This window comes from Fringilla coelebs (assembly GCF_963513975.1).
Source record: "Fringilla coelebs genome assembly, chromosome: 1".
In the NCBI taxonomy this organism is placed as follows: domain Eukaryota; kingdom Metazoa; phylum Chordata; class Aves; order Passeriformes; family Fringillidae; genus Fringilla; species Fringilla coelebs.
Genome location: NC_140028.1, coordinates 95,163,506 through 95,305,559, shown reverse-complemented (window position 1 = coordinate 95,305,559; position 142,054 = coordinate 95,163,506). Strand labels below are relative to the sequence as shown.

General features: G+C 41.4%; 8 protein-coding genes across 12 annotated transcripts; 2 read left to right on the top strand and 6 right to left on the bottom strand.

Moving 5' to 3' along the window:
• The first annotated feature begins 940 nt into the window (after positions 1-940).
• RECK (reversion inducing cysteine rich protein with kazal motifs) lies at positions 941-47,846 on the top strand. The gene is made up of 21 exons (XM_084202942.1): positions 941-1,062; positions 3,263-3,321; positions 7,195-7,269; positions 9,356-9,392; positions 16,411-16,496; positions 17,879-17,926; positions 27,449-27,482; positions 28,280-28,477; positions 28,863-29,130; positions 30,580-30,759; positions 31,680-31,892; positions 32,647-32,783; positions 33,260-33,400; positions 35,270-35,458; positions 38,857-38,979; positions 39,431-39,602; positions 41,585-41,777; positions 42,936-43,146; positions 44,389-44,462; positions 45,601-45,756; positions 46,712-47,846. Exons 1-21 carry the CDS (start codon positions 984-986, stop codon positions 46,931-46,933), a joined length of 2,895 nt encoding a protein of 964 aa, XP_084059068.1. The 5' UTR covers positions 941-983; the 3' UTR covers positions 46,934-47,846.
• A 12,441-nt stretch (positions 47,847-60,287) lies between these two features.
• On the bottom strand, positions 60,288-81,377 carry ADNP2 (ADNP homeobox 2). 2 transcript variants are annotated; one of them, XM_084215376.1, is made up of 5 exons: positions 81,240-81,377; positions 75,661-75,818; positions 73,856-73,975; positions 68,913-69,002; positions 60,288-65,595 (listed from the first exon to the last, which is right to left on the bottom strand). In XM_084215376.1, exons 3-5 carry the CDS (start codon positions 73,961-73,963, stop codon positions 62,635-62,637), a joined length of 3,159 nt encoding a protein of 1,052 aa, XP_084071502.1. In that variant the 5' UTR covers positions 73,964-73,975; positions 75,661-75,818; positions 81,240-81,377; the 3' UTR covers positions 60,288-62,634. The 2 variants fall into 2 exon arrangements, with proteins under 2 accessions (XP_084071502.1, XP_084071503.1); XM_084215377.1 differs by lacking the exons at positions 75,661-75,818; positions 81,240-81,377 and having other exon boundaries at positions 73,856-74,359.
• Positions 81,378-93,494: 12,117 nt separating this feature from the next.
• Positions 93,495-102,026, bottom strand: RBFA (ribosome binding factor A). The gene is made up of 7 exons (XM_084209201.1): positions 101,873-102,026; positions 100,858-100,900; positions 100,075-100,251; positions 98,704-98,816; positions 97,142-97,226; positions 95,423-95,493; positions 93,495-94,380 (listed from the first exon to the last, which is right to left on the bottom strand). Exons 1-7 carry the CDS (start codon positions 101,980-101,982, stop codon positions 93,987-93,989), a joined length of 993 nt encoding a protein of 330 aa, XP_084065327.1. The 5' UTR covers positions 101,983-102,026; the 3' UTR covers positions 93,495-93,986.
• Positions 102,027-102,426: 400 nt separating this feature from the next.
• Positions 102,427-107,109, bottom strand: LOC311153067 (putative 2-ketogluconate reductase). 2 transcript variants are annotated; one of them, XM_084204622.1, is made up of 6 exons: positions 107,100-107,109; positions 105,745-106,129; positions 104,842-105,013; positions 103,687-103,865; positions 103,080-103,176; positions 102,427-102,706 (listed from the first exon to the last, which is right to left on the bottom strand). In XM_084204622.1, exons 2-6 carry the CDS (start codon positions 106,124-106,126, stop codon positions 102,553-102,555), a joined length of 984 nt encoding a protein of 327 aa, XP_084060748.1. In that variant the 5' UTR covers positions 106,127-106,129; positions 107,100-107,109; the 3' UTR covers positions 102,427-102,552. The 2 variants fall into 2 exon arrangements, with proteins under 2 accessions (XP_084060748.1, XP_084060747.1); XM_084204621.1 differs by lacking the exon at positions 107,100-107,109 and adding an exon at positions 106,624-106,742.
• Positions 107,110-111,063: 3,954 nt separating this feature from the next.
• On the bottom strand, positions 111,064-117,167 carry LOC311153075 (putative 2-ketogluconate reductase; the record flags this gene model as incomplete). The annotated part of the gene is made up of 5 exons (XM_084204644.1): positions 111,064-111,220; positions 112,059-112,155; positions 112,345-112,523; positions 115,204-115,375; positions 116,786-117,167. 5 exons carry the CDS (start codon positions 117,165-117,167, stop codon positions 111,064-111,066), a joined length of 987 nt encoding a protein of 328 aa, XP_084060770.1.
• A 1,106-nt stretch (positions 117,168-118,273) lies between these two features.
• Positions 118,274-128,142, bottom strand: LOC311162466 (putative 2-ketogluconate reductase). Of its 2 annotated transcripts, XM_084220829.1 has the most exons (7): positions 128,059-128,142; positions 126,214-126,455; positions 123,753-124,137; positions 122,397-122,568; positions 121,403-121,581; positions 120,575-120,671; positions 118,274-120,191 (listed from the first exon to the last, which is right to left on the bottom strand). In XM_084220829.1, the coding sequence occupies exons 2-7, from the start codon at positions 126,406-126,408 to the stop codon at positions 120,035-120,037; spliced, it is 1,185 nt and encodes a 394-aa protein (XP_084076955.1). In that variant the 5' UTR covers positions 126,409-126,455; positions 128,059-128,142; the 3' UTR covers positions 118,274-120,034. The 2 variants fall into 2 exon arrangements, with proteins under 2 accessions (XP_084076955.1, XP_084076956.1); XM_084220830.1 differs by lacking the exon at positions 126,214-126,455 and having other exon boundaries at positions 128,059-128,141.
• Positions 128,143-128,198: 56 nt separating this feature from the next.
• Positions 128,199-138,652, top strand: TXNL4A (thioredoxin like 4A). Of its 2 annotated transcripts, none has more exons than XM_084215290.1 (4): positions 128,199-128,255; positions 128,394-128,567; positions 135,253-135,356; positions 136,046-138,643. In XM_084215290.1, the coding sequence occupies exons 2-4, from the start codon at positions 128,415-128,417 to the stop codon at positions 136,215-136,217; spliced, it is 429 nt and encodes a 142-aa protein (XP_084071416.1). In that variant the 5' UTR covers positions 128,199-128,255; positions 128,394-128,414; the 3' UTR covers positions 136,218-138,643. The 2 variants fall into 2 exon arrangements, with proteins under 2 accessions (XP_084071416.1, XP_084071417.1); XM_084215291.1 differs by lacking the exons at positions 128,199-128,255; positions 128,394-128,567 and adding exons at positions 128,744-128,867; positions 129,834-129,911 and having other exon boundaries at positions 136,046-138,652.
• A 1,023-nt stretch (positions 138,653-139,675) lies between these two features.
• On the bottom strand, positions 139,676-141,118 carry HSBP1L1 (heat shock factor binding protein 1 like 1; the record flags this gene model as incomplete). Its single annotated transcript, XM_084206836.1, has 3 exons — positions 139,676-140,047; positions 140,840-140,975; positions 141,074-141,118. The coding sequence occupies 3 exons, from the start codon at positions 141,116-141,118 to the stop codon at positions 139,941-139,943; spliced, it is 288 nt and encodes a 95-aa protein (XP_084062962.1). The 3' UTR covers positions 139,676-139,940.
• Between the last annotated feature and the right edge of the window lie 936 nt (positions 141,119-142,054).

Genomic DNA, 142,054 nt, shown 5'->3' with positions numbered 1-142,054 from the left:
ACCACCGCTCCCTCACAGTCACTGCATACACAAAGTAATTTCAAGCAGAAAATATTGCCATAAAGTTGCCTTACAATCATAGAAATCACAGAATGGTTAGGGCTGGAAAGGACCTTAAAGACTGTCTTGTCCCAAATTCCTTGTCCAAACGCCTTTCACTAGACCAGGCTGCTCGGAGTCCGATCCAACCTGGCCTTGAACACTGCCAGGGATGGGGCATCCACAGCTCCTCTGGGAACCTGTGCCAGTAATGCACTACCCTCTGAGTAAAGAATTTCTTCCCAATATCTAATCTAAATATCTCCTCCTTCAGTTATAAATTATTCTGCTTTGTCCTGTCACTATTTGCCTGAGTAAGAAGTCACTCTCCCTTCTCTTCATAAGCCCCTTTTGAGTACTGTGATGCTGCAACCAGTGCTTTAAAAGTGATGTCTAGAATTATGCTAATAATTAAAGTACTATATAAAAACATTAATAAACTAATTCAACCGAGTCTGTGCCCCCTTCTCCTCTCCTTAGCCCTCTTTTCAGACCGAGCCCGAGTCCTCCCTCCGGGCATGGGCCTTCCGCTCCACGGGCCGGGGGGAATAAAGGCTGCGGGATGCCTGCGGCCATGGCAGGAAAGAACGGGCGCCCGCGGTCAGCCCGGTGGCGGGCCGAGGAGGAGGAGGAGGAGGAGGAGGAGGAGGAGGAGGAGGAGGAGGAGGAGGAAGGCCCAGCACCACCCCGAGCTCGACTCCCGCTGGAATGTCCGTGGCGGCCTGGCGGGGGCGGGGCCTGGCGGGGCGCCGCAGCCAATGGGGCGGGGCCTGGCGGGGCGGCTCAGCCAATGGGCGCGGCGGGCGGCGGCACGGGGCTGGCGGGAGGGGGCGCTGCCGGCGGCAGATCCCGCCCGTCCCTCTATCCCTCCGTCCGTCTGTCCGTCCGTCCGTGAGGCGGCCGGGGGGCGCGGGGCGGGGTCGGCGCGGGTTCGAGACCCGGCCATGGCGGCGGCGGCCGCTCGGTGGCCCTGGGCCCTGCTGTGCCTGGCGGCGGCCCCGCTGTTGTGCCCCGCGGCGGCCGGTGAGTAGCGACCGCGGGGGAGGGAGTGGGGGGAGGCGGCCCCGCGGGTCCCTCGCTACAACATGGCGCAGGGGCGGCGTCGCCCGCGGGGATGCGGCGCCGCGGGACTATCCTGTCGGGCCGCTGTCGGAGCGGGATGCGGGAGACGGGGAAGAGGGGGGACGCCGCCCCGCACCTGCCCCGCGCACGGTAAGCGGCAGCGGCGCCGTCCCGGTGCCGGTCCGGGCTGGTGCCTGCGCCGGCTCCCCGGGGAGGAGAGCGCCCGCCGGAATCCCTGCGGCCAGGAGCGGAGCCGGGGAGAGGCACTTCCACAGCCTGCACGGCGGCCGGATCTCCGGCATCCCGCCGGGCAGCGGGACGGGCACACGGCTCCTCGTCTGCCCCGGCGGGTGCCGCGCCTCGGGGCCGGCATGTGTGCCTTCGGCTGTCGGGCTGCCTGCGGATGATTGCCAGGATTGCGGCTTGAAACGGGTAAAACCTGCCGCAATCCTGGATTGCCATATGCAGTGTCAGAACAGGCTGTGTGTTCCAGGGCTCCTATTCCCTGCTTTCAGCAGAAGAGTAATATCGAACAAGGTATCTAATGTTTTAAAAAGCGAGTGCAAGGCGTTTAATAAAGAGAAGGATAGCGGTAAAATAGCTCCCCACATTGCAGATGTCTTGGCAGCGTGTGCTCGCAGCCCAGAATTGCAGTCATGTCCAGGTTTCCCAGAGGATGGATGCTCCGTTCCTGCATGTGTTCAAACCAGGCTGTGTGGGGCTCGAAGAAGTCTGGTCTAGTGGAAGGGCTTGGAGCTAGCGGATCTTTAGGGTCCCTTCCAACCCAAACCATTCTAGGAATCTGTGTGTCTGTAACTTCCTGACAGAACCAAAAAAGAGTGGTGGAAAAAGAAGGCAGCTTAAGACAGATATTGGAAACCAGCTTTTAATACATAGATGACATTGTTGTCATTGGAATGGAAACTACAAAACATGTAACACCTTAAAGCAGAAGACCAAATTTATGGGCGTTTCCTTGTTCTGTAGTTGTGGTTTCTAGTGAGGCTTGGTTCTAGGAGGGAGACAGCAAAAAGCTAGTGGAATGAAATTCGATGTACTCTGGCCCAGCTTTCCATTGATAAACCTACTAATATTGCAAGGAATTCATGCCCAAGTTCCTTCTTGATGGTTCAGTCAAAATCTTTTCGGTAAAGTGTTGTGAAAAAGACTTCTTTTGTTGTTGTTGTTGTTGTACCAGTGTGATACATAGTTCAGATGCCTCTCAGCAGAAATCTGTAATCATTAAATGATCCTGTGTGTAAAGATGTGGGTGGAAGTAAAAGTTTTGAAGGACGCCTCTGTCTGTTCTCTAAAACACTGGTCCGAAAACAGGAAAGTGAGGATGAAAATGGATATTAAGGCACTGTTCAATTCCTTTTGTATTTGCCAAGCTTAACTATGAATGAACAAAATATTGGAAGGGTAGGGGGTACAAAGCATGGCAGAGTATTATGCTAAAAATGTTTCTTTAAGCTTCGGTCTTTCATGACTTCTCAGTGCTTCGGTTGCTTTTTTGGAGTTTTTTTAATCCTTGATGCGTTCATATCTGTGTTTGCCCTTTAACTTTCATCCAGTCTTAATCATCCATCACTAGTGAAAGAATTTACGGTTTTGTTCCAAGGCTTTTAGAAAAGATTTCAATGAACAGCTATGTGAAAAGAGACTCCTGGTCTGATTTCCTTCACCACCTGTTCCTAACTGATTCTTGCACTTTTCAGATTCTGTGAGATGATTCAATTTACAAAGGCACATATTCTCTACAGAGATTTTTGATGGGTTTTCGTTTACTTTTTCATATTTTTTCTCTTTAAAATTTCCCCTGAGTTAATGAATTGAATTGTCTCATGAAGGAATTTGCCATGTACCAAGCTAGTGGAAGTTAAGTAGCAGAAATAGGACTAGAGAAAGGGAGTGAGGTCTCATTTTGATGACAGTGAGCGAGTGTTCAAGGGTAACTGTGAAACTTCTTGTAAGGATCTTCATCATTTTCAGAACAAAACTTGTTCATTTTTTGCCTTTTGGGAAGGAACATTTCCCACGGTCATCTGTGGGCCAGAAAATTGTCCTGCTAGAACATCAAGTGTGTACTTGTGTTCAGAAGTGATGGTTAAGTGTTTCAAATCTTTTAAATATCTTTTTCCCTCTCTCTGCTTTTCCATAGGCTTGTCTTGTTGTTACCATGCAAAGGACAATTTAATGTGCCGTGATGTCTGTGAACAGGTGAGCTTGTTTTAAATTTAACTCCGTCAGAGTTGAAATTGTCCCTTTAGACAATGATGTAGCAACACTAAGTTTGTAAGCTAATGATCCTCTCTCTGGAGGCTATGTGTGAATTGTGAGATGTAGTGGTATCAAAATGAGAACTTGGAATTTTTAGAGCCATAGTCCTCTTTCCTTTTGTAGTGAAAAATGGGTTCTGCTGAAGTTGAGGAGAAATAGCAATACCAACCTGAGGCCACAATGGTCAAGAAGTGATAAGCACATTGGGAAATGAGAGGTCTGAAGGTATTTTACAGAATTTATGAATCTTGCATGTTTCTAAGTTCTGGGGAGTTCAAACTGAAGAACAAGATGCTGGTATTATTCTTTCTTCCTTCGGGTTCTTGTTTGTCCACTAAGCATCTCGTTATGATATACAGCTTTGTGAATGCAGCAAAAATCTGCTCACATACTTTATTCATAACCCTCTGTTTCATAATATTTGTTCTGAATTCAAGCTTGAAAAGTATTTTTCTATAACTTATGTTTAGATTTGTATCTGTGGGTAGTAATTAATCCAGCTTTTTGTGTGTGTAGTTACATTTATTCATCTACGTAAGAATTCTACATCAATAAAACTTAGGTCAATGTAGACACAATTTTTATGTTAAAGTTGTGTTCTTAGATCATACCTGCCCTCTTTTCTTGTTTTCATTGCTCATTTTGGGGCTGTTCAAGCAATAAACCTGGTTATGATTAAGTTTATATTTATCTCTGATTGTACTAGCAAAACTTTCACTTTAAATTGCACTTTTCCCTTCCTGATATATCTAGAGAATACAACCAAATCTCCTTTCAGCTTTCATATTGTTAGGCCAAACACAGAAAAGTCTTACAGTCTCTTTGCATAAGATAATCTCTCAATTCCTATAATAATTCTTACAGCCCTTCCAGCATAAGCTTATCTCTTTTAATACAGGTAAGTAAAACTATACATGGCATTATAAAAAAAAAAAGCATGGCACTCCGTCTTAAAAATTGTGTTCTAACTTGGATATAAGAGAAAGATATCCATTCCTGTATATATAAAAAAACTGGTGAGCTGCATTTGGAATCATCTGCCCATTTCTTTCTTGTGTTTCATTGGTTTGAAGTTTCCAGCTTATCATGTGAATTCCTGTTGGCTCTTCATGAAAGGCCTCCAGCTTTTTACTGTCAAATTCCATCCCAATTCTGCTATACTGGTTCTAATTATTACATAGTTTTCTGTGGGTTTTGTAAGACACTCTGATCTGGCCTCATCTGGATGATCTCTCTCCGCTCAGATAATCAGCATATCCAAAACCTTAGTAGTGAGAGGTCTGGAAAAGGTCTGAAGCCAGACTGGTGCCCCCCAAAGTATGCTATAAGGAGCTGGCTCAGGCTGGTGGCATCATTTTCTGTGTGATCCTTTGATGCAACTGAAGGAGCTGTCTGCTGTTACTTTACTGTTTTTCATCTTCTGTAACTTAACTGTTACAGAAGGAAGAAGTTTCATGGCTGTCTTTGGATATGCACTTGCAGATTAGATTTGGGGCCTCGGAGCAGATGAGGAGGAATGATTTGTTGAGGAGCATCTCGGCCTGACCGGCAGATTGTAAACAATCCCACCGGGAGAAACACTCCCTTTTGCAGAGGAGGCTTTCTGGCTAAGGTCATCTGGTTTTCAGGGAGTCACCTCTAGGATGTTGCAGGAATCACAAGGGTTTTTTGACTTCATTGTCTGCACGTCTGTATGGACACTGGCGATAGTATTGAGGGAGGCCTTGCCTGGGAGCCTCCCCAGGGACCGGGGTGAAAGGCACAGACACCCAGTGGTGTTGCCCTGGATCCTGCTGGTTAAGGAAGTAGGCTCAATTAAGGGTAAGGAATTCTACTAACCAGTAAATCAGCTACTGTGAGAGTTTCAAAAAAGAGAATGTGGATTACAGGTTTGTTTGTCAACTCGCGTGGTTCGAACACCTAATTATTTTGCATTACTAATAAGTATTACTCCACTGTTAGCTTTAGTATCATCTCCTTTTCCTGGTTATTTGATTAGCCATGTCAGATACCGTAGCAAGGAGTAAGCAGGCCTCTCTTTCTTCAATTGACTTTTTTCCCCCTAATCTTATTTCTGAGAAATTTCATTGTGATAAGTTTCCTGGCAACATTCATTGTGTACCATTCCAGAGAACTCTATCCATATCCTTCTCCAAGCTTAAGGACTGTCCATCCCTGCTCCCAGGAAAACACTTTAATGTTCCAAGAATCTGATTCAGATAGAAAGAGAAGTTATGAACAAGCTTTGGTGCAGAAAAGATATGGTATAGAGAGTGTAGAAGCAGGGAAATGTCTCCAAGAAGAATTTAGACCTTTTGCCAAGGCAAGTAAGGTTATATAGGGAAAGATAAAGCTCAGCTGGAACTGAGACTTGTAGAAGAAGTCAAGGGCAACAAGGCATTTTATGGCAGTAGTTAAAGGCTGAAGAAGGAAAAATATAAAGCTATTGCTGAAGGCAGCATGTGATTTAATGTCAGTAAATCATTCCTGGCCAACCTGGTTTGATAATTAGGCTGGATTTCTGGAGGAGGGGAGAGGCATGGATGTGATTTGTGTTGTCTGTAGCAAATTTTTAAACATTAATTCCCTCAAAGTTTTTGTATCAATTTTAGGACAATTAGATGAATAAAAACCAGGTTGTAAAATCAGGCTCCGAGATAGAGGTTAGTGGGTCCTACTTTGCCTGTAGGCTAATAATTGGGATACCAAAGGGGCCTGCCCTGGCACCTCTCCTGGTTAACATCTTTGTTAACAGCCTGGACAAGGTGACTCTCATTGAGTTTTCAGGCCATGTGAAGCTGAAAGGAAGTGTTGATAAACTTAATGTTAGGACTGTCATCCAGAGGGACCTGGGCAGATGGAAAGAATAAGCAGATGGACACCATGGTCTGGTCTCATAGTCTACCCTTCTTTGAGCACGAGTTTGAAATAAGTGATCTTCTGAGATCCCTTCCAACCTGAATTATTTTATTATTCTATGACCTCAGGAGAGTCAAAATACTAATGCAGTTTTTTTTTTGCTCTCGTTTCTGAAACAAATGCTGTTGCTGTCTTGATTTTCTTTCAATAAGTTTATCAAGTTAGAATAGAACTGAAAGTTTATCATGTTAGAATAGAACAAATTTAGACTAGAACTGTAATGTACTTTTGCTTCTGAAATTCATCTGTTTCAGTTATATCATTTCCAGTTTCATATCACACGTTAATAGGTCTGTTTCTGTTTCACTTGCTGACCAGTTTCTTGTTTTAATTTATAAGTAAAACTTTACTAGGCTGCTAAAGGAATGACATCCTCAGTTGTATTCCCTACAGTCTAGTGAGCTCCTGAGTTTACAGTTTACCTGTGGGTACTATGCATTCCTCTGTTAGTTTTGACTAGTCTTGGTTTTGTTCTACCTTTTTCTACAGAAATTATATGTTTCAGGGTTTTTTTGAAGCTTAATTGCTTAAGGTCATGTAGCAGAAGGTTAAGAAAATAGAGTTGTATAGTATTTTGATATGTGCAGCAGAAATCCTCTCATTAACATTGTCCTTCCACATTCAGTAGAAACTTTTTGATTGAAATGTTTGAGGAGGAAATTCTCATTCTCTTCTAAATAGAAAAAATTGTGTCTCTATAAAAAGTGAAACATATTTGAAAAACTACAAATACATAAAAAGAAATCTTAAATTTGAATTCTGTTCATACTAACTGTTAGGCAAAGTTGCCAAAGAGTAGATTTTAGAGAAACTAAAAACTGTGAAGTAAATCAAAAAAAGTATTTGATGTGCACAACATTCTCTGTGTTTTAAGGTGTGTTTTGTTTCTAACAGATTTTGTCTTCTAAGAGTGACTCCCGTTTGAAGCACTTACTGCAGCGAGCACCTGAGTATTGTCCAGAATCAATGGTAAGGCTTGCTTGAAAAGCTCTTCAAATGAGATTTTAACCTCAAAGTAGGATTTTTTTCTAAAGCTATCATAAGTTACTTTACTTGCAATAAGGTAGCATGTATAAGCTATAAAACGCAATTAAAATCTTATCTATGTTGTAAAAACTTGTGTAGGGTGATTGTCACTTGGATGTTAATGGTAGTGACTTAAATTAGATCATACATTCCAACATGTGTATGGCACAAAGCCATGAGGTCTTGGGCTAGGACAAGAAGGCCCTGATAGCTGCACCAAATTGTTGATGGCCTTATCTGAGAAGCTGAAGTAATGCTTTTATTGGATAAGTTAGATTATGGTTTCCTGAAAGTTCTGTAGTGTCACTAACATTCTTTAGTTTAACTAAAAAAAAGAGTGTAACCCACTCCCAGGATCTCCTATGGATGATCTAATCAGGGAATAGATAAGTACAGTCATTCAGATTGTAAATTTTAGTCTTATCTCTTGGCACCCTTTTGCAGTCAGAAAAGCCTGCTTTCTTCTGGTAATTTCTGTTACTTCTGAACAGTATCATTACTGTTTGCAGCAAACCTAAAACATATGCTCAGCTCAAGTGAGCAGTGAGTAAGAATAGTAAATCTGGGAATAACATTGAATTTGCAATTTCACAAGATTGTGTTAGTTTATAGATTCTTTCCTTCTGTGTGTCAAAGTTCCTTCAGTTTTTTGTTTCTGTGGGTCAATAGCTCTAAGGTCTCAGAAGGTTATAGACAGCTCCTGGTATGAGTAAAACCTGTCATGAAAACCAGTTGAAGTGATGAATAGCAGCTGGTTTGGTACTGGTTTTCTTTATCTTTCATTCCCTGATAAGACAAGTAGAATCTTGTCTGTATAGTAGAGAAGTGCTTCTGATAAGAGAGGACTGGAGATTATCTGAAAGAGGAAAAATGACACAATGATTTTTATAACTCCCAATTATTATCTTTATAAGTGACAAGTCAGCTGTCCAGTATGGATCTTAAATTAATATCACTGAACTGGTATTATCTAGATACTTGAAATAGTTAGCCTTTCAACTCAATACCTCATTTGCTGTTCTCAGATATCTCTTGTCTTGTTGGACAGGTGTTCTGGTGCCATTTCTAATGAGCAGATGTGTTTAGATTTAATCAGATGGTCAATATTCTTGAGCACTGGTTACAGACATTGTGTTGTGTGTGTTCCTTCAAGGAATATGATAGAAAGCATACTGGCTGGTATTAATTTAAAAAGTAACTGTCAACACAAGAGGTGATTTTTTTTCTTTGAATCATAGATGCATTTAGGTTGGAAAAGACTTTAAAGATATTGAGTCCAACCATTAACCTCCTCATGAAATAAAGGAAGTCAACTGAATCAAAGGGATGGAACTTGCAGAAGTAGCAGCTCGTTACCATCATTGTTTGATCTTGCTTTGGCTCTTCTCTAGGTAGAAAACCTCCACAGATACAGAGGAGGACAGTGTTAGATCATTAAATACAGATCCATTGCAACTTTGGAAAGTCATCAGTTCCTGTGATGATGGATGGATGGATGGATGGATGGATGGATGGATGGATGGATGGATGGATGGATGGATGGATGTGTCACTGTGTGACAATAGGGTTTGCTGTGTCAGTGCGATTGAAACATTTTTTAAAATTTGTTTTCTGTGTGGTTATGTGTGTTTAGGGTATTTTTAAGCTGGTGGGAAGGAATGTTAGGGCAGTAAGCTTCTCCACAGGTCTTAGTCCTAGAAAAATCTTGTTCTTTAAGTTGCAGTTTAGTTCTGTGAACACTGATTGAGAGAGTTGACTAGCTTGTGTATTCCAGATAACTGCATTATGTTCTTCACCTGCAAAAATGCTGCTTTTGATTCCATAGTCTGTGCAGAGCAGCCCTCTCATGGAAGGAAGTGGTACTCAGCTTCTATCACAGCACTTCTTTAAAATATGTTTAAATATAAGAATTCTTCCAATCAGATATTTAAAACCCAGTGAAAAAATGCTGAAATTGCTGGCTTGAGTCTGCTATAAACTCTCTTATTCTGTAGACTTGCTTTTGCTTAATTGCATTTTTACTTTTCAGAGAGAAGTGTGGGGTTGTATAAATTCTTCTTTGCCAGGTAAGAAATACCAGTTGACTATTGAATCATGATGCTTTTTCACCCTCTTTGTGTTTTGATATTGTGTCTGCCACCTGCACTTAACGATTTTATGATAATTTAACTTCCATTATGCATCTAATATAAACTGTGTGTTGTTAAGTTTTATGTAGTATATGAGTTATCTGTACATTTTATTAATAGTTTTCTTTTCCTAGTATAAAAATATTTAATATGTTTGTATAATTAAACATGTTTTTCTGTGACAAGTCAGAGAAATATCAGCATTTCTTTCTTTTTGTTTTTTTTTATTTTCTTATGCATTAACCTGATCTACAAAATGGTTCATAATAATTACTTTAATCTAGATGCAGCATAATTTGAACAAAAACTGAGTAACACAGGGAGGTAGTAAGAATTAGGCAAGCAATTTAAGTGCAGGGGCTCAGATTATGAACCAAACTGCTTGGTACAGGTGGATTTAGAAAGTGTGACAGGTTGAAGCTGGCCAAATGCCAGTTCATCTATGAGAAATAATTTATTCATTTTCCTCTGCTGTAGTTAAGCAGAGGGGGGGGAAGAAAACTCATGGGTTGAGATAAGGATTAGGAGAAAACACTTTAGGGGCAAAGTAGGCACAAAACTTTAAAAGGTATAAAGAAAAAAGTATTATTAACAGAATTAAAAGAGGATAAAGAGAATGAAAATAAAATAAACCTTTAGAACACCTTTCTTCTCCACCCCAGCCTTTTTTCCTTCCCACTGACAGCACAGAGAGACAAAATATGGGAACTTCAGTCAGTTTGCCACTTTTTAAGATCTTTCTTCAGTTCACTTAGGGAGAGGAGTCTCTTTTGCTATGCCTTGGGGTCTTTCCTATGGCAAACAGTTCTCTGTGAACTTTTCCAATGTGGTTTTAATTTTCACAGCTAATAGTCTGTCCGGAACCTGCTTGCAATGTGAAGTCCCTCCCACAGCTTATGGTCTTCCCACAACTGCTCTTTGTGGGCCATCTATTTTACGGGGTGCAGTTTTTAAGGATGAGCTGTTCTAGGGTATAAAAGCAAGGGTCCTGTTCCTCTATCTCTGCAATCAAGGGCTCTTTCTCTTTCTCTCTCTGTTCAAGCCTCTCACTGAGTCTCAGCTTCTCAGTATCCACAAGCTCCAGCATGAGTGCCTTTTCCTCATGGGCTGAGAGTGAATGCTGCATCCCCCCATGCACTCCATGAATCACAGGGAAACTGTTTGCTGTATTACAAGTCCTCACCACGGCCTGCAGAAGAATCTCAGCTCTGATGCTCAGAGCACTTCCTCCTCTCCCTCCTTCCTTTGCAGTGCCACCATGTTCTCCTCACCTTTCTTCTGCTTTTCCTTTTTCCTGACTCGGGAGAGAATTCGTGTTCATAGGTTTGTTTGTTCTCAAGTTCTATCAATTGAAAAGATTTTATTGACTCCTGAAGTGCTGAAAGGTTGATTTTGTCCAGGCTTTGCATCGGGGAATTGCTTGCTGTGCCTGTTGCTGTTGGTCACACAGTCCAAGCCCCACAGGTCCCGTGTCACCAGGATGTCCCCTGGCAGCAGGATCCCAGCAGCCAGATGGGTCCGGCACTGGCCATCTCTCCAAGGGCAGAAAGAGAGCTTCCCATGGTTTCTTCTTTCTTAAAGATGTTGTCATAGAGACATTACTTGCCTCTCTGACTGGCTTAGCAGTTTTCAGAGCAGCCAGCCATTGGTTGTGCCAGGCATGGAGGAAGCTGCTAGCTGCTCTCACAGAGAATTAGCCGCTTCCTGGCTCGCTCCTGCCCTCTTCACCAAAAGTCAATTAATGCAAATCCAGCATAGAAAGTTAAAGCATAAATCACAACATAGGGCTGTAGTGTTAAAAGGAGAGATCAAAACCAGATTAAATCAGGCTTGACTAGTCCATCGTATCATGTGTAATTTCTAAAAGACTTTGAAATGACCAAATTAAAATGCTATATTTGGAAAAGTGGGAGTGCAGGAAGAGGAGGCTGTAACAGTTTTACAGCATCTGCTCAGACTCCCTCCCTCCTTCCTGTTCCCCCAGCAGGCCTCAGAGGCAAACTGTTGGTTCCAGTGCTTGTGAACAGACTTTCTGCCTTATTGGTTAGAAACCTGTGTGCAGTTACTGGGCTTCCATCCTGTTGGAGTCACAGAGACACGGCAGGAAAGCTCCCACAGCAGGTGTGCTGTGAGGGACAGGTACAGGAAGATGAGAAGCAGGAGTTGCCCTTTATGTCAGAGTGTTAGCTGGATTGCATGGAGCTCTGCCTGGAATGGCTGATGATCCAGCTGGGAGCAGCCTGTGGCTCTGGAGTGCGTTGTACAGAGAGCCCGACACGGGTGATGATGTGTGTGTCTGCTGCACACTGCCTCATCAGGCTGAAGTAGAAATGAGGTCTTCTTTGTCCAGCTGGAAGAAGTCTTGTGTTCACAGGCCTGGTGTTTATGGGCAGCTTTAATCACCCTGGTACCTCTTGAAGAGAAAACACGAGCGCAGAGGCAGTCTACTGGGAAGAATCCCATGGGCCGTGGAACTGGAGAAAAGGAGGGTACAAGAGAGCTGCTTGACTTTCAAGGATCACCTTATCCAAGCTTCCACTTAATGCATGGTGGGATTAGAAAAGCCAGAACCTATCAGGAGTGGATCCTGGTGAATAATGTGATTGGCAGCCAGAAAGCTTCTTGACCTCCATCAGCAGAAAAGGAAGACTGAGGAAAATGAGAGCCTGCTGCTGAATGAGGCAGGAAACCTTGTGACAAATGACACTAAATAGCCTGTGGTCTTCTTTGCCTCAGTCTTTACTGTAAACACGAACCTGCAGGAGTGGCAGGTCCCTGTGAAGTCGTAAAGTCCAGAGCAAGGAAGACTGTATTTGATGGAGGAGGATAGAGTTAGGTATTGAGAGGAGATAATGAGGACTTTGGAGAAGAAGGGAAGAAAGCAAGTTCATTCCTGCCTCTGGAAAGGACAGGGAGGAGCTGAGGAACTCTAGGCTTGGACAGTTTTACCTTAAACCCTTGGAACGTAATGGAGCAGATCTTCCTCCAAACAATTTCCAGACACATGTAGAACAAGGACATGATGCTCTATAGTCAGCGGGGATATATGAAGGGGAAACAACACTTAACCAACCTGATGACCCTCTGTGATGAGATGACTGCCTTTTTAGGTGAGGGGAAAGCAGTGCATGTTATTTATCTCAGCTTCAGTAAGGATTTTGTCATTGGTTTTTTTGACTTGCTTATAGACAAACTGATGAAGTGTGAGCTGGATTAGTGAGCAGTGGAGGTGAAGTGAAAACTGGCCAAACTGCTGTGCCAGAAGGTTTGATCAGCATCACAGGGTGCAGCTGTAGGCCAGTATATCCTGAGGGTTGATGCTGGGTCTGGGTCTGGTCCTCTTTAATGTCTTCATTGATGATGGGACATTACACCCTCAGTGTATTCAGCAGTGATGCAGAAGTGAAAGGAGAGGTTGCTAGACCAGATGGTTGTTCTGCCATTCACGGGGATGTTGATTAGCCAAAGGAATAGGCAGATAGGAACCTCATGAAATTACAGAAAAGGAAATGCAAAGTCCTGCACCTGGCAGAGGCCCTGTGCTCCACAGCACGCAGGAGGCTTGGCCAGCTGGAAAGCAGCTTGGTAGAAAAGGTACCTGGGAATCCTGGTGACCAGCAAGTGGAACATGATCCAGCAATATGCCCTTCTAACAAAGAAAACCGACAGCATCCAGACGGCATCAGTGAAAATGTTGCCAGCAGATCAAGGGAGCTGATCCTTTCCCTCTGCTCAGCATTGGTGAGTCCACATCAGGGATACTGTGTCCAGTTCTGAGCATTTTGGACAAGAAAACTATGAACACTCTGGAGCAAGTTCAGCAAAGGGCCACTGTAAAGTGATTAAGGAGCTGGAATGTATAGGAGGGCAGGCTGGGAGTTTGGCAAATAGATGATTTGTTGTGGCTCAGGAATCTGTGTGGTACAGATGAATGTGATGAGTTCTCATAACTGTGGGCTCCAGTCAATTGATTGTGCACTGAAGGTGTATTTTCACCTAGAAATGCACATGACTACCTTGACGACAAAATTAATTTACAAGTTACTGTATTAAGATTCAGCAGTGTTTCTTGAGAGTATGACATCAATTTATCCACAAGCTTGTCTGCTGGTGGGATATAACCTGGAGAGAGGGCACTTGCCAAGAAAACATTAACAACAGCCTTCTTAATTTGGTGTGTACTTGTAGCTTGTTTCATTCTTTTATCACCATGAAGTTTAGTTCCAGTATGTCGGAAACCACAGGCCCTGTATAGCACAAAATATGGATGCCTGATTACTCAGTGGTGACTGCTTATTGGTGACACTGCTCCTGAAGCTGTCCAGCTGCATTTACCATGTGTTACTCCTGGATACAGCTAGTTATTGCAGCAGAGATTTCTGGAGATCTTTTGTCATATTGCACATGATGTTTCTTTGATTTTTTTTGGATTGCTTATGCCTTACATTATCAATCCTACTAATAAATGTTCTACCAAACGTTACTGTTCTGATTGAAACACATTTCTGCATAAATCCCCACACAGGAATTTATGCAGAAATGACTGATGTGTTATTTTATGCCTAAAACAGAGCACAGTGAGTGTTGGTTTGGCCATTAACTGTACATATGTAGTGAAACCTAAATTCCAGATTCTTGAACACTGATTGCAAGGTACTGATGTGTGCAGTACAGCAATCCTTTTGATATTGTCAAAAAGATGTTTAAGCTCAGAAACATGAATTCTGCACCCCAGTTGTGGCAGTGAAAGGTGAGCTGCACTTGCAGTTGTTAGTGGGCTTCACAGCTGCTTTGAACTAGCGTGAATTGGAAAGCTGAGGCAATGCTCTGAATAGATGTCAAGAGGATTTTGAGAGTCTCTGGAAAGACCTATGGATCATTGGCCCTGCAGAGGGTCTGAACCATTAGATGGTCAAACTGACAGAATACAGGCTGCAACCAGAAGCTGTAGTGCACCTTTGCCCCTCTGCTCCCTCCACCTGCTGAGCAATGCTACCACCTTACTTGTGTCAGGCATTAAGCTTTTAATTTGTATTTTAGGAACTGTTATGTGTATTTTAATTTCCATAGGGAATGTGTTAATTTTGCAGATTTTGTGCAGATTTTGCTCCGCCTTTATAATTTTGCCATTAGCACATTTTCTTAATTTACCCATTGGAATGTCGTGAAAGACAGATGCTGGCAATTGTAATTTCTATTCCACCTGTGTTTGTAAAGCCGATCAAGTGTGTTTAAAAGGCAATTTTCTTCATTATAAATAGCAGCTGACCATTGTTTTCCATTGATTGCAATTATTTTTTATTACTTTTTCCAACACTTTTTTCCAAGTGTTTTCCTAGCATTTAAATTTAAGATCTTACACCTAGCTCTTTCATATCCTTTTTTTAAAGCTGGACATCCCATGTGGCTCTTCTAAATAGGCATTTTTCCAGTGGGCTTAAGAGCATTTTTTAAAATTAGCTTGTTGATACTTCTGCTTTCTGCTTTTTTATTTCCACATAAAGGATATAATTTATGTATGTAATAAAGTACTGCTTTATTCTTTAAATATTCATAACAAAAATGAGTGGTTCATTTGAGTTAAATAATTCTACCTCCTGTCCTAAGAAAAGGAATGCAGCAAGTTAGTCACAGCTGCTGGGCAGCTGCACAGATCAAACCTTCCCTTTCCTTCTGTCTTTAGGGTTACATGAAAAATAGATACAGGAATGCATTCTTTTAGTTTATTTCTGGTGTTTGGGAAACATTAGATAATCTGTATTTATTATTAAATCAAAAAGATGAAACAACTTATGGCAGCAATTTGCTTCTTACCATATTTCTATGTAACCTTGTGGTAAGAAATGATGATCATGCAAAGAGGGAAATAAGTGGATTAAGAGAGACAGGAAGATGGGAAACTTCTATTGGCAATAGTTCTGGCTATGGAGCCGTGTTGCTGGGGGGATAAATGACAGAGGAAGTGTTGTGGATTAACCCCAGTGGGCTGCTCATTACCACACAGTGTTTGCTCATTCTCCCATCAGTGGGAGAGAGGGGAGAATCAGAGGGCAGCAGTGATAAAACCCATGGGGTTGGGATAATGGCAGTTTCTAATTTAAAAATGCAAGGAAAAACAAGAAAGAAAGGAGGAAAAACCCAAACCCAAGAAAAACAAGTGAAGCAAAAAGAAAATAATTGCTTACCAGCAACCAACTGATACCCAGCTAGTCCCCAAGCAGGGGCAGCCCCTGCCATCCTCAACTCCCAGCTTTTATGGCTGAGCATGGTGCCATGTGGTATGGAATGTTAGCTGGGGCCAGCTGTCCTGGCAGTGTCCCCTCCCGACCTCTTGTGCACTGTCAGCCTATTTGTGAGTCCCTATGAAAAACAGAAAAGCCTGGATGCTGCCTATATTTGCGGTAACTAAAACATCCCTGTGTTATCCACACTGTCTTAGTCAGAAGTCCAAAACATAGCCCCATGCCAGCTCAGCTGAAGAAATTTAGTTCCCTCCAGACCAAAAACACCACAGGAAGTTTGGAGAAAGAACACGGAATGTTTTCTGCATTGGCAAAGTTGGTAGAGGCACGTGCTATTGAAACAAACAACTGGGTGTATCTGTAAGAGGTGATGCTGTAATGAGATTTTTTTCCCTGATGTTTTTTGTTGTTTTATATTTCAGATTAGATTATCAAAATCTAATATTTCCATTGAACATATACTGCAGTTTACATAAAGCATGTTTATCCGCAGTGTGTGGAAGGTACTTCATTAACTGCTGGATTCAGCATTTATGAAAATGCAGACTTGTGGTTTTTGCTTGAAGTTGGTTTGGAATTCCAATAAAATGTAATCTGTACCACAGGCTTCTTGAATAAGAACAGGATCATCAAATCTGAAAAGCAGAGGGAAGGGAAAATGATGGCATAGTTTCTCTTTCTCCTCTAATAAGTCTGTCATCTTATTTCCCCAGGAGTCTTGAAGAAGTCTGACGGCTGGGTTGGTTTGGGCTGCTGTGAGCTGGCCATTGCTGTGGAGTGTCGGCAAGCCTGTAAGCAGGTAAGGCTTTCACCCTACTGACTGAATCCAGGCTGGTTCTGCGGCTCTCTTTGGTTGTGCTGAGCTTAATTCTGACTTCTTGGCACAGTCTCTACGTAAAAGTTGTTACTTTAAAATAATGTTGAGTGAAAGGCAACACCTGGCTGATCCTAAGCTCTTTTTTTTGTAGCATCATGTTTAGTGATACAACATTGTGGTTACAGCCCCAAACAGATTTTTGTGCCTCTTCAAAGAGGTTTTTGTTTAGATGGAAGAAAAGGGGTTTTTTTGGTGTTAATTAAGCCAGGGCTTTTGTCAAGTAACAGTTTTAAGCATGATTTGTAAATTTAGCAATGAACTTATAATTAAAAATCTGTGAAGCATTTGGTGATTTTTTTTTTCCCCTAAATATGTTTGTGGCTTTAGAAACATTGTGTTTATCATCATCCTTGTAATTCATTTGTGGAGCACAGATGTACTTAATATTCATATTTGTGAATGTTGCCTGTGTAGTCGTACTCTTGACCAAGCAGCCCACTGCCAACTGCTGTCATAACAAAAAAAATTCTCCTTTCACCCAAAAGCACAGGGTTTAAACTCTGTGGCAAGAGATGAGCAGTGAGAACAGGATAGTGTGGGAGAGAGATGGGGAGTGAGTAAACAAACTGGATACTTTTGATCTTCAGAAAAGATGATGTGTGTTTATTCTCAAATGCATTTTTTAGCCATGTTTTCAAATACGTCCTAATGCTTAAATGTCTCCAGGCCTGATAAAGAAATTTCTGTTTATTGCAGTCTTATTAAATTCTATTAGTTTAATCTTATGATTGTTACATCATTTCTCATTATTCTCTAAATCAGATGTTGTATTGTTTGCATGTTAGTAGTTACTGTAGTTTGGAATATCTGTCATATGAAAAAGGAGCACAAGATTTTGTATAGAACGAAGGGATCTGCAGTTTGTGGGGAGAATTTCTGCTACTCAGTTTGACAATAGGAACCATAGAAATGAACACAGAAGAGGGAGGAGAGTGGAAAGTGACACACAAGTGATAAATCAGCAGGGAAAATGAGGAGATCTTTGTGCTCAAGCTCTTCCATTTCTTAAATGCTTTCTGTGTTCTGCAATCTGGCAAACCTTTCACAAAACCTCAGTTGCTTCGTGTGCTTTCAACTAACTTGGTGCAGAGATATGGGGGTTTGGGTTTTCATTAAATGTCATATTAACAAGTCATGGTGTCTGCTTTTTTTTCTTAAAGCTTTACATGGATTCTTTAGGTTCTTAAAGGAACATTTTAATAGATCGTGAATCCATTGTTATTGCAGTTAAGTTAAAAGTCTTTGTTTTGCAACATGATTTTATCATTTTCTACTGCAAATTGAGAAATTTATCTGTCTTTCAGGCTTCTGCAAAAAACGATGTTTTAAAGGTCTGCAGGAAGGAATATGAGGTATGTTTTTATGTGTCTGAATACATCTGAAAAAAATCAACTTTTATATCAATCATTTTATAAGTCCTGTAAAAATATCCTGTAGAAGAGGGAAAGTTCAGTCTTTTTAGAGCTGTGTTTCTGGATGTGCGTATTTTCATATAAATGTGAATTATCTCTCTACAGTTTTTATAAAAGTATAATCACATTCTGTTAAAAAGTTTTGGATTTTTTAGACTTGTATATACCTTGATTTAAATGAAAAAGTTGCAACTCTCAAATTGGATTCCCAAAAACTTTATTTCATAGGAGTTTTGATCGAAGTCAGCATTAGTTGTGATCATTCAATCTGTCAGAAACCTTTCAGCTTGGACACTGAAAGTCAGTTTAAAAGTGACCTAATGAAATAAACTCAGGAAAGAACAGCCTTAAGTATCCTATCTGAATATAAATAATTTCAAGTGTAGAAGTTTTTGTAACATCAGTGAAACTGTTGATGCTTGCAGTTATTTTTACTGTTCTGCTCATAAAATTAATCATCAGGATATCTTCAGAAATCTGCCTTTACCTATGTTCTTTTTTAACACAGTGTGTGGAAATGCTATTCTGCAAGGACTGCTTTTCTTTTGATATTCACCTTAATTAAAAGCCAGATTCCTCCCACCCCCTTTCATCTAATTTCCTTCAGCCCTAAGTTAGGTAGTTCTGCATAAGTTCTGCTCATAATCAACAGTTTGGGATGTCAGACAATTTTCCATTATTTTGATTTGGGCAGAAGTGGAGCAGTTTTCCTGTTTTTTTTCCAGGAAGTATTGAATTACTTTTTTGAAATTTATTTTCCCTTTTGTCTTTTTATCTAAACAATCTACAGAGTATTTTCCTAGACTCTTTACTGTGGAAGTTAGTGTGGGTTAAAGTTATCGTAGCTTGTTCTCTTAAAAATGCATTTTCATTTTAAGTAGTTCTGTCTCCTTTCATGCTATAATATGCTATACTGTCAACATCTGCAAGCTTCTCCTCTGTTATGCTGGTCTGTTTCCTTCTTTTTTTCTGGATTTCTGCATTGCTGTAGGAGGTTGGCCAGTATGGGTTGAAGGAGAACGGGAGAGGAAAGGTAAGAGAATAAAGAATGACTTTATGGTCATAGTCATCTTATTTACTTTTCCAGTTTTCATCTGGAGTTTTGAAAACTGGGTGTCTCACTCTTAATCAGGAGTGATCTTGCTGTTATTGTGCAGAAAACCTTAATGCTTGCTCTCTGTGCAAGACTAAAAGAGAAGGAGAGGGAGAAAAATCATAGTAGAAGGTATCAGCCTTCTGATTAAGGAAGAAAGAAAAAACTCATTTAATGAGGACCAGGTGTGGTAGATACAAATAGTGTGTCAGGGACAGAAATTAAGTATCTGATGTGCTAGATCTTCATTATGATAGAATTTTGTATGACAATGATTTTTCATATGTATCCAGGCTTACAGGTGCTCACAGAAAATAGTACTTAAAATACTCTTAAGAGGCTCATTGGTTGAATTAAATTCAGGGAAGTTTTGCCTAAGATTGAAGATTCCAAATACAGCTTTTGGAGGGAACCTGCAGTTTCCCACACCCTGTCATTATTTCTCTTTAAAAAAAAAAAACAAACCACTGTTCTTCCCACTTTGGTGTATGAGTCTTGCTCCCTCTGTAGTCTGTGAGTAGCTTCTGTGTCCTATACTGTACTTTACATCCTGTGGAGTTGGCTGGGGAAGCACTGAACTGGGGAAGGAATGGCTACTTCAAACTGAAGGAGGTGACACAAATAGCACGTGAATCACATAAATACCATGTCATAATACTGTGTTTGGTTTTGCATTTAAGAACTCATACTTTGCTGAAAATGAGGATCCAACTAGGAAAGTAGCTTGCAGTCTGGATCATAGTGCTCGGTAATCAGCTCTCAGGTCTGTTGCTGAGGTATTTCATAAAGTACATGATGTAAAAGTAAAAGCTATATGAATTAAGGATGTAAAATATAATTCCCTATTTTGTAAACACTCTCATAACTTACCAGTCTTCTTAACTTACATAGCTTACCCACATAAGGGTTTCCCAGAGAATTTTCACAAACTGCTTAGAATAGTCTGAACTGTGCATAGTACACTTCTGTAATCTTTTGAGATTAAGGAGGCAACTTCATGAGTTACCCTTCAGCCTCCCACTAAGATAATGAGGGTGAAGAAGGAGGTAAATCTTCAGGGGTAGGGCAGAGGGTTCAGAGCAGGGGAAAAAAACAAACTTCAAGCAGGAGGTGTCACCAAGTTTGAAGTTACTAAGTGGAGACTCAGGTCATGCAGTAGCAGAATCACTTCAGCATTGATGTGCCAGCCTTTCACAAGATTAATTGAAGATGCTTTTTCTGCTGATCATACATTTCTGCATTACTTTTACTGTAAATATTTGTGTTTATTTTAATGTGGAGGTTTTGCACATTTTAGAAAAGTATTGTGTTGGAATACGGTATTCGTTTTTAATCAGTGCTTTGAAGATGGCGTGTCCTGTAACAGTTTTTATTTTCAAGTAGCACTGCATACAGAAATGAATAAATTTTACACAACTTGCCCAGTATTTTTGAGTGTTACCAAAAGGTATTTTATTTGCCTTCTTCTGAAGGTTTTATTCTAATAGTCCTTTTTTCCATCTTCTGCTTCTCAGATACTCCTTTTGTCGTCTTCATTTTTCCTCTAGTTCTGTGCACCTCAGTTCTTTTATCTTTCACTACTTCTTCCAGCTTTCTGCTATCCTGTTCATCTTCCTCTAAAAAGAAGGTAGGTAATAGTCAAAGGAAGAAGAAAAAAGAAGTGGAGATGGTATGGATTGTACATAGGATTTTCTGATTTTTGAATTTTTAAAACTTTTGTGTAAAGTGGGGGTTCATTTTTTAAAAGACCACATGGAATACATGCTCGGAGGAGCAGCTTAAAATGTTCATGAATCTTAAAATAAGCTGTAAAGGCTTTATTGCTGTGTTTAAGATCCCTTTTCTTTTTTTTGTGCATGGAAAGAGTAGCACTGAAGTTTCCATTAGATTGCAGCTCTTGAGTCTGTGCACTGCATATTGTGAGTTCACTTCTCTGAATATTAAGAACTCCAGTTTTTACTTCACATGTTCCAAATAAGACATACAAACTTCTCTAGTTAATTGGCACTGTGAGAGCTTTACTGCAGCTGAGCACTATTAACATCTCCTAAGGAGTTGAAATGCAACTGAAAATGTCACCACTTATTTAGCCTCTGCTCTTAAAACTACTTTTGGTGCACAGTAGTGAACACTTGATGTCCCTGGATGGTTTAAAGGTAGTTTTGCTATCACGGATTTGAGCAGTCTAGCCGAATCTCACTTGGCAGCTTTTAAACACAGAAACTTAAAATGCGGTGCCTGCAGCTTCAAGTGCTGTAATGGGGATTCAGAAAAATATTCACTCTGCTATGGTATTGGTTTGTTTTTTCCTTCTAGGGTCATATGATCCTGCTTTTTGTTGAGATTTTAGTGAATGCTGACTATCAAGTACCCCGCTGAAAAATGCAGTCATCAGTTTTTAGCTCTTATCTAATTGTTTGTGTGGATTGCTCCAAGGCAATGGATAATAACTCAAGGAACTGTTTAGGACATTGTTTAGCTAAAGGTTCCTAAACAGTTTTAATGAGCTCCTAAGGCTGTGTGTGGCCTCTGGAAATACAGCTTAATGAATTCAGGATGGACTCTGACCATACACTACACCTCGTAGATGATGTTATTGTCATCTGCTGGTGCTTTTTGTCTCTATTCTCTGCTGTTCAAAGAAGGTTGATAGAACACTCGATGATCTTGCCAAAATTTGAGTTCCAGTAAATTTTGTACTACCTCACTCTGCAAGTGTTTTCAATTCTTTACTGGTTTATATAATTGAGGAAAATCTTGACCTTACTTGTTATTACTGCGAGTTTTTAACGTTTTTAACAGATGTTCACCATCATTTGACACTTCAGCTGATTCCACTAAACCTTAGTATGTTGTTACCTACCGACTTTTATCTTCTCTCAATAAATTCAAAGATTAAATGGAGTCAAGGAGAGATCAAGAGGGTTTTCTTTTCTGTGCTTAACTGCACAGAGTTAAGCATTTTACTATTGTATTTGTTAACAGTAGGTAATACGTATAAATGAAGATGGCCTTAATTGGGTAGGATGTAGATTCAAATATTTGTCATGGTTTTGTTGCCCAGGACAATAGTACTGAAGTTATTTTTCTGCCAAAGTTAGTAGAATATAGATACCATTATAATTTTTAGGGAGGAAAAGAATTTTTTGTGAAATTGTCGTAATTTCTCTAGTGAAACAACAGCTTCACTGTTGCTTTTCATTCAAGACACAAGAGGCAGCCATTAGAAAAAATGTGCTTATAATGTGAAAGCATGCCTCACAATGCAGAGGACTTCTTCCTTCAGCAAAATGTTCTGCTCTGTTTGTGTTGGGGTGTGTGCATTTTTGGGTTTTGAGCCGTTACCTGCAGCTGATGAGCTCCAAAAAGAGCGAAACCAGTTAGGTCCTGCAGTACTGGCCAAAATCTTCCTTCAGGGGTGTTCTGGTGGGGAAGACTGAAAAATTTGCTCTGCTGCATAAATCTCAACAGCCTTTTTCAATTTCCATAACACCAAAAAGAAATCTTTGAGAGCCTTTGCTTTAAGGTGTACGTGGTTGTGGTGCTGGTGTCGGCCTGCCACTTTCCACTCCTTCTGCTTGTAGTCTCACTGGCTTTAATCACCAGGCTTGGAAACACCTGGCTTTAAAAAAAAAAGAGACATCTGAAAGATGGGACTTGTGCACAAGTAAAACAAATCATTGTGTTTGTGGTTTAGAAATTTTGATATTGCCATCTTTGTTCGCTTAATTTAGTATTGAACACAAATTAAAAATGGAGTATCAGACTGTGTGTGTACATACACAGCATTGCCTTTGTACCATCATTTTCCCAAATTCTGATGACTTAGTCATTCCTTTAAAGAGAACATATTTTTCTCCTCGTTTGGTTTCTGTGTTGATTGGCTGATTTTGTTTTGTTTTTCCTTACCTATATCTGTCTTTTACCTTTTGCTTTGTTTTCTGTGTCTTTCTTCACTGCCAGTTCACTCAAAGATTCCAAAGAAACCTTGAGTGGGCAGAAAAGCTGGTGACCTCTTAGATATGAGTGCTAATTTAGTAGAGATGGACATGAACCGTGTGTTCTGAAAAGAAGATGCAGTTAGTAATTCAAATCAGACTGACTGTCTAATCTTCTTAACTTTATTTATGAACACGTGATTAGACACTCATTTTGAGTTTTAATTATCTCATATCTGTGTAGCTATACCCCTCACATGTGTGAGGGGTATATACGTACATATAAACTGAACCTTACCCAGAAAACAAAGTCAGCACCCTCAGCTAACATTCTAGTGGCGGCTACAGACACTTAGAGTTTTGTGAAATACGGTGAGTTGCTGTAACAACTCAGTGCAGCTGAATTTCTTCCCCTGCCTTTCTTTGACTGCCATTTTTCCTCACACATTCCTTCCCCTTCCTTGCCTTACTCTGCCTCTGGCATCTGGCAGGTCCTCCTGAAAGATATCTAAAAATGCTTCTTCTGTTCTGTTCTTACATAGTATCATACCTGTTGATATTGCTGACTTAAATCCTAGGGGATGAGAAAAATGAGTTTTCATCAGGGTTAGTGAGAGAGATCAGGTCATGACAAGGTCATGGTGTAAGGGCATACACAAAACTATACAGCTGGGAGCAGGGACAAGGTGGAAAAGAGAAGCCAGACACCTCCTCTTAACCGAAATGTGAGGATTATTACAGTGATTCAGCAGTCTGTGGAAATGTAGTTTCAAAATACAGAAAGAAGATTTATGATTAGGTTAGGACTTCCTGCATGTATAAAATTGGTGTGTGAAATCGCTGTGAGAAGATAATTTTGTCTTGATTTGAGCCCTTCTTTAGAGGAGGAATATTAGTAGATACCATAATCTTGTCAACATTCTCCTTCCTTTTGTGTCCTCTGAGCAGGGCAAGCGAGACTATTATTCATTAACTGCTTTAGAATCGCTTTTTTGTATCATTCAACTTCTAAATAACGTGACAATTTTTATCTGAGTTTATTGCAGCATTAGAGTATGATTCTAAGTATTGTTTGTGCTAACAGTATGGTCAAATACTTGGTATAACCATGGCAGACAGACTTCAGACTTTCCAGCAGCCTCTGCTGTCCCAGTGCCTTAAATAATAAAGTTACAGCGTTCGTTCTGCCTGGCTGGTTTGTGTGCCACTATGGGAATCCATAAAATCAGAGGGTCTTGGGAAAGCTGTAAAAGGCAGGCCTCAGAGACAGCAGAACTGTGATTAGAGGTAAGCAGTAGTCATAAGATAGGTCAGCAGAAAAATTATATAAGAAGTAGAAAAGTAAGGACAAATAGAGCAATGGTCTGCGTATTAATGCTTGTCTAGAATAACTCCCTAAGCTGCAGAAAACTATATTGAGTGAGATATTAGGCAGTTCTAGGCTTAGTAATGGAGCTCTGTGCATTGTGTTTGAAGGCTCACAAGCAGGTATTGTATTTGAAATAAGCAGGCATTGTTTTAACCCAAGGTACATGTGCTTATAGTGGTTAGATAGAACTACTGTCAATATGCTTCTGCTTTATGTGACTGGTCAAAAAAGCTTTTAAAGTTGTAACATTAAGTTCTTGGTCTGCTGTCTGGGATATGAGCTGCTGGCATCTTCCCATTGTCACAACCATGTAATGAGACTGATGCTGGAAAAGACAACAGCTCGAGACGCCTTCCCCAGCAGTCCCGTCCTGTTCGAGGTTTGTAGAGAGACCCCTGGCCGGCCATATGCCACCTTCCAGTGCTCCATGCAGGGTGGCTCTGGAGAAATCAAATTTCAGCAGCTTCTGAGGAGAGTCAGTTTAGGGGCAGAGTGTTGTTGTGTGTGGCAGGTCCCAAGGAAACCGGGTGGCGTCATGGAAACAGGGCTTTTCTGGTAACCTTTGCCTGGCATCCACAGTGAAGGACACACGGTACTACAAAAATGTCATGACCATTTGGGCAGCAGTATAAATCTGTTCTTTACAGATGTAGGATGGTGACCCCACCTCTGTGTTCTTTCTCCATTAATTCTCTTGTCCCTCATCCGTGTTACACAGATGGATGTGTAACAGGATTCAGTTTGTGTGTGGGAAAGAAGGGAACATCTAAAGTTAATCAGATGAAAACGTGCTGCTGGGATGAAGAATGTTGCTGCAAATTCGTTGTAACCTGAGAGAAATAATGCAGTATCCGTGCTTTTGGGAGAAAATACCTGAAATATTGCAGAGGATGTTTTTGGCATGGAAAAAAAAAGTCTGAATTGCTACTTTATGAAATCTAGGGCTTTGTTTTATGTAAGGCGGATTTTTCAGTTTTTGTGTGAGGTGTACCAATAGATCTGTGCTTGATCACTAGAATTATAAATAGTTGCTGTTTGTGGAAAAATAACTTACACTTTCAAGTCAGATGTGTGTTTATTCTCTCAGGGCCTTTCGTTGCCACATCTGCCATGGCTTACCCAAGATTTAAATTAATTTCTTAGTGCTAACAGAAGGAATTTGATGCTGCTCATTACAGTGTTGGGACTGTCCTGTTTAAGATCTTGTGTTCAGAAGAAAGCAAGTCAAAAATACAAATTAAAAACAAATTCTTACACACTAAACAATATCTAAGTCAAAAGGAAAAATAAAATAATCAAGTTAATCCCCAACACGTTTGTATTTTCATCTGTTTGCAGCAGTACAGATCTGCACAAAAATAGCCCCAAGATTATTTGGGATACCCACTTCTCTGCAGTGCAGTGAATAACTAGTAACTAAGAGAGATGAAGAATGGTGAACTGCTGAGCTTGAACTAAGTCTGCATTTTGAGCTCTCTTGCTTGTCTTAGAGGTAGTAGCACATCTGGTGCTTTCCTGTTTTGAAGCAAGACTTTAATCCCACATGATTTGGGATCAGTCTGATGGTGTTTCTATTTTCTTCTCTAGATACTCTCTTCTGTGTGAAATACAAATTTAATTATAGGGATAGGGGAAATGGAGATCAGAAATTTTATGAAGATGGGGATTGTATTTTGTCACTATATTGATCAGGTTTTATAATCTGGTCTTCTGACAATTGTAGAGGTTAGATATTTCTAAATTCAAATTTCTCTTTTCTCACTATCATATAATTTCAGTCTTTGATAACTGGCAACTACATTTTGGAATTTCAACCTCATGACTTCATCTTTTCATAGAGTTCCAGACAGCTTATATGCAGTACCTAATTTTTTTAATGGGAAATGTGCTTATTCAGTGTGGGGAAGACTGTAGGTTTTTTTGGTAAGAGTTCAGTAGTCATGAAGGAGGGGATTCTGCCCCTCTACTCTGCTCTGGTGAGACCTGGAGTGGTACATCCAGCTATGGGATGTGCTACATCCAGTGCTACGTCTTCAGCATGGGAAAGATGTGGACCTGTTGGAATGAGTCCAGAGGAGAGCCACAAAGAGAGATGGAGGATGTCTCCTTTGGACACAAGCTGAGAGAGTTGGGGTTGCTCAGTCTGGAGAAGAAAAGGATCCCAGGAGACCTTACAGCACTTCCTGGTGCCCAAAGCAGGCCTACAAGAAAGCTGGAAATAAACTTTTTGGCAGGGCTTGTTGTGATAGGGCAAGAGTTAATGATTGTAAATTAAAAGAGGGTAGTTTCAGACTGGATACAAAGAATAATTTTTTTTATTATGAGGGTGGTGAGGCAGTGGCACAGGTTGCCCAGAGAAGCTGTGGATGCCCCATCCCTGGAAGTGCTCAAGGCCAGGTTGGATGGGGCTCTGAGCAGCCTGGTCTAGTGGAAAATGTCCCTGCCCATGGCAGGGGGTTGTGGCTAGGTGACTTTAAGATCCCTTCCAGCCCAAACCATGACTGGTCTGCAGATTAGAGACCTCTGAAACAAAGCAGGATGTGTGTGTTTCCCTTCTTCTGACATTTGAGATGTACATCCCCCAGCTGTGCCTTTCAGCTCCAGTTCCAGGGAGTTGGTTGCATGCTTTAGCTTTTAAAGTGTTTTGTTGAGATTTACCTTTTATTTTGTTGAGATTTACTATTTGCATGCATCCATCTGCGCAGAATCATTTTTTTCTACATAGAATCTTTAAAATTATTGTCCTTAAAAAAAAATCCCAGCATTTTGGGATACCCTATTATAGCAGTTTACCCTGTTTCTAAGTTAGTCCAGGAAAGTCTTCCAACTTACTTGTTTGCTTGAATAGTTATCTGTTTTATTATGAGTACACACAGAACTTTGGTGACCCTTGATCTCTTAATTTCCTGGTTTCACTGTTTGTATTGTGGCTTTGTTTTAATGTAATCTAATTGAAGCAAATAATACCAAAGGTTTATTAGCTCATTATAACAAATGACTGGATACTTAAATATGTATTTGAAGTTTTCTGGCTTGTAACACTGCTTTTGTTTTGATTTCAGAATGCTCTCTTTAGTTGTATTAACAGAAATGAAAGTAAGTATATAATGAATAGTTTATTTTGTTTTTCTTTTGTATTATTCATTTTTTCTCTAAACTATAAGAGGATATGCAGGTGAACATATACACAAACACGTGGATTTCAGACCCATATAAGCAAAAGCCATGAGTAAGTTGTCTTACTCAAGTAATAAAGGGATTTGGCTATGTGTATAATTAATATCAGATTTTAATTTGTGTATCTGTGTTTATCTTCTCTGCCATCTTTTTCTTCTGCCTGTTCATTTGATGCGTGCTAAGTAGCAAAATTAAATGCATAGTTGAAATGTTGAAGAACCATGCATTTTGTTGCCTGATATCTGTTTATATAAAATGAAATCAGTGTCTCAGAATTAATTCCAGTAGAAGCTGTTGTAGAACTACTATATGTATTTAACAAAATAGCAAAAATGAGTGAATCACCAGTACCATCTGTTTGGGTTTTTTGAATGACACTACTCTGATATTTGTTTGTTTATTGGAAGTATTTCTCTGCTAATTCAATTATTGGACATGTCTGGTTACCTAAAATAAGAACAAAACAGCTGAAAATGAGATTCAGCTGGCTTGCTAATGTCTTGAGCTTGAGTTCAAGGCAGCTTTAATACTGACTTTTTTCTCCTGCCAGACAAACAAATGTAGTTTGGCTAGTAACAGATATTTCCAGTCATTCTGTAGACATAGATTTTTCAGCAGAGCATAGATTTCTTCTTTTTTTTTTCTTTCATTTCCTTGAGCATCCTTGTGTGTCAGAACCCACAGATTCTCTGTTGTTTGTCTGTTTGCCTCCCCAGTGGGGTCAGTCTGTTGCAGTTACGCAGGTCACCACACCAACTGCCGCGAGTATTGCCAAGCAATTTTTCGGACAGACTCCTCTCCTGGTCCGTCCCAAATTAAAGCAGTTGAAAATTACTGTGCATCCATCAGCCCTCAGCTCATACACTGCGTGAATAACTACACACAGTCGTATCCAATGAGAAACCCCACAGACAGTAAGTACAAGGAAATCCTTCTTTACTGAAAGGAAGTTATAGAGGATACTGAAAATGTACTTCTTGTACATTTCATATAAAATGTGTAATTGTAGAAGTCTTTCATATAAATTGTATTACTATAAGTATATGAATATATATGATGATAGCTTTGAATTTATATGATGATAACTTTTGGTTTAGATGCATTCATAATTTTTATTTACTTTTCATTTTTACATATTGGCTTTGTATTTTTTTCCAGAGTTGATTCTATACAGGAGAAGCAATGTTATTTGAGTTTCTTTGGAGAAGGAGAAGGCACCTTACAGCACTTTTGTTTCTCAGGGCTGCTATGTTGTGCATCTTTAATGTTGTTTTGTGCTTGACTTGATTTTGTTAACAGGTTTGTATTGCTGTGATAGAGCTGAAGACTATGCGTGTCAGACTGCTTGTAAAAGAATTCTAATGTCAATGAAAACAGAGCTTGAAATTGTTGATGGACTTATAGAAGGCTGTAAAACCATGCCTCTCCCTCAGGACCCACTTTGGCAATGTTTTCTTGAGAGTTCAAGATCTGTTCACCCCGGAGTCACTGTGCACCCCCCACCTTCAACAGGCCTCGATGGAGCTAAGCTCCATTGCTGTTCTAAAGCAAATTCTTCCACATGCAGGTCAGTATATCTCCAACCTCATTTCCAGTTGTGAAAGTACTTAGGAGTTTGTCTTGTTTCTGGCCTTTGCCTGAATCTTGCTGTGTACACCAAACAGGAAGTTCTGGAATTCTTAGAAAAAATACAGCTTCAGGTAACCAGATAGTAATCTGTTGAGTAATGTATTCTGTCCAATACTCTGTTTCTCAAAACATATTGTTTTGTAAGAGGAATTAGCCTTTTCTTACAATTGGCACTGGCTTATTAAAGAACACACAATAGGTTAATGAAACTTGTACCATACTTGTGCTCATAATAGCCAACATTGCAGCCTCTGGTTAAGAGGTCTGAACGAGATGCTAAAGAGAGACAAAAGGACAATCAGCTCCACAAACTCTCAAGTGCCTGGTGTTAAAACCTTGGCAGTATTCCTGTCTAGATGCTCTTCTGGTTTTTGTCGGTGAAAAATAACTTAGGTAATTCAGTAATTAAATAAGGGAACTAACTATTCTGACATTTAGAAACACAAAGGTTTTCAGCAAATTGTTGCATGCTTGCAAATTATTGAGGCATTTTTAGTCTAGAGTGGTTTTCTGTCCACATTAAAAATAGATGTTGATTGCATTTTAAATGCATCAGTGTGTCTGAATAAATGGAAAACACTTTAGAGCTGATAATTCCTTTTATATCAAAGTTTCCAGTCTTCCGTCTCATGAATGCCGCAGGATCTTTAAGGGGTTTCATAGTAGAGCCCTGGAGTTACATTATTTCTTAGGACATTGTAGCATAGGATAGTTAATAAAGTATCTTCTATTTCCTTGCTTTGACAATGAGTTCTAAGATGGATCCTTCTATCAAGTTTTTCAATAGGCAGGAGATCCAGTTATACAGTGAAGTTCCATATCTGGGGATGGAAACTTTTGTAGTTTGTAGGACATTTCTGTGAACAATGTGAGCTGGGTATTGCTGGAAACATCTCAAGGAAGCATCTCAAACAAAAGCAGCAAACAGTGTCCCTGTTTCAAACATCAGGGCAAAAGAAGGAATGTATTTTGCTTGAGAGTCATTTCTGTAGGAGGAGAAAGTGTGATTTGAAGCTGAAGGATGGAATTAGAAGTTGTTCATTGTGTTGTCAACTTGGATTTATTACCAGTAAAATCAGCTGGGTTAGTTTTCATCTCAAAGTTGTAAGTTCAGGTTTCCAGGTGTAACATTTTTATTGGATATTGCAGTTTTATATCCTGAAGTCTTTCTGTGTTACTAGCTTAAAGATGTGCTGACGTGCTTGAGCAAAATGGGTTCTTTGCTCTGACCACGACATTTGGGCACCCTTGGAGACTTTATGGGCTCTGACACAATCCTCTGTGGTGGGCGGAGGCAGAGTGATGGAGCAAAGTGATGGGCTAGATCTGAATGGATATTGTTCTTTTAATTTTATTTTCTTCATCTCTATTTCTTTTTCATTTTCAGAGAGCTCTGCACTAAACTTTATAGCACGAGCTGGGGCAATTCACAGAGCTGGCAAGAATTTGATCGCTTTTGTGAGTATAATGCAGTTGAAGTTTCCATGTTGACCTGTTTAGCAGATGTACGAGAACCTTGTCAGCTGGGCTGTAGAAATCTTACTTACTGCACTAATTTTAATAACAGGTAGGAGAGAGACACTGAATGTTTTATAAAGGAATTCCTATGCTTTGATTTCAAAAATAAAATGAAATGTTTTTAAGACTTCTTTTCTTTCTGCAAATATGGTTTTAGTTTATTTGAAAATAAGTAGTTTTTCTTTAGAATGAACTTTTGGAAATGTATTTGGCAATAGATGCAACAAAACTTAAAAGAATAAAAGTTAACCCGTGAACTTGTAAAATGTCACAGTGTATTACCTGTGTGTATTCCTCTGTCTTACTGCATAGACAAGTAAGTCATGGTTACTGGAATGTTGTGTATTATAAATAAGTTTAAAGTGTTTGTTAAGTTTACATGTTACTCGTTTTCAGAATTCCTTTTTTGCAGAGATGTTTCTGTGGGCTTGTACTGTATTATTTCAAAGTGGTGTCTGAAAGTAATTGCAAGGTTACAGTTAGAGTTTAAAAAAAGGCCTAAATTTTCTTAGGTATTAGAGATCTCTGGTTTTGGGGGTTTTTTTACTAGTATGGCATGAGTATTTTTACTAGTTGTGGCATGAGTATTAATAGGAGAATCCTAAGCCTGGCTAAATATAAATCATAAATCAACTTGCATTAGTGATTCACCAAGAAACATTTACAGAGATATTTGGGCTAAGATAGTTGCTCTTGGGTCAACTTCAGGTGAGAAGTATTAAAGTGATATTTGATCTAAGAGCTAGAAGTGAGAAGGGAGTTTCAGCCTTGAGTCTTAAAGACCTTATCTTCCTTAAAGACAGATTTCAAATTTATTCTGATCTTGCTTAACTGTGGGAGGGATTAATTGCTTGTTTACCACAAAAAGCAAGCCATATGAAGGATGTAGAGTTCCTGGGGTGAAAAGGGAAAACGTGTGCTACTTTATTTTTCTTTTATACATGCTATATCTTACCTTCTCCTTTTAAGACCAACAGAACTATTTAGAAGCTGCAATACCCAGTCAGACCAGGGAGCCATGAATGACATGAAGCTATGGGAAAAAGGGAGTATTAAGATGCCTTTCATAAATATTCCTGTGCTTGATATTAAAAAATGCCAGCCAGAAATGTGGAAAGCAATTGCCTGCTCCCTGCAGATTAAACCTTGTCACAGCAAATCTCGAGGAAGTATTATCTGCAAGTAAGTACCGTGGGGAAATCAGAAACCATTTTAGAGGTTTTACAAAGGATTTTAATGAAAACTAAAAAGCTGTGGGACCATGTTTGCTATGTTAGGAAAACATGGCAAGGCAAACATGGAAGGAATATGAAATTGCATGGTTGCCATTGCTTGAATGTCCATCACTGTAAATGAAGATATTTGCCTATTAATGAGATGGATGTAAATGTTTACATTGTAAAGTGAAAGATAAAACAGACGTGTTGAAGTTTTTTTGGCTCTCCATGGGGTCTTAAACCTTTCCTCTTTTTTTGGTTTTGGGATCTACTGATGACTTTCAGCTGACAGAATGATCTGAAAAGAAAAAAAAACTTGTTTTTTGTTTTAATAAATTTTGAAAGTAGGTGATTGAGTAGAAAAAAGAGCAGTTAATAGTGCAGGTAGTGAGGCAGAGTTCAACCCTTATTAGACATTAGTAAATGAAGGAAGTGCTTGGTCTTGGAAGATACATGCATATGATGCCGTAGAAAATGAAGATCACCAAGGCCAAAGTCAAAGAGGAGTAGTACAAGCAGTAGTTACTCTCTTTTGTCACAAATTTGTTCCTTCCTCCAATGTAAAATGTAGCATACACATACATATAAACACTCTGCTGTGAGGCATATTGGGAAAGTGGATTCAGGGAAGGGAATACCATAGAAAGAAATCTTTTTCACCGAAGCCCTTTTACCTTCAGGTAGTCTTCATGAAGTTCTGTCTCTTTATTTATCTGTAGATCAGATTGTGTGGAAATATTGAAGAAGTGTGGAGATCATAATAAATTCCCTGAAGGCCACTCAGCTGAGAGTATTTGTGAGCTCTTATCTCCAACAGACGACTTGGAGAACTGTATACCCTTGGATACTTACCTGAGTAAGTACCAACATACCTATGTTAGCAGCAAAATTAGAAACCAGAACACTTTGAATGCTTGTCATTACTTTTAATAATCTTCATTATTTATTTTTAAGAAAATTGTTTGGAATTTGAGACATTTTATTTAGTGTATTAGAGAAAATTTGGATTTTCAAGTTGCCACAGTTCATTGCTTCTATTCCTTCTTGTATTGGGCATATGTGACAAGAAAATTATTGGGCAGACAAGATAAAGGGAATATATTTTGCATGTGAAGGATCATCTGGGTCATTATTTCCAGGACTGCGGATTAAACTGTTGAAATAAGTTAACTACCTGGTCATATCATGCTTCTACATCTATAATTAAAGTAAAAAAAATTCACAGAAATGTCAAAAATATTATTTTACTGGATGTACGAAATGCCATGCTTTGCTGAAGAAACATACACCTCATGTAAATATCATTGTAGATGATGTGTATTCTATTTTCAGGCCCGAGTTCTTTAGGTAACATTGTAGAAGATGTCACACATCCCTGTAATCCAAACCCATGTGCAGCTAATCAGCTGTGTGAAGTAAATAGAAAAGGATGTCAATCTGGAGAGCTGTGTCTTCCATATTTGTGTGTGCCAGGTAAGGTGTTTTAGGCTTCTCTTGACTGAATTTTGCAGGTAAAGGTGTCATTGAAATGTTGTTTTGGAGGTTTTGAAGTGCACTGCTGTGCCATGGTCTAACCCAGCTGGCACCTGAGTACTGCACACCGCTCGCTGCTTCCCCCTCCGGCCTGGGCAGGGACAGTTTAGTCACTGAAATAAAGTTAATAATAATGGTTGTGATGGTGCTGCTGATGACAAGGGAGGTAACAAAAAGAGGGGAATACAACCCACAGGAGCCAAGAGATGCACAGTGCCACAGCTCCCCTCCCACTGACCCAGCAGCCAGCCCTTCCCTTCTCTTCCAAAGACAACTGGACATGCAGCCGATGCGTTTCTGCTTCTGCCCCCTTCAGTGACACTTTTAATGTGGTTGCACCTCACCAGAAAGACACTTCTGGTCATTTGGGAACTGCTGTTTTAGAGCACTGGTGTTGTCTAACCTCAGGACCATGTGTTAGTGTGAGCTGACTGGGGAGAGAGCCTCGTGCAGAATAAGTTTCAAGTTTTCATAACCCTGACTTTGGCAGGGTTGGGTGATGTCAATAAGAAGGATCAAACCTACAAAAGGAAATGTGAAACTCTGCAATGTCCAACTTCTACAACCCCTTCATTGTTCTGCCCTATGCACTGGTAGTGCTTGCCACAGTTTTCCCCTTTCCTTTAAAGCAGGAGGTGTCATTCAGTGACATGGGGGGTCAGCTGTGGTTCTTGAAGCAGAGCAGAAAGTGTGCATTTGGTGACCACTTGAACATGTGTGTGACTGAGCAAGTGAGAGCAACGCTGATTTTTACACTGAATTGTGTGGAGCAGCCTCCTTTCTAGAGGAGGTGATGGAGAACATTGCCATAGCTGTTCCCTCAGCCTCTTTTCTTCCAGCAGTTCTGTGGCTGATCAGCAGTTTCACCAGTGGTTCCTAATTAAAAAGGAAAGTAGGGTTTTGCTTCACTCATGTATCTGCTCTACTTGAGCTCTTTTAAAAGTGAGGATAGACTTCAGCTTATTCTCTGTGTGAGCCTAGGGACATTGTTTTGGTTATGCTTCTATGACCCTTGCAAATATTTTTGTTTTCCTGGAAAGCTGAGCCTTATTACCATAGAGGTTGTATTGTCTTTACTTGCTGCAAAAGTCAGTCAAAGTCATCTGAAAACAAGCTCTGAGTACAGAGCTTTCAAAGTGATAGTTTGCTTCCTCTGAAGGCTGGAAAGTGACTTTTATGATTTAATTCAGTCTTTTTATTGGCTGAAAGTTTCAGGGAGTTTGTTGCAATTCACCTCTTGTAGGGTTATTTCAATCTATTTATTTTATTATTTTTCCTTGCAATTTTTAATTTTTTTTTCCTTTCTTTTCCAGTCTTTTCTTTTTTAAATCCAATTTTCCTGCTTTTTCTCCCTTTCTCCCCTCCTGACATGTTTGTAAGAATCCTTCAGTATTCACTTAAGAGATACAAGTGTGTAGAAAGGCACAATAAAATCTGTGAGAGAAGGCAAATGACTGGGCTTTGCTTATGAGACCCTTCAATTCAAATTCTGTATTGGAGAAGTTGAAGTATTTGTCATATAACGTTTCATACCGCTACAGAGCTGAAAAATTAAAATACTTGAATTTTTGTAATTTCAAGTTTATTTCTCAAAAGTAACCTCTCTACAGGCACTTCAGAATTTTGTCTCTAGCAACTGTCTTCTATTTTTGCTGCTTGTTGCCTGTGAAATGGGTGAATGTAAGGGGGAGGGTAAGGCTGCTCAAGAACACCTTATGTTTTTTGCAAGTCAGTGTAGTAATTCCTTTCAGCAGTGCCACTTGCCCACCTGTTGACCATTTATGAGCTAAACTTTTTCCTTGCGTGCAGGCTGCAAACTGGGAGAAGCCTCGGATTTTATTGTCCGACAAGGTACACTTATCCAAGTTCCATCCTCAGCTGGTGATGTTGGCTGTTACAAGATCTGCACCTGTGGCCACAGTGGCTTGCTGGAGAACTGTATGGAAATGCGTTGTGTCGACCTCCAGAAATCATGCATTGTTGGAGGACAAAGGAAAAGTAAGTAATAGAGCAGTGATGCATCCAGCAGCTGCTCCTTACCTAAGGAATTTTGAGCTATGTGAGAAGACACCGAGGATCTGAATTCAGAGTTTATCAGAAAATACAGAAGCTGATGATTGCATCCCTGTATTTCACACTGGGTTAAGTCTTAGATATGCTGGAGGGTTCCATTGTTGAAGTCGGTACTGAGCTGTGCCTGTCTCAATCAATCAATCACAGTCCTGTGTGAAGGGTGTTCTCAGTACACCATTTCTTTTTGGCATGGGGTGGTTTCTTTCATTTCTCCAAATGGTTGGTGAGGGGTTGTTTTGGATTTGTTGGGGGTTTTTTTTCTTCCTTCCAGTGGTTTGTGGCATCTGGACCCACGAATTCCCAAGGTTTATGTTTCCACTCCAGTGGTTGGCACAAAGACCTCTTTCCCTACTTACTGATTCATTCATCTTAAGGTTTGTTAGTACTCATGCACATATTCAGAGTAGGAAGCACACATCTTAAAAGTGTGAAAATAGGATTGGATAAAAATAAAGTATAGGTTGTGGTGATAAAGTGTAGAGTTCAGTGAGAAGGGCATACTGTCCAGCTGCCTGTCTACATTGAACCATTCCCTTTTTCCCCTCTTCCCTTTGCTTTCCTACACATCTTCCTGCTTGATTCATCTTAATTCCTCCTTTGCCTTTTCTTTGGCTCTTCTACTAAACATCCCCTAATAAGTTTTGCACAATCTCAATGTTAAATAAGAATTACAGTTTAAGATGTTTATCCATGGGTCTAACATATGTCTAGAAATAAACGTGTAAGCAAATACATGATGATGATGAAGGTGTATTGAACACTGTGGTTTTTTAAAGTCTTCCTCACCGTGGCAGTTTAGAGTTCAAATTGGCATGGGTAACAAGGATTTATTGGGTTCTACCTAATCTGACTGTCAAAGGAGTTCAAGGAGATGTGACAGGTGATGCTTCTTAGAAGGTTATATTGATTTATTTTCAGATTTACTCTTTGCTTGAGACCTTTAAATGTGTATTTTTGTCATGTACTGGCATTATAATAATGGAAAAAGAAAACAAAAAAAGAGCTTCTGCTAAGGTAGGGGGAAACTTATTAAAGGTCTTGAATATAAAGTGGAGTCTGTGCTGAGCTGTGACATGTCTGAATTTGGTGTCTTTGAACAGACACAACAGAGATATTCTGCTAGTGAACAGTTACCTATCTCAGCACTGCACACTGTTTAGTCTCTGTAAATCAGCCCTTTTAAACTACTGTCAGACTGTTGTCCAAGCAGAGCTGAAGCAAAGTAAAAATATCTCATGAGTCCAAAATAACTGAGATTTCTTTTTTGCCATGTTCACGCTAAGTAAAACTTAAGAAGCAAGGCACTTGCTGTAGTTTCATTTGTCATTTTCAGATTGGGAATCAATCCCTAAATCATGAAAGAGCAGGAAATTGGGATATTATTTTCATCACTCAGGAAAGTCTGTCTGCAGTATTCCAGGGAATGAAATGGGGGATTTTGGAATCTGGTTTTTTGTTGTTGTTTGTCCAAAGAAGATAAAAGGCAGCCAAACACACTTAAAACTTTTTTTGGGGTTTTGGATTTTTTTTTTCAGAGCCAGTACTATTTGTTCATGGAAGCAGAACAATGAAAATATCTTAACATTAAAAATATTTGACGGGCAGTTGTAGAAAATATCTGGTGAAAGTGGATGCTTTTAAGATACAGTTGTTAACAAATGCAGTTTTTAAATTATGACTGTAGCTTTTTATGGACCATTCTATCCAAGGAAACCTGCAGTTTTTCAGATTATTGGTGAAAATAATCACAAAGATGTTTGATGCTGTATTTGTATTTGATGGTTGCACAGTGTACAGCTCTCACTTGTTCTGGGAACCATAATATGTGTAGCTGTAGGTATTCAGTAAGTGCTGTCCATTTAAAAACAAGCAAACTACCACAACTCCAAAACCAGACAGCTTCCTTTTTGCCATAGTGACTTATAAGGTGTTTGTGGTGATTAAGACTCTAGGTAATATGTAATAAAAAATAAAAATTACTAGGTTCCAAATTTGTTAGATGATGCATTGAAAGCAAAGAATGAAAAGTTTATGGTCACCATGTAAATATTTTGCAGTGACTATATTTCATAGGTTTATATGTCAGTCATAGACATAAGATCTGAACTGTGTTTTTTGAAACCATTCTCTATAAAGAAGACAACTCTGAATGTTTTGAATGATGCTGGGGTTTTTTGTGCTGTGAGTTGACTCCAGCCAACGAAATGATTACTGATGAGGACAGGTTGCTGTGTGCAGTCTTTGACAGTGAAAGACAATGGCCCTGCACCGTTTTCAGGTGGATCCTAAGCCAGGTACTCTGCAGAATCACCTGAGATTCTGTTTGGCATTACTTTCTAAGTTTTTCTTCCCTGCTGGCAAATTCTTTGCTCCTTTGAGTAGTACTGTGGTGTACTACTAAAGAGAGCTTTTTGTGCTACAGAGGCTTTCTCTCCTACCCCTTCTTGTGCTGCCCTCATTTGTCTCTGAATTGCTCCAGGGCTGCGGGGTTTCCTTGTGCCTGTGTAATATTTTCTCAAAAATTCTAATTCTCAACCCTTTGAAAAGAGATGAAAGGGAATTACCTTATTCTGTAAGGTAATTACTGTTATACTTTCCTCAAGAGCTGTGTACTTGTTGGTAGTCTTTGATAACCAGTTTGGTTATGGATAGATCAGAGTCTGTCATCAGCAGGAATTGATTTGACACAAAACACACATCACAGTGAAGGGCAGTCATATGGGCAGTTCAGAAAACCAAACTGGAGTTGCTAAATTGAAGAAAAATCCTCTAAGTTTGCAGTTTGGTTCTTAGATTCAGGTGTTAAAATGTTACTGACTTATAAAATATGTTCCAATTCAATGAAGGCTGGAATGAAGCATTGGCACTTTTACCGCTTGACAAACACATACAAGTTGTGCTTTATGTGTGAGACTAGAAGTTTAGGAAGCATATGTAAATTTTATTTAGAAGAATGTGTCTTTACAAAAGCTTTATCATTAAGAAAACATGAAACTTGCTAGCCAGAATTTATTGTTCTAAAAAAAAATAAATAAACAACAAACAGAAAACCTAATTTATACAGGCTTTGAAAGGACTAAGTGCTTGCTTCTGTGGTTAACTAATCAATCAAAACCACATGTGAACAGACTTTTCCTGTAAGTGAATAAAGCAAAACTTGAAATCTATTGAAAAAAAAGATGGAAATTTCAGTGGCAAAATATACTAAAAAGGGAAATTACAGAAACAATTAATGAGAATGTAGTAGCTATGTAGTGCATATGAATATATAGTCGTTGGGTGTATTTGCATTAATTGTATGTATTTATTTAATTTATTTGAAGGCCATGGAACGTCCTTTAATATAGATTGCAATGTCTGCTCCTGTTTTGCTGGAAACTTGATTTGTTCCACACGTCAGTGTCTGACTGAGCACAGCTCGGAGGATGAACGTCGGAAGTTTACAGGTAACTTTCCAAACCATGAAAGCACTAAGCTGAGTATTTTTAGAGCAGGAATTATCAACAAAATTCTTTCTGCAGTATTAATGGAAAGCACCAGATAATTTGTTACTACTATGTTTTTTTAACTATTTTTTTTTCTCACATCCAACCTGCACTGCGGGGAAAAAAATCAATACTGAGAAATAAAACCTCAAGTAATACCTAAAAATAAGTGGAGACAGAGTGCACTAGGGATGAGAGATAAGGAGTTTAGGGGGAGAATGGAGAAAGCTGAGTAGAATGAGCAAAGAGACAGGACACAAAGTTCCCTTCCTGCAACTCGTGCTCCAGCAGTGCTAAATGACAGGTGGGAGAAAGGGGCTGAAGGCAGAGATGCCTCAGTGACCCCTTTTGTATCTTGTGTCGTGGCAAATGAGCGTGCACCCGATCCCTGCTCTGTGTGTTGCTCCTGCAGGTCTGCCCTGTAACTGCGTGGACCAGTTCGTCCCGGTCTGCGGCCAGAACGGGCGCACGTATCCCAGCGCGTGCATCGCTCGCTGCGTCGGGCTCCAGGACAGCCAGTTTGAGTTTGGATCCTGTATTTCCAAGGATCCTTGCAACCCAAACCCTTGTAATAAAAATCAAAGGTAAGAGCAGAATATGTTTTTCAGCTTTTCTTTGGCTTCGTCCGCTCATAAAGCGGATTTACGTGTTCTTTGAATGCGTTGTATATTGTAACATTCTGCTTTGGGGCTGGTCCAATAAAAATAACTGTTTGAAGTAGCTGCTTTTTATTGATCTTAGTTAGTAATATTGGACTGTAAGAACTGCCCGTTCTTGGTTCCAGTTTTGTAGTGCTCTGCCAATTAAATTCATTATGCAGATCTCAGTTTAGCAATAAAGGAGACTTCACATACATTTTCAAAAGTGGGAGAACGGGATTTTGTCGAAATGGCAATAACTGCCATTTTACTACTTTGTTTCACACCTTCTTTTAATAGTTTACAAAGAAGACCCACATCTGAATTCAAGAGTTGGAGTTAGTCTTGCTTATTCAGTCAGTAATCTGTGCTTTTTGTCTCTAAAATAGGAAAATATCAATCACCCTTTTTTCTTAAACTGAAATCTTGTGAAAACGATGTCTGTACAATCTCTGGTTTTTCAGTATCAAGAAAAGCAAAATCTGCATAGACAAATATATTAAAACAAAAATATGCTTTGTACTAGTGTCAGGCAAAAAAAAAATCTGACCTTTCTTACAGAGATCAAAGCCTGTGGCTCACAATATTGGTCTCTGTCTTCAATTTTCCCAGTGTTGTGCAATATTGCAGTCTCCTTTGAATTAGTGCATTTTTCTGTTTTGAAAGAAACCCATCAAAATAAGTTGTGTAATATTGTGCTTTCATGAAAGCTGATTGTACCAATTTTAGGGTTTTTTTCCTTTTTCTGCACTTAAAATGCCATGATGTAGAAAAATACTGGGAAAACACTGTAGTCTTGTAGCTGTTACGGCCATAATGGCATTCAAAATTGCAATTTCAAACCTGCATTGTGGATAAACATTTTTTACTTTTTATGTTTGAAGTTTCGAGAGTACATAGAAGCTTTCCATTTTTTCAAAATACCATTCTGCTTAGAACCTCAGCTTGTAGTTTCAGTAAAGGACTGTACAACACAATACACATGTCTGGGTCAGTTTGATAATGTAGCTCAAACTGAACATGCTCATCTGAAGATGCCCCTGATGCACTTGGAATGTATTTAGGATCTTACATTCCACTTGGGAAGTGTTTAATCCTCAGAGTTTCCAAGCCTTCCCTAATATCAAATATCTGGAGTGCATGGCAGTGCAGCACTCAGAGAGAATAAGGACATATTGTGCCTTTTCCAGTGGTGGCAGCACTGCTGTAATTTATGGAAGGAGGGAGTTGTCCAGAGAGGCCACGAGACCTTGGATGCCTTGCAGGGCCTGTGCCAAATGTTTTGCAGCTAAGATCATGGAAGGTACATGTTTAATACAAAGGGGAAAGAAATTGTGCTGGTTTTCTGTCTGTACTTGTCTGTGAAGTACAGGAATGGATGCCAAGAAAGTTTGTTTGCAGTCATCCTCTAGGTGGGATGTCATACAATATTCCAAAGCTAGAATCCAATTAGATATTTGTAATTGAAACTATGTCATCTTGTAGGTCTTGTTTTCACCCCTTTCTCAGAGAAGGGTAAGACTAGACCTCTGCAATACAATTTTTTCTTCTTGCTGTTTCCAGGATTTTCTCTAGCCTAGCTGTTCTTAAATGTTCATTTACAAAATGAAGTACAGGAGTAGGTAAGAAGTTTATCCAAGCCTTTGTCAATAATCCATTGAAAAATACTTGGTAGAACATAAATGTTAGTGGAAACTGCAGTTGTATTGACATACATTGAGTAAACGTGGTGTGAAATTGTTCCAGGTTTGTGATGAGACCTGAAAAGGGCTATTCAGAGAGTTCTATCACTTGTATCTCCTGCAGCTCTGCTGAACCGCAGTTAGTTCTAAAGCACTGGAGAAAACTTCACTGAAAATACTTTCCCTCAATTTTTGAGACTTAAAATATTCCATGACATGACATGAAATTATTATGACTTTCTGCAGGTGCATACCAAAGAAACAAGTTTGCTTGACCAGTTTTGAGAAGTTTGAATGCAGCCAGCATGAATGTGTGCCAAGGCAGTTAAACTGTGACCAGACACGGGATCCTGTTTGTGACACAGACAATGTGGAATACACTAACTTGTGTACTTTGTACCAAAAAGGAAAAACTTTGGCATACCGAGGACCATGCCAGGTAGGAAGTGGTTCTGGCAATAAGTATCAAATCTTCTTTGTTCCTTGGTGTTCAACTTCACAATTTTAAATTTTTTTTAAATTTTTTAATTTATTGTTTGTTTGTATCTTTTTAAAGTATTCTTTTTGGGGTTTATAGCTTATAAAATGTTCTAATAAAAAGTAGTAATCTAAAAATTTATTTTTAACTAGTATAAAAATAATCTCACGATCTTCAGAATTTTGTCAAGTGTTTCTCTGCTTTAGTTAACAGTTGTCTCAAAGCCAGTCAAAAGCTCCACTTATGCTTTCTTGGGGGTAATACTCCTGATCTTTATATCTTCCTATAGATACTATTAAAGCTTGCCCACTAAGGTGTGTTTGTAGTAATTAGTGCAGTTCCTTGGTCACTTAAATGTTAATTCTTACCAATTTTAACTCGTTGAAATATAATGCCCAGTCATACAAAGTCTTTAGCTTTTTGTGTGATTGTGCCCCAGGTTTACCAAGTTCATTGCTCAGGATCTATTTACATACTAGGCAGTCTGTAATAATTTTCTAGTTAGCCTGCATTGGATTAGTCTTCATACTAATCCTTGAGAAGGATTAAAATTAGGTTTAGTTTTTGCATCCCACCACTCTCTACGGTGGTGTTAGACAAGGTGGTTCTGTCACCTTACAATAACACACACAAATATAAGTAATATAGGTAAATAAGTGATATATAAAAATATACAACAACGTGTTAGAAATACGTGTGCATGCACACTAAATTTTAAGCACACAAAGCCACACTAAGATGAATTAATAAATTACTAATGAGTTGTTTAAAAATCAATTTTATTAATAGAATATTTTAAGGTATAGTAAAATTATAACCATTTAAATTGATTTAGTAAGTTAATTTTAATACGGTCATTTTATTTAAGCACTGCACCCAACCAAAGTCGTCAGTTTCTGAAATATGCTTTACTGTGCATTTCTCAGACTCTGTCACCTTCTTAAGTACTTACCCTTTTCATTGACGGCCCGCTCATGAATGGCAGGTTATTTCCTCTGCATTTCCGACCTTCCCCAAGCTTTGACAACCTTAGCGGTGAATTCCCATCAGTTTGCCTTTCCCCGCGCTGGAAGCACTCGGCAGGGCGAGCCGTGGCTGCAGCGTTGCCGTGTGTTCCAGCCCTTCTGCAGGTCACCGGAGCCCGTCTGCGGGCACAACGGGGACACCTACGGCAGCGTCTGCGCCGCCTACGCCGACCGCGTGGCCGTGGACTACCGGGGAGCCTGCCAGGCCGTGGGCGCGCTCTCCGACCGCGGCTCCCACTCCGAGTGCGCCTTCGTCCGCTGCCCCCAGCTCTCTGCCACCGCCTGCAAACCCGTCCTGGCGCCAGGTGGGCCCCGCGCTGCCAGACCGGAGAGCTGCCCAGGGCCATGCTCGCGATGAAAGGCAGGCTTAGCGTGTGGTGTGAACAGAAGGCGTAAAGCAAGGCTCTGTTAGGGCTAGAACCAGGCGGTGTCGGGACTCAGATGAGTAAACCTGAATTGGAAGGGCCTTACAGGCTTTGGGGGGATGCTCCTTCAGTCTCTTAGAGACTGGCAGCTGGGATGAGTTTGGGAGAAACGAAGGAGCTCTGCGGTGTCCAGGGTACGATGCTTCTAGGAATCTGGTGAGTAATTTTTCAGAAGTGGCAGCACAGATACCACATTGGAATGCTGAGCTGTCATCGGCATCGGGTTCCCAGAAGAGCAAAGATGGTGTTCAGTTAGTTAGGAGACAGTAAAATACCAAATGCATTCACAATACTGTGGAAGACAGCAGGAGTAGTTTTGAGTGTGCTGGTTTGAAGCAGGTTTTTATTGTTTCCACAAGTGCTTCCTTTATGAAACAACTAATCACAGGTAATAATACACAGAGCAAGGAAAGCTCTGTTCTTAAAATGAAAGTTTTATTTATTTTTCTCCTATCTCGCCCCCTTTGAAAAAGGACTTCGTGCTTCGTAATCACATTTAGTACTGCAAATGTCACTCTGTGAGTGTGAATTACATCTAAGTTGGTGGATTTAATACACAGCCTGGATAGAAAGTTGAAATACTATCCCTTTGGTTTCTGACATGATGAGGAAAACAGTAGGAGAAATACAACATCTGTCAGACAAGCACTTTTTCTCCCTTGTTACCTAAAGGTTTCACTCTCCAGCATGGTGTAACTGCAGAAATCAATGCTTGCAATGTGCATAAAGCTTCTGTCACATCCTAGCTATATCAGCTCTTGAAATCCATCATTTCTGTAGGGGATATGCATGCATCCGTACCAAATCTTGTGGTACGCACAGTGCCTCCAGTTTTTAGCTTACAATAATGAAGGATCTTAAAAAGAGTGAAAATTCATCTTGTTGCTTCATGCTGATAGTAGTAAAAGTGTGTTGAAAGGTGACAGATTTTGCATTATATATGTTTTCAGTATTAAAAAAATATTAGACATGTGCAATTCTGCTGTCAAATCAAAACATTTACTTTGCTTTGGTAATATTGCTATTTTCATGTTTAGTTAATATCCAAATTTTGACTCTTTGCTTACTTAAAAGTGAAAAGACTACTTGTTTTTATTACTGAGATTTCTTTAATTCACATAGGAGCCTGCTGTCCACTATGTGCTGGAATGCTGAGAATCTTATATGACAAAGACAAGCTGGATAATTTTGCAAGGGTAAACATTTCAATCATCCCTAATGTTAAATGGTATATGAAAAGTCAAGTTACAGTGCACTTCCTCCTGAAAGGTTGACATGTTATAGAAACCATTATTTTTTAGTTGTTACTTGTTATTGTTGGGTTTTTTTCCTTGTACTGCTTATGCTTTCCTTTATTTCTTTATCTGAGTCATAAATTGAATTAAAATGCAAAGCAAAACAGAATTAGAGTAGGCACAAACAAGCAGACTCAGGTTTGCAGTTTGTTATAGTGCAGTTTGCAGTTTTTGACTTGGAATAATGCAGACAAATTATATGGGAACAGCATCTATGATTCTGCTGCTTTCCTGTCAGAGATTTTGTGTCTGTAGGTGCTGTGTATGTGTGTTGGCCAGTTTTGCTGAGTAACAGTGTCTGTTGGGTCATGACTGCATCCTGGAGTGTTGTCCAGATGCCATCTCCATTGCTACGAGGGACACAGTGGCTACTGCAGCTTCTCAGTTCATACATTACATGTGACCATGAAGGAGAATTTTTAGTTTCTGTTAGAAGAAGCCTTTCCAGTTAAAGAAATGTATTGGTCTTATTCAAGTAGCTGGTGATAACTACTCTCACCTACTAAGCACCCTAATACCTGGATTGTAATGTCTGCCTCTTTTAGTTCAGACAGCTGCTTCATGTAAGAAAAAGCTGCTTCAAATACTACAGAGTTCTATAAATCTAGGGCTGCTCTCCCTCTTGTTTTCCCGTGTGGGAGCACAAACCACTGTAACAGATAGCCAGTTAAGCAGTTACATTATTTTGAAGTATATAACACACAGACACACTAACCATGAAGATGGACAACACGTATCAAAACCACACAATACACAGTATAAGAAGTAAATATTTTTCCTCTTTCTTTCCTTCACTTTTTTTTTTTTTACATTTTTGGAGGGGTTGGTTTTCATGTTTTTTTTAGAATCAGTGAATCATTTCTTAGAATGATGTTTTAGAATCATTGAATCCTTTAGGTCTTTAGCTAGCATTTAGAGTTTGGAACTGAGTAGTTTAATGGCTGAAACACATTTTCTGGCATGACATAATGTTATAAAACTGAGGAGGAGAATTTTCCATAATATCACATCATCCACAGAGTTCTTTGTTTTCTTCCAGGTAACAAATAAAAAGCCGATAACGGTACTTGACATACTTGAAAAAATCCGCCTGCACGTGTCAGTGCCACAGTGTGATGTGTTTGGATACTTAAGCATAGAATCTGAAATTGTGATTCTCATCATTCCTGTGGATCAGAACCCCAAACCACTGCAGGTAGATGATGTTGTTATTTTATTTACCCAGCATTAATGTGCTTCACTTTTGTACATGTAGGATGGTGCTTGTTTCTCAGACAGATACTTTGTGTGGAATTTGATTGCTCATGCCCTGTTATGTCCAACTCAGCTCCAACTTCTGTCTCCTTCTCCAGCAGAAATAGCCCAAAATTGTTACCAGGACTTAAGAAAGAAAGTCCTGCCAGCCTGGTCAGCTCTCAGTCCAGCAGGTGCTGTCAGATTCCTGGGAGGAATAAGACTCCGAAATCAGAGGCCACCACTGCTTACCCTGTTGCTGAGCTAGACACTCCCCAAGTTTCTAAGCTTTGGACCTCCAGATGTTAAGTTTGTCAAGTTTAAACTTCACCAGAGGCAGCTTCCAATGCTTTTAAAGAGACTTATTATGAAATTCCTTTTCAGGGTGCAGTAGAAAATGAAGTGGGAAAAATTAATTTCCTAACAGAAATTCATTAATATCGTCATGTCTGTGGGGGAATGGAAACCTGCCGTTTCCCAGGTTCTGTTACTTCCATTCTTTTCTCTCTTTCCCATAAACAAAATGTTATCTCTCATTTGGAAAAAAAAATACCAGGAAGGAGAAAATCTGGGGGTTTTCCACCATTGCAGACTTCAAGGAAGTGAGTTGGTCAATCAGGAAGGAAGTCCTCAGTTGTAGAGGCACTTTCTTTAGCGATAATTCACTCTGGGCTTTTTTGCATCAACATTCAAAACATGTCACCCCACACTAACTTGTATATAGTTTCCTTCTTTTCCTTTTCTGCTGTTCAGGGCTTTTACAGGAGTTTCCATAGTACCAAAGTCTATGATGAGACCTCCGATCTGTTTTCCAAGTACTCCCCAAAATCATATCAGTCTTATGTGCTGATGGGAATATTTTTGCACTGGCATCTTACAAGGTAAGAAGAGAAATAATAACTTTTTTTTCCCTTTAGATTGAAGCCTGCAATAAAGAGGCAGAAAAGATCGAGTCTCTGATCAATTCGGACAGCCCAACATTGGCGTCACACGTGCCACTGTCAGCTCTGATTGCATCTCAAGTGCAAGTTTCATTTAGCATTTCTTCTGCTTCTGCTCAAGTGGTGCCTGCTCTGCACTCCCTCTTCATAAGCCTTCTTCTGTTCACCTTGGCATCAGCGCTGAGACACTGCATGTAACTGCTTGGGAAATTTGCAACAGCACTGTGGCATTCGTATTGTGAAGGAGGTTTGGAGTTGTTGATCACTGAACCAGAAAACAAAACACGTGCAAGATTTGATGAACTTCTATTTTTCAATGAAGGACTAAAAGTATTTGAATAATGTGAAAAGATTATTCTCTTATTCATAACTAGTCAGATGACTGTTTCAGCACAATTAGATTGTTTTCCATGGATTTGGAAACATAAATATGCTCTGGAAGGTTCTGACATTATGAATTTATGATTTTGAGGAGAAGGGATCTTATAAGGTTTTTTCAGCCATGAACTAAACAGTGTTTTGAGTTTACTGAAGAATGCTAATTTTATATTATTCAGATGCATATCAATGACAAAGAAAGCATGCACCTATTTTAAACATCATTTTTGGAAGAAACAGATTGCTGCTACTTAATTACCTTACCAAAAATTTAAGAGTTTATTCTCATGTAAATATGCTTTCATATTTTATTATGAAGAAAACTAACTAGGCCTGGGCCTATTTCAGTAGACATCTTTCCTTGGACTAGTGAAGACTTGCAGGACTTTGGGCTCACTGCTTGTAAAATGACAATCAAGCACTATGCTAGTACCTGACTTCAGTGAAGAGATGTCCTTTTTATAGTTTTGTACATTTCAGAATCTCATATTGGATGCAAAATATAAAGAATCTCAGTATCTATATTTAAGTGCCATTTAAAATATTGCAGTATTTGCATGTTATCTAATGAAATTTATACTTAAATGTTTATACAAACAGTATGTTTTATTACTTATTGTATTTTATGCACCTGACTTTACATGAAGTATTTTATATCAGTATTATGATAGCCAAGTTTTGAAGTATATACAGAAAAACTTATTTTTGCCAAAATGCTGAACTTTGAAAGAAAGCACTGAAAACTTTTTTGAACATGTATATTGTAGCATGTTTGTAGCAGTTATTTTCTGCTAAATCTTTTAAATGCAAAAGCATTAAAGCTTTTTATTTTAATAAACACTTGTGTCTTGTGTCCTTGTGTAGAATGTGTGTAATTTTATGGATTCAGCAACACTGCATATATTTCCCTTCCTCTCTCAAAATAAGCACTTAAAACTAACTGCACTTACATACATGCATGACTCACACAGATAATGTTCCCAAATAGATGTCAAGAGGGTCTCAGGGGTGAAAGTGTTCTTGCCAAATACCTTGAGGAAGACTCATGCAAATAATCATCCAAGTCTTTAAACAAAAACTTGAGTATGTTGATAATCCATCTGTTTCTGAAATTTGTTACGTGTATTCTTTAGACTTGGACACAGAAATGGAATGGATGCATTTTTGAAAAGCTTTTTGAACTGAAATGCCTCAGATGATAGCCCCAGAAACTTCAAACAATTCAGATTTTTTGTTTTTCCAAATCATTAGCAAATATCTCTTCAATATGTAGTTTCGTAGCTTGACTAGCATCTGGCTGAAGCAAATCTGATGCCTACTAAAAAAGGAATTACAAATGTCTTAAGAAATACATATATAGACACACATGTGTGTTTATGTGTGTGTATACATATATATATATATGTATATATATATGCACAACACTGGAAACCTTAGTAAAGGGCTTTAAAAGCACACTTTTGGTGGAATAGAATATACAGTGAACTTACTTTTACACATCTGTGAAGATTTTCTTTGATGAGAAATTTATGCCTTAATTTGTGCAATGAATCTGGGAGAAGCAGAATTTAAGCCCAGAGATTGTGATTCTGTAATTTATATTGTCAGGGTCCATTGCTTGCTAGAAAACAGTGATGCTTTTGAGAGGTCTATGTACAGAACCAATGAGGTTTCACAGAATCCTAAATTCTGAGGCAGAAGTCCAGCATTCAGACTCTACAGAGTTTATGCTCTTTTTTCTGGATGAACAAAATCTCTTAAGTATTTCCTAGGTTTTCTCAAGACCTTGGACTACCTCAAAAGAATGAAGAAATTGTTTACTCATGGGTTTTGAATTCAGTTGAACTGGGATAAAAAATAGAAGAAACCAAGCGCAGTCTTAATTGCAACTTTAGGAAATTTGAACCTGAGGGGGACAAATCTGGTGCAGATTTCAGAGGAGTTTTCCATAAAGGTGCTAACGATCTCCTGTCACCATCTGTGTGGAAATCTGGGTTCACTTAAAAGGAATGGAGACAGCACAAGGGCACTTCAAAGCAGCACAAGCCCGTTTGTTGCTTTTATAACAGGACCCAGATGAAATATTTACAAAACATCCTTTGCTTCTCTGCTGAAAACCAGCAATGGCAACAACTGGCCCCAGAGAGATGTCACTGTCCTCTCTCAGTTTGCTTAGTCTGGCTCTTCCCAGCAGGGTGGTAGGGAAGCGGAGATGCCAGAGGTGCCACTTTGTACAGCCCCAGGAGAGGGTCGGCCACAGGGACAAACACCAGAGCAAGTGAAAGCAAAGATTTCTGGCTGAGTTCTGAGTCCAGCAGGAGCTGGTACCTGAATTTTGGAGGTGAGGAACAGTCAGTTCTGAGCAGACACAAAATCACACCTGAAACTGCAGTGTCACTTCACAGCCCCGCTCCTCTCCCTTGCTCTGCTTTTATGGCACACTCATCGCTTGGAGATTTGCATGTGTCTCTCAGTCCAAAGGTTAAATGTCATTTATACATCCCTACTGAGTTCCTGACACTTCTCCAGCTCTTCCTTTTACACATAACAAAGGATATTTCAAAATTTTTCCCCACCATCTCTAGTCCTAGGAGCCCTGGGAGCATTTACATGAGCAAATACAAAAACATGAATGCTCTGTGAGACTGCAGCCTAAGTGTTTCATTTTTGAAGCCTGGAGTGTAAGGTGACCCCATAGTCAAGTGAATCCCAAAAATTAACAATTAGGGGAAAAAAGATTACTCTGCCAGGGTTGTGCAAAACCTGATTGCAACTTCCTGCAAGTTCTTTGAACTGGTGTTTTTATACAGGGAGTCAGAGGCTCCAGCTGCTCCATGTGGAGCAGTGAAGGTGACAACTGCAGGTAACTCTGTCACCTCCTAAGAGTGGCTGCACCAACCACTGCTAAGGCATCCTACCTGCCATAGAGGTGTTCAGTCACTGCTTGTTTTGTGCTCTCTCCCAGCCTCCTCTGGGCTGCAAACTTTTGCAGAGCCCATTGCATAAGCCAAAGAGCATCTCAGTGCATAAACAAAAAAAATCTCTGTGAGAAAAATGTTTCCAAGCCCGAGCAGGTTGGTTTGTCTCAAGTTATCACAACTGCAGTCAAAAGGATATGCTGATATACATCAGCTTTTGTTAATTAACACAAAGCTGCATGTTTCAGTTCTATTTGAAGCTACAGTTCTATACAAATTCAATGCTGCCAACATTTGCATTATGGAAGGCAAACTGTGTCTAACCAATATTGAAAGCAAAGGTCCTTACTTTGAAAACTGGGGAAGCATCAATTGCCCAAAGCCTTTCTTAATTTTAATGGACTTTGCATATGCACTGCTTAATGCAAAAAACTGGGAGCATTTTGTCTCAACATAAGACATTTTTTTACAGTGATAACAACAAATCCCTGGAATAAACTCCCCAGGCACATGGTGGAGTCCCCCCAACTGGAAGTTTTCAAGATATAACTGCACACGGTGCTAAATGAACCAAAAGGTTTGACCAGATGATCTTCTGAGGCAACAGTGAAATATCTAAGTAAAAGCTCTTGTTAAAGGATTTTTTTGCCTTTCAGCTTCTAGGACATAAAGGAAAATAAAAAATAAAGGACAGTCTTCCCTGAAGATGCAATAGTTCCTGAAACAGTGCAGTAATCCTACCATTACTTACATAAAGAAAGGTTATTAACCTCAAATTTTTCATTAGCTTATTATATATACGAGAACAATTCTGATTATATGTGTATATATGTAACACATCTGTGAACCTATAAATTACTTTCAAACTTGTACTAACAGATTATTAGAGTTAACAGAGTTAATTAGATCTCAGTCCTTTCTTAAAACAGAATAAATCTATTCTTCCCCCCAGAATATTTTCTGATTTGCCTTCCTCAAAGCTGGACACTGCTTCATTTGGCCAGGTCCAGAAAGGACAGTAACCTGAGCTAAGGGGCATTGATGCCTCTGTAATTCTGACACTCCTGCATAATTCCATAGCTTCTTGCTGTAAAGAGCCACCCCTGTGTTTTTGCAAATGCCTTCTGTTGTGTTTGGCAAGGTTCCTCCATTTGCTTCTTTGTGCTCAGTTCTCAGCATGAGCTGCAATATATACAAAGGTCTTCAGTCTGTTTTATCCAGTTCTGACTCCACCTCTAAGGCAGCATTCCTCTGCAGCACTGCTGAAGAGTCCCAGGGGGTTAAATGAGTCAATCAGTGGGTTATGATATACAGCAGGGCAGAAGTTCCCACCAGTGCTAATGTGGCAGGTTTCAAATTAAAGCCTGCTCTTCAGCTAGGTGTTCTGCAATTCCACACTCTTTGCTGACAGTGGAAGAAGTGGATGGGTTGTTAACTAGTGTTTAAATTTACTTTTTAGCCATGTTTTAAACTGCAGCAGCAGGAGTTACATTCAGTAAATATAAATAAAGATATATTCATATGCACATATATGCTTGTATACAGACAAATACACACATATATATGCATATAAATATATTTATATCATAGTGCTCTGTATCAGGGTCCATATCAGCCTCTTCAGGAAGAGCACATTTGGCCATTGTAGAGAATTTAGCCATTTATTTTGGTAAAGAACCGAAATATGAGGGGTTAATACTTTTAAGTTTGAATTTCAAGTACAGATGGCAATCAAAGATGCAGGATCACACTGACTTATAATCTAATTTATACACGACGTTGTCTGGCTATAAGCACACAAAAAGGCTAAAAAGATGACTTTGGATGGTTTCATTCTCAGGTGCACTCAGCTGCAGCAGTTCATTTTTCTCTGAGTTCCCTCTGGTGTTTTCAGCCTGGTCCCTCCTGCTCAGGGCAGTAAGAGCAGCTTCCAAGCACCAGTGGAATTGCTGGCATCCGTCAGGAGCAGCCATCGCCCCCGAGCGCCGCATCACTTTGGGGCCTCTGGCATAACAAAGTTTAAATGTCTGCAGCCATTAATTCCCAGCAGCAACTGAGCTGCTGTCAGCAAGGCTGGGGCTGTGCTGTCATTAGCAGGGGCTGTGGCCACCACCAGTGTCATCCAGATCAGAGGCAGGGACACACCTTAGTCAGAAAACAAGATACAACAAGCAACCCGGCGGGCTTCCATGCTGGAAAACAAATGCTGTCACACACACACATTCCCTGTGCCTGTGCTGAATATGGCAGGTTGTGCATTTTGCTTCTTTAACAGGCTTGAAGTGGCAATGGAAACTCTGGATCAGCCTCTCGTGGCTGCAGTACTTGCTTGAGTGCTGCTCATATCCCTAATGCAGGATTTACTGCTTCCTGCACTACAGCTTTAAGGCCTCACTCAAGGCCCAGCTGAGTCAAAGGAGATGGGAGAAACACAAATACACATTTCTAAAGTAGAAAAAATTAAATCTATCTTATTTTCCCTTCTGGCTTTAGGCTTCAACAGGAGAAACTGTAAAGGCAGAAAAAGTCAGAGGAATGAAACCATGTAACAGAATGCTTATCATAGAGACTAGGAGAAAAGAGATGGAAACTTTTATTTTTCCCTCCATATGTGATGCAGTAAGAATGTGCCATCACAAGAACCCCAACACAGACTTCCCACCCTGCTCTGGGAGATGGCACAGCCAGACAGTGCTGGTCAGTGACCACAGCTTAGGAACAGAGCAAGTGAAGCTGTGGCCCGTGGAGGGGAGCTGAGCTACCCCTGTCCCAGGTCAGTCATGGCAAAGCAGCTAACACAGTCCAGATATGTGGAACTGAGATGCATTTCATTATTCTGAGAAGGATTTTTAGTCAAGTTTAAGCACACTCAAAAATATGCAAAGGCTTGATTACAATCCGGTAACAGCATCTGTTATGCTCATGTGGAGAAGTTTCTCTTGGCAACTGATTAAAAAACTTCAGAGGCAAACATGGGTGTGAGCAAGGGCCAGAGCCTCGGAAATGCTCTTTGAACTTTTCACATCGCTGTTGCTACATCAAGGGCATGTGCAGTACAGAAACACAGACTGTTAACCATTCCTGTGGCCCTTCTTGCTCTGATGTGTGACCCATGATCCATCACACCTTGTGTTCATTCTCTGTTACTACTCAGAAGCAGCACACTCACACTCAGCGAGTAAGTAAATAGCAAATAAATAGACACAGTTATAAGCACATCGCTGTAACATCACTGCCCCACACTCTGCAGTAACAATGTTCTCAGTCCTGGTTCTCAGTCCCACCTTTCCCAAACTGATCAGTTCACCCGTGCTTCCTGTGTATAGCACTGCTGTCCTTCAGCCATGAACTGTTCCAGGAGAAGATAAAGGCACTGGCAGCGTGGATTAGCAACTGTGCCATCCTTTGATACTCTGATTTTTAACAGCAGAGCAGCTTCCTACCAGAACACAGCAGGAACGTTTATTCACAGTAAATGGGTGTGCAGCTGCTGCTGATCTTTGATACATTTTTACTGCCCGCTGCAGCAGACTTTGAACTACTTTGTTAGCAGCATCTCCAAAGCCTCATTCATTATCTAGAAGCGTTAGGAAAGGCAGGACAAGAGGCAGTGGACACAAATGAGAAACCTCAAATTTCACCTGAACATCACTTTTGCCATGAGATTGGTTAAAACAGCGCTTGGCACAGCTGTCCAGAGAGGACAAAGGTATTTCCCATCCTTGAAGATAGCCAACACATGATGGGACATGGCCCTGGGCTCTAGGTGGCTCTGCTTCTTCCCACATCCACAATGCTGTAATTCTGTAATAAAGCTCTGAGTAGCTGAAAAGCACCACCATACATGCTAACTATTTTGCTGGTCTCCTCACTTACCTTGCATTTTTAAAATGTGGTCATTTCCAGTGCTTGGACTTGAATTCCATGACGCATTTTCTCTCTGCAAGTTAATTCTAGATCAACAGTTCCATTGCAGCAACACAGAATCACAGAATCACAGAACAGCAGGCTGGAAGAAACCTCAGGCATCACCTGGTCCAACCTTACTTGGCAAAAGCACAGTGTGAAGATGGCCCAGAAATCAGTTCAGCTCAACCTTAAAAGTGTCCGGTGTTGGGGAATCCACATCTCTCTTCCAATGCCTGCTTGTGCTCATTAAGGGAAAAAAATAAATCTTCTTGCATCTACTCATAATAAATATGAAATAACTTTGAAATGTTTTCCTTTGTGCACCCAACCCACCTGCAGCCATCCCACAGCGCTGGCCTGCATCCACCAGGCAGGTACTTCACACCCTTGAAAAAAAACAGCACTCACTGAGCAAGAGGGATAAATTTGTCCAGTCCTCCCCAATCAGGATAAAAGTGGTTACTAAACATCCAGCAGTCTCCTGGCTTGAATGACAGCTCTGTGCTTTACTTGGCCAATTCAACCCACAATTTAGTGACAACAGTTCTGTGTCTGGAAAGAATCAAGTGAGTTGAAAATGCATTCCATACATTACTACTTACTCTTGAAGAGCACATATCTTCTCTCATATATTACGGCCTTTTCTCTGTTGTGGATGAAAGGTCTTCCCCAAAATATAGAGGTTAGCAAAAGACTCACAGCTATAACCCAGATGCTTCTACTTTGAATGTTTAACACTCAGGTCACTTGTCTGGAGTTTAGGACTAGTATTACAGTTTCAGATTATTTTTTGAAGTTTGCATTAAATTATGGCTCCCAAATGCAAATCTTTTAACACAGAAATCCTCTGCTCTCCAGAACACGGATGAATTTCACAGGTTCAAAATCACTGCTGTGATGGCTGCAGAAACTCACAAGATTTTTCACAGATTGTATTACTCTGATGATTTTTTTACAAGGCAGATCTAGTATGCACTAAGGATGTAAGAAATGCCTCTGTGGGCAGGAAGTATATGAGGTGCTGGGCTCAGGTCCGTAATTGCTGACAGCAACACACCAAAATTTCTGAGAAGGAATTCAACTTTCCTGAAATTCAATACAGAAATAGCTAACTACAGAGTGGGAAACATTTGTTTTGATAGACTCAGGAGGCCTCATGCTCTTGTGGTTTTAAAATAAACTTTCAACCCTAAGATTAAAAATCTAAATGCTGTGGTCAGGATTGTGTTCCCCACAGAAACCCCATAGGTGGGTGGCATCACAGCACATGGGGAATCACATTTCAACTGCTTTTGATTTAGAAGGAATGCAGCCGCCTTGGGATTTTTATTTTTCAATTGTTTTGTTTAAAGCTAACACTTTCCTGCAATTTCAGTCCTATTTTCTGTGCCACTTCAATCTCAAGAAGATAAAAACTGCAGAGGCTTAATTCTCTCTTGCTTTATGTAAATTTATTTCCTCCTGCAGATGCCTACCATAACCTACTCAGGGCTACACCACGAATGTAAGTCTCAGTTGAGAAGCATATCTGACATCTAGGACATGTATGGATGTCATTTAATGGCATTTCCATGCCATTAAATTGTTGGCATGGAAATGAGTCAAATCCACAAGCAGAATTTTTGTCACCAGCAATCCAAAGAGTTCATTTAAGTGGGTACTTCAGAGGTGAATCAGACACAGGCACAGACACACCCTCAAGGTTGCAGTGCTTGTTAACAAAGAAATGAATATTTTTAAGATTTTTTTTAAGAAAACCCTGATTGTTCAAAGAACTCTCGTGCAGACCTGAAATTGTAATAAGAAACAATAAATTCAGCATTGTCTTAATTCAGAAAAGGAGGGAAAAGCAAATGATCACATTAATATCTGAACAACAACCAGTAGATGTCAGCACCATTTTAAATCTGGCATTGGGGGCCACCACAAGAGCAGGACTGGGAAAACCAGTGAGGAGTCCAGGACAAGAAATGGATCACACATCCATTCTGTCCCCAGCAATGACCATCAGGGCACAGTGCCCCACTCTCCAATTAGAGCCACACTGATGTGTGGCCACCTGGGCACAATGTATATTACCTCCTGTTGAAAAGAAAAGGGAGCTAAATTGAGGCAGGGGTGCCTCTGGCTGAGCCCTGACTGGATGCCTGACTCCAATGCTCTGCTTCTCCCTTGCAGCTGACTTATTACACAAAGAAGAATAAGAAAATAGTGTACTTTTAATTAGCAGAATGGATGAAAGGAGGAAAAACCCAAACAAACAAATGAAGCCAAGCCAAACCAACAAAACAAACCAAACAAACAACCAAAACCAACCAACCAAACCAAACCAAACAAACAAAAACCAAACAAAAAAAAAAAATAAACCCCCCCCCCCCCCCCCAAAAAACTACCAAGTCATTCCCTCTTGCAGTGTTTATCACCCCTCTCAGGACTTCTCATCAACATAGTGTTTCCAAGCACAACTTATCCCTCTGCCCTTGGCTGGGTCTGCTTACAGAGTTTGTGAATTCCTTTGTCTAAAGCTACCTGTTTAGATTTTTGCCCTCCTATATCCTTAAAAATCCACCTCCTCCCATCCACAGAGAGGGACCAGGGAACTGGCCCCACCAGCTAAACATCTTCTAATAGTAATGTCACTGTATTTAAAGGTTTTAAGGCTTCAGATTTGCCAAAGAGTATTCCATGTTTCTCAACATAATACAAATACTCCAGCAAAAACACAAGCAGATCTAACAATGCTCAACCACAGAGTAGTACAAAGCAAAAGTTTAATGCAAGTAAGAGAAATCTGTTAATTTCTACTCCACCTAGTCCAAAACTAGACAGAGAAGATACACAACTTGCGGACTTTGGGGTATTTCAAGGTTTTTGCCAAGATTTTTGGGTATTTCTATGGCAGTTGACCTCACTGCCCCAGAGGAACACATGCCTTAGGCCAACAGAAACAGTAGGAAGCAGCTGCTCTGAGAAAATGGCTTTTTCTTTCTATTAATATATCATTTTGCTAAGCTCTGTTTCCCCAAAGAGACTTGCATGATTAAGAGGTCTTTACTCCTGCTGTTGTTCTGGTTCCCTCCTTCTCTCCAAAATGAAAGCATTCAGAATACTAAGTGCATTTTTTTTAATATCTGTATCATTTAAAAAATATTTTCTTTTATAAATATTTGACATTTTACTTCTTAGTTGAACAATTTTTATTAGAAAGCCTCCAGTCCAAGCTTTCTAATTCATCTGTTAAAGAACGAAAACAGTGTCTGAAGAATCCAGTGGCAGAAGTGACACTTGTGAGATGGACCTTTGCTCTGGCCAAGACTCCAAGGGCCTGCCAGCCCCAGGACCTTTGGTGCAGCATCACCAGCTTGGTCTCATGCTCAGAGGGACTCTGGAGAGGCTTCCCCATCCCCACTTCCACAGCACCCCAGCATCCAGGGACCCCAGGATCCCTCTTCAAACTCCTCACTCGTGCAGGGACCTGGTCAAAGCCATGCCCAGCAAAACCCAGGCTTTACAAAGAAACTGCAGATTGGGAGGGACGGTCACTGTGCTCACAGAGAGGTGTTTTGGGAATTCACCTACAGCAGCCTTCCCTGGTGCAGGGTTTAACAGGGACCTGCCTCTCAGCTTTCAAATGCCATTCCACACTCTGATCCAGGAGTAGTCCCACCCTTTTTAGCTGGGCTTTCAGTCTGCTCCCAGGACACACATTTTTGCAGAACTTGGCAGGTTCCTACAGAGACTGCCCAGCCCTGGGCTGTGCTGGTGGGTGGCAACCCCTTTGTACCCAGAGCAGTCACCTCACACACCTCCCCTCAGCTGAAGTTCAACCCAAAAATGTCTTCCTGCCCCAATCACACTCGAGCCTTCTCAATGTCACGGCCCTGAACCATGCTGGCTCTGCAGGATCCCACACTGAACGTGGTCACACGTCACCCTCCATTTGTGCCAAGGCTACCCCTGGCCTTGGCCAGCAGTCGGCTGGGTGTATCTACACTGGCTGACCTTCATCTATGCGTGTTTATAAATGATGATGCTGTTGCATCAAATCCCAGCACCCAAGTTCTTCACGTACAATACTGGTTCTTTACCGCACCAATGCTGCCTAGCAGCTTTTCCTCCATTAACAAGTTGGGTTAATAGACTTGCACTTTTCACAGCATTAATAAAATTAATAAGATCAGTCCAGACAGCTACCTCAAAATGAACTCAAAGTCCAAAATGCAGAGGATCAACAAAATGATCAGAGGGATGCAGCACCTCTTCTACAAGGAAAGGGTGAGAGAACTGTTCAGACTATAAGCCAAATTGACACCAACTCTGATAACACGATTAATCAGATCTTTCTCCAGAAACGCCCAAGCCTGATGGTTTTCAATGACACACACACTATCAGCTGTCCCATCCTTGGCTTACTTGGTGCAGCTCAATCCACACCCCCCTGCCAGTCTCAGCCTTCAAGGATGACAGGAACTGCTCTCACTCCCACTTCATGGACAAGCAGACAAAATAAAATAAGACTGATACCTGCAAAGAGTCTTGAGGCCCACCTGCTCCTGGCTATCTGCGGAACACGCTCCTCAAGCACACCAGGCAGCACCGTAAGCACACCACACACACCCCCCTGCACTCAATGTGCTAAAACGGGCAAGTGCACAGCAAAAAGAACAATGTCACACGTGTTTTGGGATCTGGTACCCAAGTAAGAAGAGAAATGGTCACAGCTGCAGGCAGCTTGTCAGATCTGAACATCTGAATGAGACACCAAATGAGACAGCAGGCACTAAAGTGAGGTGCTAAGACTTTAAATGCAGCACTACAGCCCTCCTTCATTCATGAATACTCAATTTGTCCTTTTCACATTGCAGAGGAGTTAAAGATCTCCAGACTTTTTAAAAAAGCAATTAACATTTTCATTTTCTCAAGGTTTAGGGGTTGAGGGTGGTTTTTTTGGGTTGGGGGGGTTGGTTGTTTGGTTTTTATTTGGTTTTGGGGTGGTTTTCTTTGGTTTTTGGCGGGGGAGCATCCCCCTTGCTATTAGATTGCAACTTTCTTTTTTCATGTATCTGTACTTTCCTACTTAATACCAAGTATCTTTCACACAAAAAGGTGTCCACAATCAAGTTTTCAAGTTCAAGAAATATGTTTGAAAATGGCACAGCCAGATGCAGTTATTATGGCTTTATAGATAATTTTGTTGAGAATTGCAAACCCAAAAATTATATTAATCAGCTACCTGAATAAGCATCTGAGGTTTTCTGCATTTTAAACACCAAAGGAAAAAAAAGTTTGATGTGATCATGAAGGTAGGTAGCATTCCACACAGGAACACAGTATTGAAAAGCCACCACAAAGGTGTCTTGGTTATTGGTCCCTTCCAAAATGTCAGTTTACCAAACAACATTCACTTAACTCCCAGCACAGGAGCATATGCAGAAGAAACGTGACCAATAATAATAATCCTTCCTATTACACATATTCAAGTAATAAGTAGCCACACTATTTCACAAGCACAAAACTCTAGGCACCACAACAAAGCATTATTGCTCAAACATGGACACCTCTCCAGACCAATGTATTTCAGAAGCAGGATACATGTAGATTTGGGGCTTTTTCAGTCCCATAGGAAACAAGTACTCGCAACAATCATCCTGCAAGCCAACCAGCATTCTTCCCAACTGGGGTTCTTTCACAGCAGAACAGAGCTCCCTTCACATGCTTCAAGGACTTGTATTCATAAAGCCTGCTGCAGAGGGCAGCTCCACTGTTTTCCCACTCCCATACCCCAGCAGTAAGAGGCTCTGTCCTTACAGAAGTGCCAGAGAAGCAACTACCACAGCACCCATGTGGAGGCCAAGGCCAGGGCAGCAGCATTTCCTGACTCTCTATCCAAGTTACTTCACCTTTTTGCCCACAGCAAAAAGCCTGATTTAGTTAAAGCCACTGATTTTTAACTTGGCTGTTTTCAAGCCCCTTGGTTTTCCTGAAAACCACAACCATACTGCATTCTCAGTCACCACTTTCACATTTCAAAATTCATCCGGTTTTTATTTCTACAGTACCCACTTAACAAGAGCACAAGCATTTAATGACAGCAAATTAGTACCAAGATTTAGGAGCATCAGTCTCTAGGAAAAAATGCAGCTACCAATATTTGAGATAATACATAATTACTGTAACGCACTAAGATCTACCTGAAGCATCTAGATCCAAGTTCTACATCTTTACTTTCCTCCTGTCTCTTTCAACAGCAATTTTGCACCAAAAAAATATTCACATAAAGTTCTCTGCAAGTATTAAAAGAGAGGAGAGGATGGATAGGCAATCATTTGCACACACACCTAAGAGAAAGTTAAAAATATGGTTTATTTGAAACTGTGAAATCAAAATCCAATAAATAAATTGTTTAATATCAACACTGGACACTACATCTGGTAAGACTGGACTGTTCCCTTGGTGCCCCAAGCATGGATGAACCACGAAATGACTTCCCAGTTCCCCTCAGCCACATTGCTCTCTCTACGGTCTTTCCCCATTCATGGCAAGCCTTCCCCAGATGCACACTGCCAAACCCCCATCCTGGAGTCCCACCAGATCCAGCAGAACCACCCCAAAGATGACAGGGCTCACAGAGCAGAGGCTGAAAGAGTGAGAGTAAGTACTTCCGTTTCAGGACTTCCAGAGAGCACCCCTCTTCCTCACTCACAGCCCTCTGAACAGGTTTCATCAACTGTGTGCTATGGCAAAGTGTATTTTATTTTTTAATTTCCAATGAGCTATTATGAGGCTATAAGAACACAGTTTCCTAATCACTTTTTGAGGTGGCGTGCAACTGATCCCATAAATATTGTTTATGTTTGTTTAACACTGCTATTAAATTACTAGGTTTTTCCAAGTAGCAGTAACCATACGTTACATACACATTAAAATTCTCTGAAGCAATAAATATGAAAATATTATGATTCTATCCAAAATATAACTCCAAACAGCTTAAAAAGCCTCAGGCAGGAAGTCACCAAATTCTGCTAGAAACATCACGCCCTTTCAGAAACAGCAGTAAAACATTTTGTATCTGCTTAAAAAGTTCCTACAGCACAGGGAAAAGTCTACTTATTACCTTAAAAATAGAAATAAGCTTGGACATATCACCCTTTCCTTCTAACACTGGCACAAGTGAACTTTGTTTTTTTCTTCTTAGAAAGGAGGGTGGGGAGAGGGGGGTGAAGAGGAGGAAATAAAACCAATGCATCTTACAGGTTATTATGTAACTGGCTGTTGATGTTGGAGGCACTCTTTGAAAGCCAGATGAAAACAAGCATATCCAGAAAGCACAGCACTCAACAAGGCCTCCCATGGCCACCAGTTTGTGCTTCAACTCAAGTGAACCTTCCCAACAGTTATTCTGTAATCTGCAACAGAGATGTTAGTCCACAGTGAAGGAAGTCTGTTTGGGTTTATGCTATGGCGATGCTCTCTACAGGCCAACAAGAACCAATCACTACATGAATATCACAGGCTTGAGTACTCAACTGTTTAAAGTCTTGATACTACCAATTCATCCAGGTTCAGTTTGTAACACTTCTGACCCAAGGGACTTCAAGCCAGGGATCTAATTTGCTGGGGAGTAGGCTCTGCTCAGTTACTATCTCATAAAACAGCAATTTAAAATGTCAGATTTTTCACCAAATTTGGGTGATATTTGGATAGGGCTTCTACAGATAAGTGATGTGCACAGAGGCCATACACTCCATGTATCAAAGCAATTTCACACTCTCCAAAGCAGCTCTGTTTTTTGAAAAAGAAAATAAAATAAATGCTGCTTTGAACAACATGCTTCAACACCAAATGAAAAGGATAAACACCTCTGGTTAGCAAGATCTATTTAACAGGTAACACAACCATTTCAAGTCAGTTCACTGTCACTTCAAAGGGCACCCAAAAGCCTCTCATGTTAATACTCAGCAGGAACCACAGATCACCAGATTTAACTGGCACAGGTATTCTGACCAAGGAAAAAACCACAATGCCATGTATTTCACAGCTACCAGCGCACTGGGAATTTGAAGGGGCAATGGATGTAATGGCCACAATCACTGCTTCAGTAGATAAACCAGAAACAAGTCAAAAATATCAGAACTTAAAAATACAAATAATCAAATTCACCTTTTTCACATAGTTTACCTTGTTATTTTAACCCACATTACACATTTTATTATTTAGAAAAGACAACACTGCAGAAAAATAAAATAAAATTTGGTTTTAACAAGGACAAGGGTTTTACATGGTTGTATAAAAAATGTAATAGGAGCTTGAAGGAGAAGAAAAAGAAATGGAAGTGGAACAAAACAAAACAACTCCCCCCCAAAAAAAACCCCACAAAACAAACAAACAGAACCAAAACCAAAACCAAAATCGAACAGAAAAACAAAACAAAACAAAAAAATAATCCCCACAACACTACCCCCAGGGAAAGAAAAAAGCTAAAACAAATTCCAGATGTTTAAGTCTGAAGGTTTTAGCTTTTAAAATACACAACTACGTGTGCCTTTCACAATAACAGTCACAAGTGAACGATACTTTTTGTATTACTGCACCCTTCAACAGGCCAGTCTGCAAGTTAAAACAAACAATATAATAAACTGCTAAATTGTTAAGTATGCAATTATGGATTGATTTTAGCTATTATAAAAAGCTGGGTTACATATCCAAGGGTCCATCTTTTAAATTCAAACTGTGCTTAATGTTTTTTAGTTCAGACATACTGAAACCCAGCAGCACAGATGGTTTGTGATGTTTTATTGCCTTTAAGCATGTATTCCTCATTTTTCCAAAGAATGATGCAACATCAATTTTCCACGCATATAGCAGCAAGGAAAGTAATTCCACCTCTTTTTTAGAAGGATATGGCCTCTTGTGAAAGTAGTCCGACAAAAACTGTTTCTGTGCCTCATATGAATTGTGATCATACTGATTAGGATCTACTGCCAGAAAGCGGAGATCCTCACTAGAAGGAAGTTTCCTCATCTCAGTCCTAATCTTCTGTCGTTTAAAAGGCACTACCCCCGAATTTACTTCATTCTCTGCAGACAGAGCTATGCCAGTACTTAAGCTCAGAGGCTGCTGTTCCTTATTCCTTTGGTCTTCCGCAACAAAGCAGGAATCTGATTGCTTTCTTTTCAGTACCACAGAAAGATGCTTCTCACCATTCACAAACAGCAGCTCTTTCCTCTCAGTGCGCTCAAGCTGCATCTTCAGGCTCGAGTTGGTGTCTTTGGGAGCACTTCTACAACGGAGCAAATGTACAGCAATAGCTGTCAGAGTCATATTTCCAGTGTACACACCACAACAGTGGATGCACTTGAAAGCAGGAGACTTTAAAATCGTATGCACGGTCGGCATTATATGATGCCTCTCTTTCAAATGCTTTTCATAGGTTTCTCTACCAGCAAACGTACCTAAGCAAAAGGGACAGGTGAACATTTTTCTGGTGCATCTCCTGTTCACTTGTGCTGTCTGAGGTTTCACTTTGATGTAAACGGGGACAAGAACTGTTGAATATATTCCAACAAGCACTGCCAAATGTACTTCTCTTTCACCCATGTCTTCATCTGGTAGCACTGTGTTGAAATCAAAGTGTGGGAACACAAGGCCACCCTGAGCATCGTTACCTAGCTGAATGCCTCTGTTGCTGTAACTCGCATGCAACTCCCTTCTCCCATTGTGTGCAGTTTTGTTGTGCTCCACGAGGCTTTTTAAGTCATAGAAAGTACCTGTGCAAAACAAGCAAGATAAGCCATGCATGAAGATATGCTTCATGAGCTCTTCCTCACAGAGAAAACATTTACAAGCGTAACACCGGATCGCCTTTTCTGTCATCCTCAGAAAGGACGCACAAGCTGCAAGTTTGTGAGGTTCTGGGGCTTCCACTTTTACTTCAAGTGGTTTGTGCGCCACCTCCATGTGCACCTCGTAGACATTTGAGGGGAAAAGCTCATTACAAACAGGGCAGGTCTTCCACTGCTTGGCCTGTCTGACAGCCTGGCTTGTTTCAGGAGCAGGCGGGGAGGCCTGCAAGTCAGAGGTCAGAACCACAGGAGGAGAGGGAGCATTGGCTGGCGACTGGGACAGCTGAGCCACTGACCCCGTCTGCACGAGCTGGATGGGCACCTGCGGAGGCGTCACAGTCGCTACTCCACCACCGGGAGGTACAGGCAAAGTAACAGAGACCGGGGCCAGCGTGAAAGTAGGTATCCCATTAACCTGCTTGCCAGTGGGAATCAACTGCCTCAGTATAGAGCCCGCAGTCAAGAAAGCTGTGCTTTGAGAAACCGGAGGCTGAACTGGCTGATTTACTGGGATAAGTGCTGGGGCGACAGGTTGATTAAGCTGAAGGAACCCAGGTCCAACAGGCTGTCTGACAGGAACCACCCCAGGGGCAAGAGGCTGGTTAAGCTGGAGAAGATTCGACCCAACTGTCTGCGTCACAGGAAGGACCCTGGGATCGATGGGTCTGTTCATGTTCCCAAGTGACTGGCTAACAGACAGAATTCCTGGAGCAACTGGTTGATTCACAGGGAGGACTCCTGGTGCAACTGGTTGATTCACAGGGCCGACAGGTTGAGTAGCAGGGAGCGTTCCAGCTGGCACCAGACTGTTTATAGTCCCGATGGTTTGATTAACAGGAAAGAGGCCAGGCCTGACGGGCTGATTAAGAGGAAGAACCGCAGGGGCCACAGCTCTATTTATGCTCCCAACAGAATGATTGAGACGGAGCCCATGAGAAACAAGGACAGCCTGCGAAGGTGACGGCTGAATACCAAGGTTGTTCTGAGCCACAGGAGGATTGCTGGGCACAAGAGCGACCTGCGAGGATGCAGTGGCAGGAGCACAGGCGGCATTTGGGAGGCTGCCAGAGGCACTTGGGACAGTCACTGGTCCAATTGTGTTCTGAACTGCTTGTGTGTGCACCATGCTCTGGTTTTGATTATTCTGTGGAAATGCAACCTGGATGCGAGCTGGAGTTGTCACAGAACCTGCTGGGACAACAACAGGCCCTGCAGATGGGGCAGCTGCTGCTACACTTGGGACAGGCTTTGGAGCAATATGCATTTGTTTCACAAGTCCAGGTTTCTTAATGCGTTCCGAAATCAGAGATCGAAGTTTGTTCTCCAGGTCTCTGTGTGTTTCAGCTGTCAAGACATGGAACATTAAAGAATCTGAGCTGTTTGCAGGAGCATTACATTTTTTACAGTAGAACTCAACTGAATTCGGTGTACTTTCATCATATTTCTCGCCGAAATATGCACTTAGTAAGTTTTCAAAATGGTTCATCAGCACATGTTTCTTCATATTGTAATACAAGGTGTCTGTGAATTGACATTTTAGACATGTGAAGTTTATGATGTCACTCCTAAACTGTTTCATGCCATCCAAAATGCTGACTGTATAGTTCTGTGTTCGTTTATTAAATGAATGAAACATCCAGATGTGTTCTGCCACTACTTTGGCCCGAGAAGAAAATGCACATTTTGGGCAAGAAACCACCATCTCTTGGTCCATTTCATCCTCATGGTAACGATGCAAGTGATTCTTGAAAGAAGTAAGCAATTTGGATGAGAACTTGCATAAGCCACAGCAGTACGGCTTTGTTCTGTATCTCTGCAAACCAAAGAAAAACATCCACTTAGAAACTGTCAGTTCCTACGCCACTATTATCTGTTTAAATCTGCACTATCAGCTGCCAAAAATGCCTTCACTGGATGTATAGCATGTATCTTCTCAGTTTCTTCTGGTTTTGAAAACCAGATTTAAAGATTACATGCTTAAGGAAAGAAACATTTGTGCCTTTTTTGTTTCATTATAATTTACTAAGAAGCCTTACATGAGTTTACTTCTACCCTAGTTCACAAGAAATAATTCTGAAGCCTGTCTGTTTTTAAATACAGGAATCATAGAACAAGACAGGAAGAATTTTCTAGTAATGTTCTGTATCCCCACTATACACAGAAGTTAAGCCTTAGGAATTAGGAATAGCAGCCCTTTTAATTCGACACCTTTAAAGCTTTGTTTAGTTCAGGGCCAGCTCCCATCTACTGGACAAAAAGCAGAACAGGCAAGGATTTTTCTTCCTGTATTTCAACAGCCTATTCTTCACTGAAAATTCTCCAAAGATTTTTTTAAAGAACATTCTTTTGGAGCCAAAATAATAATAGAAAGTAGTAAAACCCCCTTTATGATAAAGCAGCGATGTATTAACTCATACATACCATTTATATTAACTCACACATACTGGGCATCCCATCGTAGCAATTTTTTGCAAAATTTCCTCAAAAACGCTCACTACAGACCATACATATTCCTCTCAGAAAAGTATTTTAACTGCTTAAGAACACAACTGTCTTGCACTAACCAGTGATTTGTTCCCTCAGTTATATGTCACATGACAGCACTGCTTTTCATATCCATATGAACATCATTTGTTCTTTCTGAAAAACTGGTAGCCCCATCAACCATTTTTTCTGATCAACTTCCTAACCCTGGCTCCTGCCAAAAACTACAGAATCAATCATAGCAACATCCATGTGACAAATCTGCACACTCAAAAATCTAGTGGAATCTGTCTGTTCCCTCAGACATGTTTTTCACCTCACTGATTTCTGCCCTCATGAAACAGAATGCAAAGGGAACAAGCTGTTCTGCCACTACAGCACCCAGCCCAGTTAGATCACCCACACACATCTCACTGATGTACCATGAAGAACAGCAACAGAAAACGTGCAGGTATTTTTTTTTTTGCCATGTCATAAAACCATGCAGGTTACAGTCAGCCATCTACAGACAACAGACAGCCATCTCCTAGCAGTACCAGAAGTATCGAAGCTGGGCGTCCCCCAGCCAGGGAATGACGTGCTCTGACACCATGATTCAGAAGGCTGAACAAATGCTTTATTAAGCTATATTATATTACATTATATTACTATACTAAATTATAGTATACTAAAGAAAAACCCATGACCTTTTTCCAGACAGTCACAACACAGCTTTGACCCAACTGGTCAATCAGTCCAAACAACCATCACCAGAGTCCAATTAACACATCAATTGCAGTAAACCATCTCCATAAGACATTCCACATGGGCCAAACAACAGGACCAGCAAGTAGAGGTAAGAATTGTTTTCCTTCTTCTTTCTCTGAGCTTTCTCACAGCCTTCCCCAGGAAAAATCCTGTTCAGAGAATGCAAACACCATACTAGGAGAGTCTCCTGATGATAACCAAAATCTAAGCTCCCAATTCAAAACAGTGGGTTAGACAATGCCACTGGCTGACTAAGGCTGCTGAAGAAGCACACTGCTAAGCTATCATTGAATTATCTTCTCTTTATACTCTTTAGATGTCTATTCTTGACTGTTAGTAAACAGCAACAAAACAAATTAGCAGATGCATCAATTTTAAAGTATCCTGCCTAGAGAAAGGCCACTGACACTAATGAACTAATGAAGCACACAGAACATTACTAGAAGATACGCCTCACTACTTCTGAAGGAGTAAAATGACAAGGGAAAAGTTCCAAACAATTCTCTTTAAGCTGAACAGAAGCAGGTGGAAGTATGCTGCTTTGATATTCTCTGTATGAAACAGAGCTCTTCCACACAAACACTTTACAAACCATTCTGCCAGCATGTTTTCCTTGCATACTCACCTGCTTTTTCTGTTCACTCATCTGCTATTTCAGGTTGATCACAACCTACCAAGGGCATGCCAGTTTTATAAAAAGTTTGACAAAATAAGAATTACAAGCCACTTAAGAAAAACAAAGCATCTTGGAGATTGACTAGCATTCAACTGTATAAATGGAATCCAAACGAAGGCTTATTAGAGATATTGCAGTAAATTCAATTAAACCTCCTTTAAAGAACCTACCCAAGAACATAGTAGTACATTCTGTTGTGCAGTCTCACATTCTCCACAACCTAGAATCATGCAGAAAGACAGAACATCTTCCAAGAACTAATGTTCTGCCAGAACTGTTAATGTCTCCTTAAAAATAGTATAAACGGTGGAAACCACCAACTGCATTTACATAGACATCTTCTCCAGCCTGAGTTTACAGGAGGAAACAATTTACTTTCCCCTTATGGCAACAAAGAACATCCTGAAGGACCAGCTTCTTTTCTCCCAAATCTAGGCAGCATGATATGTGAATGATATACATTAATAAACCAAAATTGTTTAAAGAAAATGGACAGGAACAAGGTTAGTATCCAAAAGACAGTTTGGAGCACAACCTGTTCCACAGCAATGTGTTATCAATTCCACACTGGATTTCATTGACAGGTCTTCCATAAGAAGGCCATGAGGGACCCCAAGGCTATTCAGCAAGACTGACAAGTCTACATTTTTTTCTGGAGATACTCCACTGCTCCAGACACAGCATCTTAGAAACTTGCTACTATATACAATTATAGAATTGTTCACCTCAACCCTGCCTTTCTTGTGGAGTCTAGCTATACAGAACTAAAAGCTGTTTCACATACACAAATCTAACTGGAAAGTTTTCCACTGCCACCCCAGACCAAGCCACTAATAATAATTTCATATTAAATCACTTGCATCTATGCAATCACACTTTCACCTTTCCAATGAAACAGGAGTCCTGTTGTACAGAAGACCATGCTAAGACTACATATTAGGTTAGGCTAAAAAGGCAAAATATTAGTGTGACATCTTAAACACTGATGTTCAGGGTTGTATCCTTAAAGACTGAAAATAGTAACTGAAGTCCTCACAACCACCTGCATTACAGGGAAAAACAAAGAGGAAATGTAGGATTATTCCCTGACTAATAGCACTTAGAAAACAATTATTAAAGCTATTTTTTCCATAAAAAAGCTGCATTCCAATTTCTGAAAATTATCCAATTCAGCAACTCCACACGACACGTTTATCCAGAATTTGTGTCACAAACATACATACCTTCCTTTTGCCCACAGGCTCCCAAGGAGAGACATCACTCCATGAAGTGTTACAAAAGTAGTTTTCACCTGCATCAAAACTTTTAAGATTCTAAAAGTAAAATAAAAACAAGAAATGAAAATGAGGCATTTGCAGACTGTTCTGAATATAAAGAAATTCTCAATAGGAAATAAGGAAAAATAAAAAAGAAAAATCCACACAAACAGAGAATGACTTGGAAGTCTCTAAACTCCATTCAAAGAAATTACTTCTTTGACCCAGCTTTGATTTCTTTTACCTCAAATATTTGTTCATATGACTGCCTAATAACAGAGTAGGAATTCTGAACATTTCATAGTTACTGAAAATAATATTGGGAGTGAAAATATTTACACTTGAATTCCACTGCTTCCAGCCAAGTTCACAGTGAACACTCAAAGTATTTTTCCTCTCTACCTTCCTCCTCCTTCATTGGTAATATTTCACTACTTACTTCATTGCTTACCACTACAGTTTACTTTGCAACAGGTTTTAGTATTAAATCTGCATAACATTGTTACACTTCTAACTTGGAAAAACAAAAGACATTCACAAAAACTGATTTCCAAGAGCTCCTTTTCCTGAAGCTACAAAAGCACAATATTACTGTGTCTACAACAACTGTGTCAGGGAAAGAAACTGTCCTTACAGCCTTCTTTAATTCTCCAGATTTGAGACCCACACATTTTTAAACACAAATTTAATGGAAGGAAAAAAAAACCAAAAAGAAACCCACAAAAAACCCAAGCTAGACTCCAACTTACTAGGCATTTCTGAAGACCCTAAACTAGATTCAACAGCACACCCAGAATGCCCTGGATGGAACACAGGCTACAAATCCAGGCTTTAGCCATAGAAAACTTCCATCTCTTCTCCCCTCACATTCTTCCTTTTCACAAATCCCTCTTCACTCAAAACTCTGCATTCCTAGAGAAGGCATGATTTCCACCTCTTCACCAACCCCCACTGCAACAGCAGAAGTAGATAACAAATAATATTTAAGACCAGACGACCTTACAAAAGGAGTGGAATTCATAAACCTAATAGTTTATGAATATAAACCCACATTATAGTCAGCAACAAGGAGCAACAAAGCTTCAACAATCAAAAAAACCCAGAATCTTACTCAACATAGGCTCTGTCTGCACTAGGCTCTTGTCCATTTGCACCGTGCAAATATGAGGATTCCACGTGTTCAGCAGATTAGAGTAAACCAGAACATCATGCCAGTGATAATTTGATTTTAACTTCATTATTCAAGAATTTAGAAAAATGTAGTAGCTGAGTTTGCAATATGCTGTCTACCTTTTCAACAGTCAAGTATGCTCAAAGAGAAACCAGAAAAGCTCAGGGCAACAATAAACAAATCCCCTGCAATCTAATCAACCCTAGACACTGAATGAGTCATGTATTTGCCCTTCAACCAACCAAAAAAAAAAAAAAAAAAAAACCCCAAAAAAACCAGGAACATCAGAAAGAACCCTTGCATGCAACAAGAGAAATCCCAGAATTTTAGTGAACTACTTTTGATAGAGAAAATGAAGAGACTTGAGACTTACTAAAACTTTTTCAGCCAAACACACTGGATTGAATCACACACTGCTAAAAAAAGTTTTCTTAAAGTTTACGGCTTATCTGAAACATGTTCTGGTTTTGGTTTGAGTGACAGGCTCCTACACTTAAACACCAGATTCCCACAAGCCAAACACAGGAAATACGAGTAGATCATTTTGCTGAAATGGCTATTTCCTACAGAGGAATATCTCATAATAAAAATAACCATTCTTATCAATACAACTCGTCAGTGGTGCAAATGGCTGCTGTGAACACTTGCTTTAAACAAAGATCCACTAATTAGTTATGACCTTTCCAAATTTCTCACTTCCAGGAGGGGACGAAAACAGGAGAAGAGAAAGGTAACAAGAAAGGAACAAAGCCCTCTGAGAAGCCTGACTAATCCTTATGCTTAACAGGTATTTTTAAGTTGAAGAGAAAAACATTTTTAAACTAAGAACTGTTCTCCCCTCGGTATTAAAAATACCATGGTTTTCCTCAACAAAAACATAAAAAGCTGAGAGTTTAAATGAAGACACAGAATCATAGAACAGAATCGTAGAATGGTTTGGGTTGGAAAGTGTCACTCTTGTGCCGAGAAGGACAGAGGAACAGGTGAGAGGCAGTACTGTAGAAAGAACAAAGAAGGCTAATTAATTATTTTATTATAGTATATTATTCTATACTATATTACACTACATCTAAACTGAAACTGAACAAGCACTCAACTGCCCAGAATCTCATGACTGTCAGCTGACCGACAGTCTGGAGACACGCTTGGCCCTGACAGGCCAAGGAAACAAAACACCATCACTTTGGGTGAACAATCTCCATATTGCATTCTACTTTGGCACAACACAGGAGCAGTGAATAGATAAGAATTGTTTTGGTCATTCTTTTCTTTGGTGGTTTCTCACTGCTTCTATTAGGTTCAGAGAATGTGAATCCCACAGGAAAGGACCATACAGATCACCTAGTTTCAGCCCCCCATCATGGGCAGGGATAACACTTACCAAACCAGGTTACCCAGGGCCACATCCAACCTGGCCTTAAACACAGCCTTAAATACAGCTCCTCTGGGCAACTGTACCAGTGCCTCAGCACCCTCTGAATAAAGAATTTCTTCCTAACCTCTAACCTAAACCTACACTCTTTCAGTTTAAAACATTGCTGCCCCTTGTCCTGTCCCTATCTGTTTGTATAAAAAGTCCCTCTCCTTCCTTTTTATGAGCCCCCTTCAGGTACTGAATGGCTGCAATGAAGTCTCCCCACAGCCTTCTCTTGTCCAGGCTGAAAACCCCAGCTCTCTCAGCACATCTTCAGCTTCAGAGCAGAAGTGCTCCAGCCCTCCCATCACCTTCATGGCCCTAAAGATCACAGCATGTTAGAGAAGCTGAAACTGTTTATTAAAAGAAAACCTCTGACCTTACAGTGACCTTAAACACACTACTAGGAGAAGCTGAAACTGTTTATTAAAAGAAACCTCTGACCTTACAGTGACCTTAAACACACTACTAGGAGAAACAAACTAGTACTCCAGCCAAAATGCTCATGTTTTCTTCCTAGCAGAGATCAATCAGCCTAAAAACTAATCCTTTTGGTCTCTAAGCTACAGAGAGGTACTAGTCATACTAGTCATTCATCTTCCTAACCAACTATTGTCCATTACCATGCCTTATTACAACAGCACAAGACCAGATTCAGGTCATGTTTGTAGCATATCATAGTTCAATCCATTTCTTACACTGTCCAGCCTCTTCATAGAGTCCAGAAATCAATCTCAATATTTGAGAAAACAAACTTTAGGTACTTCTCACTAGATGGTTTTCAAGGTGCCGTCAAACTCAGGCCCTTCTATGATTCTAAGTTTTATTAAAACCTCACAAATCCTATGCTACCAAAAAGAAATACCATCATCACATGAAGCAAGTACAGATCAAGCTATACTGCTAAAGCTGTCCAAAACCAGCCCCAGGTAATTTTTTCAGATTACCTGGAAAAAACAAGCTAAATTTATGAACTTGGTTGAGAGAGAATTATTTGCAAAAAAAAAAAATCCCACTAATATGGTATTTTCTGCCCCAAATCTCATAGAGGTTTTTCTACAGTGGAAATGTTTCTGGGTTTCCCATCAATATTTTTTATTTAAAAAATGAAGAAAAACCAACTAAATGCACATTATATGTACCCCCAAAAACCCAACCAAATACAAAAGAACTTATTACTTATGTACCATTGAAGTCCATGCAACAATCAAAGAGACTGCAAGCAATTTCATAGTAAAAACCTGTCACCATCAAAACATTCCTGCTTCCAATGGTCAAGACAGACTCAGCTCCTGAGTCAGAAGTGTGATTACAGAATATTAACAAAATAAAAACAGCACGTAAATGGAAGTTAGTATACATGATTTTCCTTGAGCTATTACAGCACTTAGATATATACAGAACTGTTCAACTGAAATAACAAAGAATATTCCAAAATCAGTTATGCATGTGGTCTTGAACATTTATTTCATTACTTACAGAGTTTCAGAAAGAAACCACCACAAAAGACACAACACACCCTTACAGAGTGTTATACCTACTTCATACTGCCATACAGAAGGAATCAACCTCTTGTCAACGCTAAGGCGTGCATCTACTCAACAATCAAAAAAGCCTGTGCACCAGCTCACTGAAATACACCATTGTTAAGAAATGGAGTTACATTGCTGTGTTTGCACCTTTTCTGGTATTGGGTTCTAGAAATCCAATCTGATGGGGTTTCTGATGGTCGGCATTCTTCCTGACCGATGCACAAAATTTTCTTCTAAAAGTGGCAACAGTGGTACAAGGTTTATCTTAACCACCCCAGTACACCTGCTTTTTAAGATACTTTTTAAGATACAGAACCAAACTACAACTCGGTAAGATCATTTTGGTATTTTTCACCAGACACAAAATTTAAAGGCTTATCCATTTTCAGAAATGCAGATGATTTGTATGTCCCTTCAGAGGCTTGCCCTTGATATGTGATGGAATGTCTTTGAGGAGACCCAAGTCCTCATCTGCTTGAAATCTTAAAAGAATTGAAAAAGTAGCTGCATTGCACCCAAATAACAACTCATTAGTCTGTGGTATTTTTTCCTAAAGCTGTACTGTTTCTGTTTGTTGAAACATTACTAACAGAATATGAGGCACCATCTTTAACACATGTTTAACACACCAAATTCCTGCCCTGGGTTTGACTAGAGTCAGTAATAAAAAACTCCTGATGTACGGACCACCTCCCACACCCTGCCCCCCAAATCTATCATATATACACAGAAAGTGAAATATTTGTCAAGGGTTTACATTTCAGATTGGTTTACATTCTTTCATATACTTTACCTTCAACAATTCCTTGCAGCTGTCAAGCCCAAGATCCACAAGAATGTCCTTCACCTTTTTTCGAGCCTTCCTTACATTATCAAGGTTTTGAACAGGAATTTGAAACATTTTGCACTTTTCCTGGGGAAAAAAAAAACCAAAACCACCAAAAAATTAAAAAAAAAAAAAAAAAGAAAAAAAAAAAAAGAAGAGGAAGAATAAAAAAGAATGAAAAAACCAACTAAATACTTGAACACAGGTACTGGCATTTAAGTGTGTTAAAATAAGAACTAGAATCTGAAAAGTCAGAGAATAGAAATATTTAGGTTAGGAAAGACCTCTTAGATCATAGAGTTCAAACCCCACCACAGTCATTACCCATGCCTCTCATCACTACACCTATGTGTCTTTTAAATACCTCCAGGAATGGGAACTGAACTACTTCCCTTGCCAGCCCATTCTAGTGCTTGGCAACCCTTTTTCTGAAGATTTTCCTAATATCCAATTTAAACCTTCCCTGGTGCAACTTGCTCTTTTCCTGTCACTAGTTACTTGGGGGGAGAGACTGACCCCCACCTGGCTACAGCCTCCTTTGAGTTGTATAGTGATAAGGTCTCCCCTGAGCCTCCTTTTCTCCTGGCTAAACACCCCCAGCTGCCTCAGCCACTCCTCATTGGACTTGCGCTCCAGGCCCTTCCCTAGCTTCACTGCCCTTCTCTGAACTCACTCCTGCCCCTCCATGTCTTTCCTGTACTGAGGGGCACAAAACTAAACACAGCACTTGAGGTGAGGCCTCACCAGTGCCAAGTACAAGGTACAAGTACACTGCCCCAGTCCTGCCGGACACACTCTTGCTGATATGGGCCAGGATGCCATTTCTTAAAGACGAAAATCCAAAATCCTTAAGCCAAAGAAGTGGACTCATTAGCATTTCCCAAGTAGAACAGCTGACTGATTTTAAAGGAAAGAGAATGTAATGGGAAGGTTGGGAAGGGGGGGAGGGCTGGGGGGCTTTTTATTTCTTCTATCTACAGAAAATTCCAAATTTTTCTTTCAATCTCCTTGTTATGACAGTATCAATTAAGGAGAAATTCCACACCTTTCACCTTAAATGTCAGCATCAAGATGAGAAATCTTTTTGATAATTTTGTTTGCTGTCAACCTTGTACGTGTATAAAATATGATTGTTAATAAAATCTAGATTTCCTGCAAAAGATTCTACTTTTGTAAACTTGTAAGGTATCTCCACAGGCTCAGCTTTAGGAGTAAAAAAAAGCTCAGCCTCTGTTAACTCCTTCCTAGATTACAGCAAGATGCAATTTAGACTGAGCTTTAAGAAACTACAATGGACACAGAACCTAACCCTAAGCCTGAACTGAAAAAGGTCACTGGAAGCTTCTCCAGTATTTGGTGCTTAAATAGCTGACAGAGGATCCAGGAGCATTTACAACATCTTAGTTCTTACTGCTAAACAATTCATCCATCCAGGACACGTCTGAACAGGAGAAAAAAAAAAGAAATAGAGGAAATCTCCGAACAGTACTTCAGCACATACTGTCTCAAATGTCTTGAAAAGCTATACTTTACCAAAAGAAAAGCAAGCTCCCTGCCAACATGAAAGCTCTACTTTGAAGAAGACTTTAATGCAAATAGTTGCAAAATCCCCCTGCACATAAGACACCAGCTACAAGCTAAGCCTCAAAAAATCCTCAAAACCCACAAACCATATAAAAAAATGTTCCAGTCTGTATGTAACCACCCCAAACCTTAATTTATGTATAAAACATACAATTGAAGGGTTTATTATTAAAATTCAAACAACTCACATACTATTCTTTGCTTCTTCTCCCCTGAAAGGAAAGGTGTGTAGAGAGAAATGGAGAGGGAACCCCATTTGACAGACGCTAGTCTTGTTTTCTAATGTTTTTTATCACCAAGTCCAGAAGACATTCTGATACCATTGGGGTGGGCGTAGAACAGGAACCTATACAGAATGGAATAAATCAGAGTAACTGGTCTGGCATTCTCCCAAAATGCAATGAGCAAAAATTTGACATAAAACACTCTTTTGAAAGTGAAGTCACCGTGAATTTGCAGAGTCCCTAGTTAAAGCTTTAAGATCAGTCCCTCTATGACAGCAGGTTATACACATCAACCCCACAGTCCAGTGCGGGTAACAACAGAGCTGACTGGACACCACCATGCACAGTGGTGATCAGCCAGAAGGAAATATGGTTCAACACATTAGGCTCCAATGGAAACAGTTTCCCCATCTCAGTCTTCCAACTCATACACTGATGCTACTAAGGAAGGTGATGCAGGCATTTGTTGAGGCATGTCCAGCTCACAAATAAGAAACAGTCAATAGGGGCATAGAACGCAACATCCATGTACCTCAACCAGCAATTGTTCTGAAATTATTAATGCAGAAGAAAAAGTGAAATAAAACAATTATCTTTAAATTATTAATCCATGAGAAAGAAAAACACACCAAAACCTCCACCATAACAGAAAAAAACTGAATATAAATTAAGTCCCAGTTTTCAAACAGTTGGTCTTCAATCCAAAGGCCACCATGTGCAATCACGTGCAATGTTATTCAGCAGGTATTTAAACAACTTTCTTGGAAGTAAAGATCTTAAAGGATCTCACACCAGAATCACAGAACGGTATGGGTTGGAATGGATCTTAAAAATCATCTAGTTCCAGACCTACTCCCATGGGCAGGGACACCTCCCACTAGAACAGGCTGCTCAAAGTCCCATCCAACCTGGCCTACAACATTTCCAGGGATGGAGCATCCACGGCTGCTCAGGAAAACCTCTACCATTGCCTCACCACCCTCACAGTTAAGAATTTCTTCCTAATATCCAACCTAAATCTACCCTCTTAGAGTCTCTCTATCCATTAGACCAGCACTGCCCCACCATAAAGGTCACAAAAGATCAACCTTCTAAGCTTATTCCCTCAAGTCCTCAGTTTAATTCCTTGATTATTATGCAGTTTATTATCCACATTTTCATACTAATCATTTATTTTTCTTATATTTTGGACATTCCTCAACCTTTAGTTTACACTTTGGATCCATTAATTTCTTGGTCCACATTCCATTCTTAATCAGCAAATTCAACACAAAAGCACTACAGGTAAACTGAATGAAGGTTACCAAGAATCTTCATCATTTTACTGCACTGCCTGTCTAAAAGGCTATAATTTATTCTTCACAGCTTTTAATTGTTGTTTCCAAAAAAGCTGATAATCCACTGAGTTTTCAAACTAGTGCCACTTCTTAAACAGAACCAAGGCAAGTTTTTAGCAAAATAAAAGAATCATTTTAGCAGCTGATGTCTCAGATTCAGTTCTAAGAAGGCCATCCATCTCTTCTTCAGGCATTTTTAGCCATCAAGCTATTCCTATTTGTTGCTTGTTCAGATGACATCCCCATAATGATATACACAGTGGAGCTTTATTCAACACTATGAGCTTGTTTCATTTCTACATTTGTTACCATAGATTGTAACATCCAACTAACTGGATTTGACTTTTCAAAGATCACAAATGCAACTCTTCCCTTCCAGCAGTACTGCAGTATTTTAAGACTAGCCTAAAAGACAAGGTAACAGTCTGCACAGTAAGTATCTTGGTAGATAGACATCAGTTTTCAAAGTAACTACCTTTTACTATCATTTCTCTGCATTACAAAAAAAAGGGAAAAACACTAACACTGCACCTCTTCAAAGTGAGAAGTCATCACAAAATGCCAAGTTCCTAACCATTTTACTTCTTAGAATCATTCTCATTCCCCTTGGAAGGAACCTTGAGAGGACACACAGTCCAGCTTCCTACAAGCAGGCTCAACCATTAATCGCAGCCAGGGGACCCTGTTTAGGCCAGTCAGGTTTGACAGCCTCTCTGGGCAACCTCCTCCAGTGACAGTGTTCACATTGAGAACTTTATTCCTTACATGAAATCCGCACCACTTTTGTGTTCCTACAGAAGAAGCATTCGGAAGCAAATGAAAATGGAGTTGGTATGGAGCTGGCAAAAGGAAGATGCACATATGTGCCTTCAATGGACATGCAAATACTTCCAGCAAAATCCAGTCAACTAGATAATCAGGCATTTCAAGAATTTTCAGGAAAAGAGGAATGTTAAAGATCCACAGAGAAAACAGACATAATGTAACCCTTTTAGACACCAGAAAATCTGTACAGAAGCAAGATCTCCAGATGTGCTCCTAAGTAGTTGGCCTTCACTTGCCTGTTGCTCAAAGAACTGCTTTGAGCAGGGAAATTATGAAAGACTAAAGGAACTTTGTCCTCTCATAGTATCCGCCTTGGAAACTAAATAATTCTTAAGTTTTTGTAACATTTATCTAGTAACTGAGAAAGAGATTTTTGAAATCTCTTTGGTCTTTTTAAAAGGTTTGTACCTTTTATAGGACCTTTATAAAAATGTTTGGAACAGGTTCAGAACATTTGGGTTGGAGTACTTTGGAAGGTTTGTTTACCAACTTGTATTTCAGCAGCTTCCAGAACTGACAAGCACCAATCAAAAATTATGTTGTGGCCAGAATATTGCTAGTAAAGTCCAGGGTAAGGAAGCAAAAAGGGCCTTTGCATGGTATGCTCAGATGTTTAACTCAGCTGCACGGTGAGATGTTCAGGGTGCGAGGCACATTCATGAGGGGAGTCCCGGTTTCTCCCTCTCCCCAGAGGTAGGGGCTGAACTGAGCTCTCGGGCAGTACAAAGATGATGGCCACAATGGTGGCTGAGGGACACAGAAGGAGCCACTGGGGTCCCAACAGCCCCTGAGGGAAGCCTCTTGTGTCTCCCCAGCGCAGGGAATGCCTCCCAGGGCCCCCACAAATTATTTCCCTTATTGTAAACTCATTAGAAGTTGACCATTCAGTATTAGTTCCGAAAACAATAAAAACTGCTTCATTCCTGAAAGCAGAATGAAAGCATGTGATCTATTTTCAAGAACTCAGGGAACAAGAACACTGGATGGCAGAGAGCAGCTAGGAGGACAGGCGCACTAAGAAACTGCCTAGAAGAATGAGAGTTTGGCCGTACCAAATTTTACCCTCATCAATTTTATTTTGTTTCTGGTAAGCTTACACATCCTCTAAGAAGTCACACCTGAGTATCTGCTCAACTACACATCATATGGCCAGTTCCATTGCCTGGACTCTTACCTTCTGAAAGAGACCTAACCAGATTTACAAATACATCAGCACCATCCAAGCTTATCCAACCTATGGAGGGAGAGGGAAGAAAGCTTCTTAAAGAAAAAGTTGACTAAATAAAATGGATGCTATTGTTGTTCATTGTTTAATCTGTTGTAATTTAAAATATATTCTCATAAAACTTATAAAGAGCAGTTCTGGTCAACAAAGTAGTTTCTCTTTATCTTCTTATATTCCTATTTCTATCCAAGGGCAAGTTATTAGAAATCTGAGGTAAGAAAAAAAATTAACTCTTCTTTGTCCAGCTATATCAGAAACCTCTGGGCATTTCAAATCATAGATCTCTTAAGAGTCACAATAATTCTGCTCTCTCCATGGCTATAAATCACATACCTGTTAAAAAGGTCAATTTGCCCAACACCAAGACTATCATCCAACAGCTGCTAACACACAATGAAGAACAGTAAGACATGTGATGGTATAGACTGAGATGCAGCACAACAACATGCATCTTACCTAACACAGCAAAGCAAATTTAGATCACTAACTACAGCTACTGGGGTTTAAACAACTATTGTGATGGTTCATTAACACACAACCAAGTCCCTCCTATCCAAGACTGTTGAGAAGAAGCTAAGGGACACTACAATTTAAACTCAAGGAGCCTTCCTAAAGCACTAACTCACGCAATACTTTGACTCCCTTGGGAGTCCTTTCTGGGCATTGGCCAGAACCTGAACCCAGCAGGAACAAGCTCATCCTAGGCAAGGTAAGCATCTGCATGGGGCCCACTCAAATCCTGCAGGATTTGTCAGCCCCATGTGTATGTGAGCAGAAGAGTCACACCCTGAGTGCAGCTGTTCCAGGAGGAAGTACCACTGCATTTGTGCTTGGTGTGACCTAAAGACTTTGCACTTTACAAATGCACACAACAGTCCACAGCACAGACAATGCAAAACCTTAACAAGTCAGAAAGGGGACAGAACTGAAACCCTCCTCCAGAGCTATGCAACAGGCTTCAGAAGGAGGACTAAAGAGTTCCAACACAAAACAGCTCCATCAGCACTCAGTAAGACTTAGCCCAAATCCAGGAATTCCCAATGGAAAAACATATTGCATAACAAAACTGTGTGTGCTCTTGTTTCTAAAGATTTGCTGTAATTTGTGGGGGAAGCTGTTTTTCGTAAAACCTCCATGAAACAAACCACAGAAATTATTACAGCTTATCATATACGTTATACCTTATAATAAATCTTATTGCAGGTTATCATATTCTTTATTTCTTACCCAGTTCCGCTAAATATTGTGCTAAAGAAACTCCATTTTTAAAATCAAAATTAAAGAGAAAGTTTATTAAAAGGAGCACTAGGATTTCTAGAAGAGATTCAACATCCCAGGAGTCGTTTTAAGTATTTCATTGTAGCTCTTTACAACTGTTTTTAACAAACACAGGTTGACAGAAGACTGTTAAAGATAACAACCAATTCCTCCCAAGTAATTAACCCATCAAAACTTTATCTGCGGAAAGTAAGTTGTTCATAACTTTGACAGTACAGGACTCTGAACCGCTGCAGCAGGAGTTACACACGTTTCTTTTATTCCATTTAGAAGCCAGGACAACTGGAACTCCCCATTACCTGCTCTCGACCACAAAGCAAGTGCATTCAAATGGTTTTCACGGTTTGTATTGTGTGGGTTGTGCTTGTTTACATTATTCAAAAGCTTTCTTTCTAAATGTATACACTGCTGAGGCACCACAAGGATATTCGACGTAATTTTGCCTCCCAATAACTGGTTCTATTAGCCGGTGATAAAGTGCTGGTTCTATACGTGTGTCACTCCTGTCCCTGCTACAGTTTGCCACAAACTGTTTCAAACCAAACCAATTCCTTAAAAGCCATTAAAATTATTCATCCAGATTTCAAAGCAAGCTATTAAGCTGGTTCCTTAGACACTCCGTCGCTGAAGTGCAACCTGGAATTCAATAACCAACGCTCAGGTGATACGGAGCTGCCCACAGCCCGCAGCAGCGGCGAGGCAGCGGGGGAGCATCCCCGCGTAGACTGCCTCGCCCGATGGGGCCACGCCGGACCCGTGCCGTGCCGTCCCTCCCCGCCCGCTCGGGGAAGCCGCTCTGAGCTCGCAGCGCCCGCCGAGCCGAAATCGCGCAGCCACCGGGGCGTTCGCCGCCCTCCGCCCCGCCCTGCCGCACGTACCCGGCCAGGCTGCAGGGGGAGCCCCCGCCGCTGCTGCTCCTCCTCCTGGCTCTGGCTCCCGCTCCTCCTCCTCCTGCGGCCGCCGCCGCCGCCCGCCGCGGTCCTGCACCGCCGCCACCCGCCGCTCACGGCTCCGGCTCTGCCGCGGGCGCTGCCGCCGGCGCTGCCCGGTGCCACCGCTCCCGCGGCCCCGCCTCCCGGCCTGGCGCCGCCGCCGCGCTCACTGCGCGCCCCGGGGGGGCGGCGGCATCGGCATGGCCGGGGCTCCACACGCGCCTCGCCCTGTACCCGCCTCCCTCAGCGCCCGCCGCCCGCGCACCGCCCGCGCCGCATCGACCGCCAGAAAGAGAAAATGGCGCTCGATCTAGCAGAGGAAGTGACGTCGAGGCTCATTTGCATGGCAGGCAGCCAGCCAATGGGGAGATACTCAGCCAGCGCTCCCATTGGCTCCCCGGATGGAGTGGGCGGGGCTAGAGGCGGGACCTCGGGTGGGGGCGGGGCCCAGCCTGGAGCTCACCTGCGCCCCTTCACACCTCAAAGGGGCAGCACTGAGCGCTCTCGCGAGAGCCGTGACGTCACACCGAGGAGGAGCCTGATGACACCATGCCCATCGCACGAGGTTGCCACGTGACCACCCAGAACTGGGCCGCCTGGGGTGGTGGGTGGAGCCTCATTTGCATCTGCTGCAGTTTGGAAGCCCCGCCCACCCCGCTGGCCACTGGGACGAGGCGAGGCCTGGTGGGAAGGCTCCCCATTGGCCATGCTCCTGGGGGCGGGGCTCACACGCCTTGACGCCATGGCGGGCCTGGGCCTGAATGCCACGCCCGGGCTTGGGCCAGAAGGGACACAGGGCGGGGCCCCGGCACAGGGCCCGTCTGGTGACGCCATCCAGGAGCGTGGCATTGTCACACCCATGACGCTGGAAGGCTCTGAGGTGTGATGGAAGACGCCTCGCTGCAAGCTCTGTCTACCAGACATCTCCATGTCTCCACATCTGCTAGCGCAGTTCTTCTTGCTCTTCCCATGATGGCAGATGGGCGCAAGATGCAAACAGAGCCAATCCTCTCTGCGGGCAGGCAACAGCCGTACCACAGGGACCAAGAGGAGCGGCCACACCAGTAGGATGGTTGGCTCTCCACCGCCAAGATCCCTGATGTGGCCCTGCCACCAGAGCCAGCAGGAGGCCACTCATGGCAAGAGATCCTATATGACCATGGTGGATCCCATCCTTGGCACATGGGGACTCTCTCCCTGCATCCCTACCATCCTCCTGGCGCAGCTCTCAGTCACAACCACAAGGTTGACCTGGCTTTGCTCAGGCCATTCCCAAAGACTTCACAAAGTGTTGACTTCAACCAGAGATTCCCTGAGTCTTCACCATGTGATTGAGACACGCATCCATGGAAGCCAAGGGGGATTTTGCCGTGGGCCTGGGCAGCCACACAATTTCACTGTTGGTCTACACATAGCTCACACACAGGTCAATGTGTTGGCCAGTGCATTCAATACCTCTGAAGGCCACAGCAGCAAACTGACTGGCATCTGCTCAGAAAGTAATACAAATCAAACATTCACTTTGGCAAAAAAGTATTCTTTTTTTTTTTTTCAGCAGTGGCCACAAAAGTTATTTACCTTTGCAGTCAACAGTCCAATAAGTACATTGAAATGCAATTAGTTCTAGGTTTTTTTTCTGTTAGTATGTTCCTTAGCTGTGTACTTTCAGCGCTTTCAGTGTATACACGGTAAGGTTGTAGGTAAAAGCATTTACAGAAAAAAGGGGCAGCCATCCATGAAAGATAAATTATCCAGAGTAGATATAGGACCACAATATAAAAAATTGTTACTACACAGTGCAAGGAGGGATATGTTCCACTTAGTTTAAATGTAGCATTTAAAATAAAGGTATTAACTTCTGTCTCATAATTTGTAAAGTAAAATAATTGAACATGGCTCTGTCAGTATGGAAAGGCCCAATGGCTCCCACATAATCAACAACATTAGACTTCCATTGCTACAGACCCAATAATTGCAAAGTGTTTCAAACAGTGGGTGTGTTAAAGAGATTAAGCGAAATGTTAAGAGAAAACATTTGTGAAAGAGTCTCTCATGGCTGAACATTCCAGCCAAACTGTGGGATATGTCCTCATTTTCACAGAACCCCAGGACAGCTGAGGTGGGAAAGGACCTCAGGAAGCTGTCTGATCCAACCCCACATTCCCAAGCCGCCTGGAGACAGTTGCCCAGGATCATGTCCAGATACTTTTGAGATCAACCAAAGTGTTTTCTATCAGGTGGTAAAAACAGGAGCTACTTTATAAAGGAAGCAAATTAAATGTAACCACATAATAACTCAAGTTGTAAATCTGTTGCCTGTTTATCCCCAGCTGCCAAAATCCTGCAGTGTGCTCAGCAAAACTCAGCAAAACTCGGTGATGTTTGAATCATGGCAGTCACTCACTTGGGAAAGGAAATTGTATGTTCACATTGTGGGACTGGCATTGGAAGTAGGTTCATCAGCCACCAGCACATGCCTAAGACTTTCCAAAGTGAAACCTGTGACCAGGCTTCAAATTCCTTCCCTCCTAAAAAGACAAGCAAACAAACAAACAAACAAACAAAAAAAAACAACAACAAAAATCCACAACAAATCAAGAAGGACAGAAACATGCAAAATCAATTGAAGAAGAGGATTTGGAAGAATAAAAATGGATCAGGTTAAGAGGGATGAGCAATGTTTGTATTCACTTTTCCTGCAAGTCAACAACAATTTCTCAGCATAAAAATAAGTGGGCTTGGGGACAACAGAGTGAAGTCATAAACACACAATGTGAAGAAGAGTAAAAAAGTTTTAAAATCAGGTTTTCTTAGATAAAAGTAATAGCTTTGATCAATCAAATCCGATGGCTTAGTCATTTTCTTTGGGAATGCATTTGAAGGTTAGTACTTCTCCAACTAGAGGACAACAAGAAACTGGGTGAATGTAAGTTAGCTGTCATATGAGAGTTAAATATTTGTCTAGATGCCTTACCAGGTTACATCTAACAGTAACATATTAAGTAATATTTTTGCTTATACTGTTGAGCAGTTCAGGTCTGGAGGAAGTGACGAGAGCAGGAGAGTACTTTGGCAGGTCACAGGGACTTGTAAGTGCCCTAGCCCTGTCCTCTCCTTCCAATGCACATCATTCACAGTTTCAGCTCTTCCCATTAGCTATCTCCAAGGAGAACAGGGGCAGCAAAGAGCACCCACCCACCTGCAGGTGTACAGCCAACAGCTGGGTTGGCAAAAGGGACTCCTCAGAGCCCTTTTGGAGAGTCGAGAGTTAACTTCCATACCTGCCTTCCAGGTCCCAGTGTAAGATCCCAAACCAGTACTGACCTAGATGACTCTTTTGAGGAAGTGCAAGAGGATGGAGGGGAGCTCTGTCTTTTTACAGGGTTTTGCAGCCAATATTTTTCCCTTCAACTCTCCAGTACATTTTCTGCATCAGCTTATATTAATGTAATGTTCTCTTGCTTTTGAAGATGATGCTGCAGCACGTACTGGTCTCAGTGATCATCTGTAACACTGACTGATGAACATGTTCATTGCTTTATTCTAGATGTTTAAGGATTTGTTTAATTTCTTTACACTCTTTCTTCCCAACAAGCAAAAGTTACAAGGTCTCCCTTTGCATAGTCTGTGTGTTTAATTTGCCAGAAAAAGGTGTTTCCTTCCTTGTTGTAGTGTTGCCATGATTCTAGAGAAAGAGAAGACCTTGGAAGAGTTTCCAAAGGAACCATGTGCCAAACCTCCCATTGCAACCCCACTCTTCTGCTCCCTGCAGGAGACCTTCTCAAATTCCACTGAAGTCTAGAAAGACTTTTACTGAATGTCATAGCTTTTCAAACAAGTTTTCATCATGAAAGGAGGAGCTTCTCTTCTAGAAAAAAAGGAAACCAGGAAGGAAAACACAAAGAAAAGACACAGAACAATGCAGAGAAAGCAGAAGTTATGCAAAAAGTAACCATATTCTATAAGTTATATTAGTTCAGTATTCATATTCATATTATATGAGAAAAATATAAAGATTCCCAGAGAAAAATTTATCTCAAATACTTGTGATTCTGGCTGAAGCAATGCCATTTTTTTTTACTAAACAAAACAATGTTTATCAGGATGGCTTTACCTACAAGAAATTAGACTTTAAATTACTGTTAAACTATGTGATTATTTTACTAAAGGAAAGATGGAACTTAAAAATCTGGATTATGTTATAGAAAGGAACTAATTATTCAGACAAGCTGAGAGAGAAAGATAACTAGAAAAGAAAGAAGAATCTGCCCAAGTCCATCCACTAATTAGGATCTCTGACATTAACTGACACTCAAAATTATTCAAATTAGTTTTTATTATTTTTGAATTTCAAAATCATTGGGAAATTTTCAGTTTCAATTCCATAGAAGCATTTAAGCCAAATTTGAAAAGAGCATGTCTAGAGAGATTAAATATCTCTAATTAAAAAAAATTCATAACATCTGCACAGTACTGCAGAAAATCTATTCCTCAGTAGATACAAATATTCTTCTGTAAGAATTCATTGGAAAATACAATTCAGTCTACTTTTCATAATTTCACAAGAAAATGTTTCACAAGAAAATCTTAGAAAAAAAGAATCACAATGCTTTTGCCAACACTTTGCACATACAATTCTGATATTTTCTTTTCAGATGTTCTCTATTTTTAGAAGAGGAATTTTAAAGCAGTTTTAACAAAATACTAGGTGTTGCCAATCTTTGTCTTTTTAATGCTAAACATCCCTTCAAGTTTAATCCAATTTTCTGTAGGTTATTCTGAAGTACAGAGGTGTATGTCTACCAACACCAAAGGCAGATTACCAACTCTGTAGGAGTGCACATTTGGTTCACACAGTAGGGCCAATAAGGATGATTAAATCCACTAGAACCTCAATGTTTCTACATTATTTTGGATTTTACCAAGCCAGAGAAGATACCAAAAGAGTAGGGTGCATTTTTGTCACCTCTATTTTCTCCTTGTTCAAGTTGTTTTACCAGGAAATAACTTTCCTATAGCACTAATGTCACATGTAATTTGTGTGATAAATAAGTACTTATACATGCAGATTGTTATTCATTACTCAGCCTTTCCCTTATGGTTCCCCATCAGGCAGGCATTCTGAGAAAGCCAGAAACCAGGATCATATAGCTTCTTTATTGATATTACATATCAAGTCTTTTTCTTTATTCAGAAATACTGTTTCTCAGATTCTGAGAATAAATGTAACTCATGTATATATTCATTCATATAGCTACAGTATTCAGATTGTAGTCTTTAAGGGCAGGCAACATTGGATTACCCCATCTTGGCTCATGTTCCTGTGCTGGGAATTTGATGGGAGATGAGTTAAAGCATAAACCAATTGATGTTTAACAGAGTTGCAGACTAACCTACAAAAGAATAATTAATGGTTTGTCATCACTAGATTTAACATTAAGTGGAAGGTTTTTTTAATTACCTAACCAAGCAAATAACATGCCTTGTTATTGGCCAGGTGTAAAATCAATGTATTTCAGCTAATTCTGAGAAGGGCTGACTTTGGACAGTTCCTGTGCAATGGTTTTAGAGTTCTTCAAAATAAATTAAAGCCGCTTTTTTCCAGCTGCACACATACTTGAAATAATTAAGTGAATATTTAAATGTTTGACTTGTGCTATTCACACATAAAGGAATTTTCCTATTCATTTGAAAGCTAACAGCTTTAAGTCCAAAATAATTAACACTTTCATAAAATATACTGTTCATGGTCACTCTGAAAAAATTCTAAGCTCCTTCTTAAAAACACAATAATCCTTTGGCCATTGCATAAGAGAACAGACACATTTAAAATTAGAATGCTTTAGCTGTGTAACACCCTGAACAATCCCTTACCTTGTATGGATTCAGAGGTTTACTGAAATATTGCTGGGAAAAAACCAAACCAAACCAAACCAAACCAAACCAAACCAAGCCCCCAGAGATAAAGGTCACTTACTGTTAAGTCATTGCAATCCCTCTAGACAGCCTGACCAGTGCCCGCCACGGGTGACTGGCAGACTTGCTCTTGGAAATTAGATTCTTCAGCTGGGTAGGTGAAGAAATGGCTGTGCAGCTTCTCCCTCTTCCAAAGCTGACATGTAAATCCAAGTGACAGTATCTAAAAAGCTGAAGATATTATTCCATTTTACAAACTTTCAGATGCCTTGTCTTGACATATTCCTAATGTGGACAGAAAAGTTTACCTTATAATATGTTGTGAAAGATTAAGTTTATATTGAGTATGAGGGGTACACGTGTCAACTGGTAGGACAGCAAGGAGATGACTTCTTGATGTCTGGTTTTGGCTAAAAATATGTGGGTTGGAAAAGGAATTGATTGATTTCATCAATATCTCAAAGCAAATTCTGAATAATTTAAGCACATATAATTTTTTTACTTAAAATTTACAGTTTTGCTTGAAGAGAAGATCGATGAAGAGCTGATTTAGATGATATTCCAAGACTGCCTTATCGAGATTAGGATCTTCATTTTATCTTACCATGATAGTTTGCCACACACTGGTTTGACTAGAGAGGTCCAGATGAAGGCTGCTGGAATCTCAGGAAAATTGTAAAGGTCGCAGACAGCAGCAGATTCACAGCTCACAAAAAAGTGTTCAAGAAAAGTGGAGAAAATGTGTGGGTTTTATGAAATTTGCCTTAACACAGCTAAACAGATTCAATTGGGTTCAGTGCCAGCAAGGGAGGGGCAGTGTGATAATGATTAGGAAGCATTACTTCAAAGCACAGCACCTAGGGTGATTGTGAAGAGCCCAGCCCTGTTTGGTTTTAAAACCAGGAATGTGTTTGAAGCCACTAACATGAAAGTCCTCCAGACATATTTTTTCAACCTCCTCACAGTTCTCTGGAATGCTCATCCTACATAGCTGCCTAGGGACTTCTCCTTTAAAGGAGCTATGCTCCACATCTGTAAGAAGATTCTGTATTTTTTCCTAAGATTAATACAACTATCAAAGTCCCGTTTTCAAGCAGGTACCAAAACTGCCAGTCAAGCTCCACCTAAACACAAAAAGAATAGTACAATGCCTTCTTGTGTGTCAGGCAAGATGTTTTTGTAGGAAAGGCACACACCAAAGCCCTGGTGAAGACTCATCTATACCACTGTGGACATTTCTCATTCCTCAGGTTCAAGAAGGAGAAATTCCATCTGGAGTAAAGGTAAACAAAGACTGAAGCAGTCAAGTAGGGGCATGGAGGGCCTATGGAATAAGACGAAAACTAGCAAGGCAAGCCAAAGATGAGAGGGCTGTCCTCACTTTCAAGAAAGTTAGCAAGGATGAAGTCCAAGGAAGGAAGAAAGCTAGGAAATGCTAGGAGAATTAGGTTTAACAACATGAATCAATGTAGTACTTCTTTCCAAAAGAAAAACCTCACCATCAACAGTATAGTAGCAAATGTCCCTTGGTGTATTGGGAAGAATGGTGAGGAAACCATGCATGCTCTCTATGCCTCTGCAAAGTTCACACAGAGGAAACCAAAACCCTGTCTTTCACCTCTCGTGTCACCACAATGAGATATGCCCTTATTTACATAGTCTGAATGTACACATCCATTTTGGCACCAACAGAGAAAATTACAAGCCTAGCACATTCCTTCCTCTTTCAAGGCTCAAAATACCAAATCATAAAGGGAGAAGAGACTTACCAGGATTTTGAATAAGTTCTGAACATTTCCCCATGAATGGAGATGCACAAATAACTTTCAGAAAGATTTAAGTCACCAAGGAGCTTTGAAAGTTTTTACCCTATGGATGGATGGCGTATAAACACAGCCAAGTAGGCAGCTTGGTTTCAATGGGAAAAGGGGATGTGAGTGTGATAGCAACAATGGGCTGTTTTACAGTTTGGAAATTTGCCTGACTGTGCTTTGGGCATGGATCCAAATGTTCTAGGTCTGAAAATAACCAGCCTTTCCACCACCCCTGTCGCCCTTGTTTTTCAAAGCCGCTGTTATTTCTATAGTGGTCTCTTGGCACTTACTGTTCTTTCCAGCCAGTGGATTACATTTGGCTACATTTTGGCTTTTGAGCCAAAAGTGTAGTGATGGCTCCAGGATGAGGGAGAACAAGGCTTGGGAATCTGCTGGGACATGTGACCGGTGTACACACTGAAGAGGCAAGTCTTGCTCACACACTCAGGGAATTGCCAGTTGCTAGCACTGAGACCAGGAAGGAGCTTTCCCCAGAGCACATTGGCACCAGTCTATGGGGTTTTGTGCCTTCTCCTTCAGCATCAAGCATGACCACTGTTCAGGGCTCTCCAGTCCCTTTCTTCCAGGCTGCTTATGCACTTCAAAGATGGCCTCTTGTGCCCTGCAGCTGGAGGTGAAAGGCCATTTCCCCCCATGGTGGGCTGGCAAGTGTCTCTAACAGGTTGTTTTTTCCTTTGTCTGCAGCACTGAGCACAGTCTCTTGCCAGGGCTCCTCCAGACCCCTACAGCTCTGTTCCTGCCTGCTGCCCTTGCACTTCCCAGGCACTACTGGTGCCCTGGCTCTCTCTGACTCTTCTGCCCACTGCAGGCTTGGAACAAGAGTGAGCTCTGCCCTTCACATCGCTCCATTTTCCAAGGGGTTCTTGCTTCTGGTGAAAACAGCCTTGGAAGCCTTCCTTCCTTGCTTGGAAGGGCTCCAGGCTTGCTGCCCAATCCAGAGGCTTGGATGCCAAATGGCTTATTGCCATTTTCAGCTCTTCCAGAGGACAATACAAGCGTGGGGCAGGCACAAGAGCACATTTCATTCATCCTTGGCCAAGAAGCACAGTGGAGCACATTTTGGAAAGCAAAAAGTGTGCTTGTCATCAATGTGTGTCCAACTTTGGATAATATCCCATGGTACTACACACCTCTTTGCTTTATTCTTCTGTATGTGGTCAGTACCAATCCTCATTCTTCTCATTCCTCACTCTTCAGGAAACAGGGACTGCTTGACCTGCATTCCTGCTGTTGCTCTTTGTGCCTTTGTATCTTTTCTTTGCTAGACTGCAAGGGATGTTTTTTCAATCTAAATGAAGAATGCACCAGCCTGGCTATGTGTGCATTGTGTTAATGCTTGTACACATCAGCTATGAAACAGATTCAAAAAATAAAAGAAAATTACATACTGTAAATTCAGATATAAAAATAAAATACCATTCCAGATTTGTGTCCTTGAACATGTTTTTGAAGATGAAAAAGCCTTGGTAGTTCAGGAGAAGAACAGTCTCATCGTTGTTTGACTCATGGTGAGCATAGGAAATAGAATAGAATAGAATAGAATAGAATAGAATAGAATAGAATAGAATAGAATAGAATAGAATAGAATAGAATAGAATAGAATAGAATAGAGCAGAACAGGACAGATTCTGCTCTGTTATGCCCAGAGTTCTGCATGACAAGCTATGACCCACATCTGAGTGTTCTATCCAGGAGAGCAGCTCTCTGCAGTGTCAGAGACACCTACAGCATCACTCAGGCTGAGCTAGAACATGCTCCTGGAGCCCTGGGCAGGACTAGGGGGTGGAGAGGGAAGAAGGTCTGCACTGATCATGTGCTTTCCTGTAGACACTGATGGTTGGCCACTTTGGAGACAGTGTTTTGGGCCAGATGGACCTCAGCTCTGATGGAACACTGCTGTTCTCTGGGTCTTGTGTTTTAACAGGTTTTTTTTTTCCAAGAGAAATGACTCAGGTATTTCTACAACTGAGTGCAAGGAGAAAAAAAAAATCCACAGAGAAATGAATATGTATTGCTCACATCAAGCAATTTGTAACCACTTAGTCTGAAGCACCTCCTGCTCCTGACTGAGGGATTGATCTCAAAGCCTAGATCTTTGATCCAAGTGTCAGAGATGTGGGGGTTTGCCATCCTGTGGAAGCCCAGCTAAACTGGATAAACAGAAAAGACTTTAAAAAAATACAGTTTCCATGTGCTTTTTGCAAATGTGTTCAGGTGATTAAATGCTCTTGAAGTGATCCACAGCTCTCACCCCCATGAAAAGATACGTGCCTCCTTCCTACAAAGTGACAGAACCAAAGCCCAGGCTGGGACACAACTGCCTATTCCATACCCTCTTCTAGTGTAGGGCTGGGAAGAAATGTCATCAAAGATACCCTGAGCATCTAATGGTAAGGAAAGGAGGAGGAAGCAACAAGAGCCAGAACAAATCAAATCAAATTGGACCAAACTGAATTGAATCAAATAGCTGAGTTGTAAGGGATGATCATTGACTCCAGCTGCCTGACTACTTCAGGGCTGACCAAAATAAAAAGCATGGTATTAAGGGCCTTGTCCAAATGTCTTTTAAACACTGACAGGCTTGGGGGATTGATCACCTCTCTCAGGACCCTGTTCCAGGGTTTGATCACCCACTGGATAAAGAAATGCTTCCTCACATCAAGTCTGAATCTCTTCTGAGGGGCACAGCTTTGAGCCATTCCCACATGACCTGGCTCTGGGTCCCAGGGAAAAGAGGGACCTTTTCTCCTTCCTTGCCTCAGAAAGCTGTACAGACCAATAAGGTTGCCTCTCAGCCTCCTTCTCTTCAAACAAGAAAACCCCAGTGTCCTGAGCTGCTTCTCACAGAACACCCTGCCAGCCCCTTCCACAGCTTTGCTGCCTTCCTCTGGATTCATTCAGGGACCTTCACATCCTTTTGAAATTGTGGGGTCCAGAAGAACACACAACACTCAGGGTGAGGCCACCCCAACACCAGGGACAGCAGGACAATCCCTTCTTTGAAGTGGCTGGTGAAGCTGTATTTGATCCATCTCAGGACATGGTTTGTCCCCTGGGCTGCCCGGGCACGCACTGCTGACTCCTGCTCAGCCTCCTGCCAGCCAGCACCCCCAGACCCCTCCTGCAGGGCTGCTCTCCTGGAGTGGCTACTCCTCACCCAGTTTAGACTTTTGCCTGCCATTACTCCTTCCTATGTGTAGAATCTGGCATTTATCCTTGTTCCATTTCATGCCACTGATGTTTGCCCAAATACTCCAGGCTACCCAGGTCCCTCTGCAAGGCCTTTTGTCCCTTGGGAGCACCAGCAGCACTTCCCAGTTTGGAATCATCAGCAAACTTGCTAATGATGCATTCAATTTCCGCATTCAGACCACTGAGAGATATATTGAACAGAACCAGCCCTGGAATGGAGCCCTGAGGAACACTGCTGGTGACCAGGCACCAGCCAGATGTGGCCCTGTTCACTGCAACCCTTGAGCCCTGTCCTTCAGCCAGATCTTCACCCAGCACACCATGAACTCACTCATCCCACAGCTGGAAAATCTGTCCCAGAGGATGCTGTGAGGTACAGTACCAAAAGCCTTACAAAAACCCAGAAAAACCACATCCACTGCATTCCCTTCATCTGTTGGGCAGGTGACCTTATTACAGGGAACTAAATTATTTAAACTGGACTTTTATTTTTTTTAAATGCATCTGCATTGACTATGAGTGATGACTGTAGTGTTCTTAAAGTGTAGTGATAGGACAAGTCCTAAGTTTTAAATGAAAAGAGAGTAGATTTAGATTAGATATAAGGAAGAAATTGTTCCATCAGGGTGGTGAGGCACTGGCACAGGTTGCCCAGAGAAGCTTGTCCAAGATGCCCCATCCCTGGAAGTGTTCAAGGTCAGGTTGGATGGGGCTCTGAGCAACCTGGTCCAGGGAAAGGTATCCCGGCCCATGGCAAGGGTCCTGTGTCTAGATGATCTTTAAGGTCCCTTCCAACCCAAATCATTCTGTGATTCTGCAGTATTGTAGGGCAACCTCTCCTGTGTTGATTTTCTTTACCTCCCCATTAACTACTGGAATTAAATTTTCCGTATTTCTGTTAGAATTCTCTTTTACTACCTTGTTCATTGCAATTTCTTTGAAGCTTGCAGCCTTCTGACTTTATACATTCATGCTATTATTTTTTATGTGCTTTGAGTCAGAAAGTTTATTCTCACTTTTTATATGATTCCCTATTCATTTTCAGATTTCACTTTCTGGAACATTCTTCCCTGCTGCTCTTTCTCTGCTTTTCAAGTTGTTAATACATTTTCTAAGTCACAATATTTTGCCTGATTTTACCCAATGGACGAGCAGTTCTCAATATTTTTTCTGATGCCGTTCACCTTGCACAACTATAAATTTATTTTCTTTCAGGGTTGTAACTTTACTGGCCATCATTGGGATGTTTTTGTAGAAAGTGTTCTCCCATTAGACTGGTCCTCTAGAGAAGACCCTGTCCTCATCTCTGTGTGATGAAGCTGAACTTCACTGTCATTATTTTGCTTCCCTCCTCCTTCCTTATATCAGAATAACACGCAGTATTACTTAATGGTAACTTTTACACAGGTCACTAAAAAAAAAAAAAATAAAAGAAATATTGCAATATGGAAACCAGCATTTTATTGGAAATAATCCACACAGCTGCAAGAAGTTTTAACTCAGTGCTCCAAAAGGTATATTTTATCATTACAAAACTACTCTCTGGTTCAAAGTCCTTCAACTGCAGCAGTTTGAAAGCTGCTTAACAGAATGTCAGTAATGGCAGTTTTTCTTACCGTACTTTGTGCTAGCAAACCTGCTCACATAAGGCAAATCTACTAGTTTGAATGAGGAAGTGGTAAACACGTACAAAATGAATCTTTCAGTAGCTATTGGCAGCCTTCATTTCGAAGGGAGAGGCTTTTTCACTTCATTTCCTTTTACCAGTAGGCTGAGTTAAAGTTTTGTCATCATCTACATCCAATTCATTCACCTCTTCCTGTAATTCATCCTGCAGCTCATAGTCTGAGGCAGATTCAGTGTTATTGTCCCAGTAATCAGCTTCATATCTGTCCAGTAAGTGTTGCTGTGGCATAACGTCATCATCGTCAGGAGGATTCCTTGCTTTTTTCTTTTTCATTTTCTTTTGAATCTTAGAAAGCTGCTGCTGCTGCTTCTCTGTCCAGACAATGTTTTCTATATGTCTTGACACTTTCATTTTTTTATAGTCCATTATCTGTTTATTCAGCAGTTCATGATCAACACCAAACAGATTAGACCGCATGGGTGAATCTGAAGATTGAGTTGTTGAAGGGAAGAGTTTACTGTGGGAAAGAAAACAAGTATTGGCTTGGGTCTTTTCCCCACATATATTTCTATTTTTGACAACTTGAGTAACACAGAAATAAACTGGACTTCTCAGTTTAACTTTATTAACCCCCTGTGTTCCCTATGTTATGAAGGAAGAGATACCACCATATCATGCATCCAAGGACAGTCTGTGTCAACAGATTTAACAGGAGAAAGCCAACAAAGCAACAAGATGCCAGATGAAACTGCTGGTCTCTGGGAAAAATTGTACCTAGGTGAGCCCTGTATCTGGGAGACCCAAGGAACTCAAGACTTCTCCCAGCTCTTCCAAGAAGTGAGAAGCAGCAGCCTCTGTCTAAAACACATCAGAGCAATGTGACACCTTATGCTGGACTTGACTATTTCTCCATGACACAGAGGAAGGTGTTAGGTACCCTTTGGGAAATCTTTCACAGGAATGACTTCCCACAGGAAGCTATTTCACACCTGATGGACCATCCTGTGAGATGCTGAGGCACAGAAGGCATTTCTACCAACAGACTACAGCACACAGGTGCAAAAGCTGGTGTTGGCTTTGAGAACATCCATTGCACAGAACCACTATTCCAATAGGTTGTTCAGCCCTATCTCTCAATGGTTAAAAATCCCTCAGAGAAGAATGTTAAATTAATTTAGGGAGATTTCTCAGTAAACTTGCAATCCATGTATAATAAACCAAACTTGTATCAGAAAAAAGTGGACAAGTAGAGCAGTACTGGTAAATGCCATTTTCATCCTCATGAGACAATTACCAGCAAGAAACAAACATTACTGCTGCAGAGCATTTTTAAAATTTTGATATCATCAACACATCAAGTCCTAAAATCTTAGAAGTTCTACATATATTTTGCTCATAAAAACTAAGATATTAATACCAGAACAAGTATCAGGTCTGCGAGTAACAATGTACACACCTAATTAAAATATACTTTCTCCTATGTCAAATAATACCCAATTTAAGTTGGCCTGCGGAAATGAAAACAGACACTTATACAATTCTGGACCAAAAAGACTCACCTTGAATCATTTTGAGATGATTCTTCTTCTTCTGGAGGTCCAAAATCAGCAATTGCCAGTAAGTCCTCAACCTGTAAACACATGAAGGCCACACATATTAAGGATCCCATTTAAATCTACTTTGTTCCATTCTACACAAGCAACAGACAAGTATCCAACAGCAAATATGATCTTTTCTATGTTTGGAATATTTAGCAAAACCACTTTAAAACAGCCTTTTCCTTCTTTTACATGGAATTGCTCATACTTCTTGCCTGGGATGTTTTTGTCAAATAGTGGATCCAGAGATTCCTACAAAGTTTTTTGCCCTATGTGCATTATGAATCCTTGGCTAGGGATTGTCTGACATGTATATTTTTTGGTTTATTTCTTATTACCTCAGTCTTGCAAATCCTTTTCCATAACATCCTTACATGGATTTTTTTCACGCCTTCTCCCTTTCTGCAAGTTTGCATTTCTCTTACAGGCAACTATGGAGCTCCCAAATCCCTTTTATCAGGGCATCTAACCAGTAAATGCTACAAATTATCAATGCATTATTAATGCATTATTATACGCTGTGCTTACAGACTATATGTAATCATTAAAATTTTCTGTTGTTTGAAATTTCATTTCAGCTTTTCTTTACATTAATTCCCTTCTAATTAATTGAATTATTGTAGGAGTTTAATTGGATATTTTTTCCCTTTACTTACAATACTTAAAAACCAAGTTCAGTGTGTTATTTGAATCTGTGATTGACATAAATCTGATGAACTGTGAAGTGGGAGAAAATGATCCATCTATCTGCCCCCCAGTGTCATTCCCTGACAGAAGTGATATAAAGAGGGTTTTTACTTATTTCCTGTGAAACTCTGAACTTATCTGATCACAGAAAGTTCAAGCAGTTCATTGCATTTCTAGAGAATCTGAAATTCCTTTTATCCCTTCCAGCTCTGCTGATGCACACTGCAGGAACCCATAAGGGTCTAACAGTAATTGGCTGTAACAGTAACACTATTATAAATAATAAGGCACTTCAGGGCACAGAAACATGAACCTGTTCTTTTCAACTTCTGTTCACATCAACAGCTTGAGGAGACATTTCTCATCAAATTCTACTCATTGGTGTCATCTTTCTTTTCTGGAAATCTCACTATGTTAGAGATCTCGCTTCACAATGACAGCAAATTCGTAGGAAAACATCAGTATTCTAGTAATACGTCGACTGGTTAAAGCTATCAACACCTTGACAGAAAGCATGAAATAGTAAAGACAACTTTAAAAGTTAAGGAAAAAAATGTAGTATGAATAAGCCTACATCCCCTATGCAAAGATTTGCACTTCCCTACAAACACTTTAACAATTCACAGATGGAAAAAGATATGGGGAAAAAATAAAAAAATCACTGGCTATCCAATTGAATCTTAAAAGTACATAACATTTAAAATGTGGAAAACAGCTCCTCCAGACTCATTTCCATAATCATATACACCAGGTAGCCCTATATTATTCATTCAAATGGAAATTTAATTCTTTAAAAATTCTTCACTGGCCTAATGATACTGCCTACAATCCTTCTACACATTATATAGGCATCAATCTTACTCAAGATTTGTTAAAATGATTTTTGCAACTCTAGAGAAAGACTGATTTTTAATGAAAATTGGTAGAGCAACTAAATTTTCAGCTCTTTGCTAAGTCACTATATTTGTACATTGAGTCAAAGATTACATTTACCTCTTTTACAGCTGCAGCTTCTTTGTCTTTTATAAATACTACTGGGGGTACATTTCCTACAATCTGCTGACTCTTCAGAAGATACCTGGCAAAAACACAGCATTCACCAGCATGAGTATCAGTATATCATCTACAGCACAAGTAAAAGGCGTTAAATGAAATCCAGCAGTACTGCACATTTAAAGATATGGCTTGCAAAACTTTCATTCTGATGAGGAGCTATCCAGGTTGATGCTAAGCAATACATCACTGCAGAACCCCAACTTCGAATGTGTGGCATACAAAAACAACTGGCTGCAGGTCCAGCTGAGTATTGATCACATTTGGTTTGTCCATATCTGTATACATAGTCTGGCACAGGTCCTTCCCCACTTCATTTGGTATCCTTATCCCCTCTGTAGGGATAAGAGCAGTGGGGGATACAGCCCTCAGAGCAGGGCAAGACAATTTATCCTACGTGCTAGCTGCAGGAAGGATTGACAGGGGTCCCCTTCTCCCCAGCCAGCAACTTTCCTTCTGAAAGAGTGGAAGCTGTGGAGTAGAAGAGAGCATTGTGCTGGAGCAGAAATTACACAGCTTGTGGAAACAGGGAGAAAGGAAATGGCTTTACAAGCATGCTTCTGCACCACCTGCCACATGGGTGAAGACCTGAACTTCCAACTGGCTGGGTAGCAGAGGGAAAGCCAAGGAAAGGGAGAAAGACAAAAATCTCAATGATACAGTGAAAAATCACCAGACTCTGTGTTGGAAAAATGGGGAAAAGTATCACAATATACAGTAGCATTCTCAATTTGGGTTTTTTTTTTGGTATCAGTATTGTGAAGAACTTCTGTAATAACATTCATCCCTTCTGGAGGCCTAAATCATCCCCAGCAATCAGAACTGCCTAGTGAATCTGCAAAGAGATCCTTGCAGCTGTCAGTCCTCTGTACAGCATCCTGTCCTGGGCTCCTGTCTCGCACAGCCTGGGCAGCCACTGTTGCAGTAGTATTAATCAATCATACTAAGCAGCTCAGCTCAGCTCCAGGGAGCAGCCTCTGGGCTGACTGGCAGAAGCCCACAGCCTATGGGAGCTCTCCTAGGATGCAGGCACCTTACTGGTTCAGGGCCTGGGGCACAGAGATAGACCAATGAGCTGTCTCGACCCGGGAGTTTGGAATGGGATAAAAGGGTGCCAGACACAATAAACAAGGCTGTTGTCTGATGACCAGAAGGGAGTTCTGCTGTGTGCTACTACATCTCAGAGTCTCGGGGATTCACTGTAACAAGCCACCACCACCAGGACACTGGAGTGAGACCTGTCCCACACTCCTCCTGCTTTCTGCTTGGCCCACTCCTGCCCCAGGAAAGCGCAGAAGCCAAGAAGGCCAGCTGTGCTCCAGCAAAAGATCACACAGCTGGTCTGACACAGCCACCCTTCCCTGTGAGGCTCATCACAGGAGATGCTCCACTCCAAGCATCTAAAACCCTAAGGCATCCCAGTAGGTCAGGTCTAGACTGTCAGAAGCACTGAAGAAATGGCTCTGGATGGAGGAAGCGGCCTGTCTATCCTGCAGCAGTACCGTATACGTGGAGCGCTCTTGCGCAGCACACTTTCAACGTAACTGTCCTTCTCCATAGTGGAAGCAGGGTTCCAGTACACACGGCACGCTGAAAAGTTGGAGGACAGGGACACCTATAGAAAAGGCAAATCTCTCTTTAAAATGACATATATACACACACACTTCATATACAATGAAGTCTGTGATGGAGTGCAGAAAGCCTACTAGACAATATCTTTTGATAAGAGAAGTGATGATATCAGACCAGAATCAGTTCATGAGTAAATCAGGACTGATCTACGCCCAGCCATGTCCCAGTGCAGCACAAACTGTGCAGCTATAAAATCTGCATTGTATTGGGAAGAAGGCTGTTTCCTTCCGTCTCTCATGTTATAAGTTGTTTAATTTACCACAATGCCTCCTGAAACAACTGTCTTGCCCACACCAGCCAGCATTTTTACATGCAGACAGGTGATCTGAGACAAGCTCTAGAGAGACAGAAATACTCTGTGAAGGATACTGCACATATGCAGCCAAAAGACTCATCTTGCCCATGTAGTTTTGAACGCTTGTCTGACAACAGAATGAATTCAGCTGAAAAAAACACCTATTTTAGTAATGAATGACAACCCTTTTGTCATAGATGCAGCTATGAGGTATCATTTTCCATGCTTCTAATATCAAAGCTAAGTCCACCAAGCTTTTAAGCCAAACACTGGTATAATTTAATCTTTATAGAACAGCAAACGTAGATGATAAAATCTGCAGACAACAAAAAAGAATGCAGAGACTGACTTAGTTCCTGTATCAGAACTCTAACATCCCTTTCAAGTCCACAAATTATGACACCACTAGATACAATTACATACAAATCTCAATTCTTTCTCAGATCTGGCTTGACAAGACATTTTCTTAGGCTTGCCCTTTTTTTTTGAACTAATCTCATGCATCACTTAAGTCTTCTGCCAGTAACGTTGCTGGGGAGTGACACAAGCAGGTGACAACTCTCACATAGCTACAAGAACAGACTCTTGGAAAGATACACTTATGTTGGTAAAACCAAGCTCCTCCTTCTGAAAGGGCAAGACAAAGAGTTTATGTCTGAGTAAAAGAAAAAGAAGTCATATCAGGAGAATCATCATTTAATTGGCCTGAGCTGCATTTGCATTGGAGTAGCAAAGGTCTCCTACGCCAGGTACTACAGTGGCAAAGCTCTGCTCGTGTGTACTCCAGTGCCACATCTTGCTGCACTCTGCCACATCAGAAGCACTGCAGTAAAACTCTTCTTGGCACACATCACAACACCCAGGGGAGCTCCTTTGGCACGCCCATGCCAACCTCACAACGTAATCAGAGTGGCTCAGCACAAGCACTCGTAGCTTTGGCACTTGCCTTGCAGATTTCCAGCTTGAGATCATAAAATTCTTGACTGACTTCACAGGTAGTCGCCATCTCTAACACAGCTTTATGAATAAGACCATTCAAAACTCTGCAGCGCACGTTGTCTTCTTTCCTTGTTTCTCTAAGGTAATTTTTCATTAAAACGTCCAACTTGGTTGGTTTATACGACTATAAAAAGAAACAAACAACACATTAAACAGTAGTTACACACTTGTATTAGGCAACTATATACGGTTTCATGCACTTTACTAAGTATGCTTTTATTTCATTATTGCAGTGTGATGACTTTATTTAGGTCTTACATATCAAGTGTTTCAATAAACAATACTTCTGTTCACAAAATCTTTGACATTTGTGTACTACAGTCAAAGTTTCTAAAGTTCTTTTTGTATTTTCTAGCAAGTTATGAAACTCCATAGATCTGTTTTCTCAAATACAGCATGCATTGACTGAAAAGCTTTGCTTGTTTGAAAAAAACAAACATTAAAAAATTTTTCCTTACACTAAGCTCATAGAGGTTTTAATCTGGATCAGTACTCAGGAGTGTGCCAGAGAGCATTGATGCTGGCAAGGATGAAAGATCAGTACAGAAGAGGAACAGCCATGGGAAGCCAAATGGCAACCTGTCACAGTCAGAGTGGAGCCCTACTCTTTGTTCACAAAATCCTGCTATTTCTCCATCAGAAAATGCTTCAAGGTTAGAATCAATGGCAGAAACGCAAGTCTGTTCCACCTGGCACAAATAAACATATCGCCTTCAGAGCTTGCACTTACCGTTTGTGATCCCAGGGTAGGGCTGTCATACCAGAACTTCTTTCTTTTGGGAAAAGGAAAGGAAATCAGACTTATCTTTCAGTAGCTCAGAGAAATAAGGATTCCCTGTGTAATTAATATTCCACCTGCCTGAAAGGACACCACAACATCCAGGTTCTCCTACAAGTAGCTCTCCTCACAGCTGGGGTGCAGGGAACAATGCTTCCCAGCCACAGCTGAAGCTGCACATATATGGGAAGGGGGTGGAAAAGAACAGCTCTCCGGTTTCTATAGATTCAGAGAATCATTAAGGTTCGAAAAGAGGGCTAAGATCATCAAGACCACGGTTAACCCAGCACCGCCAGGTCCAGCACTAAACCATGTCTCTAAGCACCACTTCTACACGTTTTCTGAACACTTCCAGCGACAGTGATTACACCACTTTCCTGGGGATCCTGTTCTATTGCTTGACCATTCCTCCCTTTCAGTGAAGAAATTTCTCCCAATACACAATCTAAATGTCCCTTAGTGCAACTTGAGGCCATTTCCTCTCGTCCTGTCACTTGTTTCCTGCGAGAAGAGACTGACTCCCACCTGGCGACACCCTCCTTTCAGGCAGTTGTAGATAGTGATAAGGTCCCCCCGAGTCTGTTTTAATCCAGACTGAACCCCCCAGCACCCTCAGCTGCTCCTCACAGGACTTGTGCTCCAGACCCTTTGCCGCTGCCCTTCACTGGACACGCTCCAGCACCTCAATGTCTTTCCTGTACAGAGAGGCCCGGAACTGGACACAGCACCCGAGGTGTGGCCTCACCGAGGGACGATCAGTGGCCTGGTCCTGCAGGACACACTACTACTGGTAGAGGCCAGGGCCATTGCCTTCTTGGCCACCTGGACACATGTTCAGCTCAGCTCGGGCTCGGTGTCTCTCTCTCCTCCGCCGTACCGGGGCCGCGGGAGCGCCCGAGCCCCACAGCCCCTGTGACTCCCCTTGCCCCAGCGCCCACAACCCACCCCGGCAGGGCCCCGCACCTACTTATTCTTGCGGAGCATTTTCCGCAGCAAGTTCCTGGAGCCGCCCAGGGCTGCGGAGCTGCGCAGCGCCCGGCACCACCGCGGCACCGCGGCCACCCGGCCGCCCCACATTGCTGCCCTGGCCCCCGGCCCGGCCCGGGCAGCTCCCACCTCCGCTCCGGCTGCGGCCAGGCTCCGGCTGCAGCTCCCCCTGTCGGCACGGAGGCCCGGGCCCGAGGCTGCGGGTGCCCCGCAGAAGGGAGGAAGGAGAGGCCGGGCCGCCCTCAGGCTGGGCAGGGCCCGCCCACGCTCAGACGCCGGCTCCCGCTCCGGCCCGCTGCCAGCCAAGGGCCGGGATTGCCACCGGAGCCGCCCCGACGCGCCGGCTGCGCTTGGGGCTGTGCCGGGCGGGCCGTCCCTCTGAGACACGATTTACATGTCCTTCATTCGGAACAGCTCTAAGGGGATGCGAGGAAAGTAAATGACACGGAGGCAAGACTCTGTGCTCTGGAGTTTTCCATTGAAGATCAAGACAAAACACTGCACTTTTCCACACAGAACTGCTGCTGGGTATTTAAATAAATTGAACCCGTGATTTATATATTTTATCAGCATAGCACGAAATTACACGAAGTAATTACATGAAAAGTGATCAAATTGCTGCTCCTGCACTGATGGCATTAATCCTAAATGCAAGCTGCTTTAGGGCAGCACCTCGCGAGGGATAGGGAGACCTGCCAGGCCCGCCTCTATGCTCTCTGCCATTTCCTCCATCATAACCCAGCGCGTCTTCTTGGTGGCACTTCCGATGTGAGGAGTTATTATAACATTCTTCAGCTTTAACAAGGGGTGATCCCTGGGAGAGGAAAAGAAACGCTGAACTAGTCACTCACAGCATATTCATCGGTATTTCATCAGTACTGCAGGCTGCCAGGGAAATAATAATTAAAAATAAAACAAAACCCAATTGCACAACCCAAGTATATTCAGAGGAGTTCAAAGTGATGCCTAGCTTGGTGGGGTTTTATGCAACAAATCCTCCAAATGAGTGAGTGTGAATTTTATTTGGCTGGAACAGGATTAGGGACATGGTTTCAGCAGGACCAGTGCATATACCTCATGTACTCCTACTAATAAAATTACGCAACTTCTCACACACTCACAAAATTTTACTTAGTTTGAACATCACACATACACCCTTTTACTTTTAACATAAATACATGTCCTACCTTGGCAAAGGTTCAGGATATGTCACATCCAGAGCAGCTGCCTTAATAACTTTGTTTTGAAGGGCTTCCACCAAAGCATCCTGATCCACTATCAGACCTGGGTTACAGTAAGAAGGATATGTTTATTTTCATGATCCTTACTGTCCTCTCAGTATGCTTTTGGGTGAAGTGGTCAGGCAAACAGGCAGGCCATGGTCACAGTGCAGAAGCAGCAGTGGAGTGTGGTGGAGTGGGGGTGGGAAGCCTGGGTATGTGCATCAGGGAATTAGCAGAATGAAACAGAGCGCCAGGTGTCAGAGTAAGCTGTGCCACTCTAATGTGTGTGAGCAACAGCACTGCATTAAATAACTAAAAGGCTTAAGTAGGAGATATATGAATACACATGGGCTTCTAACACTCCAAGGTCACTAACATTTCGGAGATCTACTTTCTCATTATTATGGGAACACTTAAATATTTTACTGAGATATGGCCATGGGTGTCTAAATAAACTAATAATCAGAAAATTTACAGAAAATTTCAGAGGGACAGACTCTGTATTAGAGGTTTTCCCAGGACTTGTCATGCCACCAAACTTGAATGCAGTTTTGTTTATTCTGCACCTTACCTCTGCTGATATTAATAAGAGTAGCAGTGGGTTTCATCAGCTCCAACTCCCTCTTCCCAATCAGTTTGTGTGTCTGTGGAGTTAGGGTCACAGCCAATAACACAAAATCTGACTGCTGGAGCAAATCATCTATCTTCTTACAGTAAACAGCTCCAACAGCATTTTCTTCTTCCTTTTTTCTGAAGGAAAAATCCCAAAATTAAACTGCAGTAGCAAGAAACAAGGGAAATATCAAATCAACAGTAGAGAAATATTTATTTATTGTTATCTTTGCTGTGTAGTGCAAAGCAGTTAGCTGCTTGTCTGAAACTCAGTAAAAAAAGAAATCAAGCTACTTCCCACAATACCAAGTGAACTGTACACAAATGTGCAGTATGGTGGGGATGGAAAGTAAGAAATGGCTATCATATAAATGCACTGAATAAATGATAAACCAAATGCCTTTGTGTCACAATTTCTGCTAATAATGGGGATTCTTTTCCTACCCAAAAAGCAAGACTGATGTCTTGTGAAAATTAAGTAATTTAAGTAAGTGATGTGAAAATTACTGAGGAAACACACAAGACAGAGCAGGGATTAAAACTTCCCAAATCTATGTCAGCAACACCCTGATTGTGCTGTGCATCAGTGCTGATTCACTGAAACCACACGCTGCAGGACCTGCTGGCGCACTCGATCTGTATCAGGACGAGGTTGGCTGGCTCTCATCAAATTCCCACAAAAAAAAAAAGAATGGAATGTGCCTGATGGGAGCACAGAGCACACACACCTCATCTAGAAGACAGCAAACAGACTGGCAAGTCTGGCCCTTTATTGTTACATGGCTTTGGAAGGGTGAGATGTCTCTGCCTGAATCCCTGCCTCACCTAAATCACGGGAGTTAAGTCCTCCCAGTTTTCTCCTTTCCAATGTCACAACCATGACAGGAAGAAGTCAGGAGCCCCAGCTAATGGGGAGAACAGTGAGGTGTATCTCTCCCATTCCTTCCTGACTTTCTTTCTGTATAAATTGGGAAATTAATGACCAAATTGGAATACGTGTATGTACTTTTCCACTTAAAATAAAGAGCACTGTAAAAAGTGAAAGCGCAGTGAGAAGTACAAATAACACATAAAAGGAGTGACAGAGTTGCCTTAGAACTGCAACAAGCTTTACCTCTGATTTCTGTTGTGGTACAAAATCTTCATTTCAAAGGCTTTGGCTCTTTCAGCCACTTTGTAACCAATTTTGCCCATTCCCAGGATCCCCAGGGTTGCTCCAGAAACCTCAACCCCCAGCCAGTCAACAGGGAAATACTCTGTGTCAGGGGAGACTGCCATCTCATGGCCTCGGAAGAACAAAAGAAGAATTATGCAATCTAAGGGATGTTCCAGCATCTGTTACTTCCCCCACACACAAACTTTTTATCATAGGACTAGGTAGAAACACAGGAGCAGTAATGTATTGCGATCATGTTTCTGGACAAGAAGTGAGTAATGCTGCACTGTACACAGGACTGCTGACACTGATTTCCTGCTCAGCAGAGAAACATACCCACCCAGCCTCTCTTTGGCAAGAAAGGAAGCAAGGAAGGTAAGGCCAAAGCAGCAGTAAGGCCAGCTGGTTCCCAGCCTCCTCACAGATACACTGAGGTTGGCAGGAAAAAGAAACACAGAGCATGGTGGGCAGATTTCTTGTTCCTAATGACTCGGATACATAGCAGCTTGGCAAAGACAGGCTTCAAGCCTCCTTGAGAATACATTCTTTTAATCCCCTTTTATTGCAACTTGAAAAGCAAGACTGCAATGAACAAGTACAATGAATAAGTGGCTGTGGGCTGAGGGAGAAGAGGCCTGAATTTAGAGCTGTCCAAAGAAGGAACAACTCTACCTTGCCAATATGCCAGTTTGGAAATAGGATGCCAGTTATTGTCAACAAGACAGATTTGTCTTAACTTCTTCCTTTGCCCCTATTTCCCATATTTCTAGTGTTAAGCTTACTTTTGCATCAGCACTAATTTTCTGCATGTTTTGAAGTCATCTTTTCTATGAAAAAACTAAGACCATTTTAAGTTATTACCTTCCACAATTCTCCTGGAAGATGCCAGCAACAAAGCCATCCCCATGTCTGCAGTGTCAGTGGAAACAATAAATGGAGTATTGGACACCTTCACACCATAGCTGGAGAGGAGTTTCAGGTCCAAGTGGTCTATTCCCACTCCAGCACTTGCAACTACCTTCAAGTTAGGTAAGCCCTGGAGCAGCTCTTCAGTAATAGCTGGTTTGTGATACCACAGATAGATGGCTCTGATCTTTTTGCTGAGAAATGTCTTGTTTTCAAGATATTCTTTCATGGTGATGAGATGAAAACGTTTCTTCAGAAATCCAAGATGGTCTTCATATACTCCAAGCCTCCCTCCTATAGAGTCAACTAGCACATAAGGCAGTTCCTGACTCTCCATGCCCTACGAAAGCAAAGAGAACCAAAAGGACATGATCTGAAGTGATCCATTATACCTTTTTTTCTAAAAACCAGGAAATGATTGGGTCAATTATGTGCTGTTTTCCCACTTGATGAAGGATTTGGCTAAAGATAACCACTCTCACATGCAGAAGACTTTTGGGTTCTCCCTGTGTTATTCAGAGGGATGTTCAATTTCTATGTAATCTTGTTAATAAGAAAACATTTCTGGCATGCCAAGCATGCTAACACTTAATCAAATGAGCAACCAGTTGTTACTCCTGTTCAGTGTTCAATATTTAAAGCCAAAGTCTTGATAATTTAAGAATGTGGCCATGTGAGTGGAAAGGTATCTTTAGTCTGCAAATTCTGCTACTTCTACAATTATATTAAACAATTGTCATTGATGAGATTATCTCAGTAAAAATCTTATTTAATATAACAGAGCTATAAATTATCAACTATGAACTTTGGAGTTACCCATGAACGTAAGTTTACCCTTTCTTTCTTTCTTTCTTCAGTCTCTTTCAGTGCTTTGCCAACTCTTCACTCTGCTGACTCTGCAAAGAGCCAAGGCTGTAATCTCAGGTTAAAGCCGAGCCCCCCTCATTGCGAGGGGCAATGCTCCCGCACCGCTCCGGCACCGCCGGGCCAGCTCCCCGCTCTGTGCCCCGGCCACCCGCCCCGGAGCGCGGTGTGCCGGGAAGTTCTCCCTGCCCAGGGCGGACTGAGCGCTTTCCGCTGTCCCGGCGGGCCTGGGGCTGGGGCTAAAGATAGGAGGGAGCTGGAGCGGCGGCCGCGGGCTCTGTCCAGCCCTGAAGGACGGCTGGGAACGGTCGAGATCCCTCCCGCTGCCAGCCCGGGCGGGATCCCGCAGGACCGCGGGAGCCCCGTGCCCCCCGCCCGGTGCCGCCCCCGGAGCCGCCCGGCACAGGTGGTGCCGGCGGGGGTCCCGCGGTGCCGCTCGCACTCACCGCGCCCGCCGTGCCGCCGCCCCGGCCGTCCCAGTCGCACCGCGGGGGCGGAGCGGGAGCGGCCGCCGAGGCGGGCACTGCCCGGCCGCCCGCACCCCGCCCGGGCAGCCCGCCGGGCCTGCGGGGAGGAGAGGCGGTGCCAGGGCACGGGGACCCCAATCCCTCGGGGGCCCCAGAGAGAGCAAGGGGAGCTCACGAGTGATTCTGTGTTTTTGTAGGAGTGTTTCTGTGCTGTTCGTGATTTCAGTACAGTCGGGATTTTGCATTAACGTCCTGCATGCTGTGTTTTCCGTACTGTCTTTGAAAACCGGACGTGGTCTGGCCTTTCTGCTGATCATTACAGTCTGTACACATGAATTAACATAAGATGAAGAGTTGTCTCTGACCGACAGACCCCAGTGACAGCTCTCACAGTACAAATGAAGGTCTTTTCCAATGTATATGATTCTAGGAATACCTTCAAAAACTCACTTTGAGACCTAAGCAGCTGGGGCAGGCTCAGGTACTTGGACACCTGAGATTTTAGCTCAGCTACAGGCAGTCCTGTGTCAACTTCAGCTGAGAATATGTGAGAATTTTTCTGACAAGGTTACTTGCTCTATGTCATAGAATCACAGAATGATTTTGGTTGGAATGGACCTTAAAGCCCATCTATTTCCAAACCCCCTGCCACAGGCAGGGACACCTTTCACTAGACCGTGTCGCTGAGCCCCATCCAACGCGGTCTTGAACATTGGTAGGGATGGGGCATCTACAACTCCTCTGTGCAATCTGCTCTGTTGCCTCATTATCCTCAAAGAGGACATTTCTTCCTAATCTTCTCCGTTCTACTACCTAACCTAAACCTACTCTCCTTCAATTGAAGGCCATTCTGTCACTATTTGTGAAGAGTCCTCCTCCAGCTCTCTTGCAGTCCCCCTTTAGCTAACTGTAAGGTTGCTATAAGGTCTCCTCTGAGCCTTCCCTTCTCCAGGCTGAACAACGCCAACCCTCCCATTTTGTCTTCTTAGTAGTGATTCTCCAATCCTGTGATAACTTAGTGGCCTTCTCTGGACCCTATTCAATAGGTTCACATCTTTTTTGTGCTGAGGACCCCAGGGCTGGATGCAACATTCCAGGTGGGATCCCACAAGAGCAGAATAGAGGGAAAGAACCACCTCCCTCCATCTCCATATCCAGAGATGCGCACTAGGAAGTACAGCTTTAGTTCTCAGTTCACAAAAGCTGTGCTGAAGTGATTCCCCTTGCTGTGCAGGTGGTCATAATCCCCGGGGGAGGATGCCTGGTTTCTGAGGTCACAGCAGCTCAGGAGCCAGGACACACCACTGCTATGGGCATCCAAGGATCTTTCTCCTTTCACGCTACGGAATAACCAGCCGTAGGGGCTGCTGTGCCTCTCCTGACTATTGTAGTGCTTTTCAAAAGAAATGGATTACAAAATGCTGGCATCTTGAATTTGGTCAAATACACTTTGATATGCTGAACACGAAGACAGTCAAGTTTAACACCAATCCTCTATAAAATTATTAATTAAAAAAATACAATAACAATATCAATTACACAAAACCATAAACTGTTCTTGTTATCCTGGTGATGATTTTTGAGTATCAGTTGCTTACATTAATTTCAAGTTCAAACAGTTAAACTTTAAAGCAAAAATTAATTAACTAGCAATATGGAGTTACAAAATGTTAACTGGATTCTTAGTTAGGTTTACTGGCATTTTCTTCCTTTAAAAAAAAAAAAACAACAAACATAAAATGATTACACATTGCTTCTTTCACGTCCAAAGCTTCCAAACTGCTTCAGTGGTAAGATTGTAATGAGTAAACTTTTAATTTACTGCTCACCTGAGATTGAAGGACTCTTGTAAAGTCCCTCTCAAAGACACAAGTCTGAGGAAGGAGACCTACCACATTTTAGTCTTGAAGGTAAAGAAAAACCTTTGGGAGGGCAACACAGTAGTGTTTACCTTTGGATATGAAATCCACAAATTTGAATGAACAAAACGAAAGAGGAATTAGTCAGAGGAGCCAAAAAAATAACAAAGAATGTTACTCTAAGAAAAAATCCAGGACATATGTATCAAATGTAAAGAAAATGGGTGTATTATATAGTTAGATGTGGAGAGAATCAGATGTTTTTAAAGCTGTTTTGTGAAACTTAATATCCAATTTTCAAGCTATAGGTCAGGAACTGATACAGCTCTACAGAAGTTATATCTGTTTAACATCATATGTGAAAAGAAGTTGTCAATTGCACCAGTGCACTCTCATGTTCTAAGTATATTTAGTTTGTAGACTACCTTATAGACCTCCATGTAGTGTGTTAAGCTGAATTTCACTGTGTGTACATCGTTGCCGTGTGCTAGTTTTCTTTTACAGAAAGGGATCTGATATACCAGCACTGTACAGAGCACCAAAATGAGTGAGGTCTGTGGTTATGTAGAGAGAAGTATTGCATAGTCTGTGGACTTCATCCCCATCATTAAACATTGCTGTTGGTATCCGTGTAATCCTGCAGGGTGAGCCGATGCCTGGAGTGTTAATAAGGCACTTGCATAATAGTTGTTTCTTAGCATTAGGCTTTGAAGTATTGCCTTACCCTAAAAGACTTTTGTACAATGTAATGCATAGATTTCTCAGCTGGGTTGCACAGAACAGCTTAAGCATGACGCTGGATAAAGACATACATTTCCTATGTCTACATTAAGTTCTATAAGGCAGTGTTTTATTACAGGCAAAACAGCTGAGGCAGGAAATCTTTAGGCAAGGCCAAACCAAGTGATGCACTTGTTTTCAGTGGCTATAAACTATCATAAAGTGTTATTTGGTCTCAGCCTGTCTAGTTGCTGTAGGTAAGGCCAGCTTTCCCAATAGACCTCTGTATCAGCACTTTATTCCAGATCATGTACTTTTTGCACATCGAAATATTTCAAAAAACCTGAATCAATGGAGTGAACTATGACGGATCATCTCTTCTCTCATGTGGCCATTGCATTTTTGGATCCACCTTCATTAATCATGAGATTGTGTGTAGACCAACTCATCACTTCAGTGACTGACAGGCAGATGTGTCTTCCCTTCTAAAGCACCCCACTGGCTTGAGGGAGCACTTCTGAAGCTAATCAGCCCAGATTCTTGGAATATCTGCAGATTTAGGAGTAAAACTCCAAGCAAATGCCAAACATGTACAATTGTTTAAGTAGATGTGAAGTACTGTATCTGATTTTGTTTGCTTCTTCACTTCTTGAGAAGTTTGTATGTGCAAAAGCTTTGGGTGTTTTTTGCAGTTTTAGGATATTGATCTAAGAAAAAGCATTTTTTTTTTCTTTTCTCTTTTATTGTATAGTTAGCTTGTTTTTCAGCTCTGTAATTTATTGCTTAGCCTTTTATTTTGGAATAAATTTAACTTATTTTTTCAAGGTTATACATGTGACAATGAAATGTGTTCTGGGCACCTGTACCTCAGAGAGCAGGGAGGCCCCTGGGGCAGTCTTGAAATTCTTGCCTGAAAAGCTGCAATGTCTTGTTTCCTGGAGCTGCAAAAGTGATGGGACTAGGTGTATTTTGGCCAGCACACCTGCAAGACAAAGGCTCTGTAAAGACGTTTAAGGCTCCAGGCAAAATCCTGGCTGAACTTAATGGCAACTTTGCAACTTTTATTTATCCGTAAAATAAATTTTATGGATAAATAATCATACTATTCATACAGTCACACTACATAACAAAAAGCAAAGCACTGCCACTTTGGGTGTTGGTTTGTTTGCCTTTCGGACTTGTATCAGACAACAGAAACTATATAAACACAACTGACACGATGGCAAACTGTTTCCTTCCAAGCTTTAGTGAGGTGCATGGACATTCTGGTATTTAAAAAGATCTTTGGAGCTGATGTGCAGGGGAAAGATAAGAATAAAAGGACAAAGAGAAGAATAAAAAGATATGCAATATCCTTTCACACATCAGCTGGGGAGCACTTCACTGGGTAGGGGAAGACCATTCAGGGCTGCTAGTATGTTTTCAACTGCTTCCTCTGTTATCATGTAGGTAGCCTTGTCTGTTTTAATGCCAAGGTGAGGTGTTATAATGACGTTCTTTAATTTTAACAATGCGTGATCTCTGGAAGAAAAGAAAAAAAAGAGTTAACTATTATTGTTCATCTAAATAAAGAGGAGTCTTACTTTAGCTTTTGCACAGTATTTAAAGTTAATTTGATACAACTTCTCAAGTGCCACTTAGCCCCACAGAACCTGAGCACCTATATTGAAGTAATTTTGGACTGTAATAGGACAAGAAAAGACTTCCCAAGTAGCTCTTCTCTCCAGAAACACTTCTGCCATGAGGCAGCAATTTGCACTATGTCAGAAGAGAGGATTAAGCCCTCCTGACACATTCACCTTACACAATAGTCTGAGCTGTAGTTATTTGCATACAGACATAACAAGACCAAACTCCCCACAACCCAAAATGCAGCCAGCACAGTTAACTCCAAAAGGCACCATCCTGGTAGAGCAGTCTTTTTAGAGAAGCTAAGCAGCCTCTGGGCCCAAGAAGTTTGCAGTACTTCAGCCTTGTATGGTGGAAAGAAGCCTATGGAAAAGGATACCTCCTGCCTATGCAGCAGGTCTTACAGCCTCGAGCAGCTTCCACCCACTAAAACTGGCAAGCTGCACTTTCTAATAAAGCAATTTGCAAGTGAAGCACTGCTGCAGCTTCAGGGGGTGATTCTAAGGACTTGGTTTAAATGCTTTCCCTGCCTCCTGCTGTTTCCTGGCTCTCAGGCTTCCCTTTTGTCTGTTATCAGCCCGTGTCTGGGCTGCATCCTATTCCCATTCAGGGCCCTTTTATCCAAACTCATGCCAGGGGCAGTGGGCCAGCTTCCTGCCTGCTGGCAGGGATGCCTCTGGCCTCAGCAGGGCTCCCCCACCCTTCCCGAGGAATAAGCAGAGACAGCAACCTGGGCAGTGGCTCTGGGGAGGTGACATCCAAAGCCGCGGCCCTGATGACCCCGGTCTGCAGAGCTGCCACCAGCGCCTCTTGGTCAACTACTGCACCTGGGGGGGAATGAGAGTGTCCCTGAGTGCACCTGGCAGGTAAAGAGCAAGGAGCAAAGAGAGAAGGGAAGGGGAGAGGGAGCAATTTCCTGATGACCCTCGCCATGAGCCCCAGCTGTGCTGGATGCAGCACGGCGCTGTGGGACACAGCAGGACCACGCTCTGAGGCCAGCCAGTGGATCTGGATACCTCGGCTGATGTTAATGAGGGTAGCTGTGGGTTTCATCAGCTCCAGCTCTCTTTTCCCAATCAGCTTGTGTGTCTGAGGTGTCAGGCTCACCACCAGCATCACAAAATCTGCCTGCTGGAGCAAGCTATCTATCGTTTTGCAGTAAGTGGCACCGACAGCTTGCTCCTCCTGCACTTTCCTGGTGGGGAAAAAAGCATTTCAGTCATGGAAACATTTTCTTCAATGCTATCACCAGAATACAAACAAATTAAAGGATCTGATTATCACATCCATATAGCAAACAGGTGGCAAACAGATGTGAATTTACCCTCAGCTCAGTGTGTAGATCTTTCTGGAGACCTTCAGGCCCTACAGCACAGGATAGATTGCATGCCTGCCTCTCAGCCACTCCAGTGCAGGAATCCAAGGGCTTCTTATGAAGTCTGCAAAGGCACTAAGGCTGAGTACTGAAGCAGATGGCAGCACACAATCCATTCTCCAGGATCCCCTCTACACCTCAAAGGATGCAATCACTGCTCAAACCAGGGGAGTGGTATTCACTAGAACCCACCCATGCATGCTCTGGGCATGGCATGGTCCTCATCCTGTTGTCACTCCCAGTAAGCCTGTCATTTTTTTATGAGTGAAATCAGCAAGGCAGTCCTTTGCCAGGCTCCAGCTACCCCAGGACATTCATAGAGTAAAGTGTTCAGCAGAAAAAGTTTCCAGAGTAACCAGATTTTTAGTTTTAACTTTTCACAGTGCAGAAGAATACTTGCCATTTCTCACATTCTTTGTAAATAGAGCTGTCTGAACTTTGGGAAATAAAGAAGTAATGATAGGAGATCATGTGTACAATCATCTGCTTCTGGTTGCAAGAGAAGGGCTTTAAGTTATCTCCTCCCTAATCTAGAAATAGAGGTCACACTAAGAAAACAACTTCAATTTAACTTTGACCTATCTAATTTGGTCTCCAAACAAATGCATTCACTGTTTTTTTTCAGGCTAACGACCAAAGAGTAAGTGGGGAAAAGAATAGAATGGAACTGCAGCCAGTTTTGCAGCATGCAGAGTGCACCTTCATTCAGCACACAAGCTGAAGTGTAAATGTACTTTAAATATACTTTAGACTTGTAATTTCTGTTGCACTGTGCATTGATAATTCATCACAGCACTCTTACATAAATATTACTTTAAAAACTGAAAAATATAAACAGAGGGAGTTGAGGATGATACACATAAAAATAATAAAGGAATTTGTGCCTTTTAAATTTTTTTTTGTGGTTTGTGAAGAAATTCTGAAGTATTTTAAAGAGTACTTTCTTTTAAATGTAAGTTTGCTCAGCTGTTTTTCTGAAGAAACAGGAATGCCAAGCATGGCTAAAAATTCCTGGCCTCATTCACCCTTGTGATTTGCCTATAGCTAGCTAAAGCAATGACCCTCCTCCAGCAGTCTGCCTATGGAGAAAATCCCTGAAAGCCACATCCTAGCACTGCAGCTTCTGCCTCCAGTCACAGAGGAGTAAAGTTGTCTCAGGGTAGGGCATAGTTTATAGCAGTAAATATTTGCTCTGCTCATTATCTGCACCATGCTTGATTGCAAAGGCCTTGAGTTGTTCATGGGGGTCCTGCTCACTTCAAATTGAAGAGTCCCTGTGCTGAATGTCTGACAAGGTTCAGATTCCCAGATACACAAGCTAGGCGGGACAAGAAATAAAGGGTGAAATCCAGTTAAATACTTGCTAAAATTCCTACTGGCTTGAGAAGAAACAAGGTTTTCTTAAGAACCGCTCTCAGGCATATTTTGCCAAGTATGTGCTTCCTAGTTTCCAGCCACTGTTTCCAAAATATCCCCCTGAACTTCAAAATATGGGGAAAAAACGAACAACAAATAGAGTTATGTCATCACCACACTACAATGTGATAAGAATAAAAACCATAAGCTTGATTTCCATTTTTCTGCAGAAACCATGAAATTTCTAATATAAAACCTAAATTAAGTTTCCAAGTGTTTAATCACTGAGGAATTCTTTTACAGGACTGATTTCAGGCAACTATTCTTTTTTTTTTTTTCCTTTTGTTTAAATCTTGGCCCTATTCCCTCATTTCTTGCTATATTTCTGACATAACTCCTTGAAAAGAAAATACTGACTATACTGGAAGAGTTTCTGCTGCAATTAGCGTGAAGACATATGTCCTGGATTGCCAAGCAAGTTTTATTCTATTTGCCATCTGTATGGCAGTTGTCTTCTGTTAAGTGGGCAGATTTCCTTATCTCTTCCACACCCACTCCTCCATCAGGGAGACATCTGCTGATAACAGGCTGTTGAATGTCACTGCATGACTGATAAGAACTACAGCATCCCATTGTGAGATGCTCCGCCCAGAGGGAGGAGCCAAGCATTCCTACCCTGATATAGCCTTGAGATTCTGGAACGCCAGCACGGCTTCCCCACTGGATTTCCCAGAGGAACAGCAACTGCCTCTTCTTCCACTGGATCTTCAGAGGAAGACTACACCCATCTACAGGATCACTGCTCCAACAGAAGCACACCTGACACTCCAGGAGGACTGCAGCCACAATTCCAATAGGGTGCTACCAACACCCTGACCAACAGGGTGTCAGGTTGTGTTCTGACTCTGTCAGTGTTGTTTTAGTTTACTGCACTGTTTATTTTATTTTTTTAATTTCTTCCCTAATAAAGAACTGTTATTCCCTGCTCCCATATTTTTTTTGCCTGAGAGTCCCTCAATTTAAAATTTATAGCAATTCAGAGGCGGGGGGGGGGGGGGGGCTGGTTATATTTTCCATTTCAGGAGAGGGTCCTGCCTTCCTTAGCAGACACCTGTCTTTCCAAACCAAGACAACATATCTTTACCTCCGCGTCCTGTTGTGGTACAAAATGTTCATTTCAAATGCTTTGGCTCTCACAGCAATCTTGTACCCAATGCGGCCCATGCCAATGATCCCCAGAGTAGCTCCAGCAACTTTAACTCCCAGAATATCAGCTTCACAGTAGTCCATACTTGAAGAAATTGAAATGTTATGGACTGCAAGAAAAACATATAAATATGAGAAATGAATGGGAAATGAGAAATGAATAATTATTAACACAGAGGAACAAGGCAAAGGAGTCTGGACTTGTTGTGCTACTATAGCATTCAATGGTTACAAACACATGATTTTTAATGTATCATCTTAGGTAATGCCCTAAGGTACTACATGTAAATGTGGTATTCCAATTTATTCTCACCATACTACAAAAAGCCTTTTGATATAATCCCTCCAAAATTTTATTACTGCTTTAGACTCATGAAAATATTGCCCTGCTTCTCATCAACAATCGAAATAATTATTGCCAAATACAATGCAGAGTTTGAAATATCATGTGGAGAACACCACCAGGTATTGAGTTTCCTCTTCACATCTGCCACTCTCCTTGGAAAGAAAAGTGTGACTTCTTTAAAAATCACAACTTGGTAATTTCTGTCATTACCTGTTAAACCTGCATAATTCTGGATAGTTCTACAACACATAAAATACAGTTATGTACACGGTGTCAGCACCTCTTGCAAGGTGACAGCCTTTTGATATTTCAATCTTCTGATATTGCCAGCTTTTCTAAAACACAAGCAGAATATAGTGAAAGGATACAAAAAATTACTCAGGAAAAGCTCAGTCTATCAGAAAACTCAGAAGTATCAGAAATGCCACCAGGGATAGTTTAAGTTTATACTGTCTCCCTTTTGTGAGGTAGAAACCAAGTCAGAGGGGCACAAACCCCTTTGAGTTTCTATGAATCCTGTAGTACAGATGGCAAGTCAAAGTCAGGTAAATATAAAAAGGATATATCTGAAGGATTTTTTCCTGAAGAAAGAGGCTTTCTAACCAAGCCAAGGGTAGGTCTATTTGACAAAATAGCAAGAAAAAATTGTTGATGAAACTAGAAAGGTCACTATTAACAAAAACTGGAGTAGGCTGCCCCTATTATTACTCCCTAATGTCCCTTAAATGCACCAATACATTTCACTCTCCAAGAATATGCCCATGCTTGTATCAGCTTTGTGGGCTCCTTCCAACTCAGGATCTCCCACAATTCTATTTAACCTTGTTATAGCCCATTGCTGCCTCCCACACTAAGTTCCTCTGCCAGCCTGTGACTTGAGTGATATCTGATCTTTGGCATCCCCCAGTTCTGGTCATAGCACTGTAATGCTATCATGTTTTATTTATACCTTCTTGAAATGAATGCTATATATGCCTAATGTAATAATTTAAGTATACCTATTATACATAAAATATATTAAAATACCTATTATTCTGTTTGCCAAGCCAACATATTTACATTTTCACATTTTATGTAAAACCATGTGCACTACAGGTAACCCTAAGAAAAATCAAATTAATGGCAGGCAAATCTTGTATTATTTTTAGAAGCCACAAAAGAATTGAGATGTTACCTTCCACGAGTCTTCTAGCAGATGCTAGCAGCAAAGCCATCCCAGTATCTGCTGTGGTGCTGGAAACAGCATGTGGAGCATTAGCCATCTTCACACCAAAGCTAGCTATAAGCTTCAGATCCAAGTGATCCATCCCCACCCCCGAATTCGCAATCACTTTTAAGTTTGGCAGGCTCTGGAGGAGCTCTTTGTCGATGACCGGTTTGTGCCACCACAAATAGATTGCTTGGACCTTTTTGCCTACATCCTTTCTGTTTTCAAGAAATTCCTTCATGGTGATAAGGTGGAAATGTTTCTTCAGGAATGGCACATGGCTATGCAATATCCCACGTACGCCACCAATTTCATTTACCAAGAGCCAAGGTAGTTCTCCTCCTTCCATGGTCTGCACAAAATAAGAAAGACACAAAGTATCAGAAAAAACACATACTATTATTTCCAGGCATTTTAAAGAATAATCACTGCCATGTCCTGTTTCACGACATTTATGTCAAGAGATCCCGTAAACCACAAAGGAAGATAAGAAAACCAAGACAAGCAAACAGGTCTTTAAAATATGCTACCAATTGCACACACAGGTGCTCACATACATACACAGAGGTATTCACATAATCAGTCTGAACAAGTTCTGGCCTCGTGATCTAAGATTTCATATTGTGCTGTGGTGCGGAATTCCTCTGCCCGAGTAGCTCCCGACACCGTCCGCAACAGTGAGCCACCCCGACAGCTGCCAGGGACAGAAAGACTCTGAATCAAAGCCATACTCCAACTTATAAACGGGGGAGGTCCCGGGGAGGACCAATCTTTAGCCAATTGGGAGGAACCGGGGGTGGAACACAAGGTGGGGAATACAGTATTTAAACTGATAAGGGATTACAGGCGAGGAGAACAGCTTAAACAAACCCATGGGGTTTTGAAGGATACAAAATTGATAGGGAAGTTTCTAGAGAAAGGGGCAGGCTTGGGGAGGGACTGACATTCTGTGGGAGGAGGAACAGGGAACAAAAGGGCAGGTCTTTGGAGAGGTTGACAACTAGAACAAAACAACAAAAAAACAACACAGGTCAAAACAAACTAGGGCAAAAAACCAACATGGTGGGAAAGGAACAATTTATTTGTAATAAAAGATGCTATAACAATACAAAATGGGGGGGGGGGGAAGTTTATAAAACTACTAGGACCGAATTACAATCAAAAACATGCACCACAACATTATTGCTGCTACCATGCTCAAAACACAACACTTGTCATTAAGTACTTAGTTTCAGATCATCAGTAGTCTGCAGTAAATAGTGCAATAAATCTCCTTTGCTACCTCGAAATCACAAAGTATCCTAAGTAGTTTAGAAAAATGCTGTACCAAATTTACGTCATGAAAATAAATGCACATCTTCATCATGAACTTTGAGTTTTCAGGTTAATTTTTAAATGCTTTGTTGCAGAGATTTTTGCAGCCACCTGTCCTGAAGAGACCCCAGTGACTTCAGAGCCCTTTCCTGAGCTTACTGTAAGTTACTAAAATAGCAAAATAATATATGCTTACGCAAGTGTTTTCTGAGAAGGACATACTCACTAATTTATTTGGTTTGGGTTTTTTTCCCAGAATCCCTGACCATCTGGTTTTGGTCCCAAGAGGGTCTGTGAATTGAGTTACTTTGGGTTTTTTGACAGACTATATATAGCTACCTTTGATTTTCAATAGCAGTTTTGGGAAGAGCTGTGGGGAGTGCTCAAGAGCTGAAGATCTTGGAGTAGCAATCCTGAAGCAGTTCTGTTGCCTTGCTAGTAATATTTCACTATTTCCAATGGAATGTCTAACTCTTGGCCTGCCTACACTTCCTGTGCTAGAAATTCATTTTACCATCCCTTCAGGGAGCCTGACCATGTTGCAAAATAAAGGAAAGTCTTCCTGACTTTATGGAGGTGAGAACCATTTTACTGAATGTTCTGCATTTGTTGATTGCTAATAGGAAAGAGAATGTAAGAAGCTTGGCCCTGGGTGATCACTAATTTTGCTTTAGGTTATACCCTCACCCATGTAATTTCGAGGGTAATTCTACTCTTCTTTCATGGTCAGTCAAGATAAAAGCATCATTTTTGTCTGCATGGAGGAACTAAATCTCTTGGAATTTACTTTGGTTTTCAAAGGATACCCTCATGAAAAATAGACACTTTTTCAACAATTGGCTTTGCTTTAACATGTAGATGAAGCAGGGCCCTTCTTAAATTAGAAAACCTTAGGCCTATGATCACTTTAAAGAACATTTCTTCAATGTTTTCATATAAAAATAGAATATTGGAATATTGGCTGTGAAGTGTTTCAGGATACAGTAAAATTTCTGCAGGGAATCAATACTCATTCAACTTCAACAGATTGGAGAGTGTTACACAAATTGCCAGGTGCACTTGCTTATCATTACGTGGCAGTAAGAAATGGGAACAGAACATTGCTATTCACTGAAATAGACTGAAGATACCAAAATGCACAACTGCTCAGTTACAATCTTCAAACAAATCTCTTTTATTAATTTCACTTTATTTTTTGGAATTGTGTGAAAAATGCGTATTTTATGATTGGCTGTTCACAAATATTAAAATGAATATTACATGTGTTATGTTAGAAAGTTATACTGTATTAATCCTTTTCAGTAGTGTGTTGAATATAGTTTTAGGCTATAACATAGTATTAAAATAAAAACTATGAGACAAACATACTTTTTCTAACCAGCTCAAGAATTTCTTTGCACAGAGATAACATCAACCTAAATCTCCAAGAGGCCTCCTTATCGGAAAAGACAAATTTTTTCCACCTCCTTCTTGTCTTTGAGGTTGACAGTAACCAGACAAATTGTTAGTTTGAAAGGAATGTATGCATCATGTATGAGATACATGAATATGCAACAGGCTATTGCCTTTAAGAGTTAATCCTTTGTTAGTGAGCCATGCTTTCAAGACGAAAGCATCCCAACACATTTGTAATTCTTTGCTTTTATTGTCCTTTATTGTCCTAACTCTGTTTGTCCAAATTCTTGCTGGTATAATTTGTACTACTATTTTTATAACAATTTTATTACTATTAAAGTTTTAAAATTTTACAACAAGTGATTGGCATTTTTCACAAATTGTAAGTACAGATCAAGTCTGATAGGTCTCAAGCATCATGATGAGCAGTGCAGGAACAGGTTAGCATTAAGAAATAGTGCCTTCTAATCCCCCCACAGGAGATTTAGCAGCATCATCTGGCACTCATCATTTGGGAAACACTTCACTTGGAATGGGTTGGTCATTGAGAACAGCCAGCATGTTTGCTATTGCTTCTTCTGCCATCATACGGATGGCCTGGACTGTTGCGGTTCCAATGTGTGGGGTTATGATGACGTTATTCAGGTTTAATAGAGGATGATCTCTGGAAGAAACAGAAAGAACAGAATGTGTTACACAAAGAACTTACTCTACTGCTATCCCATGCTAGTTGTGAAGAACTGAACCTCAGCAACAGCACGTTCAGACCAAAGCACAGAACGAGCACGAAGCTGTGGGATGCTTGCTTACACATTTCTTCTTCTTCTCCATCCGTCTTGCTCATTGCCTGGCCCATGAGTCAGGCTGGCAGAGACCCAGCAGAGGTGGGATAGGGGAATAACTTGTTGTTTTTTTATGATTGTGCAAGACAGTCTGAGGTTTTGCCCTTACAGAATGAGTCTCCCCGTGGAGAGCAAACTTATGAGCACACTTTGAACACAGTTTAAAACATTTCAGATTAACAGACTGGGAAATAAGTTTCTTTACCTTGGAAGAGGCTCAGGATATGTCACGTCCAGAGCTGCAGCCCTAATAACCTTATTCTGGAGAGCTTCTACCAATGCATCTTGATCAATAACTGCACCTGCATTGAAATTAAATCTTGATATCCTGATGAGTTAATGAACACATTTTACGTATAAGGGGGAGGAAGGTCTCCAGGGTCAAGTGAGAAAAACTAGAGGATCTTTATCTTGTTAGAAAACAGAATGTCTTTTTAATAACTATTAACCAAACAAACCAAAGATTTTATTTATTAACCTTTACCTATAGGATTATTATGGTCCACTGCATAAGGTTTTTTCTGGGATGAGACCAGTTTCAGTCTTTTCCTCATGTTGACACCTCCTGTATTATTATAGACAAATATTTAATCTCTGCAGACTTTCCACTCTTTTATCTCTGCTTTATTTACTGATAATCTCTCTCATATGCTCGTTCAGTGCCAAGAGAGCTGTCATCCCATGTGAGGCTTCCTTTCTACACTGCTGTTCCAAATGTTACTTCATGTTTTCCCTTGTACCCTGCTCTCCCTTGCTGATGATAAATTTTCAGTTATTTCCACTAAAACCCGCTGTCTCTAGGATAAGGCTAAAGAGAACCAACCATCTGCCAAGCATCCCTAATTTCCATAGGACCTTTGAAGACATAGCATATGATCCATGTAAGCCACACACTTGTAGACTGCCAGCTACTTCATGACTCAAACAACAGAGGGATATCACAGACTGAGGTTGGAGAGGGGAGTATCAACACAATCAGACAAAACATGACCTTAAGGGCGGAGCCACAAACAGTGATTTCAAATCCTCCTACCTCGGCTGATGTTTATAAGAGTAGCTGTGGGTTTCATCAGCCCCAGCTCCTTTTTCCCAATCAGTTTGTGAGTCTCAGGAGTCAGGTTCACAACCAACATAACAAAGTCAGATTGCTGCAGCAAGTCTTCCATCTTTGCACAGTAGTGGGCACCAACAGCCTCTTCCTCCTCCTTTCTTCTGAAGGAAAAATGCACAAATCCCCAAATTGACACAACTATTTCTAACTGAGTTTAACAATCAGTCAGCCCTAGGAGAGTTCCAGAAAGTACAGAAACTGATAGGTTTGAGGCCAATGTAAAGGATAAGCCACTGATAGGCACAGTTGGTAGAATGGATGCAGAAAGGATGTGGGCTAGAGGGAGCAAGAGGCTACAGGAGTGGAAGGCACACTGGAGGAGTGATGTATGTGTGAAAGCACAGCACATGGGCAAGATGAGGTTAGGAGGCTGGGATGCAGTCAGACCCTGCTCTTCTCTCCTGTGTCTATGCCAATTCCTGTGGAGCCTTTCCTTGTCTGACATGCCAGTTGTGATTGAAAAGAAATTAAGTGTGAAAGAAAGGGAACTACAGATCCATGAGAAATTAAGGCCTTTGTCATTGGTGCCAATGTGATGAGAGATCTGGCTAGGGGGAGGAGACTGGCTGAGAGGAACAGGGATGCTGCCAGAAGCCTGAAGAGGAGTCTGACAGGACACGGAACACCACAAGGGCAGAAGACCTGGTTTGCTTGGCCAAAGCAAGCTCCCAAATGCTTACCAGTCCTTGTTTCAAACTGGTAGTGGCTAACCAGGACAGGGCAAGTGCAGGGGGAACTGCTTCCTGAAGGGAGCAGGAGGGAGCCAAAGTGAGGAAGTGGTGGTACAATGGTGCTTGTCACACTGCTTACAACTGCCACAAGTGCACAGGAAGGCTGGGGACAGAGCAGAGCTGTGCCTTCCGTCACTGCCCCCTGCACAATCAACTGCAGAAACCAGAAATGCAGAAACCTTTACCTCCGGTTTCTGTTATGGTACAGGATCCTCATGTTGAAGGCACTGGCTCTCTGAGCCACTTTGTATCCAATGCTGCCCATCCCAATGATCCCAAGTACTGCTCTGGTTACTTCCACTCCCAGCCAGTCAACAGCAAAATACTTTGTGTCGGGAGACACAGCAATGTGGCAGCCTGCGTGGGAATACATGTGGAATGGGTACAAATAAGCCATAAATGGAGGCCTGGGGGAAAGAAAAGATTTATCACCATCACAGCAGTGGGGCTCTGGAGGGCCCCTTATAAAACAACACCTTCGCTGATTTTGACCAGTTTATATAAGGGTCTGGATGGTGCCAATTCCTGCACCCAGGCCTGAAGCCAGTAACACAGTGGGATCCTGGCTGGGTACTGCGCTGGAAGGAGTAACTCCTTGGGGAATTAACTTTTCCACAGCTGGTGTGTTTTCTTGGAAGTTCAAAACCAGCCTCTTTGAAACCACCCTGCAAGCATTGACTCCACCATTTCTCTCCTGGATCACAACCCAAACCAATTTCACTGCTTGAGTAGGGGTAAAGGTTTCAAATTCCAGCTCAGCCAGGGATCTCTGTGAGCTTTTACACAAAAGTTCAAAAAGATACAATAGTGAGAAAACATCACTGGGAAAGAGATGTTATTTCATGCTCAGGGGCGGAGCAGCAGTGACAAGCAGACCAAGAGTCCCTGAAGACTGAGGCAGCTTCTTGTGAAGGTCTCTGCTGACACCTTCCTTCCCCAGAAAGGTATTGTGTAGCAAAGGAGCAGGGAAAGAGCCTGCTTTTAGGGACACAAACTAATGCTGCTGGTACAACTCATAACAGCTTTGTCAAAAGGATTATCAGCTATTTCAAAAATAATGCTGACACTCTTCAGAAAATACAACCCACTGATTTAGACAAACTGATCACAGAGGTAGGAAAAAGAAGAATTTATACTAATTACTGCTCTGGAGTTGGAGATGTGGCCACTAACACTTTGTATATTCCTGCAGCTCCTAATGCTTCTTTCAAAGGGAAATGGAAAGTGGCGACATTCAGTTTGGATGCACTCTGTATTCAGTTTTCACAGCTATAAACCACCCACCCAGGGAACAGCCAGAGAAGAATTAAGCCCCAGACATTATTCCAAACAGGACATCACAAGACTTTCAAGCACAAAATTTAGCCTTACTCTTGTCACTGTTGCCCTAAAAAGAAGTAAGACATAGGAGAAGTAGATGCCTCTGAAAATTTTTCCCTGTAAAAGCATCCCAAATATTGATTCAGAAAGATCATCTCTATCACAGCAAAAGCGAGGTATGCCAGAGAAGTAGCTAGGAGCAAGAAAATTTGAAACACTACCTTCCACTAGTCTTCTGGCAGAGGCCAGCATCAAGGCCATTCCTATGTCTGCTGTTGGGTCCGCCACGGCGTGCGGGGTGTTGGTCACTTTTACACCAAAGCTCGAGATCATTTTCAAGTCTAAGTGATCCACTCCAACCCCAGAGTTTGCAATCACCTTTAAATTAGGCAGGCTTTCTAAAAGCTCACGGTCAATAGTTGGCCTGCCCTCAAACACAAAAACAGATTGGATTTTTTTTCTCATTTCTTCTTTGTTTCCAAGAAATTCCTTCATGGTGATAAGGTGAAAGTGTTTCTTCAAAAGCGCTGCAAGGTCTTCTAGCACGCCATGAGTTCCTCCTACATCCAGGATTAAAACAGCTGGCAACTCTCCTTCTGCCATGACCTGCAACAGAGGAATAGAAGAAATACTCCTTTGTTTAGGAGAACACCCTGAAAGGAGCAATGATGTTCCTTTCAAAGTTATCATTTCAATTCACATGTGAAGATCAGGAAACTGATGGAACTCAATAGTGCTTTTAATCCACAGTCCAAGTATTTTTACCAAGTGCTGATTTAGACTATAACTATATCAAGGAATATCCACACTCTTACATCCAAATCCAGTCCTACAAGCTGTTCTTCTCAAAGAGCTTCATTTTGTTCCTGAATCAATACTGATTTCATACAAAACTAGTAGCTTTTCCGATAGCTTACTCACCAATGCCTTTCTACAAGCAGTGTTATGGAACAGAGGCTGCTAGAAATTTAACTCAAAGTTTCTTGCCTGTTAGTTACGGTTGGTGAAGCTACAGGCAATGTAGGGCGGCACTGAGGCCCAGGTGGTTCTGACAAACATCTGTCAAGGATGGTTTACATCTAACAAACTTGCATGATGAAGGGCCACCCTTGGATAGCTGTTAGACTGCTTGCCTTCAGTGTTTTAAACATTTAGATCTGTATCTGAACTTACCTCATGTGAAATTTAGCACACCTATGTGCTGAACCAGTGAGGAAGAGCACTAGAGGAGATACCACTGATAACACAGTCCTTCATGCCAGAACTTTCCTCTGCCCTGAGAGTTTTGAGCCCAGTCCTCTCTAGAGCACTCTGGCAAATGCACTCTGCAATAAGACAGGGGCTCCACACACAACCAGACATCTAAAAAGAGCTTCTATTGGCAAAAGTGCTAGTTGAAGATTTCCTGCATATCTTAACAATAGCTGTGCCTAATTTCCTACAATCCTTTTTGCTGTGCTCTACTGACTTTTGATCTCCATCCCATTCTATCGCCGAGACTTGTGTCCAGGAAACCTGATGTTTTGCTACCTGAATCAGAACAATCTTCCACAGCAGTATGCTGATTTATTCTGGGCATACAGTGCTGGCCAGCTGTGTCCTGCCGCTTCACTCCTCTCACAAAAATCTTCTGTGAGTAATCAGAACTCAAACCTGTGGCAAAAGGGTGTCAATGTAGGTTGGAAGTTTTTGTCAACCATATTTATCCTTGTCCTGAGCAAACTCAGACTTATCCCAACCACATCTATTAAATGGTTACAATCTCAGCACCAGTACCGCTGTTTTATCCTGGCCTTGATGTGCATTTCTGCTGCAGTTTCAGTCTGCTGCTGTACATTGGCTTGAAGGGGCCTCCATGCTAGGACAGGTTTGCATCTCCCCACAATGTCTCTGATAATACTATCTGGTTCTCAACTGCAGCAAACAAAGCAATGAGGTGAACAGTGCAACCAAATTGCAAAGGAAGACCATGTTTTTATATACTTTTTTTTTCCCCAGCTGAAGTTGTCAGCCACATCTAGTTGTCAAAACTGTGCAAATTTCCTCAGGTGTAGTCTGCATTTCCTAAGAGTATCACACAACATTACTAGGATAAACTACATTTGTGTTGCAGAATGAATGATGCATAGAATAAAAGAGGAATTGGTGTCATATTGTGATGGCATTGTCCAGCTTCATAAATGATCAGAATCTGGTAATCCTGGAGGGCAGCTAAACCTTTTGCTGTTAAGCAGGGAAAACTGGGCACCAGACATGATCAAGTGACTGGCAGATGCCAGTGAGGCAGCACTGTTACAGTCCATTTGCTTTCATCACCACCTCCTACCCTATTACAATACATCACACATGATGGGCAGAGCCAGACTTGTACTTCCTACACTTCAGAAGCAGAAAGGTGACCCACGAGGAAGCCTCTAGCTGTAAACAAACCAGCTGGTGCACTAGAAGCAGGCGAGTGGCATGTGGATGGATCTCTCAATGAGTGTGGGCACGCTGAGCCTGCCACCATTCCATTCCAGCTGTGTTTGATGCACGCACGACCCACCCACAGCCCACAGCACTGCTCCAACAATTGGTGTTCTGCTCGCCCCAGGCACAATCTTAAAAAATCACACTGAGAGCAGGAAACTAAAAACACTGAAAGGAAGCTCACAGAAGGAAGGGGGCTCTCCAGATACCAACCTTGGTCCCAGTGCTTATTGTTTGTCTTCCAGCACTAAGTTGGCGCATCCTGTACCTCCGTTTGTAAATCACACTTCTGCGATAGCGATGTCCACAAGAAGCAATAAATGGATTAATAAATCTGTAAGCCAAATTTGACTGGCCAAACATCAAGGGACTCAGTTTCAACAGACTCGATGCTTTGTTCCTGAACATAATTATTCAGTTATCAGATGTCTTGTCCAGTGTGCTAAATGTAACACCTGTCAAGGATATGACAACTTTGGTTTTGGACTAATTCCATCTGCATTATCACCAAGTTCCTTTCAGTTCCTTTTTTTCTTTTTCTTTTTTAAGCTATCTCTTCTCCTTTTGTATTTACCTAAGACTATATGTAGATAAACAGTCATAATCAAAGTAAATCACTGATACAAGATAAATGTACTAAGTTCTGATCGTGCCATTGCAGAGAAAACTTTGAAAATATTACTTAGACTGAGACAACAGGGCAAAAACGTTTAAGTATTAACTTCAGTGCTCACTGAAATTGACCTTATTTCATCTGTGCAGCTTCATTCACTCACAGATTTGTTGGCTGGCACTGCTGTATCACCTTGGATTTAAACAAATCATAGCAAAATAAACGACGTAATTTTTCCTAGCCCAGTTTTCAGTTAAAGTTAAAACAGCCTGCGTTATCCAGGATCAATTCCTCCCACTAACTTCTCTGAAGAAGAAGACTAATTATACCTGAGCGACAACCACAAAGCACTAACCAGGGCTGGTTTCTTTCCGACGACGCGCCTTCCACAGCTCGATCCCGCGGCTGCTGAAGAGCCGGGAGCTCACGGCTCCTGCTCGGGGCCGGGCACATCCGCTCCTGCCCAGCCCCGCTCGCTTAACCCTGCCCTGCCCGGGCACCGCCGGCTCCGGGGCTGGCCATTTCCAGGGAAGCTCCGGCACGGGGATCACCGCCGCCGCTGCCTCTGCCCTGGTGTGCAGCCAGACCGGCTGCCCCTCCTCTCCCTCTACTTCTGCCCTGCCCGGACGTCCCAAAAGGCGATAAAGCAAGACGAGGACTACGGATAGTTTTTGGAGAGCTCAGCAAATGTGGGGCAAAGTTATTTGCCACCAATTGACATTGTTCCCCACAGCCCTGGCTGCAGCTGGTGGGGAATTTTTATAGTGGAAACTATGCTTTTGTCCCTGCCTGCTGCAAGCTAACCTTTCAAATGAGCGTCTGCCGTGGAATTAAGGAAACAGATGGGTCTGGGATGGCCTATGCCAATGGCCAACTCGATTCTGGAAGCCAGTGCCGGAATGTGCTGGTTTTGCTGCCGACCACTTCCACTGGAACGCTTGTCCAGAGTGCTCCCGTAGCGGCACTTGGATCACCGGAGCGACGGGAGAGCTCATGGAACCCCAGCGCGGGTGCGGAGCGCCTGGGCAGGGCAGCTGCCACGGCAGGGCCGGGGCTGGGGGCATGGGAATTGTCATTGCTGTGGGTGAATACGCTGAGAAAACCTCCCACAGCCAGGAGATAGCACAGAACCACTGAACTGTTGGGCTGGAAGGGACCTTAAAGAGCATCTGGACCCAGCCCTCTGCCCTGGGCACGGACACCTTTCGCTACACCAGGGTGCCCAGAGCCCCGTCCAACCTGGCCTTGCGCTCTTCCAGGAACGGGGCATCCACAGCTCCTCTGAGCATATCTCCTTGATCAAACCCCACGGAGGCTACAGGGAATGTACAACACCAGGGCGGTCAGCTGCAGAGAGTAGGAGATCTGGGCTCTGACCGCCTCTGTTTCACCCTCCCCGTGCTAGCTGGCATCACCGATCCCCACGGCACGGCTCCACGTCCCACCTGCGAGCGGGGACGCCGCTGTCCCTGGCCAGCCCCCGTTCGGCGGCGGGGTCTCCTCCCGGCGGGAACGCGCCTGTCCCGGCCCGTCCCGCCCCGCGCCCTGCCGGAAGCGCGCGCGTGCCCGTGCCCGCCCTTCCGCTTCCCGCCCGGCCCGGCGCCGCCGCCGCCCGAGTCTCTGAGGGAAGGACGCCCGCGGGGTGCGCTGGGGACGGGCCGCGCCGGGATGGGCGGGCCGGGGGGGGCTCGGTGCCGGCGCTCGGTGCCCGCCGGTGCCTCGGGAGGGCCCGGGGAGGGGTGGGGCTGTCAGCTGCATGGGCGTCCCTGTCGTCCCGCAGGCTCCCCAGCCGGCCGCCAGGATGTCGTACATGCTGCCGCACTTGCACAATGGGTGGCAGGTGGACCAGGCCATCCTGTCGGAGGAGGACCGGGTCGTGGTCATCCGCTTCGGGCACGACTGGGACCCCACGTGCATGAAGATGGATGAGGTGCTGTACAGCATCGCCGAGAAGGTAAACGGGAGCTTTCTGCTCCTTCTGAGCTCAGTGTTCCCCGTGGCTTGCTTGGAGCCTGGGGCAGCTTGTGACTGGGGTTCTGCACAGGTATCCCAGCTTTAGAAGGCAGCGGGAAAGCTGTGTGGTTTCACGAGTGTCTCCTAAAGACTGCTCTGATGTTTGCAGTGTTCTGGGGGGTGAAAAGAGCGTCGCAGATGTTCGGAAATCGAGGGTGCTGCATCTTAATAACCCACCACTGAGTGAGCATCGGCGTTCAGGCAGAAACAGTGCTCGGTGGTAGGGCTGCTGCGGCTCCAGGTAACGCAGCACTCTCACTTTACAGTGGAAATGTGTGATACCTTCAGGTTTCCATCTGAATAACTTGAAAAGTTACTTTCATTTTGGCTCTTAAAAATGGTGAGGCGCTAAAATATGCGGGATTGTGGTGATTAATCTCATATAATTCTGATTAATCTGTCAGTGATATTAATCTGTCAGTGATATTATCCATGGACACTTGCATACACTGAATTAAATTTTAAGAACCAAACTCCACAGCTGTTTTCAGATGGAAACTGAATGGTTACAAACAGCTGGTCATTTACTTAAGAACGATACATAGATAGGAAAAATTAGAGGGTTAGAATACACAATCAGCTTTTCCTGTATTTGCTAAATTTTTTGTGACACAATAGATGTAGAATATTGACAGCTCTTTAACGGAACCACATGAAGAAGGAAGCAAAAATACCTGAATCAGTAATGGTAACTTGGGTAGGAAAAGGTGCCAGCTATCATAGAAATCATAGAATGGTTTGGGTTGGAAGGGACCTTAAAGATCATCTCATTCCACCTCTCTTGCTCTCCTGACCAGGTTGCTCAGGGCCCCATCCAACCAGGCCTTGAACACTGCCAGGAATGGGGCATCCAGAACTTCGCTGCCTTCATAGAAAGTTCTGTGCATGCTGCATAGATTGACATGGAGTTGTTTTTGTGGTTTACTTTGCTTTCTGAAGATTTTTAAAATAACTTGTGTCTTGAAAATCCCCTCAATTAAAGATCTATACCCACAGCCAGGGGTTAAGGCGTATTAGAATGCAGTAAAGAGTTGTGACATGTTTTAACACCGTTTTGTATTCAGCCTGGTGGGAGTGATATGCTCAGATACTGTTAGTATGGACTTGTGGCAGGATGCTTGGCAATTTGGCAGACCTGCCGGCAGCTAGGGGTGACTGGGGGAAGAAAGAACAAAGTAACTTCTTATTTAAAAATCTCCCTCTGCAGAAATGGCAAATTAAAGGGGGAGATCCTACCTCATCCTCTTGCTTACAAGCCTTGTTTGGATCTCTGCTGTTTTAAAGAGTGAGTAAAAGTTCCAATTGTACAGGTGTTTGTTCTAGAGAATAATACAGAATGTTAACGTGCTATCATTGCAGGCTACGTCTGAAGGCAACGTGGCCATATTTTACATTTGTTACCCTGGTGCAACATTCTTTTAGACTGCAGCATGCTTTTGGGTAGCAGTAATATTTATCTGTATTTTATGATAGGAGAACAGGGTTTTCTTTTCAGTTTTTGTGAAAAACAAACTAAAATGCTATATGAAAGTCCAAAGTAGATGATTTTCACCGAAATGTACTCCACTTGCAGTTGACTGGGTTTTATCCCTAGTGTTATATGGAAAAGAAGCAAGGTTTCACTGAATGTCAAAACAATTCATAAGTGTAAGATGTTAGGGTTTTTTTGGCTTTGTCAGGGTTTCAATCAAACATTGATTGAAGCAAGAATTGAGTTTCACAAATTTTGTCTTAAAGATCTTTTCTAAAAATACACTTTTTTCTTTTCTTTAAAGGGAACTCATAATGATACAAACCTATCCCCTAAAATACAGGGATTGGTTTGCTAAATTAACACACCTTGTTTAATAAATTATTTATCTATGAGTGAATAGTGTAAATCAGGTAACTAGATCAGTTGGATCAATTGTATCAGTTTGGCTTTAGGGAGGATTTTTCAAATATTGTGCATTTATTTAACCATAATCAGAAGCATGAATAGCTGTGGCTTTTCCTTGAACATTAGTTATGCATCTGCATTTCTGCTAAGGTTACATGAAAAGTGAGAGAGGAAAAGAAGGTGGGGAAAGAGAAAAGCATACAGCTATTTTAGCTACTAGGGTTTGTAATTAAAAGCTGAGTAAAGTTAATCCATTTACTGATGTCTGTAGTTTTCAGAATTGTTAGCTGTAAGCACTGCTCTTGGCAGTACAATGTCTTTCTCTTTTCCCCTAGAAATTTATCACCTAAACTTACAGCATAATTAGCAAGAAAAAAGTTCAAATAAATATCACCAGTACAGACTTTCAAGGTTGTACTTGCTCTGTTCAGTTTAGTAATGCAAGTCTGCTGGCCACCTTCAATTCAAGTCATTGGTTGAAAAGGGTAGTCCCAGTTCCTGTATATTTTTTCCCTCAAGTTCCTTGACCATAAAGTAATATTCTGTTCTTCTGAACAGAAAAAAACACTGTCTAGAAACTGGTTAGAAAGATGAGAAGGTGGAATCTTGGATCTTGTTTCACATTTCCTTAGATATTTGGGCTGTAAGGTTTGCTTTTCAAAGGCAGCTGAAATCTTAACAACTAAAAAAACAGGAGCATTACTTACCTCTGACATAAATTTCAAGAAACTTCATTATTTTTGTCAATCATCCCAGGCATTCATCATAGTGTCAATTTCATGTTGTAGGATTTAATTTATTTATATTTTAGAAGGATATTGTTAATGAAGGGAGTCAAGGAGGAGAACTTCAGAGGACAAATGAGTCCCATGGCATATGATTTTTCCTACATTTATGTTTCCCGTTTACTAGCAAAGCATGTGATCTTCATGAAGACAGCATACAGAATCTTTATCCGATATTACAAGTCCTATAGATTCCTCTGCTTTATAGTTTTGAACCATTCAGTATAAAGATTTCATAGCAGTCCTCAGGCAGAGACAGTTCTGTGAAGTATTAAAACAGCCTGGAACAGTGGCCAGGCAGTAATGTACTTCTGGGTTTTCTACATGCATCTTCAGCCCTGTGGGTTGATTAGACTGATCTGTGATCACTGGGGAGAAGGGGCAAAACTGAAGCCCAACCTGTGAAAACAGGTCACACCATTTTGAATCCATGCTGTCTACCCTGTCCCCATGGAACAGCAGCTCCAACAGCCTGGTAAGGCAGAGAAAGTTTCGAATTGAAAGACAGATAAGGGAGGTCAGGAGTGTCAGAAATAGTTAATATCTGTCTCTGAAAATGCTTTTATTTTCAGTTGTTGCACAAGTGAGCTGCTGCCCAGAAGGAGGTGTCTCACTAGAGATTTGATTTTGTTTTTCTTCAGAAAGCAGTTGACTTACTGCAACAAATTTACTGTATTTAGTGTATGTTATGAGGTTAAGCACTTTCAGGGTAAACTTGTGTTATTATGTGATCAAGTTCTAAAATACTACAAGGTGTATTTCGTATTGTCTCTGCAGTAAAATTTTGGTCTATTTTAACAAATTCAGTGTAGTCTCCCTTGTAACTACTGCACTGCTTGTATTTAGTTGGGTTTGCATGTTTAGAGTTGTATTTTATTCTTGCTCTGAGGTGTCCATACTGTATCCTCAGTTACAGCTGAGGATACAAATCAGATAGAAAACTTGTTGGCAGCCACTGCCTTGACAGGGTAGCAAAGCTGGTTTTGTACAGGAATGTAGATTTTCAAGTGAAAGCTCTGTCTGAGCAATGGATTCACATCCCAACAGAGAGAGGTCAGCCTTTGGTTTGTCTCCACAAACCGTGCACATCCACAGCAGTCTGAATCCATAAATACTTCCCCTGCTTTTGCTTAAATCAAAGCTTTTTGTGAATTGGAGCTGGCTGTGTGTGAAGCTGGCTCAGATGCTGCTCTGTACTGCTGCTGTCTTGGCTCCGATATTGTGTCTGAGACAGGAACTGCTTCTTCAGGCTCTAAAACTGGTCAATACTGTGCAAAAAGAAACATCTGAGTCTCTGCAAGGCTTGTCTCATGTTGAAATGAAATGCCTCTTGGTGACAAGCTTGCCCAGCCTGGCACATTAAATTGCCCAGCCCCTAAACATTATATAGGCCGCTGCAGTTCTTGCGCATCACCCTCTCCGTGTGTTTATCTAGTCCCTCCTTAGGCCTGAATTCCTACTTCCTGCTGCTATCCTTGGCAGCCAGTGCCCAAACTCAACGAAGCACACCCTCATTCAATGTGCTTGTAAGCTGGCTTGTTTTGGAGTGGTGATCTTGCCAAATTTGAAATTAGGAAAGCGAGGGGTAAATAGAGCAGCTTTTAAAGTTTTGAATTAAAATTTGAGTCCAGCTTTAAGGTCTGCTTCAGACTTAATATGAGCTTTTCAGCAGGTGACTGTCATCAATTTCACTTCCATGAAAGTAGGTCAGAGAGAAGGAAGATTTAGTTAATGTCTTGGATGCTTGGATCCTGGTGATGACTTGCACATGTGCTCTGCAAAGGTGATTTCAGGGATCCAGTCCTTTTTAGTAAAATTTATGTAACAAATTAAGACTTTTATAGTCTGTTTCTCTTGTATGAAATCCTAGGCTGTTGATGATCACTGCTAGTGACGAGCATTTCTGGTTCTGCAACAACTCAACTAAATTAAATGCATATAATGTCAAACTAACTTCAAAAGGTTTTTTTGTTTCAGTACTATCTGGAGTACTGAGTTCTTGGAAGTAAAATTTTGGTTTAGGAGTGCTTATGGAGTGGTGTTCTGGTGCAACATGTAAATCCCCTTGGACTAATCTTTCACCGAATAAAACAGGTCCTAAGAATGTTTTATTAAAATAATTTTGCAAGCTCCAAATAAGGTAATTGTTCAGAGATGGTGTGCTCTGTCAAAATTGCTGAGCGCGTTGTAGAAATTTCCCCACATGGTGAAGGTGTGCTGCTGATGCTAAAAGTGCCAGCAGGGTGGAAGAAGTAATGATAGGATAAAAATGAAAATGGCTCCTCAGGTGTTTTGTTTTCTGAAAAAAAGGACCAAAACCCCCACAACTGTCTTTTGCCTGCCAGAGCTCACCAGGGAGTTGCCTCAGTCACTTCTCAGCTAAATTGTGCTGCCTCTGAACATCCCATTAAGGTTCTTAGAAGTCTTTAATGTGAAATTGAATTGGGTGTGAAGGATCCCTTCAGAGGGTTTGATATTGTGACTGTTGTAGTTTACAAGGCTTTACCTCCTGCCTGATTTAGAACATGGCCTAAACGGGATGTTTTCACTAGAATGTTGACTGAACCTAGGACTATAACTGCCTCCATAAAAGCGCTGTAAAAACTTTCAATGCTGCTTTGCTCTAGAAGAGATTTTACTTTCCTTGCTGGTAATACTTACTTACATTCTTGAAGTGTGATTATTTTTTATAGTTTTGAAACTGTCTTGAAGCAGAAGTCCATAAAAATTTATTTACTCTGTGCTTCTGAGGTTTTTTTTGTAAATAAACATTTCCATACTTTCTGAGTAAAGTGCCTGCTAGATTTTCTGTGTACAAGCTACACAATATGTCATATTTTTCTCATACAAACTAATCCTGTTCTGTGAACTAAAATAAAATATTGTTCCATCGGGCAGATACTATACTCATCATAGCATTTCCAGGCTTTTGATAGCAAAATTAACAAGTGGGAAGTACTGTCACAAACAGTGTGTTTGTCATAGATTTTAGACCATGTGTGTTAACCTCAGGCTGGTAATTCTGGGCAGTCAAATGGGAGGGACCAAAATTGTGTTAGCAGGTAACTGAGGATGGGGAGGCACAATTGTGCACTCCTGGTGTAGTGCAAAAGCATTTGATAATATACCTTAAAGTTAAATGTTTGTGCAATTTGGGTGACTTCTGACTTAGAATGTAATGTGTGTGTGTGTGTGTTAATTTCTACTGTGCACTTATGAGCTAAGTTTAGAAACCAAATTTTCCCCTAATTGCACTTAATAACAAGTATGCTACATCTAGGAAACAAAAATGTGACGTGATTTTCTTGCAGGAATGAAGGCATTGACTGTGACACTAGAGGGGAGGGATTCTTTTGCATCTGAGTAGCTCTGCAAAATGAAAGCCAGTTTTACCAGAATTGTCCAGACATTAGCTTCTAATCAAGGTCTTATTTCTTTAGAATTACACTTTTAAGTTTTAGCTTTGCACCTCTCATAAAAAGCTACTAGTCTTTAAATTAAATTATAAGTTTTCAATTTTAGACAAATTGGATGCTTTAGAGGGGGAAAATGCTTGGAGGCAGCCACTAGGGCATTGTAGATCATTAATTTTCTGAAGTCTATAAGCAGCTGATGACAGACAAAATGTGTCAGCTTGGCTTGCACAAAGCAACTATTCTACTTGTTTAGAGCTGTGCATGTCACTGTGAGTTCTCAGTTCTATATAAAGGGCATTTGTTTCTCTGGATGTTGATTTAGCATAGTATCTTTCCAGTTGATACTGGATGTGAAATGAACTTCTTAGCTATATTGAAAAATATTTTCCATGTTAATTGATTGTTGTGATTAACAATAAAAGCAAGGCTGTTTATTTTGATTTTATGACTTAATAATTTGGAAAATAGATGTTACAATAATGAAAACGTATGTCTTTTAATTGGTAATATATATTGCTTTTGTATTTCCTGTTTTCTTCTGTTTAGGTTAAAAACTTTGCTGTTATTTATCTTGTGGACATCACTGAAGTACCAGACTTCAACAAGATGTACGAGTTGTACGATCCCTGTACCGTCATGTTTTTTTTCAGGTTTGTGATGGTTCTGGAATGTTACTCATTTAAACTTCCTGTTGGTCAAATACAGTGTCTCAGCACATCATATCCAAATGCATAACAGCACACTCATGCCTATATTTACATTGCTCTACAGAAGAGTAAACTGATTTTATAGGATAATGGCTTGTTTTCCAATTAGCCTGGTAACAGTGTTTGATAATAGAGTGCAAATTAGTGATACTGAAAACTGGGTTGATTATCCATTTTTCTTAGTTTTAAATCTCAAACTCAAAGTAGAGAATACTGTAGTAACATAGTAGTCAAGCTTGCCAAACTTGGCTTTCAAAATAAATCAAAAGTAATAAGGTTTTTTTTGGAGTTAAGGTTTCTACATTGATGAGACAAAATGTTCTACTGACAAGCATGGAAGTCTCTCTGGAGTAGTGGGAAAGTAGTGGGAAAGAAATACAAACAATAAGGAATATGCTGAAGGATAATTGCACTGAGTAACCATTTTGGGGACATGTTTGGAGTCCTTATTTTTGCTTTAAAAATTGTCAGTAAAATGTCAGTTTAAGTGAGAGGAGTAATGCTTGTTTTGCAAGCCTGTTCAGGTTGTAAGGGCTTTCTTTGATCCTACAAAGCATTTGGGGTGGGGTATAAGATTTCTTTCTGAATTTTAATACCATATTAACCTGTTTTTTTGTTCTTCCTCTTTAAAGGAACAAACACATCATGATTGATTTAGGTACAGGTAATAACAACAAGATCAACTGGGCAATGGAAGATAAGCAGGAGATGATTGACATTATAGAAACTGTTTATAGAGGAGCCCGCAAAGGTCGAGGTTTGGTGGTATCGCCAAAAGATTATTCCACTAAATACAGATATTGATGTTTCTTTGGGTTGCCTTTTTTCAAATCCTATGTCCAGTTAAAATTATTCCTGTGTATGTGTGTACATAAATGTATATTAAAAGGAAAAAAAAACCCCTACAAGTCTTTGAATATTGAGCATAATTTGAATTATTTAAAAGATTTGAGTTCTGTTAGCCTGGAACTGTCTTGAATATTACTGCAGTAATATTGTAGCTGAATTTTGGGGTTTTCTTTTTAAAAGCCTCTCCTTGGTTGTCCTTTTGGTATGACATATTTTTGTACTCAAAAAGCCTGTTTGCAGAAAAAGCATTTTAAATTGTTTCATTTGCTTTTATTACACAAGTGTCTGGGAAAACTATACTATAGTTTTTTTAAAGAATAAAGTGAGTTCCACTTATTCACCTTGATTTTTTTCAGCTAATGAAATTTGACAGTGAGTACAGATGGGTGCATTGGGTGCAAGTCCATAATGCTGAAGATTACTTCTGTTGGGATTTCCTTGCATATCATACTAGTCCCCTGTATCCACTAAAAATGTGAATAAAACAAGGTGCATTTATTAGTATTTAACAAAACTCAGAGAAAACATCTCCCCGTGACTTTGCTCACTACACCCCCATCAGCCTGAAGGACCTGTGGTGCCAGACTCCTTTTCCATGGTGGCTGGGTACTCACTTTGAAGCACTTGGTGAATTCTGCAGTGCCAAAACACAATTGCACTTCTGGAGCTGGCTGCAGACAGCAGCTGAGGAAACCAAAAGCCGTGCTGTCACCTGACCTCCTGTTTGCCTAATGGTGTACCAAAATGCACATGTACCTGGGAGACTTGGATTGGATTCCACTATGGCATAGCTTTTGTAATTTCCATTTCCATTTCTGACAACTTATATGGTAATGGAATTGATGTTGTGTAGGGGCTAGTTTGTTTTTTAAACTGATACATGCATATTTACAGGATTAATTAAAACCAAACCAGGCTAGCTCCCTTCTCCAGAAAGAAAAAATCCAGTTTGTTACAAGACAAAGAATTTACTTCTACTTCCAAGCATGTTGTAGAGGATTTAGAAAGCGTGAAGAAAGTACAACAAAAGGGTCTCAATTTCTGCTAAAGTTAATCTGGTTTCGAGTGGTTATTGATTTTGGAATAATTTATGTTGGAAGGGAATGTCAGCCTCCCAGTCATAGTAGGTTCCACATGGTTAGATTGCCCAGGATTGCGTCCAGTGTTGAGTATCTTGGTTGGACTAGATGATCTCCAAGATGTCTTCCAACCTTGATGATTCCATGTTCTCTAAGGATGGAGATTCTTCAGCCATTCTGGAAGGCCTGTTCTGCTGTTTGAGCACCTTCATAGTTGAAAAAGGCGTTCCTTGCATCTAGCTGGAATTTTCCATGTTTCAGCTTGTGTTGAGTAACCCTGTTGTACAAAACCTTCAAGAAGAGTCTGTTCCCCGTGTTCTGCCACGGGGTCGTGGTTGGCAGCAAGAAGCCACGGTCCTTTCTTTAGGCTGGACTAAGAGATTGCTCTCAAACCTTGTATCTGCTGTACTCCACTCTGTCTTGGTGGCTGTGTTTCACCTCCCTCACACCACTGCATCTCTTGAACTGGGCAGCCCCCAAACGGACAGAACATTGTGGGCACACCCACAGCGAGGTGACTGGAGGGGGAATGACTTGCTGGCCCTACTTTGTGCTAATACTGGCCAGTGGATTGCTGCAGCCCTTGCTGCCTGGGCACCCTGCTCACTCAGCCGGCCTTTCCTCCAGACCCCTGTCCTGCAAAGCAGTGCCAGCCAGCCCCTCACACCTGCTCAGCTTGGCATTTTGAACTTCAGCAAGGTCCTGTTGGCCCACTTCTCCAGCCTGTCCTCCAGCATACCAACCTCTCCCCCCAGTCTGACAGTACGTGCAAGTCTGCACTGATTAAAGCATTAATTGGAATGATTTCTTGATATTAATGAAGGCTGTAATAGAAGCATTTCTCCCTCATTAGCTGAGGTATTCTGTTAACCTGGCAATGCTTCAGTTTCTGCATTTCTGGTAAAAGGTTCCCATGACATTTCAAACTAAATCTTCCCTGCAGAGTACCAAGGTTTTGGTGTACAACCACCTTAGATTTAGTGCAGCTACCCTGTTTTCTGGCTACCAATTTCTTCTGGACATGCCTGGTAACTAGAATTCCTAATCTATTTCCAGGTCTTTAAGTAAAATAAACTGTTTTCATCAAAACAGCTAACATTAAAGAGTTGAAATTGTCACAATATAAATACCTGAGTGATGTTACCTGCACTGGTGTGTACAGCTTTGGGTGGGCTTGTGCAAAGAGTAACAACTGAGCAGCTGTAGCCTACAAATACTGCCATTTTTTTTTAGTACAGAATTTTTTTAGTACAGAATTAGTACAGGTTTATTCTAAGAACCTGTAAGTTAAAAAGGCAACAAATCTTACTGTTTTAATATTAAAATAAACACATTTTCATTCATTGAAAATATTTGTGATTGGATAAGTTCACTATATAGAATACAGTTTTCCATCCAAAACAGTGGCTTTGCCTTCTCTGAAACTAACAGTTCTTTTTCAGCTCCAGAAAATACAGTGCCCCACTTAGATGAACAAACCCAGCTTTCTATTTTTTTCCCAGGGGAATAGTTTAAACATTTTTTTTCAAGGTTCTGTTATGACATGATACAAACACATTTGTTTTCCCTTAACATTTTTTGTTAGTGTGACTCTGTACTGGAAAATGTCGGAGTCAGTGCTATGCTGTTCTGCCCTTAATCTTCCTCAAACACATCCTCATTTCAGTGCTGCAAAGATACAGTGAATAAATAGGTTAGTGATTTATTCATGAATGTGATTCAGCATGGAGATAGGAAGATCTCTGTGCAGTTAAATACATCTTTGTGGATTGTCTTTCTGCATTTCTGAAAATTATTGCATGCCTCGTGCAAAAGGCATCAGAATGAAAAGATACCTAAATTACTTCAGAATATTTACAGACATTCCTGCCTTTCACTGCGTGAGAAGTTCCAGTGACAAGAATAATTGATGTGTCTCAGTTTGACTCAGGAAAGTGTGCAACAACAGGAAGACAACATGACTTGCATCCACAGAACATGGAAGCAGTGCTGCCTCATAAATACTAAGGACACAGAGTCAGCCATCCATCAGGGAGGGGGCTGGCATTTGCAAGAGACAGATAGAAAATCCAGAACACAATCCTGAAATGTAGCATCATTTTATATTATGAAGTGATTGACTGTAGTTCACTGCTGTGTTTGTGGTGAGTGTGTGTGAGAGGTGTGCTCCAAGCCACACTGGGAAGCTGCAGCAGGTTAAAAAGCAGAGGTACATAAATTGACACCAGCAGGCATCCTCAGCTAGGCTGGCATACCTGACGGGCAGGAATGGTGGGCAGGAACACTCCAAGCCACACACATTTCCCTATGAATGGACAGCCTCGGATTTACACACTTGGGGTGTGTGGGAAACACACTTGGGGTGAGTTAGCACTGCCCCCCCTTGTATATTACACTCAGCTGGAACAGAGGCAGCAAGATTCAGTTTTTCTTTTGTAAAACTGGTCACATTCTTTGTCTCTTGGCAAAAAAAAAAAAAAAAGTATATTAATTATTTTTTAAAAGTACACTTTCAAATCCAAGAAAATGCAGGTATAGTAAATATGTAAACACCATTACTTGCTCACCACTCAAAACTATGCATATAACACAGAAAAACTTAAGAAAGTGGCTTTACTCCCAAATCTTCATCACTGTTTTCTACCCCAGCCTCTGTCATCAGGTCAGCAACACGCTTCTCAAGGTCATTGATGCGCTCACCCATTTCTTCCAGTAAAAAGTTAAAGATAAAACATTTTATAAATAAGAGAAACATTTTATAAATAAGAGTTCTACATTTTTACAGGTTTTTTTCTTCAGTAAGAAGAACAAGCAGCTTTCTTCCAGATGTGTCAGCCTTTTTCTTGTTCATGTTTAATGGAAGATGAAGCATGGACAAGGTGGTATTGTTAGAACACAATCCCTCATTCTCTTGTGACAGATAAGCATTCAAATTCTTAGTACCAAGAGCCTTTGCAAATACTCATGAGTGAACTGTGTGAGAGATTGTTTTCTTTCTGAGGAACGCTTTTAGGTGATACCATACAGGTAACCTACAGAATTAGAATATGAGTGCTACTCAAACATTATTCAGGAAGTAGCTGCTTCCTTAAAGGTCAAGTTTCTGAAAAAAAATTTAATAATTGCTTCAGAAAGCAGAGATAGTTTCTGTAAGCACATGTAATAAGAAAGCTCAGAGCCCCTTCAGGTCTGATTTTCTTCTTTTGAGGGCTCACCTTGTCATGCTCAGGCCAACAGCTGCTTTTAAACCGTGGTTCCATTGAGTTCCCTTTTTGGAGATGGGTGTTTTTTTGCATCTTTGGAATCTTTACATATAATTTGATGCTTATTTTACTTGAAAGCCAGAATTGGTGCACCGAGACTACTTGTAGTGAAACATTTTTTAGGATTTCCTTCGTAGAAAAAGGGATCTATAAACGTCACACATTCTACGCTAATTTGATGTTTACGAGAGAAGCCCACCCCGCTGTTAGGAGCAAAGATCCCGCCCGCACCCACCAGCGCGCAGGGGCCCCAGCCGCGGGATCCCGAAGCCAGCCGCGGCACCCCGCGTTCCAAAGAGGATATTTCTCAGCGTCAGCTTCTCCGTCAGAGCCTCAAAATTCTCCTGCAGCCGGCAGAGCAGATTTTCCGCCTGCGGGGGAAGGGGGAGAATAAACACCGGGGAAGCAGAAGGCAGGGCCCCGGCCGCACAGGAGCCCGCAGCAGGGCACCCCGCCCGGCCCCGCTCACCAGCTGCGGCAGCTCCGCGGCTCCCGGCGCATCGGCGGCCGCCATCGGCTCCGGCTCCGCGGCGGGGCGGGCACAGAGCGCACGGCACAGAGCGCACGGCCCCGCCCGCAGCGCTCCGCGGGCAGCCGGGGAGCCCGTCACTGCCAGCTCCTTATTTGCTGGAGAAAGCGGCGTTCCGCGCCGCAGTAGCTAAATAAGGATGCCGAGGTTTGATTATAAGAAGTCTTACAATTTTTTTTTTTTAAAGGTTTGCTTCCTTTTCACCCGTGCAATTAGTTTTGTGCGATGGAGTGATAAAAATACCGTGGTGGTTGAAGTTCCTTGCACTGCAATGCCGAGCGAGACAACATCAAAGGCATCAGCAAGAGTCGCATGGTGCCTCTTGCAGCACCAGCATCTAGGTCATCCCTGGCTTTTGGGTGCACAGCGTAATAAAGCTCCCAGTGCATCTATTACAGAGGTGTCGTTCTTCTGGATGCTGAGACTGTTGCCTGATGAAAATGAAGAGGTTTTCATTTCACTGTGTTTCTATGGTTAGGAGCATATCACTGTTAGGCAATAAATTACCTTAGTCAATTACTTTGAGTAATTACATATGCTAGATATGCCAAATATGTGTCTTCATCCACAAAAAATTTCTGAGCTGGGAATTACTTCAGCTGCTGTAAGCCTACCACTTAGAATCTTTCGTAATAAACTTAATTGTTCTCCTTCTTGACCTTCCCCACCTCATTTGAGAGGGTGTGTTAATCTCTGAGGTGAAATTCTGGAATCAAAGCAAACCTCTGCATTGCTGCCTGCTTCCCATAATTGTAGCTTCTCTGTACAGCCTTTTTCCCCTCTCTTGCAGATAGTACTTGTAGAAAGAAAAATCAAGCATATTTTGCAAAGCTTGAGTGTCCTGCTCTAGACAGCTTCTAGATAAACAAAATGAACAATATTATGCATGTAGATAGGGTTTGCTTTTGTATGTAGGCACTA

Bases quoted from the DNA above. Each gene is read 5' to 3' on its own strand.
- ADNP2 (XM_084215376.1), bottom strand. From the start codon at position 73,963: ATGTTTCAAATTCCTGTTCAAAACCTTGATAATGTAAGGAAGGCTCGA. The intron at 69,003-73,855 runs GTAAAGTATATG...TTTTACTTTTAG, and splicing joins GCTGCAAGGAATTGTTGAAG to AATCTTAAAAGTTTTGATGC. The intron at 65,596-68,912 runs GTATGTATGTTT...TTTGGTTTGCAG, and splicing joins AGCCTGTGGGCAAAAGGAAG to AGATACAGAACAAAGCCGTA.
- RBFA (XM_084209201.1), bottom strand. From the start codon at position 101,982: ATGTGGGGCGGCCGGGTGGCCGCGGTGCCGCGGTGGTGCCGGGCGCTG. The intron at 95,494-97,141 runs GTAAATGTAATC...ATGTGTTTACAG, and splicing joins AAGCTGCAGCTGTAAAAGAG to GTTGAGGACTTACTGGCAAT. The intron at 94,381-95,422 runs GTGAGTCTTTTT...TCTTTCCCACAG, and splicing joins TCATCTCAAAATGATTCAAG to TAAACTCTTCCCTTCAACAA.
- TXNL4A (XM_084215290.1), top strand. From the start codon at position 128,415: ATGTCGTACATGCTGCCGCACTTGCACAATGGGTGGCAGGTGGACCAG. The intron at 128,568-135,252 runs GTAAACGGGAGC...TCTTCTGTTTAG, and splicing joins TGTACAGCATCGCCGAGAAG to GTTAAAAACTTTGCTGTTAT. The intron at 135,357-136,045 runs GTTTGTGATGGT...TCCTCTTTAAAG, and splicing joins ACCGTCATGTTTTTTTTCAG to GAACAAACACATCATGATTG.
- RECK (XM_084202942.1), top strand. From the start codon at position 984: ATGGCGGCGGCGGCCGCTCGGTGGCCCTGGGCCCTGCTGTGCCTGGCG. The intron at 1,063-3,262 runs GTGAGTAGCGAC...GCTTTTCCATAG, and splicing joins GTTGTGCCCCGCGGCGGCCG to GCTTGTCTTGTTGTTACCAT. The intron at 44,463-45,600 runs GTAAACATTTCA...GTTTTCTTCCAG, and splicing joins AGCTGGATAATTTTGCAAGG to GTAACAAATAAAAAGCCGAT.
- LOC311162466 (XM_084220829.1), bottom strand. From the start codon at position 126,408: ATGTTCAGGAACAAAGCATCGAGTCTGTTGAAACTGAGTCCCTTGATG. The intron at 120,672-121,402 runs GTAGGAGGATTT...ATTTCAATGCAG, and splicing joins TCTTATAAACATCAGCCGAG to GTGCAGTTATTGATCAAGAT. The intron at 120,192-120,574 runs GTAAAGAAACTT...TGTTTCTTCCAG, and splicing joins TATCCTGAGCCTCTTCCAAG to AGATCATCCTCTATTAAACC.
- LOC311153067 (XM_084204622.1), bottom strand. From the start codon at position 106,126: ATGGAGAGTCAGGAACTGCCTTATGTGCTAGTTGACTCTATAGGAGGG. The intron at 103,866-104,841 runs GTAAAGCTTGTT...TTTTTCCTTCAG, and splicing joins TACCACAACAGAAATCAGAG to AAAAAAGGAAGAAGAAAATG. The intron at 103,177-103,686 runs GTAAGGTGCAGA...ACTGTAACCCAG, and splicing joins TCTTATTAATATCAGCAGAG to GTCTGATAGTGGATCAGGAT.